Raw genomic sequence first — 114,223 nt, 5'->3', positions numbered from 1 at the left:
TATTCGCTCTTCAACTTATTCGCTCTTTGTACCAATTTAAACTAGACATGCCGCTGAATATTCGGCCATTTTTCAATTCGTTTACGGTAAGCAGAACTATTTTAAACTTTTAACTACGAATACTTGAAAAGGATATTGACAAGTTTTTCCCTTCGACACAGTTCTAATGCATTAGACTAAATAAAAAGTAATACCGCCATCAAGTCGGTTACACAGAGGTTGGTTAGTTAAGCCCGCGCTACTTAATAATTGTTCCCTAGGAAAACTGCTTTGTGGAGTGGGTGGAATATATGTACATTTTGTCTGCCAAATTATTTCTCAATTTTTATTTGCGATATTTTTTTTTATTTTTGGTTAAACTATCTGCAAAGGACTTTCCACCAACAAGAAACTAATATACTTTGTCTCTATTCTTATATGCATTTTTGCATGTTGTTTTAGTACTGAACTTAAACAAATACATCTAATGACTAAACATATTTCAAAGAAAACTTCGATATCTTAATTTTTTAGCAAAGTTTTCAAAAAAACATAATTTTGTACTAAAAAAAAAAACACATTTTTTTTTTTTGAAAATAATTTTTTGAAAACTAGTTGATAAATATTTTGGATATTTGCTGTGCATTCGGACAACAAAAACTTATAACTAGTATCACTTTATATCACAGATGACTGATGGCAGATGAAAAGTTAGGGTAAACAAAGATGAATTAGTTTTTATTAATTGCATCCTTTTTTTATGAGATCATAGCCCAAAAAATCCTTCAAATCTAGAAACTTTTGCCATAATAGCAAGTGCATAAATGCTAATGTTATTTCGCTTTTTGTTATTTTGCATAATACTATTGAAGCTTAAAAATAGTTTTACCTTACAATCCGACATTGAAGAGAATCCGAAAAAGTAGGTAAGGTAAGTAAGTGCAATCAACTAAAATCTGTTGATTTTATCGACACTTGCTTTTTTCTAGGTTTGCATGACTTGAACCCCTTGCTGAACTATCAATTTATCATTGTAAACTCTGTTTTATATTTTTGTTTAAAAAACTGTTTATTCTTATACATACATATATAAAAAAAATTATATTGCATTAAATTTGCTTGCCTTTATAAAAAATCTATTTTAACAAATATTGTATTTGATTGTCACCCAACATCAATTAAGTTTTTAGTTTGAAATTTTCATTGAAATCATTTCACACTAACTTTTAAGTTGAACAATGAAAATTATTATTTAATTCCCTATGTTTTACAACTATTATATCTGCATTTATTGTATTATAAAAATTAAATAAAAAATAGTAAACTAAACTAAAGAAGTTGAAAAGGATTTTACTATAACGGCCATATATTATTCACTCTGGTTTTAGTTTGGATTAAAGTTAATTTTAAATCCAATCCATTAAATCTGAATTTCAAAAATCCAAGGATTTAATTTTTTTTTCATATTATTCACTCAAAAAAAAAAATTATGTGATTATTGAATAAATTTTGTATAATTTGCATTTATCTTTATTTTTCCTTCACAAAATACTTGACAAAACAACTGAACACTGTAAAATTGAATTTTGCATCTGGATATATAAATATAAAGTTAAACAGACCTCCAAAGAGCAGTTTAAATTTGTTTGGATTTAATGCGATTGGATTTAAAAATTTGGATTTAAGATTGAATTTAAGAAGTGAATATTATGGATTTATTTTTGATATTTGACATTTCCTTACATGCAGATGTATTTTTAAACTAATAAATAATATGGCCGCAATAATTGGTAATTCTCGAGTTGTCTAAACGTCTAAGTCGTCTTTAAGCCCTACCTCGAAAAATCCTAAACCGATTTAAAATCTGTTTTGTTGAAGTTAAAAAAAGTAGGTACTTATTTGTCTTACAGCCAATTTTTCAATAGTCAGATAAACCTCAGTTAGAGCTTATTACTAGGAATAATTTTTTTTTTATATTGACATTTATTCTTCTAATAATCAAACTGACGATTGAAAAATCAGGGCTAAGAAAATAAAAACGCGTTTGAATAAATATAAATCTGCAAAAAATTGGGTATTTAACTTCACCGCTTTTTGTCCAACCACAAAAATGTTTGCAATCCCCAAAGGTTTGTCCAGGTTAAAAGGAACATTTGTGGTAGTGGTAACTAATCAAAAAAAGTTTCTGAAATTTGTGTTTCCCTTTGAGATTTAAACCCACCGATACGGGTGATTATTCAAAATCTTCATTCAAAAACTTTGCTTACCACACTAGAGCAAGCGTGTATGTTAACTTAAGCACGTAGATGGGAAAAACTAAGAAAAAATACCCATCAATTAAATTGACAGTTAAGAAATAATTTCTACTTAACATAAACTATTCCTAAAGCTTCTTAATAGGTTGTCCACACATTGCATAACGACCTTCTCTGGATGTTCTCTATGAATTTCAAATCGATTCTACACTAATACAATAAACCTTGCCTTTTCACAAAAAAATCTATGTGGCTATACCACGCTTAACACATAAAGCGACCATTTCATACATAAAATGTAAATTTCTCTCGTTAAAAACTCGCAAACTCAGTCAAACTGCAAATTGATTTTATTTATATTTTATTTTCGTCAATCTTCGTCTTCGATCTGATATGCAATTCTCCATTTTTTTTTCGCACTCTCGTACACGTTACAGTTTTAGAAAACCACAAATAAGAATGAGAATCGAATCGCGTACCTACAAACAAGAGTGATGAGTACACTGATTGTGTACTACCAAACCGACATATATAAAATAATATAATGCTCCTCCTTTAGTTGCTTCCTCATTGTCATTCAAGTCATACAATCACAATCAGATCTGAATTTCCAAAAGAGTATTATTACCTACATAAAACCGAACTGCGCCACTGCTTGAGCTGTGGTTCACTCATAACTCATGAATTTCGGTTAATTTAAATTCACTGGTTAAGCCCCCATCATCATCCATATAGCCTTATAGCCATACACTCAAACAATCATGCGAAACTGGCCGAAATACAAAAAATACCAATCAGGAAAAAAATTTAAAATTCTATCGAGGGCGTTCTGACACTGCTCTCGCTGTCCACTCTCCAGTCCATTTAAGTACAGGTGCGTTTGTAGTGCTGTCAGTTTGTTGTTTGGAGACCACAAAAAACTACAAAAAGTCCAAAAGCCATTTAAAGCTGTAAAACAAATTAGATCCTTATCCAGCATAAAGTATGTGTCAGAGTCAGAGAACTATGTGACATATGTAAATCATTTTATAGGCTCAGCTAGCACGTATAAAAGCAGCCCAAATATGCAAAGTATTGAACAATGATCGAGAGGTCTGCCGCTGTCAGTTTTTTTTTCACATATCTATATATGGAGACGAAAGAGAAGATAGGTAGAAAGATCTTTTATAAAAAAGCTGACTTTTACCATATTCAACCACTCTAGATTTTTGGTACATGCGTTGTCGTGTCATCGTCGTCGTCTCTGATCACAGAGAATACCTGTATTCTTTCTCTTATATACCTGACTATTGTCGTTGATTATACTATACATATACAAGTACAGTATGTAGAGTTTGTCCATTTATTGGATATCTTGTGGGCCCCCGAAGTGTATAAATAAACAGAAAATATAAGAATTTAAATGAACGCAGCGGCAACCGACAAGACAACCGACAACGAACGATGATGGTGGTGATCATTTTTGTGTTTTAGCCATCCTCGTTCGGCTGTTACCGGTTAAAAAATCATGGAAAAAATAACCCCCGAGATACAGGTTCAGGTATGCACACGGATTTGGACAACACACCACTCAAAGAATCAAGTCACCACCGCCACTGATTTACCAATACGGTTGCCAACTTTTGAACGATTCAATTCTTTGACACAAATGAGGGTGTAATCAAATCACTTATGCTGTGAGTCCAAACAAGCAATTCTCACTAAAATCTTACACCAAAAATGTAGACCTTTGTCATGATTCATCAAAAGTATTTGGAGTTTTCTCTTTGTATGGTTTTAAAATCTTTAAACAATGGCGCCCAACGCGAAACCAAACCATGCTTATAGTGGGAATACAGCTTGATCCCTTTTGGTTGTGAGGATTTGCACAGGCCTTTCCAATTACGCTTCACATGTATTTTAATTATTCTCTTTGTATGGTTTTAAAACCTTTTTTTATACATGGCGCCCAACGCGAAGCCGTGCTAATATTGGGTTAGCTGCTTGATTCCACTAATTTCTGAGGATTTCGACAGGCTTTTTTAATGACTCATCACTTGTATTTGTATGATTTTGTTAATTGTTTTAAAAATATGGCGTCCAATGCGAATCTATACTTATTGTTGGAATACTGCTTGATTCCACTAGTTTCTGATGATTTGAACAGATATTTCTCATGACTCATCCACATGTATTTGTAAGATTCTCTTTGTATGGTTTTACAACCTTTTAAGTATGGCGCCCGAAGCCATGCTTATAGCGAAAATACTGCTTGATTCTATAAACGTTTAAATAAGTTAATATTCGCTATTCATAATTCGTATCGAGCTGACCAAAAAGCTGACAAAATATCCCTAAGCCATCTCACGAAGCACTTTGATTCTATAGAAACCTTTTTCTGAGGTGATCCATGAACATTATCATCCCGCCAACAAAAGAAACTCCACCCTTTCATTTATATTTCTTTTTGGGATTTTGATTCATGTATGGTTAATTTGTACTCACTTGGCAACCATATGCCACAACGTAACTGTCGGTTGGGAGAAAATTATTCGTATCTCTTGGAAGCAATTTAAAGTAAAACCAGTTCTAAACGTTTTCAGCCATTTAGGAATACCAAATTTTCTATAGTGCTTGTTTTTCCTCTCTCTGCTGAATTATATAGTCGCAGCTCCAGGCTGCCAAGCAACATCATTGACTTTTTAAATCTATACAGTCTACATACCTCCCTAGGGGGTATATATACTATACAGTCTACACCTACCTACCTACCATCATCAAACAAAAATACATACATACACGCCTGCCTTTACCTGATGAAGTTAAAAGCAAAATAAAATTAAAAAAAAAAATACAAAAAAATTAAATAAACGGCCAATCGATTCGAATCGGAAAGACAATGTTTTTAACCTTCATTGAGATGCTTTGCTGGTGCTCTAGCTTCGTTGTCTTCTGTTAAGCTTGGGTATTAAATGCGTGTATTTAATTTTTCTTACATTTATTTTATGATTAATCGAGTCCGAACCGAACGAGTTCTATATCTACTACACATTGTGTATTATACAAACAACAATAGTAGTTATTTCGAAAGTATTTACACATTTTTATTTTTTTTTTTACAATTTAAATTTACCGACTAATCGTTAATGATTCAATTAGATCATCGTTTATTACGATAGCGTTAGTGACGAAGCCGACTATGAATGTCGGATTAAGAGCAGTTGCAAGTAAGCAAGATGTTAGTTTTTGCTTTAAACTTAAAAAGTGGTTTATAGTATGAACTCTTTATAGTGTGTAAAATTAATGTTAAATGTCAACGTGATAATTGCGAAATATATTTTAATACTTTACTATATTATTATTATTTGCACTTAATTATATTAATTATTCATAGGAGAATTTTTATGAAAAATAAAAACAGAGCTAGAATAATTCTCATTAATAAAATAGGTGTCTAATACCGTCACGTACAGACAAATCTGCCTTACTGATTATTATATTCTAGTGTCTCGTCTTAAGTAAAACCTTTAGATTTTACTTGAAGTAGATACCAATACCATATACAAATGTAGATATCCTCAATATCGAATTGAATGAACAATTGAATTCCTTAGTTAACTTTTTTATGGAGTTAAAAGAAAAACAAACGTATAGGCAGATTAAGTAAAACAGAAAAATGTATACAGTTCAAAGAATAAATGTTTCAGAGCATTTTAAGAACTATTGTAGGTATTCAATAGCTGGTCTGGAATGATGAATACTTTCTTGGTCTTCGCGATAGGTTGATGTATTCCTCGATTTCTTTGTCAAGCCCAAGTGCTCAAGAAACATTGATTAATAAGATTTCACTAATCTTGATCTTCTGATTTTGAGCATCCAGCCAATCTTTTCCAGATCACACCTTAACTCAAGGTTTCTGGCCGGTGAAAATCGTAAACAAATAGACAAAATCAATGAAATGGATCTAGTAGTCACTGTTTCTGCACAAGCCTAAACCATGGATGCAATTTAAAGTATTTTGTCTAGAATAATATTTTTACAATATTTTTCTTTTTTATTTACTACACTCCTGCTCAAAATTAACGCACACTTTTTTCTTCTTTAGGTTTACTCCTGTATCTTATTTGAAATGGCTTTGAAATGCTTGAGTGTATTTTGTTGTGTTTGCTTATTATTTAGCAAGTCGAAAAATGCTAAACTGCAACAGTACTTTAACAACAAACAAAACAAAAATGAACCAAATTTATCTATTCAAAGCCTGAAAAGTGATATCAAAATAATTTTTATTTATTAGGAAAAAAAAAATTGTTTAAAATGGAACCAAGTGACATTTCTGTCCAATAATTTTATGCAGTACTTGGTATTGTCTGTTCTAGCGCATATGACAACCTGGAGTCGTCTGTTCTTTTGAAAGTTTTGTTGTAACACTTCTTTCACTGAGAATGCATCTTTTCAATATTTCCTAAACATGTTCTATTGAATTCAAATCCGAATTTCTGTGTGGTCAATCTAAAGCCGGCATATTGGAATCTTGAAGATATTCTCAAAGCACTCTAGCATGCATTATCGTGCATCAGACTAAACTGTGGACCAAATCTAGGGGTGATTGGAACCGGAAGCTTTTCGAGGACGTCAGTCAAGTATCTTTGGGTGCTTAACTTAGGTCTAGGAGGGCTCACTAACTCCGTAGGTATTGTAAAGCAGATTTCACTCAATGAAAATTTATGACTCTTCTTTAGAAGGTTCGCGGGTTAAAAGACAGACTTCAGCAAATCTCTCCCCAAATCTTCCCCACAAACATTTTATTCCATACCTTGAATTTAAGGTCACTTGTCTCATTTTAAAAAATAACCATGATACTGTGGCATAAAGTAATAGTAGGGCTTTACTGTAAAATAAATAGGATGTACGTTAAATTTGAGCAGAAGTGTATTTTTGTTGTCAATATTCAATATTCTTTTTAATTTATTAATTTATAGTCAAATATCAAAAATGAAATGAACAAAAATGTTTTAGTTTTTGAGAAAATCGAAAATAAAGAAAACTACCGCTATCTTAAAAACATTTAAATTTAGTTTGTATTTGATTTTACTATTTTTTTCATCAAAGGCTATGAGTATTCAATAAAGTTATAAGGTTTCTGAAAACACTATGTCCCAAAAAGAAAATGTTTGATTTCATTTAAAACGCCTGAGTGATTTGTTCATTTGAAGAATGTTAAAACCTTTAACAAATTGGGAAATCAAATTCCGAAGTTGACAGAAAATTTTTAAATGTACCAATTCCTAAAGAATATGATTTTCAACATTCCAAATTAAAGCTTCATCAAACAGAAAACTTTTCTATAAGAGTAATTCTAGTATTCGTCGGCCTCATAAGGCAACCTCGTAACTCCCAAAATCAAAATTTTACAGGAGAGACGTAAGAGTAGAGAGACTTCAGAGTAGTTGAGGAGTAACGTGCTGTGCAAAACTTGAATTTAAGTCTATATAGAGTTTTCGGAATGACTTAAAATTTTCTGGGTTGCTCCGCTGACATATTTTCTAAAATATGGCATTCAAAAGTCATTTTCAAAAAAAGTGGAGTTACGAGGTTTCCTTATGCGACCGACGTATTGTAAAACTTCATCTATTTGAATCAGATTATTTTTTTTGAATCCTGGTCTAGATGGAATTCCATCCCTCGTTCTGAAGCAATGTTGGTTTTCACTACTAATAAGTTTTGAATTAATCTCTCTATGTGGAAGTCCTCTTATGTTAAGTGCAATTTTAAAAACTTGGCTTTAACTAAGCTCTCTGCAATACCTTAATTATTGAGCTTATTTTAAAATTTCATTTCATGTGTGAAATTGGGGAAATATTCCTCTTATACCATGCAAGTTTAGTCAGGAGTTCCCCTATGTAACCTTCTAAGACCACTTCTTTTCAACATATTTGTCAATTATATTTTATCTCTTCTTGGTTCTGTAAACCAAAAATACTGATCAACAAAATCTTCAAAATTATTTTATCATATAAATGTGGAAGAAATATCCTTCCATTAAATATCACAAATGTAATGTTTTACGGCACATCGCACTTTATTCCAATTGCCATATTTTCAACCAGATCCTTGATCACAAACATGGAAGTTGTGATCTTGAATTCATTTTCTATCCGAAGTTGTCATTTTCGCTAATTCAATGGTTGGTTTTGCCCAGTAAAACTACAGCGAGTTTTCTAACCCTTATGTTTTGAAATCGGTGCAATTCTTGAGTACTGTTCCTTTTTTTGTGTATTTAATGAGTTCAAAAGGCTTTCACAAGATTCATACGATACGAACATTCCCTTAATGAAATTATCTGCATTATACCCACACAAAAGCATATTAAGTTAAATTCTCACTGATGTTTCTCCAGCATCATACCTCTTTTCATTCCTTATACCTAATACCTGAAAAGTGTTTTAAAAATTAAGTCGATAACTTGCTAATGGTTTTCTTTTCTCTACTTCATCTAACAATTAAATAATATTTTTTTTAAGAAGGAATGTTATTATATTATTACCTCGCAACAAATGATTAATGAAACAATAACAATGAAGAGATTTTTTTTTTTACAAAAGTTATTAAGACCCCAAAAAATCTTTTACCCTATAAATCTAAAAAATCCAATATTTATTTTTTTTGTAAAGTCATTTTAAGAAATTGACGTTAAATTGTTTCTGCTTTGTGGTATTATGCGTCATTTTGTAGAGTAACACTATAGGTAAAGGATACAAAAAAAAAAAACTACCATAGCTAAATCTTAAATCGACTAACAAAAAAAAACCCGAACTACCTGTTTCTTTGTTAATCAATACAAAGGGTGCAAACACTTTCAAATTTCAAAATCCTGTGTGGGAATAGGTTTTTTTTTTGTTCCTTTTGATTTTCTCAAATGAAGGGTGCACATGATTTAATGTTGTAATATGAGGTATATACGATGTTCAGTTAGAGAGCTGTGGTGATATTTAAAAGAAAAATGTTGATGCAGGAATTTTTACTTCTCAACTGATTTCGATGTAATTTTGCTGAATAAAAATAAAATTATGGCATTTTGACCATGGTTTCATGTACGATTTTGAATATAAACACAAGTCAATAACGTCACATCGACATGATTTTCTTTTTACTTCTATACAATCAATGTTTGTCGCCCTGCTGACTATGGTGAAATTATCTTACCTTCATGTGCTATCTAGCTTCAAACTTATTTATACTCACTGCTCCGCAGTGACTGCAATGCCAACATAATCTTTAAGCCCTTCGTCAAGACAATGGGTTTTTATATCCATAACGCAATAATGGCGCCCAACGTGGGGCGTTATTACATTACATATGAACATCTTGCATTATGTCTATTTTTTGTCTATTGACTTGTTAAAGCTCTTTATTTTGTTACCTTTTATCATGAAAAATAACTGCACAGAATATATCAGTAACTTTAGAATACATGTAGGTACAGTAAAAAAAAAAAAACTATAAAAATGTGGCCAGTAAAAAGTTTGTATTATAATAATGTTAAAATCGTTGACTTAGATATTTTATGTCTCGGATATAAATAGTGCTGAGTGTCAAAGGTATATGCTCAGCACCCCGGTATATTACTGGCTGAGCTTTATATGCTATGAATAAAGACTGAGTACAGAATTGAACAGATGTATCCAGTACAAATATTTAAGAACTGAGTACAGAGTTTTGTTTACTGAGTTCGGACTTGAATGTGGTTTAGTACATAGAGTACTTTAGTACTTTTCATTGAGTACTTACAAAGATGGAATGAATTAATAACTACAATAAACTGAGTGATTAAGAGTCTAATCTTTGAACATACACCCTACATTGTACTCATATAAGTGCTTAATCGTTAATAGCATTTTGTAATGAGTAAAGATTATATGGACACATCACATATTCGTGTAAAATCTTGAACAATTCTCTTCAGATTGAAAAAATACTTAGAAACTATAGTAAGTTACGATTATTGAAATTATATTTTGGTTTGATAGATTTGAATGCAGCGAATGGGATACTTGAAGTAAAATCGAATGTCTTGGAACGACTTTTATGACATTCATTGCTGACGTTTAGTGTACAGTGTGCACCATCTAGCCAAAATTCTTAATTTCTGGAAAACTTTGTTATTTAGTTTTTGTTCGTATTCAGTTTTTTTTTTTTGTTGGACATGACGCTTACTTTCTTAGGTACTTCGCTGAGAAAAATTTTCCATCGTCGTAGGTACAATATTTCTAGATATGGGCTATGACACGTTTGTCTTGCCTAAAGTGCTTCTGTGGTTTATAATAACGTCTGCTTTGTCATATTGTGGTTAAATAAAAGAGACATGTGTTTTTTTATAATTTGGTTTTTAATGGAAAGGTACTGCATGTTTGTCAACCTCATATGGCCCTACTAACAATTTTGCTTCTATAATGCTTTACAGAAGCATTAATTGCATCTGTAAAGCTTTATAGAACCAAAATTGTTTGTCGGGGGGTCAGATTATGAATTTCCATTATTTCATTAAAACTACGTCAGTATCTAAGATATTACTGGTTAAACCCTTTACAGGATGAGTACACTGTATACTTAAAAATTTGTACACAATATGCTTGTAGTATAGTTAGACAGAATTTGATAATCCTCCGAGAAACAATTATTGTAAGAATAAACGTCCGTTACACTTCTCAGCTATATAATGACAATCCCACAGTCTGATTTCAACCCATTTTTACACGATGCTGTTAAAAATAGTAAGAAAAATGAAATTAAATTACATACAATAATATTTCATTTTCACATAAATCCGGTATAAAAATGCTTATAGTATATCTAAATGTCACCATATTTTCAAACGAACTTATAACTAGCTATTACTATGCCATCGCTTTTGATCAAGATATTATAAAGCAGTTCTCTATCTGATTAGACATCTCAAAATAAAAATATGACATCATCAAATGTCTGAAATTAAAAATAAAATATCAATAAATAGAACCCAATGATTCAATATTTTCAACCATAATTCACGATGTGGAAACTGAGATAATCATGTCATATGTTGTGATTTTATGTGATAACTTCACACCTGCCACTGCCCACATAATAGTGAGGTTCCAGAGTAATAAAGTAAAGCTGTGAAATAAAATGTTTGCTTATTTGAAAGGAGTAACTCTATTTTCTTTAACCGAATATGGTAACCTCGGGTCAAGATCGCCGACGCGGTCGGTGGTGATGGTAGTTCGATTACATATTATTGGTATGTGCATTTTTTATAAGACCATCATCCATGATTATAAACCAGAAATGAAGAACAAAAAACTACCAAAATACTAACAATTTCAAAACCAAAAAATAAAAAAAAACTTATTACTCCTTTTAATTTTGTTTCTTTTTTTTTGTTATTTTTTTTTTGAATCCTCACAGTTCATCCGCATTTTTATTTTTGGAAAAAAAAAACATCTCGAAATGTACACCGAAAAATGCCTCCACATCCACACATCAATCTATATACAAATAATGATTATCATTCACCATCTTCATCGCATATAGGTACAAGAACCATTCGAGAGGTTAATTTTTTTTTTTTTTTTTTGCTTTACATACCTGGATATACATATTTATATACCTATACCTACCTTTATGTCCATCAGATACTCTCACATTTATTTATTTAGATGGGAGTAGGTACCTTAAAAATAAAATTAAAAAAAAAAATAAATAATAATAAAAATTAAAAGAAAAAATCTGTACATTCAAACTGATTTTTTGTCTTTTATACGTTGCCGCTTACTTTACAGCTCTGCTGCTGCTGTTGTCCATTCCTCGTGTTATTCTTTCTTTTTTTGTATTGTTGTTGTTGTTTTTATATTATTCTGTCTTACCTTTAAGTCTTTTCATTTGAAAAATTGTTTAATGTTAAAAACTGGTTTCTCTCTCTCCTTCTCTCTTATTCTCTTTTAACTCCCGCATTTATTGAAGAAAAGAAAAGACAAAAAAAAATCAATAAAGGTAAGATAGAAATTAAGAAAAAAAAAAAAAGATACACCGACTCTGAACTGACAACGACGACGACCAAGATACTTCACCTTTTTTTTCCATTGTGTATATTCATACCTGTAGGTATAACAGGTAACACAAAAATACACACGAGCAAACAACAACAACAACTGAGAAATGAAATAAAAAAAATCTTTCTCGTCGCACAGGTATGGAATCACTTCGAGAATTGATCTGGAGCCCGATCGAAGTCTTAAAACCGAAACTAAAATTAGTCTAGAAGTGTTTGGCGTTGAAGGAAATACCAAATTAAGTGAATCCGAGCATATTGCCAAGTTTTATATATTTATATTTTTACACTGAGCCCGGATCTTTTTTTTTTTGAAACTTGACTTTTAAACACTATACCACGATTGCGGTTTTTTTGTCATGGTGGAGATCTTTAAAAAAAAATTATAAACGTTTTAAAGATTTTTTTCTTTAAAAAAAATATTCGCAGTACCTTTTTTCCATATAAATAATTTTTTTAAATTTTGTTAAGTTTTTTTTTATTTAAAAATAAACCCATGACGTTATATCATAAAAATATTCGTGTGAACGCAAAAATTCGTACATCCGGCTTCTGAAATATTTAAATTCGAAAAAATCTTTAAAAAATAACGATCATGATGTACTCTCATTCTCTCCATTTATTCTTAAAAAATAAATTCTGCTTATGTGACAAAAATTGTACCAAAATTTAATAAAAATTTTAGTTAAATTATTGTGTGGGAAACTTTTTTTTTTTAAATTTAAAAGTGACCTCGTGTAAGGTAAGCAACATATTTTTTTATATTTATTTTTTTCTTCAATTTAATTTAAATAAATAATAAAAATTTATTAGCGCAATACATATTGTTAAATAAACATCACACCACCACGTGGTATTTAAATAACTTATAATAAAAAACTTTTTCTGGGAAAATACGTTGATGTTTGTCGTTCGATGGCCGCTAGTAGCTTATAGCTAGGTAGCTTGTTATAACTTAACGTGTTTTACACCAGTGTGTAGTGGGGTTGTTGGACTTCCTTATTGGCTTGGCCGCTGTTAGATGGCGGTAATCATAATGTAACTATAACTATACATGATCAGTCATCATACTTACACTTACGAGTACTCGTATTTGTTTCTGTTTTTTTTTTTTCTTTTTAAATTTAATTTAATGAAAAAAAAAATTATATTGTTTTTTTCTAGTTTTTACTTTATTTGTCATATTTTCATTTTATATGGTTGTTTGCATGCGAGAGAATGTCAGATATGCGTCACTGAGTAGTTGGGTTTTTATTAAGATGTGTTAACTATATTTTCTATACATTTCTCACATAAATGTATGATTTTTTTTTTATTGTAGAACGAGTAAAAGCTGGTGAAATCGTGTTAGATTTTTTGCTGTAATAATCATCTAAATAAGATGATTTTATAATATTTAATCGATTTGCCAACAATTTAATTGAATACGTAATATGAATGCAATTAATTTCTAGTTGATAATAATTTAAGTATCTATATTCTTCAATACAAAGTACCAGCACTATTAAAATCAAGCGGGAATGTTAATCTTGTGAAATTCATTAAATTATATTCAAACATTAAACATTTTTATGTTATGAAAGATCAGTAATTGAATAAATTTTTTAATTTTCAAACTTAAAGCCATTAATTTTTTCTATCAATACAATTGCCACAAATTAAGATTTAAAATATATGCTAATTTTATCCAAAAACTGCCATAAAGTATAACTCGTTTGCTTTGACCATTAATCCGAGATTTTCTGCCCCTAATTTTCTTCAAGTCCCAATATCCATATTTTATTTGATTTTTGATGAATATTTTCGTGCATGCTTATTTTTATAATAAAAATCGATATGTATTTACTTTGCTACAACAAATTTTGTCAATTAAGGCTTTCAAAATAATTCCGGGAATGCTTCCATTTGAGTTAAAGTACTATAATCCTATTAATTAAACTTGTGAATAGTTCTACAATCGACCATTTCGATGTTTTATATTGAGGTTGTTGTATTTTGTATAGATTAAAACATTTAATTTTAATATTTTATTAGTTTTAACTTAATAATGTCAGATATGCGTAAGTAGTGTGAAGACTTAAGGCGTCATTCCGAGAACGCTAGCATTGTACTATAGTAAATTTCAAAAATTCATGATAGTAACAAAAAATGCAATCCAAAATTATGTTTTTTTTTACTTAATAAATTACTGGTACAACGTTTAGAGCCTTTCATTCTTATTATAAGCTTTTATTTTTAAAAAATGTGCTACAATTTTTGATGACTTTTTTTAACTTCGGAAATGACCTGTAATGGTTATTTTTTCCTTAGTTTTGGCGGTAAATTTAAAGCTGTTTATTTCTAAACTGATGATGATTTTTTACAAGGTAACTTTTGAGGAGGCTTTTGATGATCGAGGTTGTGAGGAAATTTGCAGGATTTCATCAATTCGCATTCTCAAATAATCTTTGGTTCTCCTTCTATTCACTGGAGTTAAGCATTTTTAAATCTCGAAGAATTTTATAAGCGGCCCAAGAACCAAACTTATGTTGAATAAAAAACTGTTCGAATAGCTCAAATTGTTGTGAGATTTATTGAGAACATTTCATGTGAATCAAATTTGAATTCCACTCACGCAAGTGACCGATTGCTTTTATTATGAACTCTGCTTGAGCAAATGCTTAAGATTTAACTCAACTTATGCGAGTTGAAAAAATCTCGAATTGAATGATGATTATTTATTCCACCCTTAAGCAAACTTTTACTTGTAATCAACCCTCAACCTCAACACAGGTCTGAGAAAAATTTTCCGAATGTATACGCAAGCGTTTACTTCAGCATTTACTCAGTTGGTATTCATATATGTATGTAAACTTAGAAAAACGTAACGAATAGCCCCAAAGGCAAGAAAAAATATTAAAACTTAAAAGAAAATTTGACTTGATGAACCACTATGAAGTCCGCCCATAATCATAATATGTTATGGACATCGAAATTTTCACCTACATGGTTTTGGATTTTTTTAACGTTCTTTTAGGTATAAAATAAGGATTAGGTATTAGATAAGGATTTTTGTTCAAAACTTTAATCTGTGGTATTTGGTAGAAACGTGATAACTCCTATAAAAAAATGTGGTTGAGAAACTACTTTTATGATACTTTCAGCCTATATTTTTAACTATCAAAACTAACCACAGGTTCTGAAATGACTATGAATACTTGTATTATATAGCTATGTGTGTTTCAAATCTAAATTACAAAATCAGTTTGGCTAATATGATTTTCAAAGCCTCATATATCAGGGGAATATGAAACAAAACTGCATTGTTTGTATTATAATTGCATAATTTTACTTATTTATAATACAAGTGCTTTTAGGTGTGTTTTTATGTTTCCAAGGTATTTTTTTAGCCATGTAAAAAAATTTTTTTTAATTCTTACCATTCGAAGGAAAATAAGAAAAACCAAAGTTCGTTGTTAGTTTTTTGAGATCATTTGCTCTGGAAAATAACCTGCAGTTTTTTTATAGAATTTTCAATCTAAAGCCTAGTACATACTTGTGCAATGTGCATACTTGTGAAGTGAAAAAAGTCGTGAATCCATACAATTTTTTTTTTTTTTTGTTCACTTGTGAACCTTCGTGGAGATAAAAAATTGAATTGCTTCACGACCAAATATGTATACGGAAAATTCAAAAAAGGGCCTTAAATACCTTACAAATTAAACTTGAATTGTGTACCAGCGAAGAATGTCAAATGTTCACAAGTTGAACAAAACTTTAGAATTTTTATATTAAAAATTCTCAAGTTATGTTCAACTCCGAGTGAAGAAAATGGACCATAATCAATTATCAAATTAAAAGAATCGGAAAGAAAGAAACGGAAAAATGCTTTTTTATCAATCCACTTCTACAATTTTTTGAATTTTTGCGTATTTTTAGCGTCAACGAAATTATAAAAATGTTTAACTGATTCGGAGTGTTAGAGTGGAAGAACGCTACATTATTTTTATGTTCCTTTCCTGGGAATAAATTGATTGATGTAACCAAAACGTCTAACTCAGTGCATTCCTTTTTTTTTAAGTATAAAAGCCCTCTTCATTTAGGACTGGAATGAAATTTTGATTATCTGCAAGATAAGCAAAGCAAGGTTTGCCCTCTCTATATGTAGATTTAATTAATATTAAAAAAAAAACATGCAATAATAAAAAATTCAATTTTAATGTATGAAACGATATTTAAATTTATTTGAAAGATTCTACTTTTCGTTTTCGTAAGCTTATTGTAATATCAAAGTGTACTCAATAAAAAAAAATCAGAGTTTGATGGTCAACTCTTTTGTTTAATCATATTAAAAAATTAAACTTAAGTTAACATTTTATTTGTAAGATGGCATATATTTATAATCAATACTCTTCTCTTAAAAGCATGGTCAAAAATATTCGCCATTATTTAACTCTATTTTCACATTTTATTTGGGGTTAGAAATTGTATAATAAAGCTTTATTCCCACGCAAGTTCTTTAACTCTACACAAGTGTATTATGATGCATTCGAGCCAAACCTTTGATTTCTTAAACTTTGCGTTTTTACTTATGTTTAGCATATTATAAAACATTTCTCTATCTTGATTTTACTTAACAATGATTCTATCATTTCCTTTTGTTTTCCGATTCATTAAATGAAAGAACAATCAACAATTAAAGTACCCACGCAGGTGAATGAACGCACTCAACCCACTCAAGGTGTTACAAAAAAAAATATAACTACACTTTAGATTTTCTTCTTTTTATAGGTAAATATATTTCTAAGTTCATCTTCAATCGAAATGACCCTTGAAGATTTTTGAATGAGGTATAATAAAACAACGCCCAAAGTATAATTTTTATATGATAACAACTATTATACAACAACAAAGTTGCAAGTTACCAAAGCCCTTTATCATGAGAACTCTTATTAATTTGGCTTTGTTTTTTGCTTTTTTTGTATTGTTTTTTTTTTTTAATGAAACTGAAAACAGAGAAATTCATGGTTGACCAAAAAGTAAAACTGAATTATTCCATCGTTCCAGTCACTTGACCAACCGAAACATCTAAAGAATGCCAACTTACTTCACCATATCATCAGGAAGCAAAGTTTATTTTGGTTTTCTTTTCATCATCACTTATAAAACAAAGTAATATCCGTTGTCTTCAGTGAGTTTTTGTCCTTTGTCTAGAATCAATTGCATATTATAGGTACTTGTGAAGTTGTTTTACTTTTCTGCATTTATTTGTTTTCAAAATCCAGTGGTAAACTACTTTTTAATTTATTTTTATTTTTTTAATTTCCCTTAATAATGTTATTGTTTTTTTTTTTTAACAAAGTACTTTTTTAAAAATTTAATTCAAATTTGATATGCCAATGTGTTTAAAAAAAAAAAAATAAAATTTGTGCTATAGTTCTCTTTGGTTATCTAGCTGTATGAGTGAATTATAACGTCATAAAGCTAGCTTACCGAAGTTAATATTAGCGCTAAGACAACAATAAGAAAATATACATATATCAAGGAATTCAATAAAAGTGTCTGTGAAATGTGGAGCTATTAATTTAAGACGTGCTTGAACACTTTATACATTGAAGGTAAGAGTATACATTTATTTATATATTTGAGTAATATTCCACATAATTATAGTTCTTATGCACAATATACATTACCTAACAATTTATGGTTATGAAGTAAAAAAAAAAAAAAGAAACCATACTCAAGTATTTTTTGAGGTTCGCAACTCAGCTCTTTTGTTTTATATAAAAGTCAAAGCAACTCATGAAATTATCCACAAATAGAACCATTTTATGTCTTGAACACTGGTTTTAAGTAAACTTAGTATGTTTTTCTAAATGTTTAATACAATATATGCGTGACAGCATAAAAATAGTGGTAAGTGTATAAAACATAGGACACTAATAAAATATAAGTTAATAAATTACCTGGGGCAAAATTTAAATTTATTTGTAAGACTCTGCCTTCCGTTTTTTGATTTAATTGTTTTCAATTTAGTTTTTAGTATAGCCAATTTTAAAAAACTTTTAGATTTCCATTTGTGTTAAATTCTTTTGTTGGGTTAAGTTTTTCAGAGTAAGTTTTTTTTATTAAAAGATAAGGTAATTGAATAAGTCTATGTTAATTTGGGACCAAGCATAACAAATTGATATAATTTATTCATATGAAGAACTTTTACATTGTAAGAAGAACCAAAACTAACAAAGTACAAATTAAGATTCGCAACTCAGCTCTTTTGTTTTTGAAATTTATCTTGTATGCTGATTTTCCTTGAATTTATAAAAGTAAATTTTCAGCGATACTGCAAAATATAACATTCATTTATTCTGTCAAGTAGTGTCTGTTTTAAACTTTTTAAAATTATTGGTTTTTGTTTTCAAGAAAGAGTAGTTAATTAGCCAGAATTCACTTTTAACCATGCTTTAATAACCAGTTATATATTGCAGTACATAGTAGATTTACTTTATGAATTCGAAGGTAGTGTACTAAGTTAACTTTATCTTGACGTTCAGTGAATTATTATGCTTTTCGACACGAGAATAACGAGTAATGGTGGTTTAAAACAATCTGATAAATTATCAAAATGAATATAGGTAGGTAATAGATCCATTAATAAATGATATTTCTTTCAAACCAGATGATATTAAAACTCATTTATAAGATTGTTTTTTTTTGTTTTTAATTGTATTTTTGAAATATTTATTTTTTATTATATCGATGGGTAGTATTCCTAATTAGAAAAAAAAAATAAAGGTTTGATGCTAAACGCTTTTCTTAGTAAAAAGTATGTCATACAAACTTTGTTATTTTAAAATAAATGTAATAAATTAATATCAACTTTAAAACGATTCTTATGTTTAATTTAGAGTTTGAACTTCAGCTCTTTCGTTTTATAAAAAAGTCAATAAATCAAGGAAAGGCTTAAAATTATTTTAAATAGAACCATATTACGTTTTGAACGCTCACGATAAAATGGCGGGAAAGGCTCAATAAGATTGCCGGCATGAAGTTCATAAACATTCTGCCACAAAATATAATAAAATATAAAGAATTTAAATTTATTTGTGAAAATTTCCATTGCATTTTTGTAAGTCAATTTTTTTTAATAACTAGGTCTATATTTTATATATAAACAACTTTCAGAGTTTAATGCTCAACTCTGTTGTTTGAAAAAAGTGTGGTAAATCTAAGAGCCCACAGCAAATTTTGGGAGTGGAGGTATAACCAAAAGGTGAGTATGCAGTTTTATAGCCTTATGCATTCTGAAAACGAATTCAAAAGTCTGGCAGCTTTAAATCGCGGCCTTGTATGGTTTTAGGGGGCTTATATCTTTTGTTTTACTGATCGAATCGTAAAGATTGGCGTCTTCAAGTCTAGGGAAAATGGCAGAGCATCAGTCAGTTTAAAAATATAAACCGAGATTAAAGCCTTCGAAAATTCTTACGGGCGTATTATTCATTAGTTTAAAAAATACATCTGGATGTAAAGAAATTGAAATGTCAAAAATAAATCCAAATCCATAATATTAACTATCTCACAGAGAAAAAAATAGTAATTTTTAACTATTTTTTCACTATTTTCATAGTTAATCGGGATAACTATTTTGGATTTGGATTTCTTTTTGACATTTGACAATTTTACATCCAGATGTATTTTTTAAACTAGTGAATAATATGGCCGTTAGCAATCATGTCAAAAGCCAAAACTTAAACTTGAAAAGCCAAGTTAATTTAATTCTTTTTGTGATCTTTCCTTTTGTTGCTTCTGAGCCTGAACTTAAATTCTTTAGCCATGATCATATTAAAATAGTTAATTTGGTGAAATTATTGTAAATATATTTTCTTTTAAAAAAATGTATGCATTCAGAGCCTGCATTAAAATCGCTTAAAAATGCTACATCCAAATTGTAATTTGCTTACACTCGAATCGGCACATATAAAAAAATATATACCTACGTTCGTTATTTTTATTCGATGATTACATTACCCTTTTTTTATAAAATGATGATATTGAGTTACATTTATTTATTAAAATATCGATCTTTCGTTTTTCAAATATTTGATTATTGCTCGCAATGTTAACATATATGAAGATGCACCGTATATTTCGGTTAGATGTTAAATTTCGCAAAACATAAACATGTAAGTGTTGGTGTTGATTTTTGTATGAATAAAGTTTTTAGGAACATACTATCAATCATATTAAAAATAGTTTGTTTCTTACAATTTTATATTCATAGTAATTAATTATATCTAGACTCAAATAAGGGGAAAAATGTCAATGGGCTAAAAGTTTAGTAAATATGTATATTTATTTCTATAGCTTCAAGAAAGAACCTTGCAAATATATAGTTTTTATCATTGCAGCATTGTGTTCAAGGCTTGATTTTTTTATTAAATGTTTTTATGAAAAAAACTTTTAAAAAAACTTTTGGGAACTGTTGCCGCTCTCTATCTTTAACTTGAACATTTTTTGGTTTAATTGAATCGATAAATTGGTTAAATTAGAGTTCAAATTGAATGTCTTATGTCTCCTATTAGATAATTGAAAAAAAAACCCCTGAAATAGCCTGCAACATTTTGTGATCATTTTTAAGTGCTCTGTGAGGAAATTGCTACTTTATTCACCCTTTTATGGATGGAATTAGAAATTAAGAAGATTCTCTAATTTATAACAGCAATCAGTAAAATTTTGTTGAGTCGTTATCTCCGGTATTGTCAGAATAGTAGATGAACCATTACTGAAAAATCCTTGAATATTGATAGGTACAGGGAAAAATTTGAAGTGAGTGTTTCATTTTTCAAATGAATTAATGTTTAAAAAGTAATTTTTTTCCAAGTATAATTTTATTTTTTTTTTATTTTATTTAGAGCCGATTTTTCCATCTTCTAATAAAAAGTCAGTTAACTGTTCGACGAATAAATTTATTAGGCTCATAAACAATCGGATAACAACATTGAATTTTTCAATCAAAAATAATTTATTCTACAGAATAACAAAAAAAAAATTGTTAAATTAAATAATATTCAAAACTAAACGTCTTTTTTATTTATAATTGTTTTTGTTTTCTTGTGTTCCTCTCTATTCTTTGTCAAAATTATTTCAAAGCAGCTTTGACAATTGACACAGTATTTTTATTGATATTATTCCTTAGAATAATTTTTATTCGTCTCTGAAAGAAGCAGATAGTTTTATTCATAGGAATAAGCTATATCTGCCTGTTGAAAAAATGATTTTTTCTCTATCAGGAGAATAAATACTAACTGACTGTTTAACTGACTGTTGAAAAATTGGCCCTTAAAAGCTTATAGTTTGTTAACTTTGGAGTAAAGCTATATTTTTTCTGAAGAAATTTTTTTTTAACAATCTAATCGTTTTTAGTAGTTCATGGTAGAAGACAGAAAGAAGTATTTCGCTACCACCTTTCATTAAATAAAAAAAATCATAAAAACTATAGATAACGAATGCACATAACTTAGTTAAAAAAAAAAAAAAACAGAATAAGCATACCATAAACAAATACGTTTTAATTTTCCTTTTGGTTTAACCGATTTTACATTCGATTGTTTGATTAAAATTTTGGATTTTAGTATTTAGTTATGTCTTGGAAAATATCCAACAGCTAAGCTGGTGTAAAATATTTTGCCCAAACCATGTTTTTGTTCTTTTAACTTAACTTTAAGTTAAGCTCTGCTTACACAAACTAAATTAAGTTTAAGTAAACGCTGGAAATGTCTTGGACAAAGAGTTTGGTTCGCAAATCACATTTTTAACCATTACCAATACTAAAAATATTATCACTGGGCCCACAGATATATTTTGAAATATACACAGCTAATTATATTTCAAGTATCTACACGTCAATGCAATGTACATATATGTACCTACCTACATTTTAGTAAACGATTTACAAATCTTCCAAACTAACTTACTTAACTATCATGACATTTAACTTCGCAATGACAAACTACGTATTGTTTCCTTGGTAAATAAATGTTGATAAGTTAAATTTTTGTATCCCTGCCAAAAAAAAAACTGAAAATATAAGTGCATTTTTATGTTCCAAGCGCAAACCTTAAAGCATAAAAAGATATTTTTAATGTTAACTAATTTATTTTCTCTCATGAATTTTTTAATAATAATTTTGTCTCCACTCTTTACCACCTAACTACCTACACACTCACATGCAACATGCTACATGTGTCCGACAAATGCATTTTGTATGATTACAGGTTGTCAAAATCTTACGTGGGTCGTTATTTTTCACAAAAAATATATATGTATACTCAATATTATTACTCGTATCTCCTTTTTTTGTTTTTTTTTTTTTATTTTACTTCAATCTTTCGTCCATCGTCCATTTCCAAAATCAATGCACTGCATATATGGATGTTTGTCTGGCATGGAGTTCACATTCCTTTTTTAACACAATTTATTATCCTGCCTTCCATTTGAATTGATGTTGATGATATGATGGCTTGGCCACGCGGATGGTTCATAATGTCTTCGTGGTTATTCATGCCCCCGACATATTGTAGGTACCTGGCTAAAAAAAGGTTTAATTTTTTTAAGTTACTTATGGTGCACACACGATTTTGTGTAAGCAACTCTATCCCAACTTAACTTCTAATGGTCCTCCAGAATTGATTAATATCTGTGAGTTTGACTTTTCTATTCTATCAAGGGTTATAATGAAATAACCGTGTAGCTATTATTATAAAAAGGTATTGAAATGAAAATACAAAATTCTCTACATCATTAGTCCTATTCTTCGTCTTCATCTAGATAATTATTATTAATAGAATTGCGTATCAAAATGTTAGGTCTCGCCGTCTTTCAGTCATTTTTATGATATTTAAACATTTTAAATGTATCACACGAAAGAAAGAATATCGGTTTTTTTGCTTTTTTCCTCATTTTTTTTTTTGTGAAATCAGAAAGAAGAGAGAAACAGATGAAAAAAAAAAAATAAATTTAAAGTAAAATTAAGTGGGTTGCCATTTCAGCATGGGTCCATGATAATCAAATAAAAAAAATATTTATGCATATCTCTTGAGATTGGAAAGGCTACACGTAGACGTAACTAACAGCACAATAACCTGAAGTTAAAAATTCATTTCGGCTTTTTTTTGCGCTCGTAGAAAACTTGTTTTATTTTTTTAACTTTTTTTTAATGATTTTTGCCTTACATATATATGAGTTTGTATATTAATGTAGATACAAGTAAGAGCGTACATATGTACATTTATAAATAGGTAGATATGTATATCTAAAAGCATTTGACTTTGCAGAAATATTGCACATTGAGAAATTGGAGCTTAAAATAGATTTGTTGGAGGCATATTTATATAGATATTTCTTTTGGTATGCCAGTTTAACTGGTTGGTTGAATTTTTTTTGTACGTTACAATTTTAGGGCTGGGTTTGAATATTTTATACATATTCTATACAAAGTTGAATTTATAAATAAGTGAAACTGTTAAATTCATTTTATTTAAATGTGCAGAATTAAAAAAAAAAAAGATAATATGAAAAAAAAAATTTATTTTCCTAAAAACTGGCGTATGTTACAGTTTTTGCTTTAGGGGTTATACAACAGTAGATGGTGGAAAAAAGATACATTTATAAAAAGTTAACCCTTCCGAACTCTAAGTTAATTAAAAAATTAACATTGTGCCACAAATGCTTATTAGGCAAATAAGTGTTTTTAAAAACATGTTACACATACGCCAGAGTGAACGCAACAAACAAAACGGTCTTTTCCTCTGGTTTCTCAAAAATAAAATGCCGTTTGAATCAAAGTCGTATCTCCTCATTTGATGTGAAAGTAGGAAAGAAATACATATAATTCGGTTGGGTATAATGCACAGGAATCCTGTCACAGGATAACTTATTTATTCAGCTTTAATCAAAGGATCGTTACCTCAGCAACCAATGATCGCAACAAAAGGTGGATTTTTAAAATAGGGCCAGCGTTTAAATTTATAAAAAATAAAATATATCAAGTTAAATGGCATTTTTCTTACCAACGTTTTGCTAAATGAATTTAAAAAATTTGAAAAAAATTAAAACTAGAGACCTAAGACCAAAGCGCTTCTGTTTAACGCGAAACGACAATTCTTTGCCGCCGGGTACAAAGGGGTTATGTCATAAAATTGCACTTTTCGGGTTTTGATAAAATAAGAATAAGCTCTTTTTTCTCTTTTAGCTTGTATCAAAAACATAAATAAAGAGATACTCTTTCCTATAAAAATAAGAGAATCAATGCTCAAAAATTCATCGATTCAGCTTCAATCGCATTTTCTGGCAAACTATCATTTATGACTTAACGCCTTTGTACTCGGCGGCAAAGAATTTATAACAAATAAAAGCCAAAAGGTTATTTAATCAATAGGCTTTTTTTCCAAATCTATCCGCAATAGCATTCCCCAAATATCAACACTGAAGAAAAATTCATATGCACCCACCAAGAGAAAGGAAAACGTTAACTTATACATCTCGTCAAAAATGTAAACACCAACTGCGGATACAGATAAAAACACTGCTAATGATTCCAAAATGATCACTTCAAAAGGGAGTAGAGTAGTCTCATAATAGCTTAGATGATTGCTGGAATTGGTATGTATCTAATCTACATATGTATAATCCAATGGATCTCTATTTTGTACATATTTTGTTTTAGGTAAAAACCCAGGATAACTGAAAACGCTTTTCACGAACGTTCTGAGCCAATTGATGGTTGATATGATTTAGCACATTGGATTCTTTATTGCAGAAGTCGTTAGTTTGAACGCAACGCAAATTGTTTCTAAGTAGTATTTTTTTGCCTTTTCGGTTTGGCTTGCTCAGTTCCGCATTCGGTAGATACAATTTTTTACTAAGATTTTAAATATTTTCTTTTCAGAAAGTTCCAGAAATATTAAATTGAACAGATATGTACATATTTCTCATCGAACTGCATAAATGACTTCAAACATCATTTTTGCAACCTCAAGCTACACGGAAATGCCTTCAATTTTTTTAACTGCATCAGATATCACTCTCTTCACTCACATCATGGAGCTTTTAAAAATCCGCTTGCTAGAAGACATGTAACGACTTTTTTTGATTGCAACGTTAAGCTTTCTAAATCTTCCTGGCACAAAATGATTTTAAACAGAAAAATACAAAGAAAATATGATAAAATAAATCTATTTGTAGCAGCAAACAAAATATACAATAGTTATTGAGTTGAAATGGATAACATTTACAAGATTTTTTAACAACTTGGCTTTTGAGGTAAAAAGCTAATTCATTGAATAAAATTATAATTAATAATAAAGATCGTTCCCAAAATCACTTTTTAGCTTTCAACATTTCCTATTATATCAATGGTAAAACTTCTGTTCGAGTTGTTGGTTTCACTTGGAACCTTCTTCTTTGGCAGCTGCTTGTTTGTTGTACTCTTTATGCCAATCCAAGTTCATTTTCGCAACGGATTCACCACGTTTAGCAGCTTGTTTGCCACTGATAATCATAATGATACATCCGACAACTGTAAGTGCCATCATAATATTGGCCAAACGAATACGAATGCGATTACGACAACGTTCCATTTCATCGAAACTAAAAATGTATACAAAAAAAAAAAAAACATTTTATGGATGAGAATACAAGAAATTAATAATTTAGTTTTATTTTACAAGTTTCAACGGAATAACGCATTATTTGAAAACAAAAACGAATGGGATCGAAAAAGTTATATGGGATTGAAAAACTAAAAAAAATACATTGGACCAGGCGATTTCTGACTCATCATCATAATTAAATACAGTCTGAATTCGAACTTTTATTCGAATTTAATAGAGATTCTCAAATGCGGAAAGTTCATACAAATTTTTCAATGACGACATACTTAATAGGTTTAACTGACGGGAAAATTGTACCAATTTCTGTAATCAAAAAATAGTTAACGGAAAGCGTCAGTTGTTCGCCTACCATTTACATACGGTTCACAATGTATAAAATATTAGAGCTGTAATCCTAATGTCGCATTACAGCAGGAGTACTAAAGCTCAACCCAAAAAGAACCAAGAAAATACAACACGAGCCCCGGAATACTAGTCGCTTGCCGCTTTTTAAAGCCTACTTCCTCTGCAGCACTTGTGCATTAGAGTGGAGCGTTTTTAGACTTTTCTTTCAGATCACTGCGTGAAACTCATGATTTATGCGTTGTGGTCTGCAGAACATATTCTGATACTTTTTTTTTCATTCGACAATGGAAAACAAAAATCGGGAAGCCTCTGAAGAATGAGTTTTTATAACTCATCTAAATTGACTTAATCTTTTTCAATTCACTACGTACTGCTCATAACTCTGGCACCAAATCCTATCCCCTTTTTTGAGTGGTCAATGGAAAAATCGAAATCGGGGGCCTTCGAAAAATGCACATTTTCGCAAAAATTCAGATTCTTTAAATTGTATAAAACCCCGCCTACAACAACTTTATTTTACAATTTGTAAGTATTTGCTATATTTATTAGAACCTATTAGAAACTTTAAAGCTATGAAGGACCCAAACTGAGAACGTTTCTGTATTAATGACGTCGTTTACGGGGGATTTAAGAAAACGTTACTTTGACATACCCTGACCCATTTCAACAGAAATTGCATTTCTAATACTACACTACACTACACAAAACTTCGCTAATAATTTAAATTTTTGATAAAATACTAGCCTTTGTAACTGCATTTAATTTATGTCGATATCTTATTTCCATCCTTAGATATCTGACAAATAGGTGTTTCCATAATTCTTGCTCATGCTAAATTTGTATTTCGTAGTCAAAATGCGTAATTAACATATTGTTTATTATTTTTATTAATGTAACATAAAAACATAAGTTTGTCGTAATCGAAGGATTGTATGGTATCTAAGAAAACCGGCAGCGGTAAAGTTAAATTATTTTTCTGAATTACTAGCGATGACACTTAATATTTAAAAATCATTTTTTTGTATATCAATTTTTTTAGAATTGAATATGATTGCTTAGAACTCGAAAATTTACTCGGTTAAAACAATGTTTAATGCCCCTTCTACATCTAAGAAGGTAGTTAGAAGCTCAAAACATCATTCTTGCAAGAGGAACTAGGTTGGCTTAAGGCATAATTTGTGTTGATTTCAATTTTCCTTACCTGCCAATTCACAGAATTGAAGCCAGTTGCTTTTGCAAATCCAGACTCATTTTATCTTTATCTTTTATCTAATTCCAATTGCCCTAACTAGCGACTGTAAGAATTGCACAAACAATTAAGACCTTTTCCAAAAATAACAATAATTTTATGCTATCACTCAAATACAAAAATAGATGTGGGCTCTAGTTTAATTACACTGGTCAACAAAATTTGACTTTTTTTTTGCCACAAGAACCAAAATATACTTTTCTAGTATTTTTTGGGGTGCTGAATCCGAATCTGAAGTCAGAAAAATTTGATTGGCCTCCGTTTTTGAAATATTACCGTTATAAAATGCTAAAAAACGTCATTTTGGCTCAGCACATCAAAAACTACTAGAAAAGTATATTTCGGTTGTTGTGGCAAAAACCTTGTTGACCAGTGTTATTGGTATTCTGCCTTGCTAAGCAAAAAGGGCGCATATCCATTTTTGTAGTTTGGAGATAAATGCATTTTACTGATAAGGGAAAAGGTTGAGAATTGTAAATGAGCTCAATTTCAAAAATGATTTTAAGCAACTTGTAGTAGGAAAATTATAATTTTCAGTTTACACAGTAATTATATATTGTTCAAGCTTCCCAAATGCGTATCTAATTTTTTTTTATTTTTAGAGTAAGTAATAAATGCATTTTTCTATTGAGGAATACAGCAGAGTAATAGCGTTGTGCTCATCTTCATTGACTATTTTGAGCCATTTGGAATTGAAATGCGCTGTTTTTAGTGAAATGAGGAATTGTTTCAGGATGTCAAATATGCCTTTAACTCAATTTTGGATTATTGGCTCATGCGCCCTTTTTGTTTAGTACAGCAGTATTGATATGAGCTCATATAAAATAGATAAGATATTTTAAAAACTATATCTTGTGGAACAAAAAATTTAATCAAACCGGAATCAATTGCGGAAAGTAGCAAAGTGCGGTAAAAATGAAAAAATGTTTTCCAATTGAATCGAGATAAGTTCCACCGGAATTAAGAATTGATACCAAGTCTTTTATCTTATCAAATTCCATAATAGGTACCTACCTACTTGGCATTAAATATGATAGTCGACTACCTATAAAAAAAAAAAACTAGCTTTTCAAATAGATGAATTCAAAAGATTATAGATTGCCTGATACATTGTCGACAGTGCCATTATAAGTACAACATAACTTCAAGGAACAAATTACTAATAATAATTTAATTCTAAATTTTGTGTCGTCAAAGCCATGAACATCAACAAAAAAAGTTCATTCAAATCCAAACAAATCTAAAGTTAAACGAAAACAGACGCATTGGTGCCCTTCAATCTATTTATATCTGACATGCATTTTTAGAATGTTTTCTTATCCATCATCTGTTTCATCAAAAATCGACTTTACCAGCTAATAAATAGAAAATAACCAACAAAAAGTATTTCACAATCAAATAAATTATGGATGCTACAATCGATGGCCAACTACTCTTGGTAGGTCAAATTGCTTTTAATCTTACCTCACATGACCAGGAACCTCTTCAAGTGACTTGTATTTGCCAGTCCAGACAAGGAATCGCCTTTCTAGTTTATCAGGAGTATGATTCTTTTGTTGTTGTGATCGAATTGTATTCAATGAAAAATATCTTTGGAAGAGAAATCCTCGAGTTCTTGAAAGATTTATGATACTTCTTCCAATCATCTGCAAAATAATACCAAAATGCAAATACCTTGTCGGATAATTTAATTTAAATGAAACTCACGACTGAATTGTATATTTGTTATTTGTATCAGCTATAATAATATTGAAAGAAAAAAATTTAAAAAATGATAAATTATTATACAACTTTTTTCGGCGGTATATTTTACTTTAATTTCGTTCCTTCTGTTTTTTTTGGTTTCTCTGATTTTTTTATAGGAAGTGCGATGATCTACTTTTTTGACATACGCCACAGATAGCACGTATAAGTGGAGACTTTTATCAGCTGTTGGAAATTGGAAGACCGCGTTCATAAATGTAACAAAATTATATTTTTTACTGACTTCCAATGCAAAAAGAATGAGCCTAAAGCCTAGTACTCTGCTGATGCGAAACGAAATCATGAACGAAAAATTTCGTTTTGCTTTTCGGTTTTCAAGCTTAGTACGCTGCTGAAGCGAAAAGAAATTTTCCATACAAAATTTCGTTAACGAAATTAATTTTGTTTTATTTTTGCTTTAAAACTTATTTTCTGATGTTTTTTCTTGAATTTTTTGATTTGTATTTTTACCTTGCTGTAATACCCGACGGTATTTTTTCGTTACCATGTCCGCTGTTGGCTGTGGAGACTTCCAATTTTTTTTGTTTCGCATCAGCAGCGTACTAGGCTTTTATAAAGGTATAACTGCAACGGCCACTTTTTGCAAAAAGTCAAAAAGTGAAAATTTTCAAACTCATTTTGTGACAGTTCTCCGACCACAAATTTAAAAATAATGATGCAGAAAGCTTATTTTTTTAGCGCTAGAAAGAAATTAAAAAAAATTACTTTTGTAAAATTCCCGCTTTTTCACTTTTTAGGTCATTGTAAAGGCTTAACTACATACACCACTTTTTTGAAAAGTACAAAAGTGAAAATATTTTTTTTCTGGCTAGCGCAATTGTTTTGTGAAAAAGCGTATACAAATTATTTTTAAGAGCAAAAAATAAGCTTTCTGCATCATTTGTTTTAATTTTACAGCCCGAAAAACTAGGTATACTAAAATGCGTTTGAAAATTTTTACTTTTTCACTTTTTGAGCCAATGTAGTTAAGGCTTAAAGCTCCATCTCAAGATATGTACTGAAAATTAAGAGCTTAATGTTTTTTGACCAAAATTCAATTCAAAAGTATCTGTGACCTTTAGTCCAAAATGCGTTTCGAATATTTGCGCACGTGAAGTAAAGAAGAAATTAGCACAACACAGTTGAAATGCTCCATGTGGGGTATTTGGAAATGACCCATGTGGGGTATTTTATTTTTTAACAAACCACCCTTTAAAGGATGGAGTTGCTTATGATTTCTTTTTATGAAATTCTTGAAAAAGAAAATAGTACGATTGTCACAGATCTTCATTTGTTAGGGGTTATCTAAATCAAGTCGGGTGGGTCACTGTGGTGTATGTGGATTTTTTTCTCATTTAAACGAACGTTTGCGCAAATTTCTTAGTAAGTATATACTTTTAAGTTATTATTTGCTTTACTAACTACTAACATTGCTTAGTATATTTTTTTAAACCCAACTCCCCGAAATGTTTTTTTGCGTTCGCCCCTGGGTAGATCTACCTATTTATTTTGAAAATAAACATAGTATATCTGTGGGCCATTTGAAATACCAGGAACACTTGAAAATGTCCCATATAAGGCAATTAGAAATGCCCCACGTGGGCATTATAATTTGAATATGTTTTTTTGATCGCTGGAATCCGAAGTCCGTTTCACTCGATCACGTCAGGTTTTCTTGATAACCTCAAAAATTGTTCATAGACACCCTGAAACGAACATCTTTTTTGATCTCGAAAACCTGACATGATGGAGTGAAATGGACTTCGGATTTGGTTTCAGCTAAACAAAAAAAACATTAGATTTATATAGTCGCACCTCCAGGTCAGAACTTTTTTATTTTTGTGTGGCTGTGTAATATAGGACCCTAATACGCCTCGCGAGTCGAACGTTCGACTCAAGTCCAACGATTTGGGAAACGCTCATATCATCGTATTCCGATTAGAAACTTACTACGATCAGCCCGCAACACAATCAAAATAAAGAAAATGGTGTCACAATATAATTTTTGAAACGCTAAATCGCTTATTAAAGGCTCAGTAACTGTGATTAGTAAAATTTTTCTAGCGATTCGCGAGTTATATAAGAGCCCATAATCATAGTGATAAGTTTTGGGTCAAGTATCCCTTAGTCAGAAAAAAAGTTAAGGGACAAGATTCAAACATGTAATTATATGAGACTACTTTCTTTTTGCGTGTAAAACTCATTTACGATTTTTATTACACTATTTCCTGATTTTTAAGATCATCTTGAAGTTGTCAGTCACTAATCCTAAACAAATCATAAGTGTTTGGTCATTTAGTGAAAGTCCGACTATCTTTTCTCAGAACTTACGTTATGAAAATTTTTTTTAGGGATTGGCCGTGATTACAAAATAGGCTTAGGGCCCCGTTTCATATTTTCACCACTGATAAGGAAACCTTTATCTAGAATTGCCTTTTGAACTGAACTAAAGATTTAAATATTGATGCAATCGAAAGATCTTATCGGATTGTATAGCTTTGTTAGTAGAGATTGCACCTACCACTCTGGAGATAAAAAAATGTGTACATTTTCGTTTGTTCATATCATGAGTCTCAGATCTAATTGAAAACCTACTCCATTTTTCTCGAATGGGAAACCAGTACCTAATTCGGAGACTACAAAACTTAGGTATAAAATATAGATGAAAAGCCTATTAAACTTAAATCATAATTGGAGCCTCTACCATCACCACTATAAAAAAGTGAATCCTGAAAGAATAAAACCTATCTACCCCACAGATATACCTAAATCTAAGATATCTAACTTCGTTCGTCTAAGACTTGGACATACTGTTGCCTCTCATCAACACCTTCTCACAAAAAGCAACCCTCCAATTTGTGACTCCTGCAATATAACTCTGGATTTAATACACATCTAAGAAAAATGCTATTTAACAACCCCCATCATACAAAAGTTATTTAAGAATAAAAGCTCCTTTGAGATATTAAAATACCCTATCTGTACAAATATTGAGTTTATTGCTAAATTGTTAGCTTCTACTAATATTTTGATCCAATTAATGCATAACCATAAAACCAATAGTCTCCGCAGCTAGGTTCGTCAAACTTTTTTATATTATCATGTAATTTTAATTATATGCTAATAAAGTATAATAATAAATTTTTCAAATGCAAGCCAATTAGGCTCTAGACTTTATTTTAAAAAAAATTGTAACAAATTTTTTGTTTCAACCTAAATAGAAGCTACCATTTCAAAGCAACAACTAAAAGTCAATAATTCTCTTTTAACTTAATTCAAAGTTTTGTTATAATGTTCCAGCTTGGAAGAACGCTCTGCAGCGCTCATTAAACGCTTTATACGATCGATCCTTAACAATGTCTTCTACGTTCAGTTCCGATTGTAGGACACGCAACTGTTTACGATTAAATCAAATAAAACGTAACTTTTAAAACATTCTTATAAAATCAACAAAATCTCTCTATACCTTTCTTTGCTCAGATTTGAATTTCTTATCAACTTCGAAATCATCTCGATTTGATTCTCGTGCTTCTTTCAATTGCTTCACCGATTCAGCTGCAACCATTATGCACCGTTTTATTGCCTCTTCCCTTTGCTGATGACCCACTTGAAGTTTACTGTACAAATTGTGGCAGGTTTTTTCCGAATCAACTTGTCCTTTAAAGGATTCTGTTGGCAATGATGTGTTCAAGGCATAAATGATTTTATCATCAAGATCTCTCATTTTCTTGAGTGATTCCTAAGGGAGGTTAAATTTATTTTTTTATTTTCAAGCCGACACAAGAGAGGTTATTTGCATTGCATTTCATTTTTGATAAATTGATATGATTTTATTAAGTTATTACCTGAAATGCTAAGAAGTCATTACAAGAATATGATATTGCCATTGTTTGTTCTTATGCAATATAAATTTACTTAAATTTGTATTTCAATAATTATAAAAAAAAAAAATAAGATTATTTTGGAGGAAAATGTTCTTATTTTGATTTTGACATAAATTCTAACCTCCAAAATAGTTTCTATTTCCAGATGTTCCAGTGAAATTCCGATAAATGTACCAAACTCCACAAATTTCTTTGTAAAGCTAAGTTCACACTTAATATATCTTAGATTGATATTTTATTTTTTTTTTGTTCGTTTTTTATTTTAATTTAGGTATAATCACAGTACACATAATAAGGTTTTTTTTTTTTTATAATTAACGCGCACTAAAGGGAGTTAAATACCCTTAATATGTTAAACACAGTGCGAGCTTCAGGAAAATATTGAGGGATTTAAAAGGAGAAACCGATGCACATTAGTTTTAAAGCTCTGGACATTAAAATGGCAGGGAAAAACAGAGGCGGGTAATATATTCCACATTCGTGTGGTGCGGCTAAAGAAAGAATCTCTGTATTTGACGGTACGTCCAAAGTTGGGCTCAAGGGTAAACTGATGAGCATTCCTAGAAGCGCGAGTTCCGAACGTTGTCAAAATTTGTTTGTCAAAAATGGGCACCAATCTGTCAGCTCGGCCTTAAATTTTTATATTTCAATCGCAGTAAACAGGAAATTTGTTTTTGTTTAAATTTATAAAATGTCATTTAAAAATATTATAAATTGAAAAATATCAAATTTTCTTCGTGTTTCATGGCGGAAAATGATAAATAATTGTTTAAAAATTAGTGGTGTGCGCGGTTTATCGGTTTTTGTGCGTTTTTCGTCGGTATTTTAAACAATTAAGAATTCGGTAGCTGACATTGGTCGCCAAAGTGTCATGTTTTGACAATCTGGCGACCAATGTCAGTTCGGAATATATATTACCTTTTTATGTGTACTGTGAGGTATAATAACTACAACGGCCACTTTTTGCAAAAAGTGAAAACTTTCAAACACATTTTGTGTAGTTTTACCGATCACAAAATTAAAAATAATGATGTAGAAGAAATCTTATTTTTTGGTTTTAAAAACAATTTTTATAAAAAACAAATAGCTCTAGAGAAAAATATAATTTTCCACTTTTTCACTTTTTAGGTCATTAGCTGCGTTCCTTTGGAAATATTTATCTACTTTTTAGTACTTAAAGCTGCTTTGAACTACTTTTTCAGTATAGCAAAGTAGATCAAAGTAGTTTGAAGTACTAAAAAGTAGATAAATATTTCCAAAGGAACGCAGCTATTGTAGTTAAGGTTTTTGTCTTGTGATTGATATGGTATTGCGAACTACCCTGCAAACCAAAACTCAGTCTCAGTAGTTTGTTCGAAAACACAATCACAAACAAAAAGTGTTTTGTAAATCTAAGCTTGAGATAAAATAAAAAGACCTTTCAAAAATTTGTTTCAAATTTGAATTTTTAATCAATTGGTAAATTATATTTCAAATGCATATCCTTAATTGTCACCCCATCGATATTAGCCAATGCACCCAATACCACTTGTGTTGCATCTTTGATTTTATTAAAATCATGCAATAAATTCATAATTTCCTTTTTCTGATCATCTTCATTTTTGATAATTTCATTTCCATGTTGTTGCTTCAATGTATCCAACATCTCTTCAAGCTCAACATTCTGTGCACCATCATCATCCATTTCAATTTCTGACATTCCACATAAATTTGACACTCGCCTATAAAAAATTTCCAGTCTCCACTTTAGAAAGGGAAAGAATTTCCTAGTCTAGTTTGCAGGTTCTTACACTCGCGTGTTGTAATTCTCTGTGAAAATTTAACAAAAATTTAAAAGGTAATAATCTAGTGATTCAAAATTGATTAATAGTGTTGTAAATTATTAAATTATCTACCTGTGATTTGATAAATATGCCGATTTTACATCACAAATGAGAATTTTTGTTCGAAGCACTATTCAACGGTGGGATGTCGCTTTCAAGATGGTTGCTCTGGAGACTGGAGCATGTGTGTGTGTAGAAAAAAAAAATAAAAGTGACAGTAGTCGTGCTGATTTTCTGACTGCGCTTTTTTTTTCTACTCATCTCTCATTTCTTGTGAAAGTACTCTTGCTCACTCGTGTCCTTGTTAAAATAAACAAAATTAATAGAATTTTTGTTTTAACTTCTAATTGAATTGAATATTAATTATTCTAGATGTCGACAACTCACAGACACCGATATAAAAATGTTGGATTGGATTCGAGCGAGATGCGCCGCCGAAGGGAGGAGGAAGGCATCCAAATCCGAAAACAAAAACGTGAACAACAATTGATCAAACGAAGAAATGTCGATGTGCCAGTTAATATGGAAAGTGACAATATTCAGGTAATAATTCTAACTAAATTCTTCTTGCCTCAAAAAAATCATTTAAAGCAAGGTCATTTTGTATTGTCAGTTGTGAAAGAAACTTTCTTTCTTCTACAAGGTCATTATTATTTAGCAAACGAAAGTAAAAACTATATTTTGTTGTTGTAGGAGGAAGAAATGCAAATGCAACAAAACTCAATCATCAAAAAGGAAATGATCGATCCTTTGTATAGTGACGATGAGAGTGTTCAATTGATAACAACTCAGAAATTTAGGAAACTCTTATCGAGAGATCCTAATCCACCGATTGAGGAAGTCATTCAAAAGGGTATTGTTCCACGTTTTGTGACGTTTTTAAAAAATAACTCAAATGCTTCATTGCAGGTAAAATATTCATGATTTTTAAATTGAAGAAAGGGTTTTTTTGAATAATTTTTGGATTTTTTTTCGATTTTGTTTGTTTAGTTTGAAGCTGCATGGACATTAACAAATATAGCATCAGGAACATCACAACAAACTAAAATTGTTATTGAAGCTGGAGCTGTACCAATATTTATTGAATTACTTTCTAGTCCACATGACGATGTACAAGAACAAGCTGTATGGGCACTTGGCAATATTGCAGGTGATTCGTCTGTTTGCCGGGATCACTTGCTTAATTCTGGCATACTTCCACCTTTATTGCAGTAAGTATATATTGACAAAATAAGTAGGTATTACTTATTCGAGAGGCAACTAGGTAAGATGAGTAAAGAGTTAAATGCCGATAGGTTGTAATGTAATAAGTTTAAGGTGATCTTTGTTCGAAAGTTCCAATTTATGTACAATACGCAAATTTTGTTTATATTCAGCTCCGCAAAATAAACAAAAAATTTGCGTATTGACAAAATCAAAAATTTAACAAGTCCAATTAATATAGTTCTGATTCTTCTACCTTACTAATTTATTTCAATAGTATATAGAATTTGTATTATAAAACCAATATTCTTCACGTTCAACAGGTTAATTAATATAATATCATTGTCAAAAAAATTTTTCATTTTCGTTTAATAACTTGTGGGTGTCCATCTCTAATACATTAAAATACACTTAAGGCGTGTTTAATGAGACTGTCTTGGAAAGAATAGATTAGGACCCCGCAGTCTATGACTTTCCAGCCAGTCTAGATTAACATTTTTGGAAAGGGTTTTTAATTGTAGGTAGAATGAGATGAGCAAGAATTCCTAGTGACAAACAAAGAGTGGCGTGTACAAAGAACTAGACCCACCTAGAGTTTATGTATTTCGATGCGCAGAATAAGAGTCCGAATTTCTTATGGCTTTGTCAGGTTTGAGTAAAGTGTGAAATACTAGAAAGGAAAAAACTCAAACGTCCGCAGTCAGGACCGGACCAGCCTAAACGAGTGCCCTGTATAAGCTTAAATTTTAGCACCAGCTACTTTATGTATTTCGTTTGATAAGATTTTTTACCATTACCCATCAGGTAGATTTTTGAATGTGTTTTGTTTTTAAATAAGGTATCCTTATGTTTTTTAATAAAAAGGATCCAAAATATTTTTAAATCTGCAACGTTTACATTACTTCAATAACATTATGTTTGCTAATATAAACTGAAGTGCTTTCCTCTTTTGCAGGTTCTTCGCTGTGTTGTGCATCGTAAATTTGTTTTTGGTTTTCTTTTTAAATGCTTTAAAATAAAAAAAAAAAAAACAATCTGAAACTTTCACAGTTCAGCTTCAAATTTAAATAGGAATTTTGTACCTAGCAAAAATCACGACCAACACATGTTTTATTAAGTAATAACATGTTTTTCAACCAAATATTCTTTTCATAAAACACCTTATCAAAGCATTGCTTTAGTCAATAGATATCAAGCACACAAAATCAAGAATAACTTTTTAAATAATTGTTGTTACTAGGTCTTAAACAGAAATAAACTTAAACTACAAAAATAAATTTATAATTCGTACCCATTTTTGACTAAAGCAAAAAAAAAACACATTTTTTAGAGATTTTACCTGGTGCAGGTTTTCCCAAATACAATAACATTTTTGTTCATTATTGTTGTCTTCATAAGAATAAATTTATAAAATACTATGCTTGTAACACATTTATCGAAGAAAATCGGCCCCAAAATCAAAAATTATCATGTGTAAGAAAAAAATAATTCCATTTAAAAATCAATATCTGAGCAATTATAAAAGATATTAACATTTTGCAGGTAACATGCAGGTACAAAGAATAGCGTTTCTTCTAAAAATCAAGACATTAATGAAGTTTTTATCATAAGTATTAACGGAGTTATAAACATTAACATGAGTAAAGAGTTACTGTAGAACAATTTTTTTCTTAGAATATACCCAAGAATCATCCCTGAAAATCTTCTTATCTCATCCCGGGACACCCTGTATTTTTGTAGAAAAAAATTAGTTATTGTAAAAACAGATTTATTTAATTATTTTTTTCCTTTAATTGAGATCACTTCTATATTTGCTAAAACTTATATTTTTTGATTCATCAAACCTTTTTTACTATCTTATTTGCTTATTTTTGTGTTTTATTTTGTTTTGGTTTTGAATTTCACTATTTTTTTATTTTGATTATATGTATTTCATTTGTAAACAAATCAACAAAAAACACGCGGAGGAAGAACACAAAACTTTATTTAATACCACGCATAACAATAACATAAAACATATCAACAAACTGCTATAACTCCCGATCAAATTTCCAAACACAAATGAAATATAAACAGATCTGTTTATATCTCTCAATTCAAATCACAAAGTTAGTTTTTTGTGAAAAAATTCAAAGATTTAAAGTTTATAAACAACCGAAAATCGGCAAAAATTAAGCTTGAGCGTAAATTAAGCCTTTTCAAGTTTCTGGAACTCATGTCATACTGCAAGCAACAAAAATTTAGATCTGAAGTCGACTTGCAGTTGATTTAATAAGACATCACTAGCTTTTTCCTAAATAACAAAAAAAGTATCGATTGCAAGTGGTTGAAAGCAACTCGACATGAGATAACTTTTTTTCGACATGAATTTTTTTTAAAGGGTTGGTTGCATCCCAATTTATTTCCTTAGTGATGTCAAGAATTTCAGAAACATGAATTCCATTGCTGCTTTTTAAAGCAGAAATTTGTTTTCTTTGTCAAAAATATTTTACTAACACAAAATGGAAAAAAATAATAGAGGCTTCTGGTAGGAGTCTATATGTTTTTAACAAACAGTTATGGAACCGCATGAATGTTGCAAGTAGTCCCGATTCAATTCAAAGTAACATCATAAGCGACTTCTAAATTGATAAGAGATGGCGTAAAGCAATTTGATATTCTTTGTTTTTTTGTTAAATCTGTCGAAATGTGAAGATTTGGTCGATTTTTCTCACATTGATAAAGACCGATCAGATCATGGCAAAAGATTCTAGGTGCTCACTAAAAATTATTGGTATACAAAATTTAAGAAAATTTTCAGAAGACATTTACCTTGTTGTTTGGCTCAGATGTAATGACCAAATTAAATGTTTAACAATCAACTTTGTTTTTTTTTAGGGTTTTAAGCAAAGAAGAACGACTCACAATGACTAGAAATGCTGTTTGGACTTTATCGAATTTGTGTCGAGGAAAGAATCCACCAGCTGATTTTTTAAAAATTGTCAAAGGCCTACCGACACTTGCACGTCTCCTCAATCACAACGATGCTGATATTCTCAGTGACACTTGCTGGGCCATTAGTTACTTATCTGATGGACCAAATGATAAAATAAAAGCTGTCATAGATGCTGGTGTTTGTCGTCGTTTAGTTGAACTTCTTATGTAAGTTTTGCTTTTTAATTTATAACAAGAAAAAACAATCTTTACCATTATTCTAGGCATCCCCAAAATAACGTAGTAACTGCAGCTTTACGAGCTGTTGGCAACATAGTAACTGGCGATGATGTTCAAACGCAAGTTATTCTAAATTGCAACGCATTACCTTGTATAAGTGCATTGTTGAGCTCTGAACTCGAAACCATCAAAAAAGAAGCCTGCTGGACTATTTCGAATATTGCTGCTGGCAATCGTCAACAAATTCAGGCTGTCATTGATGCAAATATATTTCCAATTTTAATGAGTATTCTCCAGACGTCAGATTTTAAAACAAAAAAAGAAGCAGCATGGGCCATAACAAATGCCACAAGCAGTGGTACAGCTGAACAAATTAGATATTTGGTAAATTTTTGCAAATTGAATTTGGGTTATTTTTAAACAAATCATTTCTAATTTTGTTTTTTTTTTTTGTTTAAAGGTTCATGTAGGGTGCATTCCGCCAATGTGTGATTTCCTAACGGTAGTCGATTCCGATATCGTCCAAGTAGCACTAAACGCTTTAGAGAACATATTGAAGGCCGGCCAAAAGATCACAACCAGACCTAATCCCTATGCAATGATGATTGAAGAATGTGGAGGTTTGTTTTCTATTTATAAAAAAAAAACACGATATTGAATGAGTTTTATATTTTTGCAGGTCTTGATAAAATTGAATATCTTCAATCGCATGAAAATCGTGACATCTATCACAAATCCTTCTACATCATTGAACAATACTTTGGCAATGAAGAAGAAGATGCCCGCGTTGCGCCCTCAGCAGAAAACAACCAATACAATTTTAATCCCGATCAGTCAGCTCCTCATGGTGGTTTCAATTTCTAACCCAACTAATTAGAAACATAAAAACAAAAAATATGGAAATTTACAATTATTTGTCATGCACACGTCTTTAAAAAAAAAAAAACGAAACAAAAAACAAAAAAAATCAATTTGCAAGATTTTTAAACACAAAAAACAAACAAAAAAACGGATAGCTCCTCTCCGAGCACGTTCGCGAAACGAATGCATAAAAATAATCCTAAAAAAAAAAGAAAACAAAAATGACGAAACCATCAAAAAAACACATAGTTTCGCATTTACACATTTTTGTTGTTGTTTTATTCAATCGTGGGTTTTATTATAGCTAACGAATAATTTTTTTTTTCGTGTTTGCTTTTTTAAAAAATAATTTTTTTTGCTCGTGTAACAATATTTCTACATAATATTATTATTATTAATTTTCAATATTCTTAATTAATTTGTTTTGTTATGTATAATGTACATATTATATTAAACATTTAAACTATGTATATTTTATTTTTATTGAATTTGAGATTTATTTATTTTTTTTCCTCTTTTTTTTCTTGTTTTTTTTTTTTTTTTTTTTTGAAAAAAGGCTATATTAATTAATTAAAAATTTTAAATATATGTATACATTTATATAAATAATAGCCGTTAATTCTTTATTTTTTTTTTTACTAACTTCTCATTGATTACTAATTTTTTCGCGTGATTTACTGGGCAGAAGATTTGATTTTATTGGTATGACGACGGGCAAAGTAATAAGAAATGAGTAATTCAATGAGGAGATAGTTGCAATGAAGACACGGCTAGTAAAAAAAAGAAACTTAACACAACCGAATAAACAAAACATAAGGTATGTAATTCCTCAAAAGAATAAGTGCTGTTTTCTTATTTAGTCCTACATTTGAAATTGATTTGCCAACCTTATGGATCTTCACTAAGAAAACTATATGCTTGCGATGTATCAGCAAAAATAATCACAATAACAAATAGAATTGCAGTTTTGGGTTTGGCGCAAGTTTAAATATTAAAATATTTTGAATTTAGATTTTTTTTTAAAAACTTGTGTTTTTCATAATTTTTAGGAGGAAACATGAGAACTGGGGTGGAATCGGCTAAGGTGATAGTTAATTGTCACTTTTGACCATCACCTATTCTTTGCTCTAAGTAAAGTGATCACCAAAACCCTAGAAGTGCAGAGATTTTGATGAGTATTCTACTCACACGGGGAAGACCGAGGTTCGATCCCTACCGGTGCCCATTTTTTTTTTTTTTATTTCTTAATAAATATTAAATATTTTTATATTTTTTCTTCACAAGAAACCATATTTTACTCAGCGAATTAAAATGTTCGTATTAAGGATTGCAATAAAAATAGAAAATGAAAGTGACACATAAATACCTGTCACCCACAAACTATAATAAAAAGGTGATCGTCACTTTGATAATCACCTTACGTGGAGCAAAAGTACTTATTGTGATGATCAACAATCACCTTCCACCCTGGAATACCTATCGACAAAAAGATAATCGAAGTTGTTTATCCCAAACTGGTTATATGAATAGAGTTTTCCCAATTTAAAAAGTCGTATCAACCTGACAAGTTTATTGCCTCTTCTTCTGCTACCCTAGGTTTTTATCCCAAGTTTGAACTCAGAATGTTTTTATTTTCTACATAACATTACACTACATTGAATTAAAATGAAAAACGTTGGGAAAACCGAAACGCTCTCGTCAGGTCTCGCAGTTTTTGAATTAAGCATGAGAATTAAAATGTCATTTCGTTAAAATTCAATAGTTTAATATTCGTGTTTGATTAATTTATTCTTATTTATTCCAAAAATTTTGCATAACGTAAGTATCTTTCATTCATTTACAAAAAATTAAAAACAAATGTTATTGCAAATAAAAAAATTGAATTAAATAAAATTTGTGCAATAAATATTTTTTTAATTATTTTTGGCGATTTTTTTACAATTTTGACTATTTGGTTTTTCATTAGGACATTAGATATTTCAACTATAAAATAGTAAAGCCAAGTAGTCAAAATTCTAAGAAATTCGACTAATATGAAAATAATACTTAATGCCCTTTTTTTGCATTGAATTTTTATTTAATGCAATTTTTTTTTATTTGCAATAAGAATTTTTTTTAATTTGGAATGGAAGGCTAATGCATTAAAAAAAAATTTGTTACAACTTACTGGTGTAATATTGAATCCCCATTAGCACTTTGCACATATTTCAACCATTGTTTTTTGCGTTTGCAATGTTATTAGTAAATGCTAAATGCTCCAAAAGCAAGACCTATTTAGCTTTTGTCTAAGCGCTAGTTCTGAAGATATCGATTTGACGATAATTGGCCTAAAGAAAGCCAATTTTCATTTGTCAAAATGATATCGTTCAATAAAAAGTGATTATTGTTTTAAAGTTAACCAAGACTATCGTCGACACGATATCGTCTGTCGATAATCGGATTACAGTATTACTACCCCCTGTTTTCCACTGTTGTCGTTTTAAAAGTAACAAACCCAATGGTTCCACTTTCATCATCAACTAATCATACAATTTTAATGTCATATCTAATGTGTCGAAATAATTATTTGGGGAATCAGAACCAACCTTTGAGATATCTAAAACTGAAATTTAGTCACTTAAGCTTTTCATAATCGAACTTGTGAGCGTAGGTACGCTTATCAGCGACGATCATGATTTTTAACCTTAATTGGTGTTTAAAGGTTGGCACCGTTTGTTAACCGTTTTGAACTAAACACAGAATGGTCTAGTCTCTAGTAAATAAAAGTTATATTTCCTCAGTAATTATAGAAGTTTGTCCAGCAATTTCCTTCGCCTCCGATCTGAAATGCTTGGATGACTGCCTGCTTTAAAGTTTTTCATATACATATATACTTTGAGCAACAAAGCCTAATAATCTCGGCTACCGTACAGTATTAAAAACCGTAAATTTAAATTAAATATTTCTTTTATTCAATAATTTTATCTATTTCATTTGTTTTATCTGTAGCTTCGGCATTCATCGTTTGTCTACGAATTTCAAATAAAATCAAAGAAAGTGCACAACTTGTATTCAGACTCTCTACACCGCCAGCGAGAGGGATATGAAGAAACGATCCATTATCTCCTGCACAATCTACAAAACTGTAAATGAAATCATAACAAAAAACAATTTTAGTTCCAAAAACAAAATCAAATTAAAAAAACTTACTCATAAGCCGTCTCACTAATTCCATGAGTTTCCCCACCAATAATAATAACATAATGTGGACTCACTCCATCCACCTCAAAATATGGCTTAATTAACTCTTTTTTTGGATTTGAGAACTTGTAATTCTTTACTTTATCTAAACTACTCTCAGCAGCAAATGTCTTGAATTCATCCGGAAGATGATTCAATATTGTATTCCATTCGATGTCATCTTTAATTTGAATACGAAATTGTGCACCACATCCGCCTCTCAGAGCTTTAGTTTCCCAAGGATCACAACATCCTTTCAAGACGATTACCTGTTCACAAGGAACAGCTGCACAAGTTCTAATTATACTACCCAAATTGTTGGGTTCGCGAATGTTATCACAGATAACAGTTATGGGTAATATTTCATTGTCGGGCGGACAGTTTAGTTTCCCATCCGATGGACGTTCGAAAATCGCCAACAATCCTGGCGGAGTTGTCAATGTTGACCAGATTTTCAAATCATGTTGTGGTACCTTATAGATCTCAATACTGTTTCTCAATGGTCCAATGCTATCACTTATCAATTCCAATTGTTCCTTTTGACTGAAAATGATAGTTTGCAGTTTGAGACCACTGGAAATAGCTTCTAGAATCAATCGTCTACCCTCCATGATAATTTGACGGTTCTTTGTGCGTCGTTTACTTGATCGAACAGTTGTAAGGAGATTGGTTAATATCGGATCATTTAGCTTGAGTTTTGTAAAACTCAATCCAAGTGTTTTGTCTTGGATAATTGTGGGTTTATATGTTTTTGCATTGAATTTGGGAGGCGTTGAAACAGGGAGAGATGGTATCATCGATTCTTTATTCTTTTTCTCCCTTGGGAAGGGATTACGTGTTCGCCTTGGAACATTTTTGAGAAGTTGCCTTGGAGCAGTAGCTTGTTGAAAGGACTTTGAAGAATTCTCAAAGAGACTTGTCTCTATGTCTAGAGCAGTTTTTATTTCTTTGCGAGCCTCATCTTCAGGTGATGGATAGGATTTCTGTGTTTGATGGATGACATTCAAGGAAATGTTCCTTGTTAGAACAAATAATTGGGTTGGATTGTTGGTAAAGTAATTCTTTTTGAGAATATTTCTTATTTGATTCATTTTTGAAATGTTTTTTATGCCGGAAAAAATAAAACTAGAAGAAATATGAAGCATGGAACCGCAAATCAGATGTTTTGATTTTTGTCAAATGTGAAATGTCAAATAAACTTCAAACAGTGTACCTGTATCTTCTGTATTGTTTTCCATTTGCTAATGAGAGTTTACTCTAGAGTAAATAATCCACAGCCAAATATCCATGCCTGAATCAAAGTTGAATCTCAGGTATAATTAGCAGGACCAGTGCTAAGCCTCAGATTTACTACCGATTTCAGAAGATAAAATTTGCTGATCCACGAATTAAATATTTGTACAACTGGCCCTTAACATGTCATGTTAAATTAAAAATTAATTCACCCGAATAAAACAAAGAATTAAATTATAAAAAATGGAAAAAAAAGAAGAAGCAACAGTGGAGGAACAACTCTGTTAAAAAAAAAAAAAAACATCATGGATTTCCACAGTACACATAAAAAGGTAATATATTCCGAACTGACATTGGTCGCCAGATTGTCAAAACATGACACTTTGGCGACCAATGTCAGCTACCGAATTCTTAATTGTTTAAAATACCGACGAAAAACGCACAAAAACCGATAAACCACGCACACCACTAATTTTTAAACAATTATTTACCATTTTCCGCGATGAAACACGAAGAAAATTTGTTATTTTTCAATTTATAATATTTTTAAATGACATTTTATAAATTAAAACAAAAACAAATTTCCTGTTTACTGCGATTGAAATATTAAAATTAAAGGCCGACCTGACAGATTGGTGCCCATTTTTGACAAACAAATTTTGACAACGTTCGGAATATATTACCTTATTATGTGTACTGTGATGGATTTCATTCATGCTTCAATATTTACTATAGATAAGAAAAGGGGAGTTCACATCTATTGTAAAAAAATAAAATTTTACATTTTTATTAGGCCTGTTGCACCAGATCGTGAATACCCCTATTATGTAGACGATACGAGATACGACAAGAAAAAACTCTGGCGACAACATCTGAACGTTGACGCGTTCCAGTTTTAAATTCATTAGCTGCTTTCCTTTGGAAATATTTATCTACTGCTTAGTACTTAAGGCTGCTGCTTTGAACTACTTTTTCAGTATAGCAAAAGTAGTTCAAAGTAGTTTTAAGTACTAAGCAGTAGATAAATATTTCCAAAGGAACGCAGGTACTTCTGTCGGCATCGTTTTTTTGTCGTCGTTCGTGGTGGTATGTGAGTACCTTAACATGTAGATTGCCTAGTCCCAAATGCGTTTTTTTTTTTTGGCAGGTTTAGCCCAGCGTAATGAAAAAACACACCTACTCTTGGCTATAGGAATGCACTTTATGCTGGATTTACATATGTCTGCATGCAGAAAAGTAAGGGGGGATAGATATAATACCTGAAATCCGTACGTATGAAGGAGAGGCATTGATGAAGACAAACATGTTCGTCTTAGCCATAATCTTCCTATAATCTGCATTTGTAAAGATGTCTGCATTTTCATCTACTCTTCTCTATCCAACATCTGTCGTTCTTAAATACTGTGTCTCCTTTCAATGCAGATCTGGAAATGCAGACTTATGTAAATCCAGCATTATATGCTTTTGAAAAAAATTCTAGTTTTGCAAAAAGTTTCTGATGTAATTGAGCCTAAGGTTTTTTATAGCATCTTCAAAATCTGAAAAATTGATATTGGCATCACTTCAGTAATACCAAAACCAGTAATACCAGACTACTTATATCTCTAAAAAAATATTCCTCTAGCGGAAAGATGCCATCTTGATTTTTGTCAATCGAGTAAGATCTGGAAAGCGGACAACACCATCGTATAGAGAGAAAAAGGATTGGAAGAGTGATTTTTTACCATCCATCACTCAAATAAATAAATAACAACACAGTAGTTGAGTCCCTCAATAATAACAGCTATTAAAAACATTATTCAACAATCAAAAAACGCTAAAACAAGGAATTCAAGTTTGAAAATCCGATTGTGAAAAAATGGCAGACTCAGAGAAGATACCTACTGAACAACAGCAACCATTGCAAGACGATTCGCAAGTTGACGAATCTGGAAATCAGCCTCAACCAAAGCCGGCTGCGCCACCAAAAGAAGTTATTGGTAAGTTTATATTAAATTTTAAAATTTAAAAATAAAATATAACCTCGCTCCAAATACCTCCTAAAAAAAATGGGGTTACGCACATACCGGCGGGCGGCCACATTTTTTCTTCACGTATTGATTTTTCCGAAAATAAAAAAAAGGACACCGCCATTTTGTTTCATTTCTAATACGATTATATCGAGGGGGAGGCTGTCGCTGTTTCTATTCCATTTGACCGGCAAAACAACGAAAGAACGAACACCTTTTGTGGTTTGATTACATTTTCCGAGTGCTCTCTGCGTGTCTGATATGGAAAATACAAAATTTATTTTTACATAATTTTTTTCTTGTTTCAATTCAAATTCAAAATGCAAGGTGTTTTTTTTTATAGAGCGGTTGAGAATATTATTTCTTAAACCGGTTATGAAATTCACGCAAAAAAAAAACGACGCATTAAATGACTATAAAAACAAGGTTAAAACAACCCTTTCGCTTTTATTTTAATTTGAATTTTGAAAATTTACTATCATATTTATATATAAAAAGCAAAAGATAAAGAAATTAAAAATGAAAACAAAGAATCGTAGATTAATGTTTGTTATTGACTGCGCATATGTTTGTAGTTTGTACCTAATTTGCATATTTTCGTTGTATGAACTAAACGCACCATAAAACAATTTTTTTTGGAATAATTTAACAAGTTTATATGCACATTAGACATACCGCGGAAAGTATTTGCACATCAATATTTTTCTAATTAATGCAAAACCTAAGCGATTTATTAAAATTATTTAAAATTTTACTAAGATACGAACCTTTTAGAAAATAACCCGAAGTTAGTCGAATTAAATTTTTGTTGGTCGAATAAGAATTTGAAAAACTTGCCTCTTCTTGTGGTTCTTATTTGTCAAATAAACACAAAAATGTTTTTTTCACATCAATGTGTTTTCTGGTGGTGTTGACATGAAATGATTGAAATTTTCATTTAATTTCAATAATTTCCCCAAAATTGGGATATTTACAAACATGAGGTTAGTTTCCATTTACTAAAACTACTGCAAGAAATGTATTTGGCATAGTGAAATTAACTGTCGGTCGAATAATGGGATATTTAGTTTCACCCATACTCTGGGTTTATTTTTAGAAGAAAGCAGCACGGTAGTCAGTATAAGTGTAGTAAGTTAAGCTTGTGAAGACTGCTTTGCGGGAACAAGTAGTGTTATTTTGCATTAACTTTGTTTAACTTTTTCCAAATTTCTTGTAGGTTACCAAAATTTTTGAAAAAAAAAAAAAATTAAATTGGCCTGTAAATTAAAAAAAATACCTAAACCTTTTTTAAACAATATCTGGTATGTTCTGTGAAAACAATAACAATCGCCGTTTATTTCTTAACACTCTTTTTTTATTATGTACCAGCAGACATTTTTTTAATAACTTAAAAAAATTCAGGGCCGTTATCAGGGGTGGAATGAGGTTCAATGCCCTACCTTCAAATAAATAAGTTTGAAGAGATGCTCTGACTTTGAAAAATAACCTACATACCTTCAAAAAAGCCTTCCATAAAAAAGGACTTAATTTAATAAAAGAGCTAGTTTGACAATAATTGATATTTTGAAGGTAGGGCACTTTTGAAATAAAACCATTTTTATGGTTGGGACAAAACTCCTAGAAATGATGTTCTTCGTATCCAATTTAACTTAAACTCATCGTTTTTCGATATTAATTAAAATGGAGCTTTCATCGTATGAATACAAAATGCTTTGACACTTTTATTCTCTTGACTAATCGTGTAAAAGATATCGTTATTTCAAAATACGTAAATTGTAAAAAAAAAATTTTTATACAATCCATAAATCGCCAATTTTACAGTAAAGGTTTACGCAAATATTTCTTGTGGGGTGATCATGTAAACCATTTGCGGACATTTATATATTTCTACAAAGTGGAAAATTATATCGTTGGATGAATACCCTTAGTATTAACGGAGATTTGACGAAACTATGCCTGTGAGATTTGTCTGTGGCCCGTTCTTTATAAAATAAAGTTTATTTTTATTGTTGTTTCAAAAAATTCATTTTCCTGATCGTTATAACCGACCACTTAATAATAAGATTCAAACCCGGAAGAATAAAGAAATGAAAAAGAAGATTTTACAGAATTCCATTCAATACATATTGCAAAAATTCTGTCCGATACAAATCCCATTTATTTGACGATTTTACATTTTCTCATATTATAACATACCTAACAACTTTTCTATATTATTATTTTTTTTTTTTCTTAAATAGCCACCAAAGTAAGTGGAACTGTAAAGTGGTTTAATGTCAAGAGTGGGTATGGTTTTATAAACCGTAACGATACTAAAGAAGATGTATTTGTTCATCAAAGTGCTATCGCCAAGAACAACCCCAAGAAGGCTGTTAGATCCGTAGGCGATGGTGAGCTGGTTGAGTTTGATGTAGTAATTGGAGAGAAGGGCAATGAAGCTGCCAATGTGACTGGTCCATCTGGTGAGCCTGTTCGTGGCAGTCAATTTGCGGCCGACAAGAAACGTACATACCGTTCATGGTTGTATCGTAGCCGTCGCAATCCACAACAGCGTCGTAACACAAACAACGCTGAGACCGGTGACGAAGGTGAGGTCACTGATGGTGGGGCACAGCAGCAGCAACAGCAGCAACGTCCACAAAGAAATTACCGTCGCGGTGGAGGCCGTGGTCGTGGTGGACGTGGCTACAATAACTACTTCAATGGGCCAAGACGTCAACAAAGACGCTCTGTAAATAATCAGAGCGGCGATGGCGGACTCAGTGGAGGTGAGGGTGGAAACGAAAATGTTGAATCCAACGGTCATCGAGGAGATGGTCAGGGCGGCCAACAACGTCGCGGTGGACCACCACCAAGACGTTTCTTCAGACGTAAGTTCAACTCTGGTAATCGTGGACCACCAGGAGGTGGACGTCGTCCTCGCAGTGAGGATGGTGGTAATGAAGATTGTATGAACGAATTTGTATTTTAAATATTCATTGAATTGTTTGTAATAATGCCTTTTTTTTTGTTAGACAACCAAGGTGGTCAAGAAGGAAATGCCCCGCGTAATCCTCGCACTCGACGCAACCCCAGGAAGCAAAACAACGGTGGGGGTAATTCAAATGGAGGTGAACAACAACCCCAACAGCAGGTAAATTAGAGTTTAAAAAACGCGACCCATTAAACTTTTAAGTGAAAAAAGAAATATAAAAAATAAAAATACATACTGCATTCCATTTCATTACTACGTACATACAATACATAATTATATATTCCAAGCATTAAGTGTCTAAAAAAAACGTTAAGCTATTTCACTCGAAATGTGTCCTTCATCTTTAAGCTTTGTTGTTTCTCAAAATATCAGGAACGATCATTGTATACACAATTAAAATGTCTAAAAATTAATTCTTAGATACCTATTGCTGATGAACAGGCCGTTCGACAGGAGCAGCTTAACGTTTGATCGTCACATAATTAAGTAACTTTTTAAATTGCACCAATCGAGTGCTAAAAAAAAAACATTGTTTTCGTTTAACTTTACTTTTAATTCTATTTTAAGTTATTTTGTTTTAATTTTTTTTGATTTTTATTTCTTTTATTTTTTTGGTTATGTTCCCCCTCAAAAATGTTGTGTATTACAACCAATCATCAAACATTTAAAAAAAAACTTAAATAAAACAAAAAAACAGCAGGACGCTGGTCAACAAGTGCAAAACACAACAACTGAAAGTTCTGCATAAATTCAAATTTAATACAAATATGCATTACAAGAATTGAAGTTATATTTAGAAAAAAAAAGTAGTACCCAGCATCGTGTGTATTTTATTTTTTCCTTCTAAATCGTAGCACCTGATGGACTTTTTTATATATATATTTTTGTTTTAAATTTTTTTTAAAGAAATTCTTTATATATTTATTATTTTTTATTTTTTTTTAAATATATTATACAAACATATAAGAAATTTTTAAACAAGAAAACAAAAATCAAATTCATATGTAATGCATTATTTGTGTTTTATTTAAATGAGAAAAAAAAGAAAAGAAAAAAGCAAAAAAAAAACCATCATTTCTCCCAAATTCTACAATATAGTTCCAGCGAAATAAGAAAGAAAGAAAAAAAACAGTTTGCCTGAGTTTTAAGAAAATCAATTATTTTAGATTTTTCTGTGTGAAAATATATAAAAACAAAAACAACTACTAATGAAATGAAAAAAAAAAAAAAAATATCTTATTGGTGTCAACTACTAAACAACATTTTGTATGTATACTTGGTTTTTTAAAAATATTTTTGAGTTGATTTCGTTTTATTTTTTTTTATATAAAATATCCATAATCATATAGAAATATTCTACTCTAAACAAAAACAAAAAAAAGAGAATATATTTTAAGAATCAATTGTTTCCCTAACAAAAAATATTGCAATGTTAAGTCAGAATTTAAAACAAACAACAACAAAAAAAGCGTGCATACAATTTTTTTTTATCTATATTTACTTTTTATTTTTTTTTAAATCACAAATTTATTGGTTAAAATAAAAATTGTCACCAGATTCCTTAACCGGGTAACTGAAGTAAAAAAAAAATAACATTCAATCTTAAGGGATGTAAATTAACACTCAATAAATATATCCTTTTTTTATACACTTGATGTAGAAATATAAAAATTTGAATTTAAGTGCATAATACCATGGAATGGTGAAGTAAAAAAAAACAACAACAAAAAAAAAAAACATGTAAAATACAACAAAAATTGGAAAATAAAACAAAAAAATTGTAAAACATGAAGGTTTCTGTCTTATTATTATTTTTGTTTTAATTCGGGGTTTTAGAAATGATCTCAATTTTAATCAAAGGGGATAACGTGATGAAGTTGTACAAAATTGCTATGTAAAACATACAAAGGACTAGACGAGTACGATAAAATACTTTGCGGTAGTAGTGCCTTGCAATCTAATGGAGCATTACAAAACAGAATACACTCTATTCTGCTATTGGATTCAAGTAAAGAGAAAAAATTCACTTCATTGATCACGTCAAATTGGCTTTAAAAACCCTTTAAACCTTCTGGAAAGTTCCGAAGAAGAATTTTTATTTAATGTAACTTAACCGCCATTTACACGTTTCTTATTTTGAAAAGCTTGGTATACCAGAGGTAAGGCGGTCTAAAATTCAAGCGTTACAGACCGTTGCAAAACAAAAAAAGAATTAAAAGATCTAGGCCATTCATGTCAAACTTGCGGCATGCGGCCCACAACGAGTAACTTCTTCACACAGATTCGAGCTAAATTTAAGGTCCCATACAAATTTATCAATAAGATGCTCAGATAAATTTTAGCTCGGCTAAAATTTTTCGACAGTTTGTATAGGAGCTAAAATGTATCTTATGAGTTTGTTTTGACCAATTAAAGTTCGAAATATGCTAAAATTTTTCTCGATCTGCGTACCAGGCATAAAACAAATTTTTATAAATTTATAAGATATCGTGAATTAGGAAGCGAACGTTCTTATTTAACCCAAAGGTAGGTTAAATCATGAATGCCCTAGGTATGGCATTCTTTGTGTTTTTTTCATAAAAATTAGAATAAATGTCGAATCATATGGAAATGGAGGCATGCGATTTTTAGTGTGACTCCGAAGTAAATTCCAAATTTCTATGAAGTGGATATGACCGAATTGTATGAGTCTTTTTCAGTCAGATTTGGGAGAATTTAAAACTGCAATTAAAAATCGTTTGCAAATTTCATACAGCCTTCGGATGCGAGCAGATATTTTTATTATTAAGAGAAATAAAATCCAGCCTAACTTACACCTTGGTCTGGTGAAAAACAAAATGGTAGTAAAGAAGAGATTCTAGTTATCAGGAAGAAATCATTAATGTTATAATTCTTCTTATTTTTATAAATCTGTTTAGTTTTACTTTTTTTGCGGCCCATCAAAATTTAGATCCCGCTGTCTAGGAACCACTGAGTTTGACATGCCTGATCTAGACAGTAGTTGCAGAAGCAATTTTAACTTAACCCTTTCGGTACCAGCGTTACTCTTATGTAACATATCTTAAAAAATTCGTAAAAAATATTCCATCAAATAATTTTTTAGGTTTCTATGGCTAATTGAAAGATAATAATGCCTAGTTACTGGATTATTACAAAAAGTTAGTCAAATATTATACTTTTAATTTTTCCACATTTTTATTTTTTTGCAAACATTTTTTTTTATATATGGTCATAATTTTGAAAAAAAGATATAAAAAATGTTTATCCAGAAAGTGTTTTGTAGATATATTCAGCAGGCAAGTGGCCGCGAGCACTGCTATTCGACTCCAAGCCATCTCTCAATGGACCAATACCTCTATTGGCCACACAAATATTCTGAATTCATTCGGATCAATCCACAATGATCAATGAAGTCACCATCCCAAATAGATCAGAATGGGACAATGCCGAGTTTCTGAGCGATGATTCAATTCTTTTCTACACAGATGGTTCTAAAACCAATGATGGAGTGGGTGGCGGGGTTTACTCAAATAGACTTAATATTAGTCTCTCCTTCCTTCTCCCTAATCACTGCAGCGTATTCCAAGCGGAAATAATGGCGATTAAAGAAGTATTGACTTGGCTCAAAGAAAACGTGATATCTACATCGGATATCCGCATCTTCTCTGATAGCCAGGCGGCCCTTAAATCGCTAGCTTCGGTTTCCACAAACTCCGTAACTGCCCACGACTGTCGATCATCTCTCATGGAGATGTCAGAACAGTTTAACATTCACCTCTTTTGGGTGCCGGGTCACAGAGATATTCTGGGAAACTGCAAAGCAGACGAACTCGCCAGAAATGGAACTCTAATACCAATTTTACCCAACAAGGCAAATATTGGTATACCAATCGCAACGTGCAAACTCATGCTGAAGCAAGAAGCTATAGAGGCAACAAACACACGATGGTCAAACATTATAACTTGCCAAAAGACCAAGCAGATCTGGCCTAGGCTAGATCCAAAACGTTCAAAAAATTTATTGTCTCTAGGCAGATTGCATATCAGCTCTGTAATAGGTGTCTTAACAGGACACTGTCTCATAGGTAAACACGCCATAAGACTTGGCGTAGTCTCTAACGACTTCTGTAGAAGTTGCCTTGATGAGGAAGAAGAAGAAACAATCCAACATCTTCTCTGCTCATGTCCTGCCCTTTCCAGTAGACGTAAAAAATACTTGGAAAAATATTTCTTTGAAGATACTAGTGAACTAATAAATACTGACATCTTCAACCTTCACCGCTTCATTAAAAGCTCCAACTGGTTTAATTAGTGAGAAATTTCATTGCAAAATCATGGTATCACAACGGACCAATAAGTGGTCTAAGTGTGTCAGTCGTTTTCCTGACAGCCATTTCTACCTAACCTAACCTAAGTGTTTTGTGTTTTGGCTTAGAAGAATTAGCATGCATTATTGTTCTATAAAGTTATTTTCTCATTTGTCTTACGTTTTTTGGTGGTCATAGGTAGTGTATGTTACTTACATGTAACATGAGAATAACACATTAGTTTTGCTATTTATTATTTTGGAACATAACTTTTTGCTATTCATATTTCTTAGTTGTGATGTTTTTGACACGATAATACTGAAAAAAACATTTTTTAATATTGATTTTCATAGCTTGGGTTCGAAAGGGTTAATGTAAGAAAATGGAAGTTCCTGCAAAGCTGATTTGTGCCCTTAATTTTAATTTTAAAAATGAAATTGACAAAGTCACTGCTTTAAAAAACGATTAAAACTAGCATAAAACTTATTATAATTCAAACTTCAATATGGGAAAAGTGAAATTAAAATTTTCCGGTGTGGAATCTCTTTCACGCGATACTCACAATAGGTCTGATAGTCTTTCTTCTAGAGTTATGGTGCCGATTAAATACATAGTCATTGTAGTAAAACTATATTTGTTATTCTTTCAATTGTTATCGTATAAATATCATTTCTGCTTGGTTGTAATTAAAAAACAAATTCCACAATATAAGTTAATTTGTTTTTTTCTTTATTAACGATAAATTTATGAAACATATCAAGGTTATACCTTTTAACTGAAAAAAAATTGTTTAAAAAAAATATTATTCTCCCAATACAAAATTTATTCAATAATGCAAACTTAAATTAATTTTTTTTTTTGTGTTCTTTTGGCTCTTAATTTTAAGTGCTCTGAAGTAATAAAACTTGATCAGTTACTCGTGTAATTATGGGATCCAACTCATTTGGCTTAATTTTATCTTGCCAAAGTTTCCTTAATGCATTCTCGGCAGTATCAATGATTTTTTCTAAAAAAATTAAAAATTTTAGTGAAAAAAATAATTATATAATACGATTATTTTAAAACTGAGAGCATCAGAATGATCAGATCTGAACGTTAATATCAAAAGATATATCTTCAGGATTTCAGAAATTGGGTTACATATGCAAAAGCATGCTAACTTTATTGACGCATTCGAACTGAATATGTCCTACGTAAAATGTATGGTTCGTTTTTTGTCAATAAGCAAACAAAATCTTACATTTAGAGCGAGTTATCAACGATTGACCAGTGGGGTGGAATCGGCTAATGCAATAGTGGATAGTCAACAAACGACAAATTTTTTGGCTATCAACTATGGGCTAACGCGTTAGCGGATTTCGTCTTAGAATTAGCGGATTATCCCAACTGAATTAGTGTGATTAGATTGAAGATGATCTACAACAAATTCGAAAGGAAGTTAGAGACGACTTAATGGAGATCAATTTAGGCATTAATAAATTTAATGAGACCTTGACACATAGTTCTGTTAATTGCCAGTCGTGAATTAAGGAAGTTGCCACTGTCTGCTTGAAGTGATTAATAAAATTGCCTATGAAGTAATCATTCGAAGATTATTTATCGACTGGCCAAGTTAAAAAATGTAAAGTTATAACTTGTGATAACAGGCAGCTTAATAATGTTTTATAGGGAATAATTGCTAACAACAAAACAACGCCAAAACTTACCGTTGCTATTTCTTCGTTCAGCAGTCAATGAAAGCAAAATAATAACTTTTTTAACCAAAGGTGTTACTGTATCGCAAATGGCATGTAAAGCTTTTGCCGCTTCACCAGGAATCTACAAAGTAGAAAATATTTAAGAACATACCACCCTAATAGAACTAGCTATTACCTCATTGATATTGGCAATTAAAATAACATTTCCCTCCTTGATAGTATCCTTGTAAGTTGCAATAACATGACCATAATCTTCTATTGCTTCTTTCGATGAAAAGTCAATATTTTGTATGATTTGCGATGAATCTATTCGGAAAAAGTATAATATCATTAAAATGTTGAAATTTTAGTTTTCAATAGGGGTATTCACTATTCGATACAAATGGGTTTGTATTCTTGCAAAAGTGTAACATTTTCTTACACTAAAACAACCAAACCAAACAGACTACAATTTTGTATATAGGGTGAGTGCTCCAAAACCCGAACAGTTAACGGAAATTCAAAAGTATTCAAAAAAATTCAAATTATATATTGAAGAAAAAAAAAGTAAAATAATTTTTTTTATGAAAGGTGTAAGAATACTTTATTATAAAAAAATAAGATTGTGTCTATAAGTTCAAAGGTTTTATTATAAAAAAATAAAAATTGAAGGAATGTCATTTTCACCAGCCTAATTCTGCACACAAAGATGCCTGGAACACCATAAATTGTAATAATTGTCTTCAATTATTTAAGATAAACACTCTTTTATAACTAATTTAAATAAAAAAATATGGAACCTTCAGGGTAAACAAAAATGTTCCATATATTTTTATAAAAAAAAAAATGGGATCCGAGCCTATGTCAACAGTCCGCAGAAGTTTGTTTATGTCACCTATTTTCCATTGTTCGTTGCTTTTTAAACTGATCCATTCCCTCATTGTAAGTCGGTAGTCACTCTTGAGGCATTCAAAGACTCCAACATTTGCGGATGCATGATGTGGGTATATTTTTGGGAAGTGAACCGAAAAATAGTGTTCGGGGAAAGGAAACTCATAAAATTTGGTTTCCTATTACCGAACAATTTAAAATAACAGAACAAAACAGTTTGTTTTTACATCTTTAAATGAAAAGTGTTAGGAATGGATATAATACGTCCAAGGTGTTCGGCTACTAGAGCTCGTCGGCGAAAAACAAAATTGTTCTAAATCAACTTTTTTTTACCGAAAATGAGATAATGATGCAGTTTTACTAATTTGAGGGTGCTCTTTCCGAATTTGAAAACCGTTTTTGTCTAAAATAACTTCTTTAGCAGATAATATAATTTAATGGGACATTGAACAATAAAAACAGGTAAGTAGCCTTCTAAAATGACACCCGAGTGTTCTTGATTGTTCTAAGTCCCATCATATTTTGTTCTACATAAGTCCACTTTTTATTTAAGGAAAGTGCGTACCTGTATAGAAATTGTTTTATGTCCAATTTTGGGCTTTTAGTTTTTTAAAAATATTAAATAATAGCATGTATTTACTAATGAAGTAAGTTTTATAAAAAAACATAACTTAAGTTACCGACGAGCACAAAAATATCGCTTTCAATGAATTTAAACTTAAAAATCGTCCCCTGTAAAATTTGCTTTTTGTGACTAGAACAATTTTGGTTTCTGCCGACGAGCTGTTCAGAAATAGGTGCACCCACCCTACCCTAACCCTATTGCAACAAAAAAATAGAATGGTGCAAAATTTGTCTGTTATAGTTGTAGTATCTAGTAGAAAATAAAATTTTGCAATTTTACCGAATCATGAATACCCCTAATATTATTTATTTACCAAAGCAACGAGATGAAGTTTGAGCAATATCTTTTATAATTTTTAAAGCAATTTGCTTGTCGTGATGTACGAAAAGAAAAACTGCAGGTTTATCACACCTATTGTTTAGAATATGTTCGTTTACGACCTTCATATTATGCCACAGGTATTCTCCCTCTTTGGGATACTTGTTTTGCAATTCTTTGAAAGAACAAACTTTTTTTGGTGACTGGTCACTTGTTGATACCCAAGAAGCGTTAAAATAGATACCAACGGCAACAGGAACAATTATAATAAATAAGATAAGAATAAAATTAGACTTATTTACAAGACTTGAAGGTTGACCATCATCTCTTGAATATGCAGACTCAAGAGTATAATTAACATTAGCTTTCGGTTGAATTCGTTTCTTTAAATGCCCTTTCTTTATTGTTGGTTCAACAAGTAGTTTTTCAGAATTTTGTGTTGTATTTTCATCATCTGAATCAAGACTATCAGAAAGTTCTTGTTGGGAGTCATTATTCTGGGAGTCATCATTTTGGGCAAGTTTTCTTGATGAGTTGGGACTCCCCGGAGTAGACTCTCTATGAATACTTGCTCTGCCGGAAATACTTAATGCCGATGCCATTATTTGTTGTCAGTCGATTTATGGAATGTAAAATAGAATTCGTTGTGGTACGGTACGTAAAAATTAAGTATAGATTTCAGAAAAAAACAGAAATAACACCGGTCTTTTTGTACAAACAAGAAACAAATGAATAATGAAAATTGTGATTTTTCAATTTTTTGCCGACTGTCAATTTCCAAAGATATTTTCAATAAAGAAGAAGTGGATGCACACACACATAGTTAAAAAATAGGAATTTTTATTTGGCTAATAGCCGGATTCACCAATCTTTTATAAGCAGTTCTTATAAATTTATAAAGTTCATGTCCAATTTATCGAAGGGATGGTATTTTTTACTTTAATTGTATAGCGATAATTTCGTAATTTATCTCATTTCGAATGTCAAATTGCATAGAAAAAAAAAATTACTTGAATTTTGAACTGGCCTAATTTGCGAAATTATCTCATTTGGGCTGCTGTGAAAACAGGTTATATAACATTGAATAAACACGAAAAGTAAATTATTTAAAGAAAGAATTGGCACTCGTACTCGAACAAAATAAATGTAAAAGCTTGGCCACACCGAAGGGTACATGCGGTAGCGGTGCAGGTAATTGTAAGAAAAAAATTCCAAACTAGAGCGACAACGTTTAGGTGTGGAATATTTTTTAAGGCTTGGCCACACCGGAGGGTATGCGGTAGAGGTACGGGTAGCGGTAACGATATTTGTATGAAAAAAATTCCACATCTGAACGTTGATATGTCAGTTTGGAATTTTTTTCATACAAGTACCGTTACCTCTACCCGTACCGCTACCGCATACCCCCCGGTGTGGCCAAGCCTTTAAAGGCTTGGCCACACCAGAGGGTACATGCGGTAGCGGTACGGGTAATTGTATGAAAAAAATTCCACATCTGAACGTCGATGTGTCAGTTTGGAATTTTTTTCATACAAGTACCCGTACCGCTACCGTATGTACCAGGCTTGCTAAATAAGGATCTCAAGTATTAAGCAACCTATGCAGAAGATCAGTCATTGTGTCAAATATCAAATTTTGTGAAAAATACGCGTTAAAGGCACTTACTATTGCTCGAAAAATAAACAATTGTTTTTTTTTTTAATTAATTTATTTTTATCAATATAATTGGAACAACCTTTATCAGATGTAAAACTTTTTTTTATTAATTGATAGTTTCCGTTTTTAATTTTTTAAATAACTTAATTCTTTTTTTTTTCTTACTGCTAACTTTGAATTTGAACACCCTGTATTTTTATTGGAACTATTTTAAAATCAAATTCACAAATTGTTTGAACACCCTGTGAAATAAAAAAGTTTCTAATTCTATATAACATTCTTCTTCTAACAAAATCCCAAAAAGTTATTCGATTTTTACGGTATGCCATCATTTTTTTTTATGGTCATTTAGAAAAAAAAAAAAAAAAATATATATATCATAACAAAATTGGGGTGTCAAATTTTAGTGATTCTTGCATTGAATATTGTCTCTAAGCGGAATAACGCGGAATAACTAAAGTTTTGCTCTAACAAAGCAACAAAAATAGAAAAAAAAACACATTTTTTTAACTTCAATCACCAAAACAAAAATGTAAAACAACCTGTGAAATAAAAAATTACTTACATAATTATACCTTGATATTTAGAAAATATAAACAAAAATAAAACTTTTATTAAAACACACACCAAACCTTAGAGGATATAATAGGTGTGTTTTTTATTACAACTGGTCTTAACTGGACAAAAAAAACGCAGTCGGGGCTAAGCAATTTACATGTTAAATACAACAACACTTTAGCCCCGTGGGCTTAGTTGTTTAGCCCGGAGATTTCTCTGGGCTTAACTTTTTGAACAGTTTTAAATCTGTGCTACCAAACTAATTTTTTCAGAAACTGTTTAGAATTTGTTTACAAACGTGAAAACTTACGTTTGGAATGATAAAATGTATTAAACTAGGTTTACTAGCATACATTATTGTATTTTTTTTGTAAAACATACATGAAAATAAAGGAAAAACTCGAAAGCGAAAAATATGACAACTCTAAATATTTGTTGTGTCTTGTGTTTTCTGAACATTAAATATACAGTGCTGCCAAGATTTGAGGTTAAGCCCCGATGCGTTTTTTTTGTCCAGTTAAGCCCAGTGGTAATAAAAAACACACCTAATATATGGAGTGCTTGTTCCTATACCTAATACATTGTAACGCCATATGCATGGATAGGGGTCACTGCCTTCTTTTTTCAGTGCGAGTCCGGTTCTGCAGCTGTAAATAAACAAGCTTGTTGATGACAGCCATCAAATGAAAATAAAATGGACGCATGCAGTCATCGAAAAACTTAAAGAAACTAGAGCCCTCTATAAAAGCTTCACGGAACTAACAGCACAAGCACTCCATATATTATATCCTCTAAGCACCAAACGCACGAGAAAAAATTAAGAGCAAAGTAATCTATTTCACCAAATAAACAGAAAAAAAATCGCCAACTGCAACTTCGAAGCTATTTTTATGAGGGGTATTCACGATCCGATGCAACTGGTCTTGTATCATTGCAAAAGTGCAAAAGTGTAAAATCTTACAACACTACAACAACAAAATATACGGATTAAAATTTTACAACAGTCTTGCACTTTTGCTATACCCTAGACCTATTGCAAAATAAAAATACAATAGAGTAAAATTATTTTTGACAGATGGCAGCTCACCGTCGCGTCGCCCATGATAAACAGTTTGTCTTTTTTATTCTGTTTATTATGGTTGTCGGCACTCATGTCCCGTAATTTAGTTTCTTTTGATGTAAAATAATTTGTGAAAATTAATTAACCCGAACAAAACAAAGAATTAAATTATAAAAAATGGAAAAAAAGAAGAAGCAACAGTGGAGGAACAACCCTGTTAAAAAAAACATCATGGATTTCATTCATGCTTCAATATTTACTATAGATAAGAAAAGGGTCGTTACGATCTATTGTAAAAAAATAAAATTTTACATTTTTACTAGGCCTGTTGCACCAGATCGAGAATACCCCTATTTTTGTTTACACCATGATCCCCATGATCGTTACGATCTATTGTAAAAAAATAAAATTTTACATTTTTACTAGGCCTGTTGCACCAGATCGAGAATACCCCTATTTTTGTTTACATCATGATCCCCACGCCCCACCTATCAATTCTTTTATTATCACTTCACTTTCTACAATCTATTAGCTTTAAGAAAAACCGGTTTTGGCATCAAACAAGACAAGTCATTTTTCGAATTAAATTCCGCTAAATTCGCGAAATCCCACACTGTGGCGGGTTCGGTAATACGAAATCATGTGAAAGTGACTCTCACTCGCCCGCCGCAGTGCATCTGTGTCTTCTGTAATAGGCATGAATATTTTCATACAATTGTCTGTACCGCTACCCCATACCTTTCCTTCGTGGCCACAACGGAGGGTATGCGGTAGCGGTACGGGTAGCGGTAACGATATTTGTATTTAAAAAATTCCGCATGTACCCGGTGTTGTATAGCCTTAAAGGCTTGGCCACACCGGAGGGTATGCGGTAGAGGTACGGGTAGCGGTAACGATATTTGTATGAAAAAAATTCCACATCTGAACGTTGATATGTCAGTTTGGAATTTTTTTCATACAAGTACCGTTAAGGCTTGGCCACACCGGAGGGTACGCGTTAGGGGTACAGGTAACGGTACGGGTATTTGTATGGAAAAAATTCCAAACTGACACATCAACGTTCGGGTGTGGAATTTTTTTAATACAAATATCGTTGCCGCTACCCGTACCGCTACCGCGTACCCTCCGGTGTGGCCAAGCCTTTACCTCTACCTGTACCGCTACCGCATACCCTCCGGTGTGGCCAAGCCTTAAGGCTTGGCCACACCGAAGGGTACATACGGTAGCGGTACGGGTAATTGTATGAAAAAAATTCCACATCTGAACGTTGATGTGTCAGTTTTGAATTTTTTTCATACAAGTACCCGTACCGCTACCGCATGTACCCTTCGGTGTGGCCAAGCCTTTAAGGTTTGGCCACACCGGAGGGTATGCGGTAGAGGTACGGGTAGCGGTAACGATATTTGTATGAAAAAAATTCCACACCTGAACGTTGATATGTCAGTTTGGAATTTTTTTCATACAAGTACCGTTACCTCTACCCGTACCGCTACCGCATACCCTCCGGTGTGGCCAAGCCTTTAAAGGTTAGCTAACCGTTCGCGTACACTAAAACCGAATTATCGGCCGACATCGGGTCGGAACTACTCGGACGACTTTCTCGGACGATCGTCTGCATACACTGCTTCCGATCTAAAACGTCGCTGCCGGTCTGTAGACTGACTTTGCGAAACTTGAAGTGCATATAATAATTGTTTTTAATGGAATATTTTAAAGAAATTTATATTTTTGAAAGTTCATACCGCCAATGTTTGGAAAGAAAAAGCTTTTAGCAATATCTATGTATAAATCAACCCGACAACGGACGAAAAATCCAAACAAGTTCGGATTATGCCGGTTGATCGGTTATTATCGGGCGTCAACGTACTACAACGGACGATGTCACTTTCAGTGGTGTACGCACTCTCTTTTCTTTCTATGTGCTTGGTTCTATCGGCTGAGTTCGGCCGACAACGTCCGAGCATAATTCGGCCGATGACGGATTTGGTGTACGCGAGCCGTAAGGAGTGTTCCTAAAAGAAAACGAAGTAACTTAGAGCCTGAGGTTCTTGAAATTTTGGATATTGTAAACTAATTTAAAATGTAAATAAAATGTGTTATATGTATATATGTATGTTGAATGTAGCTATAAACTGATAGTAAAGGTGAAATTGTTTACATTAAAAACAAAACATATAGTAAAAACAATTAAATAAATTCAAATTGGCTTTTTATTTTACAAGAATAACACGATTGGTAAATACAAATTGTCTATTCCAGTTAAACTGATTTTTTTTTCGACAGGAAGTTTCGTGACAGAACACTTACCAATTTAAAAAAAAAACATTGATTGTCCATAAATAAAATGCTTTTTCTGTCGTTCTGAAATGGGAAGAATTTAATTTTAATTGAAAAAGAACACATTTTTTTTTTAATTTCACAAATGGTCCCGCCAGGAATCGATCCCACATACCTCTGCACACCAAGCCAGCACCTTACTAGTAGACCATACTCGAATATTAAAGATGAGTGGCAAAAAGGGAGCTAATTGAAACCTCACATAAAAATGCAATGTTTTTTTCTAAACCCAACTAACATTTCAGCTTCGGTTAAGGTATTACAAAAGCTACATTTCAGCTTCTTTTAAACTTTAGTAAGGTTGTTGGGCATGGAAAAAGGAGAATGTTATACAAATTTGACCCTCTATAAGGATCTTAAACGAAGCTTTACAGATGCTCTACCGAAGCTTTGAGATTTGACAGATAGCCTTGGAAGAGCTTGTATAGCTCTTTAATACATGTCTTATCGAAATTAAAAAAAAAAACTACAAAAACAAAAAAGAATTCTTTTTTAACTGGTTTTAAATCATGAATTTTATCTTTTGATCTGATATTATATATAAAATTCCATTAGTTTTTAGTATATCTATTAATAATAATTTTAAAAGTATATAATTTTGTTACCACACCCAGGAATCGAACTTCGTATCTGCTTGGTGGGAGTCCACCACTCTACCCACTCGGCCATCCTAGTATATTCATTAATGAAATCAAAAACTTAATCAGTTCAAATAGCAAAAAAATGTCCGAGCTAAATTATTCAATGTCAAAACCAAAAAGTGTCCGAGCTAGATTATTTAATATCAAAACCAAAAATCAAATACAAACCTTGGTAATTTCTGTAAAGCTTCTATAAATTCATTAAACAGGCTAATAAGAAAAACAAGCTTTCTTCGTTTAAGTTTCTTTAATAGTATTTAAACAACTTATTAGAAGTTGTTATACAAGTCTGAACTTATATAAGCAGTTTAATTCTGAAGCAGGCTTAATATAAGCTGTATACAAAGTAGAACCTGCGAGATTTCAATTTATAGAAGCTGTTGTGCTAGTTGGGAAGTGTTACAAACATTGCATATCTGCAGGATAAAAGCTTTGCATACTTATTGGTGAAAAACATTGCATACTTGAGAGATGAAAACATTGCATACTTACAAGAACCTCTTGGAACAGGTCTTATGAAAGCCTTCTGTCACTTGCAAATAGAAGGCTTCTTTAGAACGGTTCAAACAGGTCTTATAAAGGTCTTCTTTAACTTCTATTTACAAGTCTTCTTCTAAACACTTCCAGATAACCTTAAGGAGACCTCATTTTTTTCCAAAATGGATGATTTGCGTAAGTAAGCCTTAAACTAAACGTTTACAAACTATAGCTTGCCGAATCGAAGAAAATGGACCTTATGCAAGTAAAATTGTTACTTGGGACATGCGTCCGCGATTTGTACTTATGTATGCATCAAAGAGATTTAACTGAAGCTTGTTATGAACCATGTTTTCATATACCCCTGTTTACATTGACCCACATTGACCCTAGATTTTAACTTTACAAAAATTCCGCATTTGTTTTTTTTTCCAAATCTGTTTCCACCATTAAATACTTGGTATAAAAATAATAAAAACAAACAGAACTAATCATCGCTTTGTATGTCAAGTTTTTTTTGAAAGGTCGACTGTGACGGACATATTTACCAAAAAATAGAATTATTTTGCTCCATTTTGGACTTAAAATTAGATATTTAATTTTGGTGTATTAAATTTTTCCTCAATTACAATTTTCCATAAAACTAACTCATCATGACGGGATTTTCTTTAAAACTTAAATCCAAAAATGGTCAATACGTCGTAAGCGACCTAAATGCTGGCACAACAATAGGCGATCTTAAAACAAAGATATCCCAAGTTACGCAAATCAATCCATCATTTCTCCACATTCTGATAGGTTTCCCCCCAAAACCATTGGATTTATCGCAAAATAGCAATTGCATTAGTGCGACTGGTATCTCATCTGGCGACACATTAATTGTCGAAGAGAAAATAGTCCCAAGCATTGAAGATGATGCTGCATTTGCTCGACGACTGCAAGAAGAAGAAGACCAAGAAATGCTTTCAGTTTCAGCTGCACCCGAAGTGCAGCCGAATCAAGATCCGACAAATCCGTTTGTTGGCATTTTGTTGAAAAAAATCGTACCTGCTGATAATTCGTGTCTGTTCACTAGCATCGGGTATGTTTTGAATGGCAAAGTGTCGACAGATTGTGGTGGATTTATGAGGAAGATTATTGCCACTCAAGTGGCTGAGGATCCGGTATCGTATAATGATGGAGTTCTGGGTAAACCTAATGCCGAGTATTGTGAATGGATTCAGAGGTCGGAGTCGTGGGGTGGAGCTATTGAAGTGGCAATATTGTCGAATTTCTATGGAATCGAAATTGATGTTGTTGATATACAGAATTCGATTATCAATCGGTTTGGAGAGGACAAGAACTATGGATTGAGAGTGTTTCTTCTGTTTGATGGGATTCATTATGATCCATTGTATATGGAATCGGCATCGGTAAGTTTTTATGCTTAAGTTAAGTACATTATGTAAGTTGAGCTGAATATAAACAAAATTTGCGTATTGACAAGGTGTCTCACGATAAATCAACTGATGAGTCCAAGTGAGTTTTGGACTAAAGACCGTAAAAAGCTATATTAAAGTAACTTATAGTTTAGTTTAAGTTAGAGCGCGTAGTTGGAACAAGCTAGTAGTTGCTTGTATTTATTGGCAACTCGAGGTAAAGTTTTGGTTTAATATTTTAGTGGCTTTTACACAAAAGGTATGACTTATGTATCTGTGGAATACGAAGTATTAAAATCACTAAATTTGATAGTGATTTCTCATTTTTATAATATAAAATTGGTTCATTTATTAACGACTGCCTTAAAAAAAACGCGTCTAGTTTTCCTTTGGAAGTGGTAGTCTACTCATGAGCAGAAATCTAGTACTACTAACCACACATTCTCGAACAGAAGATAATGTGTTAACTGTAGTACTAGATCTATCATCTCCAATAGAAGAAGCCTACTATCACACATGAACAATGGTCCCATCTTAGTTAACTTATACAGGATAAATAGAACTAATTTTTTTCAAAACAAGATTTTTTACAGGTTTTACCAATAGCAATGAAAACTTGCTTACGGTGGCGCTCACAGCTCCAGATCTTGGCCTCAACCAACAAGCGTCTCCAGCCAGCTCAGTCCCTAGTTAGCTGTCTGCAATTGCGCACATTAAGTTGGTTGTGGTTGTTCTCCAATCAAGGGCGCCACTTAAGTTGCGGTCTTCCACTTTGCGCTCCGAAAAATAATTTGCTAGGGCCGATTTTTGGTGACGCATATTCAAAGATAGCCCTTTTTCTTACTTATTTATAAGAAAAAGATACGGACTCAAAACTAATACCTTCAATTTATTGTAATGCTCCCAAAAACAAGACCTTTTTTCTTAGAGTAAATAGGTTCACTTTTTAGTAAAATTAGGGGAAAATGACTCAATTATTATTAAAGTAAAATGGTTTCATAACGAAGAATAAATATTATTTTAAATTTAAGTGGAGCGATTGAATATTATTCAACCTCAACTATAAAGCGTTTCGCCCAGGTTCGACAGTATATTCATGCTATGAGTTTTATAAGTGTCGGTAAACATCGACCAAAATTAGGCTTCTTAGTAAGGGTACGACAGATGTAACTGATCAACCCACTGTCGTACCTGGACGAAACGCTTTGGAGTTGAGATCACTAACTTGATCTTTAAAATTGTAAAATGGTTTCTATCAATAAAATCGATTATTTAAAATAAAATATTTTTATTTACGACTATCTCAAAAATGTTATTCTGTTCCGAGTTTATTTTTTTTATATTTTTTGCTTCTTTTATTGGGTTTTTAGTTAATTTTTTTATTTGAAAATTGAAAAAAAGTAGGACGAATATTCCAATAGTGCGAGGGTTTAGCCGTTTATTTAGAGTTCTAAGGAGTCCGCATAAGAGGCAAGTTATCAGGAAAAAAGAAACAGTATGAAATTGATTTTATTTTCCTGAGGGTCGTTTATAGCGATCAGGAATATTCATGTCAGTAGACAAACCACAACTTTTTCTTTTTCTGATTGAAATGCACACCAAAACGTTCAAACAGCTGACACGAAAAATTGATTTGCATCAGGAAAACAAATAAATATAATTTTAGCAAATTTAATTTTAAATGGAACTATTTAAAATGTTCTTTTTAATAAAAATTCTTTGACTCATTTATTTTTATCACTTTCAAATTTTTTTCGGATTTATTTTCCTGTATCTAAAACCGTAAAAGTTTATTAAAGTTTGCTAGTAGTTTTTTTTAATTGTGCCAGGTACTGTGATTTTTAATATTTTTTCGATTTAACAAGCGCTTAATTTTCGTTTGGTCCACAACTTGACTTTTTTTTTTTCTTCGGAACTAAGGTACTTGGAATGTCCAGTAAAACATTTTTAAATAATCCCCATTACTCCACCAAAAATATTCCAAAACAGGATAAATATTATACATTTACCGTTACAATCATAAGGTTTACACAATTTGTAATCCATTATGAATTCCCCACATTTCTAAACCGTCTTTATATTTATATTTCTTCCAGGGTGAAGTACCAGCAACAATGTTTCCAATTGAAGAACTTGGTGTTTATCAACAAGCTGAATTGCTAGCAAAAGAAGCCAACTCGTCCCGGCAATTTACTGATGTGGAAAAGTTTTCGCTCCGTTGCATGCAATGCGATATTATGCTAGTTGGTCAGGTACAAGCTCAACAACATGCCAAATCGACTGGTCATACAAATTTCGGGGAAATTTGAGTATACACCGTTGCTGTTATTAACCTCATTATATTTATTTTGGTACTCGTTTTAGTTCTTATTTAATTATTTTAGAAAAAAAAAATAGCAAAGAAAAACAAAAACAATTTATGCAAATGTAAAATTCAAAATGCTTAAAATTTACTACAATTACACAAATTATATATTTTTTTTCTTTTGGTTGCTTTGTATGAACCACAAATTAATTATCTTTTATTGGAAAAAAAAAATAAAAACAAAAGCTAAATTTATCTAAACAAAACAAAGTTGTGTTATGAAGCCCATGGTGGTGTCATTGGTGCTGGATTTTGCAAGTAGGACATAACAACAGCACTTACACTAAGCATGAATGATGACAAGACCTAAAAAACAAATTAGATAAAAAGAAAGATGTTTATTGTTAAAAAAGAGAATATCTTCTTGAGCATTGTTCTAGATAATAAAAAAGATAAAATAATTAAAATCATATACAGTTTTGTTTCATAACACACATGTTTGGGAATCGGTTGTAAATTTATCATTTGAAACGAACTGAATTGAAAATTAAAAACACTCTTAGTTTAAATAAAGTATATAAATTATAATTTGCCGCCCGAGTAGGAAATTATATTGCGGCAATATAAAAAAAAATCTCTTTCAATTGAAATAATATCGTAAACTATCCAACAATAAAAGGTCTACACAAATCACATTTCACCTTGTTTAATCAAAGTAAAGAAATACAAATGTTGATCTTGCCTTAAATACAAATTAAAAGCCAACTAGCCGATATATTTGGTTTTGCATTCTATTAGCATAACGTAATGAGCATTTGTAAGCCTAAAGCTTCTAGTTTAGTGGCTTTGAGGAAACAATGATTGCACACCCATGTTTTGGCTTTTTTTCTTTCTAACCTCTACATTGACTTGAAAGATGGATTTTTTTTTTTTCTGGAAGTAATTTTTTTAGGGGAAATCAAATATCAAAGACAATATGGTTTCTTTTATTTGAATTTAACAACATTTGGTTCTGACCAATCAGAGCCTCATAAAATTCGTAAAAATTGAATGCCGGGAATATCTTCACTCATTTTTGCTATCCGTAACTCTATCACTCGTCAGTCATCATGAAATTGCAAACTTTGGGGTGCGTTATGAAGTATAAGCGAATATTTTTCAGCTATAGTCCAATAATCGTCCAAGCACAATCGCTTACATGATAATAATTGAGTTACGGAAAACACAAAAAACGATTAAGTACAGCCAAAATCGTGTGGCGGAATGACCCCCCTGAGTTGATTCTTCTATTAACTAATGTCGAATTCCTTTCAACCATTTGCAGTCTCAACTCAAATTCGATACTTTTTGAGCATTTAAGAAACAAAAATAGTAGCGATATCTTTTTGACTGAAAAAAATTGGCAACTCTCACTTCACTAAGGTTAGACTTGTAGGCTTAACGTCGGCGATCCTGCGCTAATCACATGAATCTTAGACTATATTCGCACATTCACTTTCAACTTTTTATTTTTTCATTCTGCCATTTTGCTTATTTTTAATTTGCATAGAGTAATTTTCTTTAGAATCAATTTATCAACTTAAATGGTTTATATGAAATAACTTCTTTTCTTAAAAGAAAAAAAAAAAAAAAAATAGAAAATCCCACGCTTTGAATTTTAAGTTGTTTTTTCAAATAATTTATCCTTCTTATATTCACACCATTAAAATATTTTAAATGTAAATAATAAATGAGATTATAAAAATAAAATATAAATAACAATAGTTTATTATTGAAATAATAAAATTGTACTAGTATCGTTTCATTAGGATTTTTTTTAGAAATATCAATAAATTGTTTTAAATAGAAATCACATGGAATACCTATTAAAAGAAACTGAAAAAATAATAAAATGCAATATAGAAATATAAAAAATAAATTATTTTTTTTTTTATTAATCAATGACTAACTTTAGAATGGACAGAGCCCGAGGTAAATACAGATTTTTTCGGTCATAGAAGTAGAAGATTAAATTGAACATCAACACCTACATCCACCAAAATAATTATAAAGGCACTCGATTTGATTCTTTTTAAATATATAAAGGATATTAAATTTTTATTTCTTGCACAAAAATAAGAAGACAAATATATACTGGATTGTTTGCCACCCTATATTTTTATTTAATTAGTTAGACTTAATTGAAAGAATTTTTTTTTGCGTTTCTGGAGCGAAATAATTATAAAGGTACAGCTGATTTTCATATTAAAAGTGTGGTTTAGCGAGATCAAATTTAACCAAAAAAGTAAGCAAAACAGTTGGAAAATGAATTAAAACCCATTATGACCATTTTATAAGTAAAATTTTTCGGTCATTTTAAAATAAAGCGTGGAAAATCTTTGACCCAGGCAGAAATGGGCAAAATTAAAGCTTACCATGAAGAGGGCTTGTCTAACCGGGAAATATCTAGAGGATTAGAAAGGTCCGATTGTGTAAATGATAATTTAATTTACAAAGGAGACAAGTATTTTTACCTTAAACGATTAGAAATGAAGCCTTTGGTCGAAGACAGAGCCAAAAGTGACAAAAAATGAAGTCTTTTTCTTGATAAGGCTTCAATTAATCCAGCAAGGGAACCTTATTCTAATTCAAGTTTCAGTATGTAGTTATCACATCAAATGAAGGTTCCAGAAGAAAAACGGCACATGTCCACTTTTTATCAAAAATGAATTAATTATGAGGTCTTGTAGTATTTACTGAGCACTGTTTGATGGCATCCTTACTTTTAGAAAACAAACTTAAGACTAGCTAGGAAAATAAATAAGTTACGTGCCTTTAGTACTAAGTTGCATGAAGAATAAAATTTTAAAATGCGTTTTTCTCAGAATGAGTTGGAATGGACTTGTGCTGTTTTTCCTCTGGACCCGCTTCAAATAATTTGACCCAGTTTTCGATCAAGTAGATGAATTTGAGTCATGAGTTTGAGAATATGGTAAAACAGTCCGCTTTTTTATGGTTTTAGATTTTATTTTAAATACTATTAATGATTTTACAAAGCTACTCATTCATATGGTAAGGATTTAATGGAAAACTTACCTGTTTGGCATCATCACTGACTCTGGAACTGGCAAAACTAATGCAGGAACAATAAAGGGCAAACCAAGCACACCATTTTAGCTTCATCATGAGACCACACATTGAGAATATCATTCCTTTGGAGAATATTAGGTTATTTTATTTTTTGATTAATTAAAAAAGATTATGAAAAATGAAAAAGTTAATACTCACCAAGAATATTCATGTAGTCGGGCATTAGATCTTCTCCATTTCCACCTTGAGCTTGATTTTGAGGTGGTTTGTAGCGGATAACTTTGTCCTTACGGCGTGGATCAACAAAAGCACTCATTTTCTTATGTTTTTAATTAATAAATAATTTAAGAATGATTTTTAATTTGTTATCTTCACTTTAATTTGGAAAGTGGAACTTTTTTTTCAAAAGAAAAATGTGAAACGTCAGACAGCCACAGAGTAACCAGCTAGAGGAGGAACGATTGTGCGCTTGTCAAATTTTAGACGAGTTCATGTTTTTGAGATCTATAGATGCCTAAAGGTGTGAACAGAATGGGTCACTCAGCGACTAAAATAAAAAAAAATCGCTTTCTTAAATAGCTGAAAAATGGCGAACAGAATGCAGTCACACGACGGGCTGTCAATATACATTAAAATATATAAATAACAGAATATCGTCTTTTTTTACATTTTCGATAGAGAAATTATATTTTCATTATGATTTTTCATTCTATTAAACAAATAGAGCTTCTGATCCATTTGAGAAGAATGAACAAAATTAGAAATAGAGTACAAAAGGCAGCACTTGAAAAAACAACAAACGTCAAACTCGTCACGTGACGAAGTTTAAAAAAGTTCATCTTTTGAGCGAATCGCATTTTTAACATCCTCCCAAATCAACGCGTTTCTGTCGTTGCGACAACATCGCGTTCAGGTGTAAAATTTTTTTAGTCGATTGAGAACTTTCAGGTTATGTCAGTTCTTGACTGGAAAAACATAAACTAGTTTAAAAAATACATCTAGATGTAAAATTGTCAAATGTCAAAAATAAATCCAAATCCAAAATAGTTATCCCGATTTCAACTATGAAAATAGTTAAAAATTACTATATTTTTCTCTGTGAGATAGTGAATATCATGGATTTGGATTTATTTTTGACATTTTAATTTTTTTACATCCAAATGTATTTTTTAAACTAGTGAATAATATGGCCGTTACACACTTGTTTTTAGAAACACTTCTCAAATTGAATTTTAGAAAAGTATGCTTTGCATACGTACTTTTAATTTTATGTATTTAATAACTGAAAAAAAAAAATGTTTACCTGTTCCCCATCCCCAGTACAGATTGACCAATCAGAAAGAAGATGGGGATCTTCATTGAATTGTCTCGACTAGGGAAACGCGTTGATAAGAACACCCTAAACACTGCACTTATTCAATTTTGAAGACAAGTTAGAATAAGCGGTATTGAGTAACTCAAACTCACTATAAGATCTTTGACAGCAGGTCCGGGAACTGTATAAATAATTTTTCAAAACTAAAAAAATTAGCACTTTCATTGAAAAAGTTCTTTACTTTATTTATTCATAAACAAATTATTAAAAACACTTGTTTTATCAACTTTATACCTTTGTATGTCAAAAGAAACTGGTGTGTTCTGAATCTTAAAAGCTTACTGTTCGATGCAGTGCTAAGAAATGGCGAGAAACTTAAAATAAAAATGTTAATACAACGGTTTTTTTAAATTTTTATTATTTGATCATTTTGACGAAAATACTTTTTATCCTCTGATCATTGGTATATTTCATTCTTTTACTATTTACATATTATTTTTTTTTTAAATATAAATTACTATGATTATCATTTAGTTTAAATATTTTGTTTTTTTTAGTTTTTCACAGATAATGATAATTATATAAATGGGGCTAAGATAAACAAAATAAAAAAAAACTGCAAAATGAAACCAAAAACCCGGTATTTCTAATTATTTACTTGTTTTATTGTAATTTTCAAACGTTTACATAATAAAATCACAGTCAGAGAAGTGGGCAAATTGAATTCTCTTTTGTAAATTAAAATTTAATGACATTTTTACTTATTTCCTTTTTAAAGCGAAGACAATAATTATAACAGTAAGGTACAAATAATACAAATTGATTTAAATAAATGTCAATTAAGCAATTAATTGTTTTGATTATAATATATAACTAGCCCCAACAACTCTTGTAAAAAAAAATAATTAACAAATTGAATCATAGAAAATCTCTCTCAGATAATTATATTTATATGAGGTTTTATAGAATAAGTTTTGTTGTCTATTATACATTTTTCCAAGTGCAGATTATAAATTTTATATTAATAGTAAATAATAAAAAAATATATATAAATATACTTAATATTCGTTTATAAACATAATTTGCTATTTGATTTTTTTTAAACTAATCAAAAATAATGAATATTTTTTTGCATGCTTTTGAGTAAATAAATTATAACAGTTTTTTTTTCTTCTTCCAATACCATTGTTTTGCTGCTTATGGAAATTAAAATGATGGTAATGGCCTTAATTGAACAAGACTGTGTTGGGATCTTCATTATCCATTTGCTTAACATGTCGAAGGACATCTTTTTTGGTGATAACGCCAAGTAATCGACTAAAAAAAGATATAGAAAATAAATATTTGTCCTGTAACTGTTATACATTTTTCACAAGAAACAATGGCGTTCAATAGTTTATACCGCTAATTTTGTTTACGAATTATACAAAACTGTTATACAAAACAAATCAGGAGAAAGTCTTATGAGTGTGTCTCAGCTATGGATGAATGATATTGGAGGAGATTGGGTGGGAAGGAGTGTTCCCAAGAAGACACTCTCAACAGATACGCTAGCGGAAGAATTCAATAAGGGAATTAAGGGTAGCTATACTTTTCCAGTTAGTTTGCATTCCAGAGCACATTCAGCAAGGAAATGCTTTGAGATGAAAACAAGTAATGTCTAAAAAATGCCAGAAAAGTTTGAAAAAGCGGGTATTTGTGTGTGGCTTTGTGATAAGAGGAAGGCTCAGACATGAGCTCTGAATATGTTTTTTGAGCGCACTATCGCAATCCGTACCTCGGCAAAATTTATAAATATTACGCTGATTTAATTCATCAAAACGCAAAATATCTAATAATCATGGTTAGGCGCGAAAAAAACCTTACTAAATTAAAAACTTACCCATTATGCGTAACAAGTGTTTGCCTAAGGCCTAACTTTCGGAACATATCCACAACAGTTTCCATTGGAGTTTGATCGGTCACTGTAATTGGTGCCATATCAAGAATTTTCTTTAATTTCAATGGTGGTGGGCCTAGATTTTGTACTGGCGTTGCTGATGTAAATAATACCACTGAAGCGCTATTGATGCCTTCAATAAGTCTTTTAGCATTTCCTATTAATTTAAAACAAATAATACTTTGTAAGTGAAAATTCTATAAATAAAAAGAAAACCTTACCGATTGCCAAATTTAAATCCCTCCGCAAAACAAAACCAACTAAATATTGATTCTCCTTTGACACCACAACTGGATATCCATTATGTTCGGTTTCTTTGAGGAGAGATTCAATATCATCGACCGTCATTGAGTCTTGTGTTATAACCGATAACGTTTCATTTCTCCTAAAAAACAATAAGACAAAATTTTGTTAAATGATCAATGGCTTTTGATTTTTCATTCACTCACTTTGGTTGCATAACATCAGCTGCTAAAGTTGTATGGGCAAACTCATCTTTACTATCCAAGAAAGGATAACCATTCAATGCAATATGAGCATCATAAATACCCTAAAATTAAGAAACAAACTGTTATAAAAAAGGATGTTCTATGTGTCTATATTAAATACCTGTCTTCCAAGAGCATCGCCAACCCATTTCGATGCCATAGCAGCTGCCATTAATGGTACAATATAACCCACTCCTCCAGTCAACTCAAACATAATGACTACAAGGGAAACTGTCATTCGGGTTACACCGCCTAGTACGGCTGCAGCTCCTACCATTGCGTACAATCCGGGTGTTATTAGATTATTCCCCGTGGCACATTCACCCATAAAGAACCAAAGTGTTGGGTAATTGTAAGCCAATTGCTCGACACCTTCAATTCAATAATACAAATTTATAAGAAATAAATTCAAAATTTAAATTAAAAAAAAAACATTACCTATTCCAACAATTCGTCCCATAATTGCTCCAAGCAATAAAGAAGGAATAAATAAACCACAAGGAACCTTCATGCCAAAAGTGAACACCGTCAAAGCTAGTTTAAGGAAAAAAGCCAAAATAAGTAACCAAATGGCTTTGTATACACCAGGACCAGGTTCTGCGACTTCTATTGCTGCCGCCAAACCACCTGTTACGTTGTGGCGGGTGTAGTCACTTTAGAAAAAAATTATGTTTGACCGAGTTTTAATTGAAAAAAAGATGTTTTAAAATACCATAAAGGAGTACTATCATTAGCTCCACATTGACTAAATAGTAAATAAATCAACTCATTCATATTCATTCTGGTATATGGATTGGGATAGCATATAATCCCTGTGACTAAAGTCACTACCAAAACTTCCACAACTGGATATTGACCTAATTTACTGAATTTCCTATATCTGCACCACCACAGATTGGCTTTGATAAATACTGTTCCAGTTATTCCCTGAAAAAAAAAAAAATATCATTAAAATTATTTTATAAAGCAAAATGAATAAAGTAAAACACTGTTACCCCTAAAACACCAAGCAATACAAATGGTATCAATTCAAAGAATATCCATGGTTTATTGTATTCGACGAAAAACAACACTGAATGCTCATTGCCAAATGGTGTAATTGATCGCAAAACAAAAGCTGCTATCAAAGCACAAAAGAATGATCGCCAAAGTGTTTTCAATGGGAAATAATATGAAACTTCTTCCAAACTGAAAAGTACTCCACCGATTGGTGCCACGAAAGCCACCGAAACACCAGCTGCTGAAGCTGCAGATAGAATTTCACGCTTTTTTGCCTCATTGCGTCCATATTTGGGAAAAAGATGAGAGAATATATTTCCTATACAACTAGCGATATGAACCATTGGACCTTCTTTGCCCAAAGTTAGCCCAGCCGATACGGATAACATTAGACCGACCGATTTGATAAGCAATGTCCATTTCCCCAGATAGCCACGAATAATGAATCCAGAGAGGATGGTTTTTATTTCGGGAATACCTGAACCGCATGCATACGGAGCAAACATTCGGACAAGTGATGCACTTAGAGAAGCAAATAAAAGTGCCCACATTATGTAGAGTAGATAAGAGACGATATAAGATCCAGCTCCACTTCGTGATCGACCGAATATTTCAGGCCATGTTTTCCACTGAAAAATTAAATATTTTGTATATTAAATGTATCTAATAGATAAATCTAAAAAAAAATTAACCGTTGTGCAATTTCCTTCCTCAAAAACACTTTCTTTAGATGGCCAACAGCATTGTTCTCTGTTGAGCCAGAATGCTGGAGGACATATTCCGTGCTTTAGGTCAGACATCCAACTTGCTCCAATATCAACCATACCGGCAACCAAACCAGCAGCGATACCCACAAGAAGAACGCACAACCAACCTGACCAAGCATCATGAGCTCCCTTTAATTAAAATAAAATAAAATTAGATTCATAATTGTGTAGAGATAAAAAAGTACGCTTTTACTTTTATTAAATCCCAAAGTGAATCCTGTCGTTTCTTTACTATGTATCTATGTCGCATGCGATCTCTAGCAATATCTCGCTGCCAGTCTATTGTGTGAAAATCATCATATTGTCCAATGCCAGGTATATCTTCATGGGGTTCTGTAAATAATTAACAAGTTGTAAACAATAATATGCAAAAGAAAGAAAATAAATGTTTTTACCTTGGGAACCATAAAATGATATTGCTCCTGAAAATAGAAGTAAATATTTATTTGTAGTGCCGGGTTCAAGAAAAAACAAAATAAAAAATAATTTTATTGCGCGATTGGAACGAGTGGTCTATAGTCTATTAATAATACAAATAAAATCCAGGACTAGGTCGCACGTACTTGATCTTTAAGTTGAAATTACTATAATATATAGCTTTCCATACGCAAATGATGTTATGTAACTTAAAAATGCATAGTACGAAAGCAAGGTGAAGAGTTCTCGGCTTGACACATTTGTATTGATTTAATCAGCGAAAAATAAATATAATAAAACACGGCAAAGGCTTTTGTGTCAAAAGCTCATAAGTGGGATTATGTACAAAAAATTGTTTCCTATCTTTCTATTCTTTCTAACTAGTGCAGTATGCATTTAAAAGACTTTAGGTCTTAAAGACATATAGTTAAAATTAATATTATTACCATATGATTATTTTCAAATTTGTATCTCTATTGGTTTGGTAACAAGAAGTTTTTGAAAAATCATCCTCGTATTTAGTCGTTAAAATGAAGGTTTAAGAACAAGGGTTCGAAACTTAGAACTACTATCACATTTTGCTATCACAGACTTAATAAATGACAACAGTGTATGCGCAGCTGATAGTATCGATGTCTTTATTGGTGGTTCATCGTTGAGTTTATTTTTTGCTGAATGCGCAGACTTTCCAAAGTATAGCGGGTGGACAACATCAAAATTTTTGACAAGGAAAACCGGACCTCCACCCGCTATACTTTGGAAAGTCTGCATAGCGTATTCAGCAAAAAATAAACTCAACGATTAAGCACTAAGAAGACATTGATAATATCAGCTGCGCATACTGTGTTGCCATTTATTAAGTCTGTGATAGCAAAATGTGATAGCAGCTCTAAGTATTTCTTGTCGCGTTTTGTTAGTTTTTTTTTTTGTTAATTTAGTAAATTCAAGTCTTTTTCTGTTAATTTATTAAAATATTAAAACATGCATTTAAATATTCAATTTTAAAATTCATTTAAGTTCCATAAAATTAAAAAAACTCCTTGCATTTTTCAAAAAAAAACTAACAATCATTTAAATATATTTTTGAAATTTTGTCAAATAAAATAAAAATCCCTGAGGAAGCCGGAAAGAAACCGGCGAAACGTAGGGTAGCAAAAAGGTGAATTAATGTTTTCTTATTTACATCCAAGATAAAAGATCTTTAAAGCCCAAAACAAATTATAAAACTTAATGTTTAATTATGTTTATGTTTTCGTTTTTTTCTAAATAATAATATAAAATTGTTATCTAAGAAAACCTTTTATATTAAAACATGGCTAAATGAAAGCATAATAACAGCTTTTAACGAATTTGTTTGTCATCATGTTTCTTTTTGATATAAAATTGGTTATAATTTATGAAGAAGTAAAAATGGATTATTTTATAAGTTAGGAAGAATTATTGCAAATATTTTTTTAAGAACAAATAGAGCATCACGCACTTCTTCGAGTAAAATAACTTTTGCATTGCATAAAATACATCAAATGTAAATTGCACTATTCACAAGAGCGATAAGATTATTAAATGAAGAACAATACTTTAATTCATTAAAATTCTCAGTTTAGATATCATTACTCTATGAAAGCATTTTCCGTTTGACACAAATTCGTGTTATATTCACTTGAACTTATAATAAAGGCACCTTATTATTTACTGATGATCATCATCATTAACTAGTTATCTTGTATAAAACCTGTTATTCAAACAATAACATAAAAGATATAATTGCAAGATATAATAATTTTACATTTTTGTTCATTACCACCTCAAAAGTTAAACGAGTTTAAAAGATTTTTTAGAATCATATTCTAATAAATAAAATCAACAAATATAAAATTAAATAAACTTAACAAGTTACTAAATATTTTAAACAAAGAAGCACAAAGTAGGTACACTCACCATCTGGATCGTTATAATCATTACTTCCAAAAGCACTATGAGTTGGCACATGAGATCGATCCATTTCTGTGTTTCGGCTGGCGGCGTTGTTTAAATTCGTATTTGAATTAGCTTCAATTGGACTTGTGCGTGGTGTGATATCAATCATTTCATCATCATCTGCAGCAGCAGTTAGTGATGTTGTTGTCGTAGCAGCCAATGGATGTTGCTGTTGAATGTCTGCCTCTGTGTTATGACCGTTTGACTGCAAATTTATTTGATGTAGTATTAACGACAAGCCAAATTGGCGATACTAAATTGTTGTTGATATATGAAATAATATTCAAAGAAGTTGGAGAAATCAGTTAAAAAAAAATTAATGATTTTATCGGGTTGTAACTTCGTTTCTATACCTATAGAAGTGTACACCTCATCCTCGGGTTAATAACATTTAAAGCGTGATTCTTTTTTTGAGGGGAAAAAAAAATAAATTGTTCCTATTATAATAATAAAAAAAATGGATAAAGGTTTTTTTTGCGACTGTGGAAGTGATTAACAATAAGAGACCTGTCATATAAACATTTACAGCCTCAACGGCCGATTTAAGGAGAATTAAAATAAAATAATAAAACATGAGTTAAATGCACCTCACTAGGTCGCAGGTATTGGTAATAAATAATTTTTAATCATTAAGAAAATATCAATGATCATTACTTAGTAACGAATAGATTGTAATAGTCAGGGAGGCAAACTGATAGAATTAGTCAAAGCGTTAGCAGAACTCGTTTAATAGATTTTTATAGGGACCTATTATGACTAGCGAGTCGAACGTTCGACTCAAGTCGAACGATTTGGGAAACACTCATATCGTCGTATTCCGATTAGGAAACTTCGACGATCAGCCCGCAATGCAATCAAAATTAAGAAAATGGTGTGAAAAAAAATCTTTTTTTAAAACGCTAATTCGCTTATTAAAAACTCAATATCTTTGATTCGCCAAATTTTTCGCAAGACATAAAGGACTCATAACTTCGTGTGGCGTGATGGAATTAGTTATCGCTTTTTGATATTATGATTTCTTAAAAGCATACACTTTCTTATGAGAAGAATTGTCATTTGCACACTTGCAATGCTTATGGGGAATAAACAATCTTGTAATAGGACAGGCAATTCTATTAAAGAGTTGCAAGGTTCCTCAAGGAAATGGCTATTGTTATGATTGAGTAGACTACAGCATGTATGCCAGAAATCCAACTTTCAAGAAATTTATCAGATAAAAAATATTTAACAAACTGTAATAAGTTGTAGCTAGAAAAATCAATACAAATAAAATGCGTACAAATCGGTCTTGCATTTACTCTTGTAGTTAAGTTCAAAGTAAATTTATTTTAGACCGCAACGCCATATTTCCGCTATGCGATTTTTATGAGAAAAACTAAAGAAGCAGTTCGTCAGAATCACTAAGAACGTTACGTACCCCAAAATTGATCCAAATCTTTAGAGCCGTTTTATATAATCTTTAATAATCGAAAACGTTATATGGAAAATATCTGTTGTAAGAAAGATATTAAAAAAATTCAAATCACTGGTCTTGGAAATCAGGCCAAATCTTCAGTACCAAGTTTGAACCAAATCTATTAATCCGTTTAGCCAGCCCGATGTACAGATGGGCCCACAGACTATCGGACGGCAAGACCATTTTTTTTTTTTTTTTTTGAACATCTGCACTATCGTAATGTTGGTTTTGATTTAAACCTCGAATTTTTTTGAAAACAAAACCATTACCATTTGTATTTACCACCTTGTATGCTCTTTAACCTTCAGGAGCTTATACTATACATGTTCTATATTCCTATCTGTAAAGTTTGAAGTTCAACATTACTCATCGGCATACAAACAGAAGATCAGTGGTCAAACATAAGTTCAAATGTTATACAAACCTACCATTAATGTATTTGGAGTAAATCATTACACACAAAACGTTGTTAAGCATATTGTTTTTAAAGTAAATAATAAACAAGAAGATCTTAATTGATCTCAAAGTAAAATTTAAAATCATTTATCGGAATATAAAAGTAAACACATGTGTTGAATGATCCACGAAATCTATCTCATTGTACCGAAATTACTTAAAAATCTATCAGTATCTTACAGTATCTATAAGTGAATGTATCTTTTAAAGAGAGTAAAATTGAATTTTTAGTCAAGACGCGAGATCTCAAATTAAATTGAATACATAAAAGCAGTAAGATATCATATTATTTTCGCAGCTTTATAAATAGTTTCAATTTTGCAATTTTATTTTAAAGTTAAGAGTAGTTCGGTATGCTTTCTTTTTAAGATTTATTTTTTTTTTTTTGTACAAATCAAACCCGAAATGTTTCAATAATTTGTTGTCTCTTTTTTCTGTAATTTTATTCTCTTAAACTGTTGGTTGCGGCAAATCTGGTGTCGACACTTACCTTACATAGGAGAAACGCAATGACCGTAATATAATAATTGTGGTTATTTCGTCCTAGTGGTGGCTTGCTGCTCGCACCTCTAATCTGAACACATTAGCACTGCAGGAAAAAATTGACATTCATTACAGCTGTCATACAAAATTACATATTAAGCTGCGGTTTCATTGGTGACAAAGTTATCAATTTTAATTCGATAATTGATTCCTCCCAGCGAACACCGCGGAGAGAAAGGGGTTGCAAAATTTTAGTCCCATTAGAGATCATGACAATCTTCGACATAAAAAATAGTGACTGGCTGATAAGTAGCATTAGGTTTCATAGATTAAGGATCGACACAGGAAAGGCGAATTTCAGGCAGTCGAACCGCCGACAAAACTGACAAAGTGCGAGTTGGCCCAAGGCCAACCGTATTTCAAAGAGCTAAAAAATGTGGACTTAATTGATCCGGTCACATAAAGTGTAAGCATGAGGACAATCTAGCAAACAAGATCTTTCAATTCCAGCCCCAAGCAGAGACCAAGCGATAGTGGATGCTTAATCTTTTCGTCTAGACGAATATAACCGGTCGTGAAAGATTGAAGAAAACCACTTCTAAGGCAGGATTTTTTAAGGAAAAAACATTAGGTAAGTGTTTTTCTCTTTCTTTTCTTTTCTTTTCTTTTCTTTTCTTTTCTTTTCTTTTCTTTTTGTAGCAGTTAAACATTTTAGCACAATTTCAATTTCAATTTATTTCATAATGGTGTACAAATAAGACTGATTCTTTTATAGTACCTTAAGACAGGACTTGCAAGTAAAAGTTTAGATAAGTTACAATAATAAATACATACATACAATATTTTAACAAAAAAAAAAAAAAAAAAAAAAATTAAAATTATAATAGAAAATAATTTTAGTAAAAAGAATTTCATTAGATTAAATATTTTTACTTTCAATTTATTGTTTGATGAATTAAAATAGTTGAATAGTGCTTTTTTAAACTGTAAGATTCCTACTATTTGTTTTAAACTTACTGCCAAAGAGTTCCAAAGTTTGCTGGTATATACATAAAATAGTCTAGAAGAGTTCAAAAAAGTCCATAAAGGTGTAATAAGATTCAGAGTTCGGGCAGATTGCGAAAACTATATCTTTTCAAATAAATATAGCCGCGTTTTTCTTTGAATTTTTTTTTGTGTAAAAATATACAACATCTCGTATCCAGAAACTATTCAAAAGTACATCCAAGGACTAATTGATGGTATTGAGAGACATGGTCATAACCTATGCAGACTAAAAATATACCGAATTATATTATTAAAAGCAACTAACAATTTATAAAAAGAACGAGAATCAAGCTTAGCGTAAACCACTGAAGCATACTCTAGGAGAACATATTTAATTTTCGAAGACGACCGTACAAGCGACCTATAAGGTCTAATTTCCCTATACCAGGCAAACTAGGTAATCTGGTTGACTCTGTGGAATGATCATTCACTTTTTGTTGGCTTAAGAATGCAGAATTCACAAACGTAACAATCAGAATCACCTTACCCAATACCAAGCATGAAAAAGTCATTTTATATTCAAGATGTGGCAAGTGGAATGCACAAGGAAATCAAAGATTTCTTACAAGAACCACACTAATATTATAAGAAGACAAGAAAGTAAAAAAACATTCATGGAGAATATATAGAATCTGACGTTAACAAGCAATTTCATTTCACGTGACCTTGTATTCGCTTACTCAATAAATATTCCTCACAATTGTACCCCACTAACTAACTACCTACCTGCTTTATTACAAAAAAAAAAAAAATAATAAAATGAAATAGGTAAAAAGAGATGTGATAGTCAGTGATTTAATTAAGGGGGCAATCTACCTGTTAGCATTTCTAAGAGGCAAGATGTAAGTGAAGGTGCAACTCCAATATATTAACGACTGTGAAACATGATACCGAATATATAAAAGAAAAAAAAGATTGCGATTATTTTTAATGTAAAAAATGGGGCGTTTTTGTGTCTCAAATGTTTGTTGTAGGTATTCATTCATTCGTTTACGACTTACTTAATCTTATAAATCTTTAAAAACACACATTACTCTTTTAAAATTTGTTGTATACACAAAAAACAACAAAAATAAATAATACAAAAAAAATAAGACTTGAGCCAATTGATGCGTTTAAATATATTTTCAAGTAAATGCATTCCAGAACCATGATACTTTTTTTTACTCCTCTGCTTACTTGCTTAATAGTTCACTTACCTTTTTTAAAACGGATTGATATGCAGTGATATAGTTATTTCCCTCAGCAGCGACTGCTCGATTGCCTTTTAGTGGAAACTTTTCCATACTAAAAAATTTATTGATGCATTTGTTTTATATTTTTCCGAAAAATGACGACACCAAAAGTTAGAGTGTACAGTATTTATTTATTTTATTTATTTGTTATAGTTTACTTTCTTTGAAATAAAAGTCAATTTTCTATTTAATGCATTTTCTTTGCCTTTTTTTCCTTGGGTTTTTTTCGGAGAAGAAAAAGAATTTCTATTTGACAAAAAAAAACAACAATAGAAGCAAACAATGAAAAATTGTAAATTTTTCTTTTCTTTGGTCTTCAAATATTACTCTTGGTTTTGTGTTGTTTTTATTGGAATAGAGAAATAATTTTTTGTTATGATTAAGAATGTACGTACTTAGAAATTAAAATAGAATATTATGCTAATAAATAAATTATTTGGTAACTTTTTTTTTTTTAGCTAGAAAAATTTTTGTATAGAAAACTAGTGACGTGCTAAATTTTAAGCAAAGCCAAAAGGGATGACAGTTGTGACAGCTGGTTGATGACAGAAATTGTTTACTAGGGATGTAGATGAGTGAAATTTTAGGAGTTAAATGGTTGGGTTCTAATAGTTATCCAAACTAATCGGATAGTTTTGTAGTCTTTTGTTAGCCCATTTCATTTGGAGGTGATAAACTTCTACTCATGAGTGGATTAAGAGCCATTTTCTTCACTATTGCTCAACTTGAAGCAAACTCGAGAGTTGGCAAACTTGAGAGTTGACTTCAACTCGAAGTTGAACATTTTGTTTTCTTCACTTTTTTTTCTCAACTCTCGAGCTTGAACAATATCCCTGGGATATTTGTGTTTATACAAATTATGTCAGTTTCAAATTTAAAAACCAATCGAGTATGTCATTTAAATAGAAGTTCTGTATATCTGCTGCATATTTTTTTTTGTCAAAATGTCAAATTACTTTTAGTAATAAATTTAAATCGATGTTAGGTATGCATTTTGCTGTTTTTTTTTCTCTAAAAATGAATTTCAAATAAATCGTTTTTTTTTTTTTTTTGTGTAAAAGTGTGTGTGTGTGGGTGTGCCTTCAAGAGCGATGTTGATGTGATGTAAAATAAAATCGGCGGAAAATGTGTATGATAATTTTTTAATTTTATTCTCAATTGTTCCATGAAAACAGGAATAAAAAGAGTCTTTGCCAATATTTAGCATCAAAAATAATTTTGAAACAAAAATTAAAACAAAAAATATGAGTTTTGACTGACAACTCTCAAGTTTGCTCCCTCAACTTCTACTATTTTCGGAAGTTGAGCAAACCAGAAGTTGACCAACTTGATGAGAGTTGAGAATCAAAAGTTGAAACTGTCAACTTTGAGTGAAGAAAAACAAAATCTCAAGTTGAGAATAAAAATCCTCAAGTTGACTTCAACTTTTAGTGAAGAAAACGGCTCTAAAACGGTCATCTTGTACTCCATATCTCCTGGAGCAGGAGAGCGTGTGTAAATGTTAAAAAAAAACTATCTTTTCATGTCCTTTTCATCCCGTCCCTAATCAAGATCAAGACTTTGAAAAAAAACCAAAAAATCTCATCGATATCTACAAGATTTTATTTTTAGTTTTCTTATTCTTGGTTAGTTATCTAGATTACGGTGAAATCTAATGAAAATTTATGTGGTGTTATTAGCGGAGACAAATTTACAACACATTATATTATGTTTTGTATAACAGTTTAAAACATCTACTTATATTTTTACGATTATGACACACTGCTAGTATAGATACAATAATCCTTGTTTTATACCATGGTTCTCGATTTTACCTAGCATATGGTATTCTCTGACACACTTTAGGTTTTAATCTAAAACCATAATATCTACTAGAGGAGTGTGTCCTAGATATTTTCTTTCTGTAAAGCTTCTGCAGGTTCTGTACAGCTTTATAGGAGCAAAATTATTCATTTGGAAAATACTATACAAACGCTAGTGAAAGTTTTTTTTTTATGAAAAACGCGTTGCAGTTGGTTTGGAAAAGTCCTATAAAGTCAAGTGTAAATAAAATTTTACTGAACATGGCACTCTTATTTACTTATGTACAAACATGTTTTGGTTTCTTGTAACTTACATTATATAATCTGCATAGATAAAAATCAGTAAAAAAAAAAAAAACAAGAACTTTAAAAATTGGAGAACAGTTCGCATAATGCACTAACACTTTCAACATTGACTTAAAGAATTTTATTTTGGAGTCCGGCAGCTAATTTTTTAAATGTAAAATGTTCTATGTAACTTAAAAGTAGTCATTTATGTATGATGGGGTTTGAATGAGGCAAGTTGTTTTATGTCAACTAAGAACTTTATAGTACTGAGTATAAGCCATTATACCCGAAAAGTGAATGTTTGTTTGGGCCATAAATATTGTATTAAGCCAAACATTTTTGTGGACACAGTCTTGTAGCCATTGAAAAGACGAAAATTTTGATATAAAAAAGTCATTTTTTTTCATTTCTTCGACATAAAACATTATAGTTTTTAAGGAAGCGAAACGTGTGTTATATTTGAAAAAAACTTATATGTTCAAAACTTTTACATAGTCTCATGAAATAGTGAATTAAGTCTAGATCACAGATTGAGCTAAATTTTAGTTCCCGTACAAAAAATTCTCTCCACGAAACCACATGTCTTTCCATTCACATCCTGTGGTTGGCACGATTGGCGTAGTAGATTGCACTGTGCATGTGAATCTTATATGTAGAGCTGTTAGAAGTATTAGTATAGTTAGTATAGTAGTTAAGGTAATATCGTCATCATTCAAAATTCAGAGGTCTTCCAGGCAAAGATTTTCAGATTAGCAGATGAATGTCGAAGCAAAGGCAATAATGTATTTTTTTTTTAAATTAAGGTTTTTCGGATCAAAGCTTGGCAGTTCACCGCAAAGCCTGTGGGAACGTTGGAAGTGATGAACACTCCTAAGTCCTAACCTTAATATATGCTGCATGACAAATCTTCCAAATTTTTGTTCAGAAGACTTCTGGTCTTTACAAGTAGACGTTATTACCTTAAACTTGATACTAAATAAAGTCATCTTTCAATTCCAATTTGAAATTTTCTTTAGTTCTATAAATTTGGTGATTATACGAACATAATGTAACGATGAATTACCGAACTACTTTTAAGATAAAAGTCTGAACACACTACCTGCTACAGTAAAGGTAGAAATGTGAACGGACCTTTAGTAATTAAGAAACTACCCTCTGAACGCATCCAAAGAAATTCCCTCGACTGCTGAATATCCCAAAATATCCCACTGGACTGGAAGTATGAAGCGCCCCCTCTTGGAAAGGAAGCTTCGAGAAGCAAAGACGAGAACCTTCGAAGACATTCTCGAATTCCGAATTTCAGGTATAAAAGGGCAGCGTGGACACCGACCGGATACAGTTTAATCTTGAATGTGAAAGAGTACAGTACAAAGTGAAATAAAGTGTTGGAAATTGTTAGTAGTAAATAAAGTGATTGAAAAGTGTGTTTGTTTGAGCGAATAATAAAAGTAAATTGATTTGAAATAAAGTGTGTTCTTATTTGAACGGAAAGATAAGTGGAAGTTAAAATAAACGAAATAAGTTTTATTGTGAACCCGGAATAAAACATTACATTGGTGTCAGAAAAGTGGAATAAAACTTATTTATTTGTGCGAATCAGATAATTTCGCGAATAAAATAAAAAGTGCGCGTGTGTTTTAACAATAAACAAAGTGTAAAACATTTTGAAATAAGTAAAAGTGCTCGCGTTTTGAAAAGTTAAAATGGGTAAGACATTGAATCAGTTAAGTTTGACTGAGCTGAAGGCGGAATTAACTAAACGAGGTCTTCCTACTGCTGGATCGAAAAATGACCTCATTATTCGCCTGCAGGATTATTTAACCCAGAAAAACGAAGATTTGGATACATTTCAATTCGAAGTTGAAATGGTAGAAGAACGAGTAAGTACTAGTTCCGATATGTCATCCATGATGGCTGTTCTCCTTGCAAAATTTGAAGAACAGAAAGATCAAATGGAACAGCAACGTAAAGAACAAAAGGATGAACAGAAAAATCTTCTTGAACAAATTGAGACACAACGCAATGAACAAAGAGAACAAATGGAACAACAACGAACAGAGCAAAAGAGTGAACAACAGAATCTTCTCGAAAAAATTGAGAAACAACGTACCGAGCAAAAGAGTGAACAACAGAATCTTCTCGAAAAAATGGAGAAACATCTAGAAGAACATCGCGATGAGCAAAAGAATCTTCTAGAAGAACAGAAAAATCTTTTAGAGGGAAAGCTTGGTGATTTCGAGAAGAAGTTCACTGCTCTTGACGAGCGTGTTGAAGAAAACAAAGAAAAGCTGTTGGCAATGCACACAAAGTTCGAAGAGAAATTCCAAGACATTACTAAAGAGTTGGACAAGGTTCGAAAAATTAAGGCCCGAGAAAGTTCTGGTGAGTATTCAAAGAAGAAGGAAATGCATCCACCAACCTTTGATGGACAAAGTTCTTGGTCGATCTACAAGAAACAGTTTGAGGCAGCTGCCACAACAAATGGCTGGGATGACAAAGACAAATGTATAGCGCTGACTCTTGCTCTTAGAGGTCCTGCTGCTGAGTTGTTACAAACTTTACCACCAGAAAAGAATGGTAACTTTAACGCTCTTGTCCAGGTCATTGAAAAACGCTTTGGAGATGGCCATATGCAGGAAGTCTTCCGCGTCCAACTCAATACAAGAGTCCAGAAAAGAGGAGAAACTCTGCAACAACTCCAAGCAGATATTGAAAGGTTAGCTCATCTGGCATATCCGACAGCAGGAGACGACATTATCAATCAGTTTGCGACAGAAGCCTTTGTACGTGCTGTATCTGATATAAATCTTCAGCGAGCAATTCGAACAGCTGGAAAACGTTCCCTTCCTGAAGCATTAGCGTTTGCACTCACTATGGAAGCAGCAGAACAGGCTTCTCAAGGCGTTCATCGGGTAAGAGAAGTTACAGTGGAGGAATGCTCTTGTCAAAAACTCGCATTCCAAAGAAACCAGCGAGACGGAGCTGCTCGATGCTGGAACTGTAACAAGACAGGACATCTCCAGCGGCAGTGCAGATTGCCACCAAGAAGAAGTGCTTGCCAGCACTGTGGAAACAGGAATATTGCCCAACAACAGGTAAGCGATACAACCAACACTCATCCTCAACTTGATTCCCATTCGGGAAACGAGTAAGAACCAACTTCGAGGGGCAGAAGCTGGTTTCTGGTATCGATGGCCCCAGAACCACAATTCAAGTCTCACAAACTAAACGAGACAACAAAAGTCTGACAGTAGAGGCAACCATAAACAATAACCAACACGTGGCTACAATTGACACCGGTGCCACCGCCTCTATTGTACGAAGAGACTTGGTAAAGATGACGTGGCTACATAACATCAACAGCTATCGTCTGAAGACCGCCACAGGAGAAGCAGCAAGAGTGTACGGAGAAGTTCGTCTTGAGATCCGTATAGCAGAACTAAAGTTTTTACATGTGTTTTTGGTGGCAGATATATGTGACGAGTGCATCATTGGAATCGACTTTATGAAGGAGCATGGAATCATTTTGGATATCGGTAATCAAGTCCTGAAATACAGAAATGTAGAGATTCCAATGGTCTATGGCAGCGAAAACTCAACAACAATTAGAACTGTCATCAAAGAAGACATGTGCCTGCCTCCTTCTTCAGAAGTTTTTGTGTGGACGAAGTTAAAGGGGAACTGTGGAAACCATCGATACCTCATGGTCGAACCAGAAGTTGAGCAAAGTTCCGAAAACATCATCATCGGGAAGACTCTTGTGGCACCAAAGAACAACATGGTACCTGTACGGATACTTAACATCAAACCGTACCCAATCAAGCTTAAGAAAGGAGAAGTTGTTGGGCAATGTGAATCTGTGTCCGCAATAACTAAGATCAACGAGATGGACACACAGATGACTATGAACTCTGAGAAACTAAAGACTCAAATTCTCAAATCAGACAACTTGAGTCAACATCAGCTTAATGTTGCTGGAAGGCTTCTTCATGAATATGCTGATATCTTCTCTTCACCCAGCGGGCAATACGGCCGAACACAACTGGTGCAGCATCGAATCGATACAGGAGACGCTAGGCCGATTCGTCAACCAGCAAGACGTCTCCCCTTGGCCAAACAAAGTGAAGTTGAAGAAATGATATCGACAATGAAGAAAGACGGGCTGATCGAAAATTCCAAAAGCCCTTGGGCATCACCGGTAGTTCTCGTCAAAAAGAAGGATGGAAGCACTCGATTTTGTGTCGACTACCGCAGGCTGAATGATGTGACGAAGAAAGACAGCTACCCACTGCCAAGAATCAGCGATACTCTAGATGCAATGGAAGGAGCACAATGGTTTTCGACTTTGGATTTGAAGAGTGGCTACTGGCAGGTAGAAATCCATCCAGAAGATCGAGAAAAGACGGCTTTCTCCACAGGAAATGGTCTGTGGCAGTTCAATGTCATGCCGTTTGGGCTATGTAATGCCCCAGCTACTTTTGAGCGCTTAATGGAGTGCGTTTTAAATGGATTAACCTGGAAATCTTGCCTAGTCTATTTGGATGATGTCATCGTTTACGGGAAAACATTTGATGACCATTGTGAAAACCTAAAGGCTGTATTCCAGAGGCTACGAGAAGCACATCTTAAGTTAAATCCAAAGAAATGTGCACTTTTCAAGACCGAGGTTAAATATTTGGGGCATATCATCTCATCCCAAGGAGTAATGACTGATCCAGAAAAAGTTGACACTGTGAAGAATTGGCCAACCCCTCAGGACAAGCATCAACTTCGGAGTTTCCTCGGTCTGGCAACGTACTATCGACGGTTCGTGAAGGATTTTGCGAGAATCGCCAAAAGCTTGCACCAGCTTACGGAGAAGGGTAAACCCTTTAAATGGTCAGGTGAGTGTGAGAAAAGCTTTCAGGAACTGAAGCTACGGTTATGTGAAGCTCCTGTGTTGGCCTATCCGACTCCAGGCAAACAATTCATCATTGACGCAGATGCAAGTAATGTTGGAGTTGGTGCTGTTTTATCGCAAGTTCATGACGGAGAAGAAAAGGTCGTTGCCTATTTCAGCAAGGTACTCTCGAAACAAGAAAGAAACTATTGCGTGACCAGAAGGGAACTTCTAGCTCTGGTATTGGCAACAAAGCACTTCCATAAGTACATCTATGGACAGAAGTTCCTTCTTCGCACAGATCATGGTGCACTAAATTGGCTTTTGAACTTCAAAAATCCAGAGGGTCAAGTAGCAAGATGGATCGAGATACTCCAGACGTATCAATGTCAGATTCAACATCGAAGAGGAAAGCTACATTCAAATGCAGACGCATTATCTCGGCGCCCGTGCAAGCAAGACTGCAAGCATTGCACACGGCTAGAGGAAAAGGAAGTTGTCGCTGTAAGAAGAACGAGAGCTGATCCCATTTGCGGCTGGAGTAATGAAGAACTCAGGATGGCCCAACAGGAAGATTCGGACATCGAACCCATCCTTGCATGGAAGGAACATGAAGAGAAACCAGAATGGGCCGACATCTCCGACCGAAGCCCCAATCTCAAAGCATATTGGGCACAATGGGACTCACTTCATGTGCAAGAAGGGTTACTCAGGCGTAAGTGGGAATCCGCAGATGGTAAATCTTATGTAATGCAACTAATCGTACCTCAGTCAAAGGTTAATGATGTTCTCCGAGAGATGCACGAGGGAACTTCTGGAGGCCATTTAGGCATCAACAAGACGCTGGAAAAGGTACGCCAGCAATTCTACTGGTTACGTATGAGAGAAGACGTTGAAAAGTGGTGCCGAAAATGTGATACTTGTGCCGCTAGCAAAGGACCAGCTAGAAAAATGCAAAGCAAGATGCATCAGTACAATGTGGGCACACCTTTTGAGAGGATTGCAATAGACGTGGCAGGTCCTTTTCCCGAAACCAACAAAGGAAACCGGTATATCCTCGTAGTGATGGATTACTTCAGCAAGTGGCCTGAGGCATTTGCCATCCCAAACCAGGAAACCAAAACAGTTGTGGATAAGATTGTCTTTCATTGGGTGAGCAGGTTCGGAGTACCCATGGAACTTCATTCCGACCAAGGAAGGAACTTCGAATCTAAGATTTTTCAAGAGGTTTGCTCACTCCTTGGCATCAAGAAGACGCGAACAACACCGCTTCATCCACAATCTGATGGGATGGTTGAGCGATTTAACAGGACACTTAAAGAACACCTGTCAAAAGTAGTCAACGATAATCAACGAGACTGGGATCGACATATTCCATTATTCTTGATGGCTTATAGAAGTGCAACACATAGTTCCACTGGACATACACCATCGGAAGTCCTTTTTGGTTCTACAATACGGCTGCCAAGTGAGATAAAATTCGGATGTGTTCCAAATGAGCCACAGGAAATAGATGAGTATGTTGATAACCTGAAAGAAACACTGGCTGACATTCACCAACGGACAAGGACAAATATAAAAGCGTCTAGTGACAGGATGAAAACAAGATATGACGCGCGAGCGACAGCAACAGGGTTTCAAGAAGGAGAACTTGTGTGGTTTTACAATCCCCACCGACAAAAGGGACTATCACCGAAGCTACAACAAAACTGGGAAGGCCCTTACACAGTAATAACCAGAATCAACGACGTGGTTTACCGTATACAGAGAGGGGTAAGAGGCAAATTAAAGGTAGTTCATTGTGACCGTTTACATCGTTATAATGGTGAAAGTAGCAATGGAGTTGTTCGGGACGAACAATCCTAAGAGGGGGGCAATGTAACGATGAATTACCGAACTACTTTTAAGATAAAAGTCTGAACACACTACCTGCTACAGTAAAGGTAGAAATGTGAACGGACCTTTAGTAATTAAGAAACTACCCTCTGAACGCATCCAAAGAAATTCCCTCGACTGCTGAATATCCCAAAATATCCCACTGGACTGGAAGTATGAAGCGCCCCCTCTTGGAAAGGAAGCTTCGAGAAGCAAAGACGAGAACCTTCGAAGACATTCTCGAATTCCGAATTTCAGGTATAAAAGGGCAGCGTGGACACCGACCGGATACAGTTTAATCTTGAATGTGAAAGAGTACAGTACAAAGTGAAATAAAGTGTTGGAAATTGTTAGTAGTAAATAAAGTGATTGAAAAGTGTGTTTGTTTGAGCGAATAATAAAAGTAAATTGATTTGAAATAAAGTGTGTTCTTATTTGAACGGAAAGATAAGTGGAAGTTAAAATAAACGAAATAAGTTTTATTGTGAACCCGGAATAAAACATTACAATAATATGACCCATATAGTACAGAATATAGTCCCAAAACACTAGTAAATTTCATTCTCAAAACTAGCCTTTTTTTTTACAGATGATTAAGAACTCTCCTTTTATATACATATATTGTATTCTAATAAATGCAGAACATACAAATTAATATTTAATTTAAATTTATATCTACTAAGTTTCAAAATTATCTTTACCAGTGTTCGAAAAGAATAGATACAAAAAAGCATGACGAAAAAATTAATTCCATAATAATATCATATCCCTTTTTTAGAAAAATTGAAAAAAGCTTAAAAATTTTATAGTAAAAATGAATACATTTTTGATAAAATAAATTTTGTTGTACGAGGATAAGAAGTTATTTGTTTTATTTTATAATTATAAAACTCGTACAGAAATTCCAACTATAATTCTATACGAATTGCTAAATAATTTTAAATATTTTGATTTTAACGGTCACTATGGCTCACTATGGAACATTTTATTCTATTAGAAAAACTTTAAAGTCATTTCTATTTCTAAACAAAAAATTAAACCATTAATATACATACATACGTATGCATATGAACCAAATTCCCTTGAATGTAAAAAGTTGGTTATTCAAAATTAATCACAATGAGGTAGTGTGCCATGTGATTAGACTTGAATAAATGTCTGAGTCTAATTTTAAGATGTACTCAGTAAAATTGATATTTTTTTTTATTATGAACTTACCCTTAAACATTTATTTCAAAATACATGTTATTGGTATCATCGTTTACGTCCAATTTTTCAATAACCATTAGCAAAAATGTATCTGAGAATGTATAGACAAAAAACATCTTATTCGCTTTAAACAATCAAAATGAAACCCTTAAACCTAAGTTGAAATTTTTCATAACTCTTGAGAGTCATGACCACTTTTTTTTTAGGTATTTTAATTAAATGCTTATTCATTACGAAAAACAATAAACTATAAACAATTTAGATATATTCAAAAATAATTCAGACAAATTAAAATCACTTGAATATGTTTTATAACACATTTTTACAGACACCACTTATGGTTTTATCATCCACTCACAGCAGTAATTTCAAAACTATGAACTCAAACAAATTTTATAACATAACCTTATCATATTCACATTAGTATCAATTGTCTTTTTTTATTTACAAAAGAATCGAATAAGTGCGTTAAATATACATACATATATTCAAATAATTTAACATAAAACAAACAAAACTCACGTTTAATAAACCTACCACACTTTTGTCCTAGTTATCTTTTTTTTCATCATCACAGTATGTCCTATCAAGAACAAATGATGAATTTGCGTCTAACAAAACCAAAATGTAATAAAAAAGAAACAAAAATACATATTTGCATTCGGCAAATGAAGTTTTATTATAACCAAGATAAATAAAATAAATCGAGGCTCCATCATCCTTTCACCTGCAAAAATAAGGCACTTGTCACTAGCAGAATAGACCAAGCTGTGATGATAAATATCACATCCCCTCGATTGTTAGTTAACATTTAAAAGAAATGTATCAATTCAAATGAAACGCTGTTGCTGGTGGGTTAAGCGACAGATTACAGAAAAAGGGATGATAAAATAAGCACATTTCAACTCTTTATCTCTTTTTCTGTATGAGGGTTTCAAAGCTTTCTTGGAATACATTTTTTGTTATTATGTAAACAACTTTTTGAAGTTCTGTAACCCCCTAATAATTTGGATATTTAAATTCTGTGTTCTGAAAACGTAATAAATAGTAGAGTAACTAAAGCAAATTATTAGGGAACCCGGCCGAACAGCTCTGATTTTGACGATTTTCTTTTTCAAACGTAGGTAATTAAAAATACTTTAAAGTCTATAGATTAAAAATTGCCGGTGTTGCCGTATTGTTTTTTAAAATTAAAATTAATTTTTTTTTAACAAAACCATTTTTTTTGCATAAATTTCATAAAACAAATGATAGCAAAAGATTCTCTAGGTAATTTAAGGAAAATACATAAAAGGCAGTAAGGGACAATCTTCCATCGTTTAAGCGATAAATGCAATTTTCTAACATTCTGACCTCAAACACAAAAAAAATATTTTGAAAACAACGGCAACACCTACAAGTTTTTAATATACATTTTTAAAAAGCCAGAAGCTCATTCTTATCTCTTAAATTAAAATCCACTAAATTTAATCAAGACTTTTTGAAAAAAATGGTCCTCAAACTCAGAATTAAAAAAAAAAATGTTATGAGAAAAATTTAAAATGACTTTTTTCCAAACTTTTTCTAATATAATATGAATTTATTTATAAAAAAAATGTTTGGCCAAAAATATTATCAGTTGAATTTCGAAGCAAAAAAGGTAAAATATATCAAACTTTTGAAAAAAAAAAAAATGAAAAATTACTTCAATTTCAATGGTTTTTTTTTATTAAAACTGAATTTTTACATTGAAATAATTAATTTTCTCAAAGACTGTGGTAAATAGGAACTTTAAATTTTTGCTATTTAACTTTCAACAGTAAGGGTTATTAAATGAATAAAAAATAATTTTATGTTTAGATGTTGAACTTTAAAAAAAAAAATAAGTTACATTTTTTTTCAAAACTTTTATTAAAAAAAGTTCTTTGAAAATGAAATACTTTTTCATTTTTTTCATAAACCGTAATACATATTGACATTTCCTTTTATAATTTGAAATAATAATAAATGCGGCCAAAAAAATTTGAAAATAAATGCATTTTATATTACGATCAAGTTTAAAAAACGACATGTTAAAATTTTTTCAATAATTTTTTTTTCTTCAAAAATCTGAGTTCAATTACCATTCTTTCAAAAGCCGTTCATTCAATTAACTTAATTTTAATTTTACATATATGACTAAGCTTCTAGCTTTTAAAAAATGTATATTTGAATATTGTAGGTATTGCCGTTGTGTTCAAATATTTTATTTTGTGTTTGAAGTCAATTAATAAGAAAATTGCATCTATCGCTTGAGCTATGGAAGATTGTCCCTCGCTCCCATATATTTTTTTTCCTTGAATTTCCTAGACAATCTTTTGGCATCAATTAATTTATGAAATTTAAGAAAAATATTTGAAAAAAATTTGTTTTTGTTCACAAAAATCTTCAATTAAATTTAAAAAATCAAAACGGCAACACCGGCAATTTTTAATCTATAGACTTTAAAGTATTTTTAATTACCGACGTTTGAAAAAAAAATCATCAAAATCTAAGCTGTTCGGCCGGGCTCCCTAATATTGCCAATTTTTGAGCTTGAGTTACTCCACTAAAATATTTTCGAAAAATTCTCCATACAATTTTCTAAAAATTTTCATTTAAAAAAATTGCGTGATTTATCATTGTTTACAATGTTTTATCACCTTTAAAAAACATCCTCTTTGAAATTTTGATGGATTTTTGACACACTTGGGAGGATTGTAAGTTCATTGATTTTTGGCCTTTGGCCCGCAAACCATGCACCTTTGTGTAACAATTTCAAAAAGTTGAGAACTTATTTTACTTTTGAATTTGGGAACTAATTGCCGACTAACGTTTACCATCAACCCTAAATAAGAGTTTTTTTTTTCTTGAACGCATATGTCATTTCGGGAACACATTCGTAATATCTTGAGGCATAAATGGACAAAATACAGGATTTTATAAAATAATTGAAAATAAAATTATTGTGTTTCAGTACAAATTTTTTCCACAAAAAATAAATGATTCAAAATTTAAATTTTCCATGCGGGTAAAAATGGATCATTAATGGCCCATTAATATCGTCTAAAAGCTAGTACACAAGTTAAATCTAAAACTTTCAAACTTCCATTTGCTATTCTATTTTTACTCTGAAAACCCTTTTTTCCATTTTAGGGTGAAACACTATAAAATTCTTCACTCAAAGAAGCACATTTTCCTATCGAAAAACAAGAATTTCTTAAACTATCTGCAAACATTGAAAAAAAGGTCATTTAATCTGGTTGATTAAATTTAGGTATATTCGCAGTCATTTATATTATTCAATATATTTATCCTGAAATTGACACTGTCGTAGGTAAAGCTTTTGGCTCTTTTGTTTCTCAACCACTAGTATAAAAGAACTAGAAAAATCAACGATTGTTATCAGTTAACAACTTGCATTCAAACCAGCTAAACATATCTTTCATAGAAAAACAAAACAAGTGAAAATGGTTAAAATGGCTATCATCTTTTTGGCTTTGGTTGTAATTTGTTTGGGAGTATCAGCAGTTTCATTGCCGACTCCTGATGAGGAAAGATTTTTAGATAAAGAAGTAAATTTTTTTTAAATATTTCTAATCATTTAAATTTCAATTCATGTCCAAAACATTAATCTTTTATTCAAAAAATCTTTACAGTATGCTCGAGAACTAATCAACTGGCTGTCAACTCTTCAAGCCCCGGTTTCAAATAATCCCTGCAAATACTATGGAAATGGAATCTCTGGAATGATGACCAAACGCAATTCGGAACTAATTAACTCTTTGCTAAGTTTGCCAAAAGGAATGAATGATGCTGGAAAATAAATAAAATAAATGAAAATTTTTTTATTTAATATAGTCAATTTCCACCAAATAAAATATTCGATCAAAACTTGAATAAAATTAGCCAAAATGTGAAAAGCTAACTTTAATTTGTTGTTTTATTTTTAACAGTAGGGGGAAGTGGTCACCCTTCGTACAGTTTTTACTTATTTTTTTTTAGTTATTTATTTACTCACTCCAGCTTCGAGAAAATGGACTTTATTTGTAATATGTATATTATTACACTTTACAAAAAAATTTGACACTTCTAAGTCAAAGGCTTAAATAGTTATAGCCATTTTACTGGGATTAGATTTTTGTACGAATCCTCCCCACCCGTGGGGTACCTTCGTACAGCACATGGGGTACATTCGTACAGGATATTTAAAACGTTAATTTGACTAACTTTTGATTTGTCAAATGCCAAATATGAGTTTTAAAACATTTAATTACTTATTAATTTATTAATTAATTGAACTTGACTCAGAAAAAAACTAAAACAAATAAAAAACTTAATTTTTCGCGATTCGACGATTCTGAAACAAATTATTATTTACATATTATAAAAAACCAACCTTAATTTACTATAGAATGCGAAAAACTTATTATAGAGGTTTAAATTTCATTTCAATAAAACTGTAAATCCGTGTTTTGATTGTTATCTGCTCAAGAAAATTTATTGGCGGGCATACGTATGCGTACGAATGTGCCCCATGTTTGACTGTACGAATGCTCCCCAAGCTGTACATAATGCAGAAAAATCGATTTTTGAAAAAATGTACTGAGGTTTTGCAATATTTATAATTAAAACACAAATTTAACACTTTAATCAACAATTCTTCATTAATGTTTAGCCAAAAACATACTTAACTTAAACACAACATGACATTAAATGTACATAAAAAAATTACTCAGAGCACTAAAAAACACTAAAAGTCTTGTGGCGACCGAATCAAAATTTATCTAGCAGCTCGGCGCCTACTATGGCTATGCACTAGGGTGGTCCACTTTTTTGGTTTTTACATTTCCGTTGTTCCCCACTCAAAAATTAGTTGCATATGTGTTTTGTATTACACACGTGAAATTTCAGCTTTTTAGGTGAAGTGTAAGTGGGCGCTCAACAGGCTCAAAGTTTTTGCTCAGATGCTGGTATAGCTGGGTCCTCATGCCTAGTAATTAACTCCTGTTTTGATTTATCAAGTGAATTAAGTTATGATGTGGTAAAGTTTTTCATAAAAAACCAATAGTTAAGTGATATTTTCACAGATAATAATTTTTGTTCATTTAAATTCGTCTGTAAGTATTTTTTGCTTAAAGTTATCAAAACAGATTTAATCAATGAAATACGAGCTAATGACTCAAAATCAAAGAAACGTGAAAATCATTTACTTGGTTGTCGGGAACATGCGTGTTTATCATGTTTAATCCAAATTGCAACCTCAAGCCAAGTCCTAATACGATATAATCAGATATTAGGTAAGGTAAGGGTAACAAAGTCTAATATTCCAAAGCTGATGAGCGCCCTCTTCCTTTTAGTTTTGAAGGCTAAAACTTTCAGCATATGTTGGTATTGATGTCTGTAGCAAAATAATGGGTGGGGAACTAATGAATTATATGGTTTATTTTTTTGCCTTATAACGTGGACCACACTACTATGCACACTAGTAAGCACGTGTTTGAATACCGTTTAGTTTTTGTTTTATGCTCACTGTACGAAGGGTGACCGTGTACGAAGGGTGACCACTTCCCCCTAATATTTTAAATCCAGAACTAAAGTCAACACGAGTTTTTAATTATCTCGTTTAATTTGTGTACTAAAAAAAGTGAGCACTTTATTGAAAACATGATTTGTTCATCGTAATACAAGGGGTAAGAGCAGTGTCGGCCCTAACTATTTGGTGTTCCGGACTTGTTCCGGACATGTCCTGTACGGGTTGGGTCAAAATTCTGCCATGGTCAAAAGTCTGCTTTTCCAAATTCTGTTTTTTTTTTTCAAAATTTTGCGTTTGAAAATTTTGCTGTTTTACAAAATCTGCCAAATATTAGAAAAGAGTTTGGAAAATGTTAAGAAGCGAGCGTTTTTTAAGAATTTTCAATCCCTTTTTAAATATTTGGCAGAATTTTGTAAAATCATCTTCTCGCAAAATTTTCTACCTATTTGAGGTTACTTACTTACGAGTACTTTGTCAGTTTTTGTAAAATTACCCGGACATGTCCCGAACTTGTCCCGGACATGTCCCGGACATGTCCTGGACTTGTCCCGGACATGTCCCGAACTTGTCCCGGACATGTCCCGAACTTGTCCCGGACATGTCCCGGATATGTCCCGGACATGTCCCGGACATATCCCGGGCATGTCCCGGGCATGTCCCGGACATGTCCCGGGCTTGTCCCGGATATGTCCCGGACATGTCCCGGGCATGTCCCGGACTTGTCCCGAACTTGTCCCGGACATGTCCCAAACTTGTCCCGGACTTGTCCCGGACATGCCCCGGACATGTCCCGAACTTGTCCCGGACATGTCCCGAACTTGTCCCGGCCATGTCCCTGACTTGTCCCAGACATGTCCCTGACTTGTCCCGGACATGTCCCTGACTTGTCCCGGACATGTCCCTGACTTGTCCCGGACATGTCCCGGACATGTCCCGGACATGTCCCGGACATGTCCCGGACATGTCTCGGACATGTCCCGGACATGTCTCGGACATGTCCCGGGCATGTCCCGGACATGTCCCGGGCATGTCCCGGACTTGTCCCGGACATGTCCCAGGCATGTCCCGGACATGTCCCGGGCATTTCCCTGACTTGTCCCGGACATGTCCCGAACTTGTCCCGGACTTGTCCCGGACATGCCCCGGACATGTCCCGGGCATGTCCCGGACATGTCCTGGATATGTCCCGGGCATGTCCCGGACATGTCCCGGACTTGTCCCGGACATGTCCCAAACTTGTCCCGGACTTGTCCCGGACATGCCCCGGGTATGTCCCGAACTTGTCCCGGACATGTCCCGAACTTGTCCCGGACATGTCCCGAACTTGTCCCGGACATGTCCCGGATATGTCCCGGACATGTCCCGGACATATCCCGGGAATGTCCCGGGCATGTCCCGGACATGTCCCGGGCTTGTCCCGGATATGTCCCGGACATGTCCCGGGCATGTCCCGGACATGTCCCGGGCATGTCCCGGACTTGTCCCGAACTTGTCCCGGACATGTCCCAAACTTGTCCCGGACTTGTCCCGGACATGCCCCGGACATGTCCCGAACTTGTCCCGGACATGTCCCGAACTTGTCCCGGCCATGTCCCGGACTTAACCCGGACATGTCCCTGACTTGTCCCAGACATGTCCCTGACTTGTCCCGGACATGTCCCTGACTTGTCCCGGACATGTCCCTGACTTGTCCCGGACATGTCCCGGACATGTCCCGGACATGTCCCGGACATGTCTCGGACATGTCCCGGACATGTCTCGGACATGTCCCGGGCATGTCCCGGACATGTCCCGGGCATGTCCCGGACTTGTCCCGGACATGTCCCAGGCATGTCCCGGACATGTCCCGGGCATTTCCCTGACTTGTCCCGGACATGTCCCGAACTTGTCCCGGACTTGTCCCGGACATGCCCCGGACATGTCCCGGGCATGTCCCGGACATGTCCTGGATATGTCCCGGGCATGTCCCGGACATGTCCCGGACTTGTCCCGGACATGTCCCAAACTTGTCCCGGACTTGTCCCGGACATGCCCCGGGTATGTCCCGGACATGTCCCGGACTTGTCCCGGACATGTCCCAAACTTGTCCCGGACTTGTCCCGGACATGCCCCGGACATGTCCCGAACTTGTCCCGGACATGTCCCTGACTTGTCCCGGACATGTCCCGGGCATGTCCCGGACATGTCCCGGATATGTCCCAGGCATGTCCCGGACATATCCCGGGCATGTCCCGGACATGTCCCGGACATGTCCAAGGCATGTCCCGGACATGTCTCGAACTTGTCCCGGACATGTCCCGAACTTGTCATATATCCGGGACATGTCCGGAACATGCCCGGGACATGCCCGGGACATGTCCCGGACTTGTCCCGGACTTGTCCCGGACTTGTCCCGGACATGTCCCGAACTTGTCCCGGACATGTCCCGAACTTGTCCCGGACTTGTCCCGGACTTGTCCCGGACATGTCCCGAACTTGTCCCGGACTTGTCCCGGACATGCCCCAGACATGTCCCGGGCATGTCCCGGACATGTCCCGGATATGTCCCGGGCATGTCCCGGACATGTCCCGGACTTGTCCCGGGCATGTCCCGGACATGTCCCGGACATGTCCCGGGCATGTCCCGGACTTGTCCGGGACATGTCCCGAACTTGTCCCGGACATGTCCCGGGCATGTCCCGGACTTGTCCGGGACATGTCCCGAACTTGTCCCGGGCATGTCCCGGACATGTCCCGGATATGTCCCGGACATGTCCCGGGCATGTCCCGGGCATGTCCCGGACTTGTCCGGGACATGTCCCGAACTTGTCCCGGGCATGTCCCGGACATGTCCCGGATATGTCCCGGACATGTCCCGGGCATGTCCCGGACATGTCCCGGACTTGTCCCGGGCATGTCCCGGACTTGTCCCGAACTTGTCCCGGACATTTCCCGGAGATGTCCCGGACTTGTCTCTTGTCCCATTATCTTAAAAACAAAATAATTTTTTTTTACTAGTCTTGGTCTTAACAGAGCAAAAAAGAAACATTTTTTTAATATTTTACTTGGAGCAAGTTTTCCCAAATGTATTTTATTATTTTTTTTTTCTTAAAAATAAAAAAAAAAAACATGTCCCGGACCATTAGTATCAACAGAGACATTAATTTTTCATTTCTTCGATTGTCCCAATAAATTGAATTCTCGAGTAAAAAATCATAGCTTCCACAATTTTTAACCGATTTTACTAAATAAAAGCTTATACAGAAGAATGACTAAGCAAAAAATCGTTAAAGCCTAAAAACATTTAAAAACGGTTTTTGAGGATAACATGAAATTTAGAGGGTTCATGAAAAATTTCAAGTGCCATAATAGTTATGATGTACTCAGCCGTACCTACAACCTCTGGAAAGTCATTTCAAAAGTAATTATATTAATTAACATGTTTTTGATTTTGTAACACAGTGTTTTGGCTTACGGCCTTGGAGGAACTCTTAGCTACATTTTGAAAAACACTGACCTAGAAAATATAAATTAAATTAGTGTATAGAAGCACAAAATCAAGTCCGGGACAAGTTCGTTAATCGTGGGAATCAAAAATCTGATCGAATTGCAAAGTAGAATAGGTCTACTTGCATAAGTTTCTTTTCTCATTTTGGCCCCAGTTACTGTGTTTCTTGTATAAAATCTTGTGGGTTAAAACAAAGAATCTGAACTTGTGTTCAAAATGAAATACAACTACTACAGTTTCAACAGGGAGCGATTACAAAATGATTTCTGCTCATATATGCTAAAATATCTGAAACGAATTGACGAGTTCTTCCTCATCACTAAATGAAAAGACCAATAAGTCGCCAATAAGGTATTAATAAAAAAAAGTTATATATTGTGGTCCAAGAGATCTTTATTTTATTTCATTATTAAAAAATATTATATTTTATAATTTACATTTATAAAATGCTACTACAAAGTTTCACAAGCTTCTTCTACAGCTTGTTTTAGTCAAAACATTTTTTAAACTACTTTATTTCTTTTTTATATTTTGTTCCATTATCTACGATCTGCTTTAACATTTGTTCGAGGCTGGTTGCTTCGCCCCACACGATTAGTCTTTTGCTGGACATTCGATTGTCCCGACATTCCAACGATAGGTTTCGTCGGATCAGCTGTCGGCAGGGTTCTGTTTTGCTGATTTGGTAGTTTTTGTCCCTGGCCAGGCAATGGAGTAACATTTGGTGCCGTTGAAGGCACTGTCAACGGTCTATTTTGTACAATTGGATTGCCATTATTGGCAGCTCCATTATTGGAGAGCAATCCTGGTCCTGGTATTGCCATTTGAGGATTTAATACCATTGGCATTTCTGGTCGTTTAGGTTCGCTCATATTCAATTGTTCATTGAATGTTAGACAGAATTCACCCATTTTAAGGATATCTCCATTCTTTCCCGAATAGAGAGTGAGACAGTGACGCCAAATGGATGCATAACCTTTGGTTAGCTTAACAATGTCTCCGGGTTGGATAAGCTTGCCGGGTTCATCCCAAATTGATACATTTATGCAGGCTGTGGGATCGCCAACTTTGAAATTCCGAACTTCACGATTTTCTTTTGTTACTGTTGCTGTTCCTATTTCAAGAACTATGAAAATAACATTGATGTTTTTTAAACCAGGTTTGATATCTTTAATTGCTATACACTCATTGTTGTACATTTTGGAGTGAAGTTAATAATTTATTTGAATGAATTTGTTAAATTTGTTGAATTTGTTTTGAAAAGTTCCAAACTTTTGCGGCTAGAGCAAGCAGATAAATGACAGTTTGATTTGTGACAGGTGATGTGCGTTCCAGGAGTAAGCAAATTGCATATAGTATTATATTTTTTTAGTTCACAACAAATTGAAGAGGCGACCATAAACAAAAAATACCAAGACTGGAAACTCGGCGGTCAACTGACGTTTGCCTACAAGCTGCGCGGTGTGGTGAATGTCGTGAACCTATCGTTGTGTTCGTGTCCGATGTGTGGTGAATGTCGTGAATCTATAAATGTGTGCGTGTTAACGTCATTTATCAACGTGGTGGCTTTCACATATATTCACAGACAGCACTGTCCACAAAAGGGTTTTGGGGGGAAAGACGTACGAAATTTTCCAGTCTTGGTATTTTTTGTTTATGGAGGCGACGGCCACGCATCTTTGGAAGTGTTAACTACTCTTGAGTACTCGACTAGTACATTTCATCACCTCAATAAAATAATGTCGTATGTTATATTCGGCTAATTTTGGGAAAACGCAATTAAAGTTCAGGGGTCGAATTACGGCATACGTTCGTTAACGTATGGTTGCTATGTCCCAACTAACACAACAGCTTCTATAAATTGAAATCTGACATGTAATACTTTTTATACAGCTTGTATTGAGCTTGCTTCAGAATTTAATTGCTTATAGAAGTTCGAACTTGTTTAACAACTTCTAATAAAAAACTTCGAATAAAAAATAAAATTCATGATTAAAGGCTTGACCACACCGGAGGGTATGCGGTAGCGGTACGGGTAGCGGTAACGATATTTGTATGAAAAAAATTCCACATCTGAACGTTGATATGTCAGTTTGAAATTTTGTTCATACAAGTACCGTTACCTCTACCCATACCGCTACCGCATACCCTCCGGTGTGGCCAAGCCTTAAAAATCAAATCAAAACAATTGAAAAAGAAAATTTCTTTTTTGTTTTCGTAGTAGTTTTTTTTTTTATTTCGATAAGACATGTATTAAGGAACTATACAAGCCCTTCCGAAGGTTGAATTCGTTGAAAGTGCGTTCCATTGAAAATCGCTACTAAACTACTAGTAGTACTTTTCCACCTTCCAAACTAAAGGCTTAAGGCTTAACTACACCCAACTAACATTTTTGCTTACGGGTTTCAAGTCTAAAGGGCTATTCGCACCTATAAGGCTGGTATACTACCCACGGTAAAAAAATTATCAGTAAACGCTGATATTTATACTTCTAAACAACTTTTTAGGAGTATCTTATAGTGGGATTATAGGTGTGATGAGAAAATTATCTATAAGCACACTATAACGATGTCGAGAAGCATTTAATCCTATAGGAATCCACGACAGAGGTCATTAAAAGCTTCTTATCATCATAACAATTTTATTCTTATAAAGCTTTACAGGTGTACAAAATGTAGCATCTGAAAAGTTTTATAGAAGGCATTACACTCAGCTTCTGGAATTTTCTTTTTAGGACGCCAAAATATATAGTGTTTCAATAAATTGTTACTGTTTGAGTTTATAGCGGAACATAATATAAGGTAGACAAAATTTTTTATTTTCTCAAAGTTATCGCTTTCCATGATAAAGTTTTAGCAACCCATTTAAAAAGTTTCTATTTCAATTTACACAAAAGCATTATGAATATCAGGTTGCAGGCACATGAAAGGATTTGGTCGAATGACTATAATGATGAATTAATTATTGATCCATCTATATATCGCTAATACAAACTCTTGGTAACTCTCTTCTTCGTTGCCATCAATTTAAGATCAGGTTGCCTCGGATGCACCGATTTCAACCAAGAAGCAAGTAATAATATATTTGACAGTATTAAAGAAATTGAAAGAACTCGACAATAATTGTTGCTGGAACAGCAAGGTAAGTCAAAGAATGAAGATTTCGTTTAAATACTTCGAACTAACAAGAATATTGTTTCTTTTCTTTGAAGGAAGCCATGTTATTGAATATGCTAGACTGGAAATGATCGATTTGAAAAAGAAAAGCCATAATGAAGCACGTGCACAGTATTTATCTATGTTGACCACTAGTTTAGAGTAAGTATAATTCATTGAAAGTAAAAAAAATGTACCTTTTAAAAACTTGTGGCCAAGGTAAACCTTTTAGGCACCTTTTTTCCCTTCTTTAAAAGCCTGAAGATATCATTTACTCAAAATATCATTTACTTGCAATACTCACTCAGTACTGAATAACTAATCTTTGTTAATTCATTTAACAACAAAAATTTTCAATTGAGTTTAACTTATAGAATAGAATGTGTGTTGGGTATACTGTAAGTCGATTATTAGCCGCAGTAAGCAATTTTGTTGTTATAGAAGGTACTTGTAACGCAAGTCATTTTATCAAATGCGTTGGTTTGGCATCTTCTAGTCAACTTTATTTCCAGTCCAGTATTACCAATTTCTTACCTCCATTTATTGGAGATCATCTTTAACTTGATAACTCCAATGAAGTTCTTTTTATCTGTACTAGTAGACCTAACCAGTTTGGAGCAAACTTTTCATACCTTCATATAGCTTTTCTTTATTCTAAGACACGGCTTGAAATCAAAAAAACGTCGTCAATCCTTAATGTTTTTAAGTGTTCCTAGCCTTGGGCTAAAAATTTCTAATTTTTTTAGGACCTATTGGAACTTTGTCCTATTGGGATTGGGTATTTCACGACGGGGAAATGAATGGAACCAATTTCTTTTTTTATTTTTATTATTTGGTGCTAAAAATTTAATTACAAAACAAAAAACACATTAGAAAACTAAAGAACGACCTTCCAAGCAAGATACATTGCAGTTTTGATAAATTAGAAAATTTAATTTTTATTTTTCTTAAAGATGATGACAAATCTCCGCGTTCAACGCAGTCCATCTGAACGTAAGTTCTGAAAAACATATAGCTATCGGATAGCTTTTTGTTGTTGTAAACCATGTTAATCTTAGCATGTTAGAATTTGCAAGAAAAAAAGTCTTGTTGTTTGGACAAGTACTATGCAACAATAAAAATAAAGTAATCTGCTCAAAAGAAACAATTTTCCGCTTTACAATATTTACAATTTTACATATTTTTTTGTAGCTGCTTTGGCAATCTATCTGGACAGCTTTGCGTTCAAAAGAGATACGATAGATGATTGAACGCACCCAGTGTGAACGCCGTCCAAAACATGTGTTATGTCAAAATGTTTGATAGCGCCATAAGTAAAATAAAGTACATTTCAAGAAAAGAAAGAATTTAATTTCAAAACAAACCGAGAAGACGATGTGTTAAAACTTATCTACAAAAGTGAGCAAGGTTTCGCAAATTGTCTCAAATACATCAGTATTGTCAATTTAGATTCGTCAAAAAAATCTATCCCACAATTCGATCGACAGTTGGAGGATGCCCAGAACTTCAGCGTCTATGTAAGATTTTCGGGAATGAAAATCAGTAAGTTCTATTCGATGAAATAATTTCATAAGAAAACTAATCTCTTCTCTGTCTATTAAAGAATTGAAATCAACTAAAGACTTGACTATACCGGAAGGATATGCGGTAGAGGAACGGGTAATTGTATGAACAAAATTCTAAACTGGAACATCAATGTTAAGACGTGGAACTTTTTTCATCTAATTACCCGTACCACTACCGCATACCAGTCCGTTGTGGCCAAGCCTTAAATCTCGTCGAGAACTTTGCAAATTTAAATATGATTCACATTAAAAAAAAAAAAAAACAAAACAAAAACAATCTAAACTTGACATTCTGGAGCGCATTTAAACGCCCAACCTGAAAGCCACACAAAGCCACGTTCGAAAAATGTATTCGATGGTGCAATCACGTTTCCAAAGCAATAGATAGCATTCCTAAGTCTTTACCAAGAAATAAAGACGCACAGGCTTATCTAGGAACCTCATTTGGATGGAATAAGTTATAAATATGTTGCACCAAGAAAACGTTTTCAGTCAATGGGTAATTTGAGTGGTGGTGAGAAAACTATTGCTGCTTTTTCTGTGTAAGTAAGTTCAGAAAGATAATTGTTAATGTTTGGTTTTGAAACGTTTTTTCTTTTAAGTTTACAACCTGGTCCATTTTTGTTGCATCTATAAACGAGATCACATCACAATGAACCATCAAACTATTGTCATTTCGCTCAAAGAGAAGTTTTATGTGCATGCTGTTGCTTTATTTGGAATTTCACCAGCTGTAAGTTTTTTTTTTCGAATAAATAATTATTAAATAGAGTTGGGCACTTTAGGGCTCAATTATAGCTATCAGTAAAATCCATCAGTAAAAATTCTGTTTTGCTATTTTTAATACTTTAAGATTCTAATTTATGCAAAATATTGATGAAATAAATTAAAAACACATTTTCACTAACTTTTTGAAAAAGAAGCAACGCATTTGGTGTTATATTTTAGTCACAAATACATATTATAAATTTTACTGATGAAGTTTTATTTTACTGAACAGTAAAATTTATAAAATGGATTTGTGAATAAAATTTAACACCAAATGCATTGCTTCTTTTTGAAAAAAGTAGTTAAAATAAGGTCCAAACTTATTTCATCAATATTTTGTTCAAAATAGCTAATATATAATGGATTTTACTGATAGCTATAACAGAGCCCTTAGTTCATTTGAATAATCATCAAATTAGTTCAAATCACGCTACTGAACAAGTTCTGACCTAGTTCATTTTAGTTCAATTTGTTTTATCACTCTGTTTTTATAGAAAAAACAAAAATACTTTGTTCAAACTGTATCCAAACTTATGTTAAATTGAAGCATGCTACATATAAAACAAAAATTAAGTTAAAAATAATAGATAAACATTTTATTTCTTATAAAAATTCTTAATTTCCTTTATATACTTGTCGAGCTTTCTGATTCCTGTTGGGAGTCTATGAGAAGGTCGTTTTGCTTTCATTAAATTGGAATCATAGTAATCCAAGATGCTACTTGTTTTTTGTTGTTGCTCAGATATTAGAGCATTGGTACTTGAAGAAAAAACGCTGAAACTGGTACAAGCGATTTTGTGCACTTTTTCATCTAATCCTAAGGTAGAGCAGAAGAACGAATTTCGCTCCGCAAATTTTTACCTTCAAATAGGTACCAAGTGACTAAGAAGTTATTTGGAAGGAAAATTTTTCATTTTCTTGGTACAGTAAAACCCACTTAAGTCCTTACCTCTCGATTAGCCATGAAAAAAAAAAATATTAAAAATTAAAAAATGCACGCAAAGTTCTGTGCTATAACTTTTCTTAAAGCTGGTAGTTTATCCTTTATTTTGGTTTTTGACTCAAGTTGTTTCATTAAGTAGTTTTCGAGAAATTAAGTTTAAAAGATGAAATTTAGAAAAAAAAATTGTTTTCTTTTTTGAACTAATTCTGTATAAAATTTTGCAATATTATGAACCTTTTTTATTATTATTTAATGACCTGGTAGTTTTAAGTCAAATTCTAAAGAATTCATTCGAATAAATATCAAAGTTCCTAAGAAATTAAAAAAATTAATTTTTTCACGGAAACCCTGTTCCTTTTTTTTTATTTACAATATTATATTTTTTATTTGCATTTTTTTTTTTAATTTTTAACTGAATGTTAAACGTTATCCCTGGAGAAATTTTCTCAATAATATAATGCATTCAATGGAATAATATAAAAATCTATTAGTAAGGGTCGTTTTTGAGGTAAATTGCTTAACCCCGACTGCGTTTTGTGTCCAATTTAGCCCAGTCGTAATAAAGAATACAGTCTAAAACATATAAGTAGGTACTTCTATTACTATTACTACATAAAAGTAGTCGGGGGCTCGTGCCAAATTCCAATTTAAAAATTTTTTTTTGATACCTACATATTTAGTACCTATTTGGTTGAAAACTAAAATTGATGTCAGCTGGAGCTGCTGTGGGGCTTTTAGGAGAGAAAATATTTCAAAGTAGATAGAAATAAAAAAATCAGTTAAACTCGTATCATTTTGGAATAAGCTGGCTAGGCTGAAAGTATTTCACATCTTATTAAATATTCACATCTCTTAATAAACTGTACCATTTATTGAAATGTATATTCAGACAAGCGAGTGCCTTATTTTTTATTATTTTGTTAAAAAGTGCAAATAAAATATACAAACACATGATTCCATTGAAAAACTATATTTTATTTATTTCAGGTGAGTTCTTATCGATGGAACAAAACGTTTCGATGGAGAAACAAATTTCAGCCAAGGCGCAATAACAATTGCTAATTAAAATTATGTGCGTTTCAATAATCCTGCCGAAGCTCAACTTATACGCTATGCCTTGGGCAGCAACGAACGAATCTCGATGCCACCTTATAAAACCAAATTTAAATGGGCTTAATATTAATGCCAGGATAATATTAAAGTCCAACAAATCATTTTTAGAAGGACACGGCCCCGTTTCTCACAAATGATGGATACAAATGTGGAAAGAAAGCCAAAGTAAACAAAAAATAAGTTGGCAAACTTGTTCCTAAAGAAAGAAATCAATTAAATCTTTTCTGCATCCCTGACACAGTAGTGTCTTCTTGCTGTTCAGTTAAAAGTACAATATGTTCGCATCTAAAAAGTACAAGAAATAGATGATTTTTAAAAATACTATGGGTGAGGCTATCCATGTGTTACGGACTGTATGTATGTATGATAAGGAGTTTTATTTCAATTTTCTAAAATCTTTTTCACTCAACAGCAACAACTTCCGTCACATCAGCAACATGCACCGCATCAACTGCACCATCAGCAACCTTCTCAAATGATTCCTCCACAAAAACATTCCCAACTACCTCCACAGCATCAGCAGAATCCTCCATACCACCAGGGAATGCATCTGCAAAACTTCAATCTACCGACATTTGGTATACCGCCCCCGGGCTACGGTGGGTATCAACCTGCATGGGAAGAGTACAACCTCCATGGGGAATGCAATGGAAAGAGATGAATTCCGAAAACTGATGGAAGATGCTCATCTTAATGGAAAGTAAGTTATCTCGCTTGAATAAAAAACTAAATTGATACACTAACAAATCCCTTTGTGTTTCTATTGTCAAAAGATCATTATTTAGTGAATTAAGTCAACGTTATGGATCACAACAAAACCATCGAAAAAGTACGTGAATGTGAAAGTTTTTTTCAAAGAGTACATTGTCGATTTTCTTCTCAAAAAAGAAGAGGATAAAATTCAGAAAAAGAAAAAGGTATGTGCAAAGTTTCTGGTGTCTATTATTGAGGCAAGTACAACCATAGTGTTGTTTTTTTTGAAAATTTTATATAATAATAAAAAAATTAATGAAAATATTATAACAATCTTAAGATTTACAACTTTAAATCAAAATATCCACAAAATAAAATTGCAAAAATATTTTTTTTTATCTCAAAAACAAAATTGTATAGATTGTAATTTGTTTATATATTTTCATGGATTTTTATTTTAATGATGCTGATGTCTTCTCATACTTCTATTACTTCTACATACTATAACTACTACTATACTACTACCGCTGGGTTATGCTTGCTATCGGCAACCAGCAGCCTCATACTACCACCATCTTGTTGGGATGCGTCTGCGATCTCTTGTGCTAACCTATATGCCATTGTTTATTGGTGCTTTGATTCGTCATGAAGTCGAAAAGAAGGATAAATGGATTCAAGAGTTTTTGCAATTTGTCTACAGCAATTGCTGTTCGGTTGATCCAAGGCAAAGTGAATTGAGATCATCGATCTTTGCTACATTAACCATTGTAGCACCAGAATAATTTGTCGCACACACGAGATCTATTAGTGAAATGTTGACTGCTGCTTTAACTGATAACGAAACCAGTGGAAATATGGCTACTCAAGTGATATATAAAATTTGTATAACTATAACCTACAGTGCTGCTAAAAACATTCCGGATTTTTTTACCATTTTCATCAAATAAAATTTTAAAAAACAAAACTGAAACAAAATATTGTTTTAATATTTTTTCTAGGTCGTTCATATACCAATTAAGCAATTTCAACAGAAAATAATGATCTTTGACACATTACAAAAATTTAAAAATTGAAAAATGAAGCAAAGCCAGAATTACGGATGTGAAAAACTAACCGGATTTTTTAATGTTAATGTTTAAAGTTAATATTTTGTTGAGAAACCTTTGTTTTCGAAAACTGCTTGGCCCCAATGAGACTTGGACTCGGCCAAATTTAATAAAATAGAACTAGGAATATGCTCCTAGTTATTTTTCAAAGCTACAAGTACGTTAGTTGCTGAGGTGTGCTTTTTCTTCTCTACTTGTCACTTAAAGATGACCCACAAATTTTTTAATCGGGTTCAAGTCGGATAATTGTTGCGGCTATGTCATACCAGGAGTGTTGTTTACCCCGAAATACCGTTTTACGAGCTTTTAAGAATTTTTGGCATCTTAACTTGCAGGAAAAGCCAATGTAAAGGCATTTCTTTCTCCTTTTATGGAGCCATTATCGACTCCAACATCTCTCCATTCTGGAAATGATTCATAAATCCGTTGATTTAGTGCAACGGGGTAGAACCTGCAGCTGAAAAAACCCCAAACCATCAATGATCCTCTTCTGAGTTTCACGGTAGGGAGCATATTTTTTTTGGTTTCAAACATGTCTATGTTTTAGCGCCTGGCTGCCATTTTACAATCGGAATAGAACAAGTTAAAATTGCTTTAATCATTGAAAAACATATTTTTCCGTTTTGTTATCAAGCAATTCAGATGATTTTTTGTAAATACAAGCATGATGAAGTATTTTCATTTTAAAATTTAAAGTTTTTCTTAAGATCCTTTCATTGCCTACCTCTTTAGACAATGCTTAGCATTAAGGAATGGCTTTTTTCCGAGCGGAAAGAGATTAATACCAAATCTCTCAAAGCCTTCCTTACTGTACTTGATGTTGAAAGCAGATTAAGCTCCTCACAAATCGATTAAGAAGTCGCAAAAGGATCTTTAATCAAAAACTCTTTATTCGCCTATCAGTTTTTAGGAATATTTTGTTATCGCATCCACCCTAGTGATCTGCTTTAACTGATTTTTCTCTTTTTTACTGTTTGACGATATCATACTCACTTGACGTTGCAATTTACAACATCCCAAAGAGGGATAACATTTGGTTTTATTTCGACTTGAAAGTGTTCTACGACTTAGTAACGAATTTTATGACTATAATGCGTTTTTTCCGTTATTCCATTAAATAATTTGTACAATTCACAAAGCTAACAACTTTGCTTGTCACTGCAAACAAAAATTTTACAGAAGTGACGCTTAAAACCGTTACCTCAGCAACGAGAATGAAAATCCTTGAAAAATCCGGTTAGTTTTGCACAGACGAAATTCTGACTTTCCTTCATTTTTCGATTTTTAAATTTTTTTAATATATTAAAGAACATTATTTTGTGTTCAAATTCCTTAATTGATATATTAAGGATGTAGAAAAAATACTAAAACAATATTTTGTTCCAGTTTTGTATTTTAAAATTTTATTTGATGAAAATGACAAAAAAATCCGCAATGTTTTTAGCAGCACTGTATTTGGTGCCATTCATTTTTATACACAAGACTGTTGAATTGACGGACCAGAAGTCGATTGCTATGATTATTAAGTTTCTTCAAGCTTTTGTCGTCGATAACTCTCTGATAAGGTAAGACAATTTAGACCGTATACCTCTATTTTTTCCCAAAAATTTTAAATATCATTTTATTTCTATTCAAGGTTATTCAAACTTTTGGAGTATCCCCAACTACACTCAACAAACATTCGTTTGTTGTTGGACTTTCACTTGGAAGCTTCGAAAAACACTCAGTTGGATAGCTCAGTGCGTGTAAACACTGGCATCTATTGGCTGGTTGGTGCGCTTGAATAAGAAGGTAATTGTCAGGCAAGAGCTCGTTGAACTCATCATTCAGGTTGTCTTGAATCCAATTGAGGCATTACCCTCCAGTGGTGGAGATGAAAAACATGGCGCTGACACACCACCGTTGCTGGAAAGGAAAATAACATGCATATTTTGATTCTTTCGTGGTTGGCTGCAGCCACTGAAGCATGCAATGCTGAATTTAAAAGTCAAGAGTTTGCTTCGGCAAAAAGTGCTTCATATTGTTGTAATATACTTAGAGTGCTTAAATGAACATTAAAATAAATATATATACATATATAAATTCAAAATAATTTCTCTTTTTTTCATTTTATTTTTTCCAATAAGAATTCTGTGGTAGGCTTATAGGATCGAATACCACTTTCGGCTACTGATGAGAAACCTTACAGTAGTCTTATAGTGTACTTCTTCCCACATTTATAGGATCGAATACCACATTCGGCTACTGA

At 32.4% G+C, this 114,223-nt stretch overlaps 12 protein-coding genes and 1 long non-coding RNA gene across 22 annotated transcripts; 5 read left to right on the top strand and 8 right to left on the bottom strand.

Moving 5' to 3' along the window:
• Positions 1-25,493: 25,493 nt before the first annotated feature.
• LOC129911632 (UPF0389 protein CG9231) lies at positions 25,494-29,451 on the bottom strand. 2 transcript variants are annotated; one of them, XM_055989489.1, is made up of 4 exons: positions 29,354-29,451; positions 29,248-29,278; positions 29,005-29,186; positions 25,494-25,923 (listed from the first exon to the last, which is right to left on the bottom strand). In XM_055989489.1, exons 3-4 carry the CDS (start codon positions 29,184-29,186, stop codon positions 25,719-25,721), a joined length of 387 nt encoding a protein of 128 aa, XP_055845464.1. In that variant the 5' UTR covers positions 29,248-29,278; positions 29,354-29,451; the 3' UTR covers positions 25,494-25,718. The 2 variants fall into 2 exon arrangements, with proteins under 2 accessions (XP_055845464.1, XP_055845463.1); XM_055989488.1 differs by having other exon boundaries at positions 29,248-29,405.
• A 2,973-nt stretch (positions 29,452-32,424) lies between these two features.
• Positions 32,425-33,288, bottom strand: LOC129910577 (protein MIX23). Its single transcript, XM_055988003.1, has 3 exons — positions 33,129-33,288; positions 32,750-33,022; positions 32,425-32,677 (listed from the first exon to the last, which is right to left on the bottom strand). Exons 1-3 carry the CDS (start codon positions 33,168-33,170, stop codon positions 32,570-32,572), a joined length of 423 nt encoding a protein of 140 aa, XP_055843978.1. The 5' UTR covers positions 33,171-33,288; the 3' UTR covers positions 32,425-32,569.
• Positions 33,289-34,585: 1,297 nt separating this feature from the next.
• LOC129910552 (DNA repair protein SWI5 homolog) lies at positions 34,586-34,866 on the bottom strand. Its single transcript, XM_055987978.1, has one exon. The coding sequence runs from the start codon at positions 34,864-34,866 to the stop codon at positions 34,615-34,617; it is 252 nt and encodes an 83-aa protein (XP_055843953.1). The 3' UTR covers positions 34,586-34,614.
• Positions 34,867-34,894: 28 nt separating this feature from the next.
• On the top strand, positions 34,895-40,673 carry LOC129910550 (importin subunit alpha-7). The gene is made up of 8 exons (XM_055987977.1): positions 34,895-35,004; positions 35,363-35,533; positions 35,684-35,899; positions 35,981-36,201; positions 39,071-39,334; positions 39,391-39,730; positions 39,807-39,966; positions 40,026-40,673. Exons 2-8 carry the CDS (start codon positions 35,363-35,365, stop codon positions 40,208-40,210), a joined length of 1,557 nt encoding a protein of 518 aa, XP_055843952.1. The 5' UTR covers positions 34,895-35,004; the 3' UTR covers positions 40,211-40,673.
• Positions 40,674-43,135: 2,462 nt separating this feature from the next.
• Positions 43,136-44,599, bottom strand: LOC129911898 (rRNA methyltransferase 3, mitochondrial). The gene is made up of 2 exons (XM_055989900.1): positions 43,397-44,599; positions 43,136-43,329 (listed from the first exon to the last, which is right to left on the bottom strand). The coding sequence occupies exons 1-2, from the start codon at positions 44,569-44,571 to the stop codon at positions 43,155-43,157; spliced, it is 1,350 nt and encodes a 449-aa protein (XP_055845875.1). The 5' UTR covers positions 44,572-44,599; the 3' UTR covers positions 43,136-43,154.
• Positions 44,600-46,293: 1,694 nt separating this feature from the next.
• LOC129910079 (Y-box factor homolog) lies at positions 46,294-50,844 on the top strand. 3 transcript variants are annotated; one of them, XM_055987335.1, is made up of 4 exons: positions 46,294-46,638; positions 48,909-49,616; positions 49,683-49,801; positions 50,343-50,844. In XM_055987335.1, the coding sequence occupies exons 1-4, from the start codon at positions 46,518-46,520 to the stop codon at positions 50,388-50,390; spliced, it is 996 nt and encodes a 331-aa protein (XP_055843310.1). In that variant the 5' UTR covers positions 46,294-46,517; the 3' UTR covers positions 50,391-50,844. The 3 variants fall into 3 exon arrangements, with proteins under 3 accessions (XP_055843310.1, XP_055843308.1, XP_055843309.1); XM_055987333.1 differs by having other exon boundaries at positions 50,340-50,844; XM_055987334.1 differs by lacking the exon at positions 50,343-50,844 and adding an exon at positions 50,063-50,286.
• A 3,813-nt stretch (positions 50,845-54,657) lies between these two features.
• LOC129911325 (uncharacterized) lies at positions 54,658-58,214 on the bottom strand. Its single transcript, XM_055989082.1, has 4 exons — positions 57,455-58,214; positions 55,822-55,952; positions 55,656-55,767; positions 54,658-54,955 (listed from the first exon to the last, which is right to left on the bottom strand). The coding sequence occupies exons 1-4, from the start codon at positions 58,059-58,061 to the stop codon at positions 54,831-54,833; spliced, it is 975 nt and encodes a 324-aa protein (XP_055845057.1). The 5' UTR covers positions 58,062-58,214; the 3' UTR covers positions 54,658-54,830.
• Positions 58,215-64,683: 6,469 nt separating this feature from the next.
• On the top strand, positions 64,684-68,181 carry LOC129910344 (ubiquitin thioesterase OTU1). The gene is made up of 2 exons (XM_055987687.1): positions 64,684-65,600; positions 67,703-68,181. The coding sequence occupies exons 1-2, from the start codon at positions 64,842-64,844 to the stop codon at positions 67,913-67,915; spliced, it is 972 nt and encodes a 323-aa protein (XP_055843662.1). The 5' UTR covers positions 64,684-64,841; the 3' UTR covers positions 67,916-68,181.
• LOC129910345 (protein Asterix) lies at positions 68,023-71,422 on the bottom strand. The gene is made up of 3 exons (XM_055987688.1): positions 71,179-71,422; positions 70,987-71,102; positions 68,023-68,277 (listed from the first exon to the last, which is right to left on the bottom strand). Exons 1-3 carry the CDS (start codon positions 71,294-71,296, stop codon positions 68,188-68,190), a joined length of 324 nt encoding a protein of 107 aa, XP_055843663.1. The 5' UTR covers positions 71,297-71,422; the 3' UTR covers positions 68,023-68,187.
• Positions 71,423-72,919: 1,497 nt separating this feature from the next.
• Positions 72,920-84,074, bottom strand: LOC129909980 (H(+)/Cl(-) exchange transporter 5). 2 transcript variants are annotated; one of them, XM_055987179.1, is made up of 14 exons: positions 83,955-84,074; positions 83,524-83,805; positions 78,844-79,087; positions 76,884-76,910; positions 76,682-76,821; positions 76,414-76,617; positions 75,718-76,350; positions 75,435-75,649; positions 75,161-75,375; positions 74,844-75,094; positions 74,684-74,784; positions 74,456-74,619; positions 74,178-74,391; positions 72,920-73,612 (listed from the first exon to the last, which is right to left on the bottom strand). In XM_055987179.1, exons 2-14 carry the CDS (start codon positions 83,608-83,610, stop codon positions 73,522-73,524), a joined length of 2,586 nt encoding a protein of 861 aa, XP_055843154.1. In that variant the 5' UTR covers positions 83,611-83,805; positions 83,955-84,074; the 3' UTR covers positions 72,920-73,521. The 2 variants fall into 2 exon arrangements, with proteins under 2 accessions (XP_055843154.1, XP_055843155.1); XM_055987180.1 differs by having other exon boundaries at positions 83,524-83,611; positions 83,955-84,073.
• A 12,920-nt stretch (positions 84,075-96,994) lies between these two features.
• Positions 96,995-97,543, top strand: LOC129911001 (protein PDF). Its single transcript, XM_055988634.1, has 2 exons — positions 96,995-97,184; positions 97,269-97,543. The coding sequence occupies exons 1-2, from the start codon at positions 97,080-97,082 to the stop codon at positions 97,434-97,436; spliced, it is 273 nt and encodes a 90-aa protein (XP_055844609.1). The 5' UTR covers positions 96,995-97,079; the 3' UTR covers positions 97,437-97,543.
• A 5,465-nt stretch (positions 97,544-103,008) lies between these two features.
• On the bottom strand, positions 103,009-103,937 carry LOC129910050 (SOSS complex subunit B homolog). Its single transcript, XM_055987295.1, has one exon. It carries the CDS (start codon positions 103,829-103,831, stop codon positions 103,172-103,174), a length of 660 nt encoding a protein of 219 aa, XP_055843270.1. The 5' UTR covers positions 103,832-103,937; the 3' UTR covers positions 103,009-103,171.
• A 1,895-nt stretch (positions 103,938-105,832) lies between these two features.
• LOC129911026 (uncharacterized) lies at positions 105,833-111,759 on the top strand. Of its 6 annotated transcripts, XR_008771574.1 has the most exons (9): positions 105,833-105,949; positions 106,979-107,185; positions 107,237-107,329; positions 107,391-107,898; positions 107,955-108,085; positions 110,051-110,533; positions 110,589-110,876; positions 110,950-111,093; positions 111,428-111,759. It is a non-coding gene; the product is annotated as an uncharacterized LOC129911026 (long non-coding RNA). The 6 variants fall into 6 exon arrangements; XR_008771572.1 differs by having other exon boundaries at positions 106,979-107,329; positions 107,391-107,894; XR_008771573.1 differs by having other exon boundaries at positions 106,979-107,329; positions 110,051-110,529.
• Positions 111,760-114,223: the final 2,464 nt, after the last annotated feature.

The sequence above is a fragment of the Episyrphus balteatus genome, chromosome 2 (assembly GCF_945859705.1).
Source record: "Episyrphus balteatus chromosome 2, idEpiBalt1.1, whole genome shotgun sequence".
NCBI lineage: Eukaryota > Metazoa > Arthropoda > Insecta > Diptera > Syrphidae > Episyrphus > Episyrphus balteatus.
Note: the sequence above shows the minus strand (reverse complement) of the source record. Positions and strands in the feature narration are given on the sequence as shown.

Coding starts and splice junctions, on each gene's coding strand:
- LOC129911898 (XM_055989900.1), bottom strand. CDS start 44,571: ATGCTTCATATTTCTTCTAGTTTTATTTTTTCCGGCATAAAAAACATT. Junction 43,330..43,396: donor ATTAGTGAGACGGCTTATGA/GTAAGTTTTTTT, acceptor TTTCATTTACAG/TTTTGTAGATTGTGCAGGAG.
- LOC129910550 (XM_055987977.1), top strand. CDS start 35,363: ATGTCGACAACTCACAGACACCGATATAAAAATGTTGGATTGGATTCG. Junction 35,534..35,683: donor TGGAAAGTGACAATATTCAG/GTAATAATTCTA, acceptor TTGTTGTTGTAG/GAGGAAGAAATGCAAATGCA. Junction 39,967..40,025: donor GATGATTGAAGAATGTGGAG/GTTTGTTTTCTA, acceptor ATATTTTTGCAG/GTCTTGATAAAATTGAATAT.
- LOC129909980 (XM_055987179.1), bottom strand. CDS start 83,610: ATGGAAAAGTTTCCACTAAAAGGCAATCGAGCAGTCGCTGCTGAGGGA. Junction 75,376..75,434: donor AATGATAGTACTCCTTTATG/GTATTTTAAAAC, acceptor TTTTTTCTAAAG/TGACTACACCCGCCACAACG. Junction 73,613..74,177: donor ACACTTGTTACGCATAATGG/GTAAGTTTTTAA, acceptor ATCTTTTTTTAG/TCGATTACTTGGCGTTATCA.
- LOC129910079 (XM_055987333.1), top strand. CDS start 46,518: ATGGCAGACTCAGAGAAGATACCTACTGAACAACAGCAACCATTGCAA. Junction 46,639..48,908: donor GCCACCAAAAGAAGTTATTG/GTAAGTTTATAT, acceptor TTTCTTAAATAG/CCACCAAAGTAAGTGGAACT. Junction 49,617..49,682: donor GGATGGTGGTAATGAAGATT/GTATGAACGAAT, acceptor TTTTTTTGTTAG/ACAACCAAGGTGGTCAAGAA.
- LOC129910344 (XM_055987687.1), top strand. CDS start 64,842: ATGACGGGATTTTCTTTAAAACTTAAATCCAAAAATGGTCAATACGTC. Junction 65,601..67,702: donor TGTATATGGAATCGGCATCG/GTAAGTTTTTAT, acceptor TATTTCTTCCAG/GGTGAAGTACCAGCAACAAT.
- LOC129910552 (XM_055987978.1), bottom strand. CDS start 34,866: ATGTCAGAAATTGAAATGGATGATGATGGTGCACAGAATGTTGAGCTT.
- LOC129910050 (XM_055987295.1), bottom strand. CDS start 103,831: ATGTACAACAATGAGTGTATAGCAATTAAAGATATCAAACCTGGTTTA.
- LOC129910345 (XM_055987688.1), bottom strand. CDS start 71,296: ATGAGTGCTTTTGTTGATCCACGCCGTAAGGACAAAGTTATCCGCTAC. Junction 71,103..71,178: donor CGACTACATGAATATTCTTG/GTGAGTATTAAC, acceptor TATTCTCCAAAG/GAATGATATTCTCAATGTGT. Junction 68,278..70,986: donor TCAGTGATGATGCCAAACAG/GTAAGTTTTCCA, acceptor TTTGTTTTTTAG/GTCTTGTCATCATTCATGCT.
- LOC129910577 (XM_055988003.1), bottom strand. CDS start 33,170: ATGGCAATATCATATTCTTGTAATGACTTCTTAGCATTTCAG. Junction 33,023..33,128: donor ATGACTTCTTAGCATTTCAG/GTAATAACTTAA, acceptor AACCTCCCTTAG/GAATCACTCAAGAAAATGAG. Junction 32,678..32,749: donor TCAAATCTGAGCAAAGAAAG/GTATAGAGAGAT, acceptor AATCGTAAACAG/TTGCGTGTCCTACAATCGGA.
- LOC129911001 (XM_055988634.1), top strand. CDS start 97,080: ATGGTTAAAATGGCTATCATCTTTTTGGCTTTGGTTGTAATTTGTTTG. Junction 97,185..97,268: donor AAAGATTTTTAGATAAAGAA/GTAAATTTTTTT, acceptor AAATCTTTACAG/TATGCTCGAGAACTAATCAA.
- LOC129911632 (XM_055989489.1), bottom strand. CDS start 29,186: ATGATTGGAAGAAGTATCATAAATCTTTCAAGAACTCGAGGATTTCTC. Junction 25,924..29,004: donor GAGGTTCCTGGTCATGTGAG/GTAAGATTAAAA, acceptor ATACATTTTTAG/TTTCGATGAAATGGAACGTT.
- LOC129911325 (XM_055989082.1), bottom strand. CDS start 58,061: ATGGCATCGGCATTAAGTATTTCCGGCAGAGCAAGTATTCATAGAGAG. Junction 55,953..57,454: donor AACTTCATCTCGTTGCTTTG/GTAAATAAATAA, acceptor TTTTCCGAATAG/ATTCATCGCAAATCATACAA. Junction 55,768..55,821: donor TAATTGCCAATATCAATGAG/GTAATAGCTAGT, acceptor TCTACTTTGTAG/ATTCCTGGTGAAGCGGCAAA.